Consider the following 144,179-nt stretch of genomic DNA (forward strand, 5'->3'; position numbering starts at 1 on the left):
CCCAAAGTCAAAGAAACATTAGCCAGATGTGAGGAGGATGGAATGACCCTATCTGCAGTGGGCATACATTTTTTCTGCTCCCCAATGATTCTACTATAGGAATCAGAGGAGCAAGAAGATGTGGTTTAGAAAATCCCATGGGCCTTTTCAGGACACATGGTGGAGGCTCCCTTCAGGGCAGAGGGGAGAGCTCTAATGGAAGACATTGACCCCGAGGCAGAGATAGCCTGCAAAATCAGGGTTCCAGGGATTCCTTCTCTGAATAGTCCTATCAGCTGTCCTGAAAGGGGACCTGATTTCTTAACTCTGGAAACAGTTGGGGGAGGATTTTCACTGCACTCAAGAGCCTGGTGGCAAATGACTTTGGATACTTGAGTGTAAAGGATCATTGCCAGAGGTTACCGTATTCCCTTCACTCTTATTCCAAGATCAAGATGAAGCCTTCTTGATGTTCCACCAAATCAGAGGGACCAAGCAGCCTTAGAGATTCAAAAGCTGCTAGAAAAAAAAAGAGTCCTCCAAAAAGTTCCACCAGATCAGATCGTATCCGGATTTTACTCAAGGTTCTTTTTTGTGCCAAAAAAGACAGCGGACTTGAGACCAATACAAGATCTCAGCCTTCTGAAAAAGTTTGTTCAGCAATCAAAGTTCCAGATGGTCATGGTTCAGTCTGTACTTCCCTTTCTAGAGGAAAATGACTGGATGTGCTCTATAGACCTTCAGGATGCATATTACCACATAAAAATGGACAAATGCTCCAGAAGGTTCCTCAGCTTTCGGCTAATCGCCAACCATTTTCAGTTCAGGGTGCTGCCCTTTGGCCTCACCACGCCTTCAGGGTGTTCACCGAATGTCTGGCAGCAGTAACAGCTCACTTGAGGCTGCATGTATTTTGGGTGTTTCCTTTTCTAGACAACTGGCTCATCACCACTCCCACCAGGCATCTACTGCTTCAAGCAACAGACTTGTTTCTATGCCTGTTCACCAATCTGAGCATTACCATAAATCACTCAAAATCTCAACTAAGTCATACTCAGGATCTAGAGTTCATAGGCACCTGTTTGGGCATCATTTCTTGCATAGCTTCTCTGTCTCTTCACAAGCTTCAGAAGATAAAATCTCAAGTACAGGCCATTCTTTCCAATGACAGGGCTCCTGCACTTCTAGTTCTCCAAGCTTTAGGGTCCATGGCAGCAACCATTACCTTAGTTCCCCTTGCAGGATTTCACATGCAGCTGTTGCAATGGCTTCTAGCATCCCAGTGGTCCATCTTAACCATGATGTAGCCAATTCTTATTGCCAGTCACTGCAAGAAGGACTTATCCTAGTGGATGGAATCCAAGGAAATTCTTTTGGGCTGATCCTTTGTCCCTTCTCAACCCAAGGCCATGGTGACCATGGATGTCTCCCAGATGGGGTGGGGGGCATTATCTGGGAAGAACAGACCAAGGCACTTGGTTCCTGATAGAGGCCAACCTGCATATCACTGTTCTAGAATTGAGGGACAGTGCTGCTAGCACTGCAAGCTTTCAATCTGTCCTTCCTCTAGGAATGATTGCAATTCAATCAGACATGTCAGTGGTCTGGTACATCAACAAACAGGGCAGATCCAAATTTTATTCCCCCATGTGGAGAAGCTCTCAGAGTGTGGCAATGGGCGATATCCTCCAACCACTTCTTAATAGCCACACACATCCTGGGGAGTTCCAATGTAATAGCAGACAGACTGAGCAGATGCATTCTGTTGCCTAACAAGTGGTCTCTCAATCCCAGAGTGGAGAAGGAGATTTTCCATCACTTGGGCCAGCCTTGCTGCAACCTCCTTGCATAGTCCTAAACAACAAGTGCGGCAGCTATTTTGTCCTAATTTTCCCTCAGGGGGAGTCCTTGACAGATGCTTTCCTTCACGATTGGCTCTTGGGTCTACTCTATGCCTTCCCCCTTCCCTCTGATTCCTCTCTTCTTACAGAAAACCAGAAGGGTAAGAAGCAAAGTGATCCTCATTGCACCCTTCTGGGCTCAACAAGTCTGGTTTCCCTTTCTGTGGCCTTATCTAGTTCACCGTCTATGGATTCTGGACCCAGTTCTGGATCTTTTATCCCAACCTCTGGGACTGGTACACCCCAATCTTTAGAATCTCAAGGTGACAGCTTGGTTCCTCCATTTCCAATAGTCACCAGGGAAAACAATTTATCTTCTCCAGTCCAAAATATTCTACTAGCTTCCTATAAACCTTCCACCAGGAAACTCTACCTAAGCAAGTGGAAATGATTTTCTATTTGGACGTACGATAATGTTTGGCATCTGACCTTGGTTTTGCAGTCTTTGGTGCTTCCTCCCTTTGAACCTGCGGTGACATGTCATTTAAAGTTTCTCTTGTGGAAAACTACTTATCTGATAGCCATTACCTCAGCCAGAAGAATTTCTAAGATACAAGCATTATCTTTAAAACCCCCATATTTCCTTTTTCATAACGATAGGGTTTTACTAAGAACCAACCCATCTTTTCTCCCTAAAGAAGTCTCAGAATCTAATTTTAATCAAACTATTGGGGGTTGAGAGGGTGGCCTAATGATTAAGGTGTTTGCCTTACAAACACAAGATGCAGGGTTTGAGTCTCACAAGGGATAATTGGCTAGGCTTAAAATGGCTCTCAAGGGTTGTTAGTCTAGTACTAATCTATGAACCTATTGGCTTACCTATTTTCTTTCTGAGTTTTTCCAACAAAGATGAATAGTGCTTGCATTTGCTAGACATTCACAGACAATTATATTTCTACCTCAGCAGAACTAGAGAATCTAGAAAATCGGACTAGTTATTTGTAGCTTCCTTTGGTCCATCTCTGGGAAAATCTGTTGCAAAAGTTACATTGTCAAAATGGCTGAGAGACTGTATTACTTTCATATACAATAAAAAGAATCTCAAATTATCAGTGCCACTGAGAGAGCACTCCACTAGATCTATCACCAGGTCTGCTGTTTTCTGTTCCTAAACTTCCATGGTTGAAATGTGCACAGCAACAACCTGGGCTACTCTGCATACCTTTATCACTCATTACAAACTGGATCTGGTCTCCACGGGAAGAGCATCCTTTGGCTCTATTGTTCTCAGGAATATCCTTCCATAAGGCCACCCAGGACCTAAAGTAGCCGGGGACTCTCTCCCAAATATAAAGGACAAATGAAGATTGACAACATCAGAGAAAGAAGTTATGTACTCACCATAATGTTCCATCTGTGTTGTCAATCTTCATTTATCCTTTATTCGCCCCCTCCTCTCCCCTCATATAGATGTCTTGAGCATCAGACGCTTGTCCTGGTAGCTTTATCAGGTTTGACCTTGGCCATGGCCTCTACAATTTTGTTTACAAATTTCTTTGTCTTTTCTACATAGCTGCAAACTCCATTTGAAGTAATATGGAGAGGGGGGTATTGTGGGTAGAGTCTTAGCTCAAGAGTTTTTGGCTAGCGTGAGCTGTGTAATGGCCGAGCCGGTTCAGAGGATTGGAACCGAATCCCAAAGGTAAAGGATAAATGAAGATCAAAAACACAGATGGAACGTTATGGTGAGTACATAACTTTTTTTTTTTAATAATATCATCTTCCTCTAAATCAGTTCCATGGGGAGCTGGATCCTATCCTAGCAGATTAAGGCAGGAGGTAACAACCACTCTTGGATGAGATACTAAGACACCAGAGGAGACACACACTTACACACATGCTGACCACATGAAAGGCACCTGCATCTTGATGCAAAACAGTGAGCTACACCATGCACCATGAGCAGAAAAAAGTAGCCATTGCCTTCTTTTACTGTCCTAACATGTACAGTAACAGTATAGTGCTTCTCAGTTGAAGGACAGCATTTTAAATCACTTACGTCAAGCGTAGTACAAAACTAAGTAAAATGAGAAAGTACAGTCATATAGGTTGTACTTACACTGTAACAGTAAATGTTTGAATACCTCACTGCTGTAGTAGATGCACCCACTCTCCATTCTCCTACTCCCGCATACAGCTATAGTTGGTATATAAAGTAGGGTTGTGTTTGTTTTGACTTTATGTGTTTTAGGTTTAGTATTGATTGGTTAATTTAGGATTGGTAAGCTTTTCTGTCATTATATGGGAAAAAAAGTCCTGAAGAAAGCTTCACTCTGGCTAATCCCCAGTGTCATGGAAGGAGATACTGCCAGCGCAGCTAGCTGGAATTTTGTAAATAATTATGTAATTTGTGAAAATCAACATGATTTATATAAGATAGTCGTGTTACAACTGTATTAGAACTGTACGTCATGTGCATATCAAACTGGTTTGTGCAGACGTGTGTTGAAAAGGTGTTTTGTAAAGTGCTTGTGCTTAAAATGTATCCACAGTGTGCCCTACTGGAAGAAAACAGAAATGTACATGCACTATTGTAACTGTTTAAATGCATTATTAACAGAGGAAACTGGAAGGTTAACTTCTGTCCAGCAAACTTTAGAAACATAGCTGAAATTAAATTACTTTATCTACACAATAAAAGATGGTATCTTTCAGTTTTCATTGCAGCCAGAGACAAAAAGTCTGCACTAGGGAGCTAGTCTTGAAAGTATGAAGGAATGTAATTGTTTTATGACTTCCAGCATCTGCCAAAGATTTGAGGTCTATGTATTTGTTGTTTGGCCTGGGAACTAGGAGTTGGATGACAAGATGTGATGTCATTCTGCAAGCTATCCCAGCAGTAATATTTGAGATATTATCTTGAGAAGTCTCTTATAGAGACTTAGCATTCAGTATTTTGTCTTGGACCTGACAACAACAGAGGACCAGTTTACCACATCATCTGCCTTGCTGTAATTGTAAGTTACTAGGGAACAGTATAATTCTCTTATATATATATATAGTCAGGAATATAACAAAGCTTAGTTTAGATATTTTTCTTTATTTGTTTGAGACTGTCTTGCAATGTTGCTTTAAATATTTCTTGTGGTTTTGAACTCTGATGTCACTGTGAATATATATTTAGTATTGCCTTGTTCTTTTATTATTTATTATTAAACATATTTAAACCTTTCACTGTGGCTGATCTGTGTAGAGATAATTAAGTTTCAAGAGTACTTGCATATTTATTTGGTGCACTGCGTGGGCCACTCCTAATAGCCTTGCTGTTGGTCAAACTACCATTTGTATTAATATCACTCAGTATATTGGGTACCATTAGGGTGGATGCTGTGGTGCAGCGGTTAGCGTTGCTGCCTCACAGCAAGAGGATCTCCGGTTCGATTCTTGGCTGGGGTGCCTTCTGTGTGGAGTCTGCATGTCTTCCCTGTGGTTGCGTGGGTTTCCTCCGGGTGCTCCAGTTTCCTCCCACATCCCAAAGACATGCTGTAGGTGGATTGGACACTCTAAATTGGCCCTAGGTGTGAGTGTGTGCATGTGTGTGCCTTCTGTGGAAGGTTGGGCGCCGGGCTGGCAACTCAACACTGTAAAACTCCACTGCCAATCATGAGCAGACAGGTGATCCGCTGTGACGACCCCTAACCGGGAAAAAGCCAAAAGAGCCTTAAAGTAGCTGGCAGGAGTGACTCATGGCAGTGAAAACCACCTTATAGTCTTGGCAGAAGGGGACATAGCTAGTAAACCTGACCCAGCCTTTCCCAGGTCTGTGTGTTTGTAAATCAAACCTCAAAAAGTGTGTGTGTGTCAGCTACTTAGGCAGGGACACAAAGCACTGGTTGGACAGAGAGGATGCTGGAGGTCTTAGCTTGGTTACTCAGCTGAGATCTCAACTCTATAGCTGTGCCAGTGGGGAGTCTTACTGGGGATCTGGAGAGAAAGAGTGAGAAACCAGCCCCGGACTGACTGTGGTCTCTGAGTGCTCTTTAGGAAAATTGCACTTGATGCAGAGAGTTGTATCTAGAAATACTGTGTATGTATCTGTTATCCTCCCAGTGAATGTCCCCCATTGTTGCCAGAGGTGAGAACTGAGGCTCCTTGATTACTGGTCCAGTGGTGGGTCATCACACCCAATATGGAAATAAGCAGTCAATCAGCAATCAGTGTGAAGGAATTGGGGATGGAGCACCAGAGCTTTTTGTGACTGGCTGTATGTTGTTTTTCTAGGTTGGAAACAACCCATGTAGTCAAAGGACTATTGCAGCAGTGAGGAATTTGAACTTAAAAACCTGAAATACATTCAGCATTCCTACTGCTGCAGTAGCCTGTAGGCTATATGGGTTGAATACTAAGGCATATCCATCCTTGTAGTGAGGATATGCATCCAGGAGTCACTGGAAAATGATCCTAGCAAAGATAGACCAGGAGCTAGGAATGGAATCCAGTTGTTAGTGCCGAGACCTCTCCTTTTTGGTATCTACTTCTCAGATTTCCAAGCAGGGAGCCAAGACCTCTGACTAACAAAGTTTACAGAAAATTGAAAATGTGGGGTTGTTGTTAAGTCACTATATGATTCCCAAACTCTTCCTAATGATCTCTCTCTCTCTCCCTTTCTAGTAAACTCTTGGTTTACTAAACATGAGCTTGAACTAAATGATAAAGTGTAATATCATTATTTTTAGTAGACAACCCATCCCTCATCTTCCTGTTTAGATAACACGTAACTACAAAATTTAAATGTAGTTAGGGATCTAGGTATTTGGGTTGATAGCTCATTTTCATTTCACCGTCATGTACCATTGTCTGTCAGGAAATACTTTTATTTAGCCCAGCTCATGGAGAATCCCTGCATGTGTGCATATGCATGTCATGCTTCCAGGCACTGCTAGACGGAGTCCTGGACATGATGTTAAGTATACTGTTGACATGTACATCATATTGGATGAAAGCTCAGCTGAGAATACATGGTTCTGTACAGTGCACTAAGTGGACAATGGCAGCCATGAAGTTCTGTATATGATTTATATGGCTCATGGTACTGGAGTACTCAGTATAGCAGCTATTGATTAATTCATGTGCACATTTCTTGTATCAAACAAAGACATAACTCCCCAAGCCCTTTGTTCTTGCATTAAAACAGGTTTATGTCAGTCTTTGTTGTAATTGTTTCATTGTAGTGGTGAGGCACTATGCTGAAGTAAATGCATGCACTAGCTCAGTGGTCTCCAACCTTTTTTGCACCAGGGACCAGTTTCATGTAAGACAATTTTCCACAGACCGACCATTGCTTGTGCATAAATGTAAAGCATGAGAAAGTTCACAATAAATACAACTCACCATAATGCAGAATCAATGGGAGTCCTAAGCTTGATTCCCTGGAACAAGACAGTCCCATCTAGGGGTGATGGAAGACACTGACACCAGAAGTATGTTCCTTATGTCCAGTGCAAGTCGTCATTTCATTTTGGTTGCTGTCATTGCAGAAAACCCTGCTTCACAAAGATAGGATGTTGGAAATGGAAGCAGGGTTGTCAGTGCTTATTCTGGAAACTTTCTAAGTTTATAAGACCAATATTTAAAATCTGTCCCTATTATTTGTTGCTCTGTCCAGATTTATTGTGTGTAAAGTTGAGAGGAATATCCGAGAGGTACACAAAGTAATGGAAACCTTATTCTAAATCTAGCAACTTTCTAAGTTTATAACAGCAATATTTAAAATCTGTCCCTATTATTTGTGGCTCTGTCCAGATTTATTGTGCGAGAGGTTGAGAGGTATGGTCGAGAGGTAGCAAACCTAATGGATACCTTTATCTGACTCTTAACAACTTTCTAAGTTTATAAGAGCAATATTTAAAATCTGTCCCTAGTATTTGTGGCTCTGATGCTCTGTCCAGATTTATTCTGGGAGAGCTTGAGAAGTGTGGTCGAGAGGTACGCAACCCCTTAACTGATGCTGATGTGGCCAGGGATAGCTCTTACTCTTCACTCACTGTTTCTCTCTCTCTCACACACAAGCGCGCACTCACACACACACACACACACACACACACACACACACACACACACACACACACACACACACACACACACACACACACGCACGCACACAGTCTGTTCTGCTTTCAAGCACGCATTCACTCACACACTCAGACATAAAAATACACAACACACACACGTTTCCCATTTCACTTATTTTTATTTTACACTTGCTAAACAGCAAAAGCATTGCTTAGTGGATCCCGGGAACTATCGTCCCATCAGTCTGACAAGCCTGATTTGCAAGGGCATGGAACGCATTATCATGGAACTTATAAACAAAGACAGTGGCAAACTTCAAACACTGGACCCCGCCCAGTTTGGGTTTGTGAAGGGATGATCTTATCTCCTGAATCTGATTGACTTCTTCGAATCAGTCTCCAGAGCTGTGGACGAGGGTAAGGCAGTCCACACAGCCTATCTGGACCTCGCCAAGGCCTTTAACACCATCCCCCACTTCGGAATCATAGATAAACTTACTAAGCTGGGCATAAATCCCTACATTACTCGATGGCTTGCTAACTGGCTTACTGACAGAACCCAGACAGTAAAATTAGCCGACTCCAAATCTAGCTCCAGACAAGTGGAGTACCTCAGGGTTCAGTCCTGGGACCACTCTTGTTTGGCATCTACTTCTCTGAAGTACAGGCCAACACTAAGGGACTCTGGCTAACAAAGTTTGCAGATGACTGCAAACTGGGAGCCATTATTGAATCCCCAAATGATGTGGATATTCCACAAAAGGGCCTTACAGAAACAGATGCCTGGTGCCAGAGCCATGGGCTCAAGCTTAATGCCAAGAAATGTATAGTTATCCCCTTTGGAAAAAAGCATGTACCCATGAACTACCACATAGGTGGTAGGACACTAAACATCGAAAGTGTGATGAGAGACTTAGGGACACAGGTAGACAGTGGTCTCACTTTCGATAACCACATTGCCACAACAGTCAGGAAATCCTTCTATGTGGCACACCTCATCACTAAGGGCTTTTCATCCAGAAAAAAGGAGGTCATTGTCCCACTGTACTCATCCCTCATTAGACCCATTATAGAGTATAATGCCCCGTTTGGTATGTACCTCACAAGACATCTGCAACAGCTTGAAAGGCCACAGAAATACCTCACTAAAAGAATCACAGGCCTAAAGCAGATGCCATATGCTGACCATCTACAAAACTCCAGCTATACTCTGTGGCATATCATCTACTCAGAGGCAATCTCTGCTTAACATACAAGGCCATGTCAAACCCTGAGCTGTTGGACATGCTCCACTTAAAGAAATCCCAATCCCTCAGAGCCACATGCTCCAGGGATCTAAACCTTGTCATCGCAATGAACAAAACATGCTGGAGGGATAGGTTCCTGACCCAGAGACTCCCCATACTCTGGAATAGACTGCCCATACATATCAAGCAGAGCACCTCTTTGGCCCTCTACAAAAGGAACCTTGATGATTGGATGGGAGATAGGAAATTCACCCTGGGGATCATGTCAGTCGCCCTGCTAGACAGGGGCCTGGAGAAGTAAATATTGTGGGAAGAAATATCCAGGGAATTGTTATGGCTAGGCTTGCATAGGCCTTAGGGCCGATAACCTAGTACCAACCTATGAACCTATGTAAAATAATGACTCGATTGAGCTCACTGTTCACTCTGTCATACACACATAGACAGTCTCTTCTTCTTTCACACACACATACAATCTGCTTTCATACATGCATTCAGTCACTCTTTCTCCATCTCTCACACACACAGTCTCCTCTGCTTTCACACATGCACAGGCTCACACATGCAGACAGAAACATAGACACACACACACACACACACACACACACACACACACACACACGCACACACGCACACACGCACACACGCACAGACACACACATTCACTTTTTTGTTTCACTCCTTGCCTAAAAGCTTCTGTGCAGGCCAGTACTAAATGATCCATGGCCTAGTACCAGACTGGGGCCTGGTGGTTAGGGACCACTGCACTAGCTTTCAGAGTACTATTTTTTAGACTCTTGGAGGCAACAGTACTAATTCAGACATTTTCAGTCAATATGCTGTACTACAGTTGGTGACCCCATCAATCAGTTTTGCAGGTCACTGAGAATCAACTTCAGAATGCAAAACATGTAGCTATGTACACTAATCTTGCTACTAAAGCAGGATTTTTGTAATATTTCATGTTCCTAGAATGACACATTTCGTGCCACTATGTACCATACCATTTATTAGTAAATGCAGACAAGGGGCCTTTAGTCATTCATATTTTCAGCATGCATTATTATCAGCAGAGCAGTGTTTGAAAAACAAATGCTTACCCTCAGCTTATAGAAGTATCTTCTTCCCATTGCCCCTATAGACATGCTAATATAAGTATAGTTATAGTTCAAACTTCCTCACAAACCCAGGAACCATCCCTAAAAACTTCCCACTACATTTTCCTTATGTATTATTTGTTGACTGATAAGGAAGGTTGCATAATACTATATGTTTGCTCCTTTGCAGTAACCTCTAGTCTATGTTCCACAAATGAGCATACTCATATATTAATGCCACTCCGTCAGACAACTCCTTTGCCACCCTGCATAATATATATCACAGATTTAATCACATAGTATTCTTAGTTTGAAAATTTTACTGCTTTGGGTCACATATGAAGAATGTAGGAAACATAAATCATGATGTCATAAATAGTGTTGTCATCCAAATTCCATGTACTGGTTTAAAGTACTGCAAATTACATTCACTGTGGTAATGTAGACACACAGCCTTAGTATAAAAATCTACCTATTAATTGATAAAAGCTTGATTTCATTAAATCTGGAAAACTGCAAAATATATATAAAAAACATACAATCTGTAGAGAATTTATTGTGTGTAAAGTGTATTACATTTATGGTCATTGATATAATGTTAAAGAAAAATCCTTTGTGAACATTCCAGAATCTTTGTTTATTTTGTTGTTTAAACTAAATTCAGTTTTCAAAATGGTGCTTCAGTGATTATGTATTGCTTTCAATAGATGTTATCTGTGAAAGCTATACTTGCTCAAAAACGTGCAGAACATTTCAAAACCATTGCATCACAAAACTTTAGCATTCAACCTTTCAGCAAAAACTGCATTAAATATCTAACTCCTTCCTCAACATGTACACACAAGACAAGAGGGGAAATCAGTAAGTCATCACAGTGTAAGTAGCAAACTGTTTTTTTCTCAAAAATCTTTTTATTGATTTATAAAGTATGACATAACAAAACAAAACATCAAAACATTATAAATCTTATCATATATGAGTCGATTGAATGTATACACCTTGTAATAATGCATTTCAACTCGTGAAGGTGAGAGCAAAACAATAACAATATATACAATTGATAACCAAGAATCAAAGTATGTAATGAGACTATAGCCAAAATGAGAAAGTGAAGTATGAGAGTAAATAAATCCACATAATGTATTGTGACAATGAATATGATAACTATTAATCACTATTGATAATGAAGAGGACCTTCTCTAAAACTTTATTATTTAAAACCCTTTTCTTAGGACTCTTCCAAATAGTTTTGTGTGCATAAATATACAAATATGCCATTGTTCTAAAAGCATTCCAATTTAATTTAGTGTGATCAAGCCAGTTTTTGGTAATGTACAGTTTAATAAGAGAACAAATGAATACCAGCACATGAGTATCCAATTTAGAGAGATGAATCATGGGAATGTGTAAGATTGCAATTTCCCATGATAAAGTGGATTTATGGTACCCCATTTTCTGTAACCTTACTTTCAAGGAAGTCCAAAGTTTATGTGAAAAGTGGCAATACCAAAAAATGTGTAAAAGGTTGGCTTTGGGAAAAGAGCAACAAGGGCATGATGGAGACTTGTTCACGTCAAATTTGTTAAGTTTGGAAGGAGTATAATAAGCATTGTTATTAATCATCAGTTGGGTATAAACCAATTTCTTGAAAGGAGAGTATCCCAGAGTATTTCTAATGGCCAAAAGTTTTTGGTTGTCTGTTAAATGAGGGTTATGAATAACCCAAAAGTTCGAGAAAAGACATGACGAATCTTGTATTAATTTAGTTAATAAATTATAAGATTTTGACAACATTTTCTCAGGTAATAATAATGTTTTAATTATCGATTCCAAATTATTGAGATCTTGTTCTCTTGGCATCATAAGATTGCGATTATTTATAACCACATCTCTTATTTGGCGTAGTATTGTAGTATAAGTACAGTTGACTTTCAGAATCTTACGTAGTTCAGCCAGGGACACGTCTTTATATTTCAGAAATGTCCAAACCTTAATATTTTTTATAAGGGGATAATTTGAAATGTTAAATGATGTATTATCCAGCTTAAAATTTGGGTTCAGGTGAAACTGGTTGAAGTATATATGAAATCTTATCCATTTTGATTAGTTTTAATAATTCCTAGAATGCATTGATCTTATGTTTTAGGAAAATCGAGACTTTGAGGGTGTTCAAGATATCAGTAGATATGAAAGGAAAGGCATCAGGGTTTATGTTCTTGGATATAATATATTGATTCCAAATCCTAACCCAATTAGATGTATTATTATTGTGAATGTTATTCATTTTAGAAATGGACAAAAGTTTATTTGCCAAAACAATTAAGTAATAAAGATAAAAATTTGGCAAATCTAAACCCCCCCTATCTTTGGAAGATGATAATTTAGAATAAGATATTCTAACTGCCTTAGGGAACCACAAAAAATTAGCTAATTCTTTATTAACTTTGTCAAAAAAAGATTTCGGGATTATTTGATCTGAAGAACTAAATTGGTACAAAAATTTAGGAAGGATATTCATTTTGATTATGGCAGCTTTTGATAGAAGTGAAGGATTCAAAAGTTCCCATCTACGCATATCTAGCATTATTGTTGACCATAATTTATATAAGTTATTTTGAAATGAAGATAGGCTATTATGCTCCATATGAATACCCAGATATTTAACCCCGTATGTAATATGGAAATGAGAATCAGGGAATAAGTAAGATTTATGAGCTAAATGATTCAAAGGAAAAATATGAGTCTTTTGAGGATTAATGTGATAGTCCGATGCAAGAGAAAATTTCTCAATAGAATTCATAATCTTTTTAAAATCTGAGAGAGGAGTTTGAAAGAATATAACTAAGTCATCCGCAAAGGCAGAGAAAAATAAATTATTGTTAAGGATCCTAGGAATTTTGTGAAATGTATTTTGTGATATGTACAAAAGTAAAGGTTCCAAATAGATGTTAAAAAGAAAAGGAGATAAAGGACAACCCTGTCTCGTATCATTAGTCAGCTTTATAGGACTTGAAGTGATTCCGTTAATATATAGTCTAGTAAAGGATTTTTTGTACAGAGTTTTGATAAAATTTATAAATGTAATGGGGAAATTAAAACATGACATAGTCTGAAAGAGAAATTTCCAACACACTCTATCAAATGCATTTGATGCATCCAAGATCCGTGCATACAATGGGTTATTATCATGTTTTGTAAGATGTATAATAGATTCCAAGGTCAAAGTGTTTTCCCAAATGTGTCTATGGGACATAAAACCTGTCTGATCTGGCAAAATTATTGATGAAAGGACATTTTCCAATCTCTTAGCAAGAATCGAAGACAGAATCTTAATATCTACATTGATTAATGAAATCGGTCTATAGTTGCGGGGATCAGTCTTATCTTTACTATTTTTCAGAATTAGTATAGTTTTTGAAGTGTTCCAGTGGAGATCAGATATGTAAGGAAAAAGCGTTGACCACAGCAAGCGTGAAGACAGACTTCCTTTCAAAATATTTATTAGCGCAAAATAATCCACAGAGGTCAGGCACGCAAAAAGTTCTGCAAAGTACAGTATAAGGTAAAAGTCTAAAAAACTAATAGATGTAAAATGTTACAAACGTTTTTCGTCTGGATAGATATCCGGACTTCTTCAGACACAGCTAACACTACACACACTGAATATTTAACATAGTTTCAAACAATTAAACACAGGTGTGTCAGTTTAATTAATGCTTGCCTTAACAAAACTTTTAAAGTCACAGTCATCACGTCACTGATTACAAATACAAAATTGTAAAACCATATTTTAAAACTACTCGTAAAAAACAACATATAAAAATACTGTCTAAACTTTTAATTGTACTAAGCTATCCTGAATTTTAATAAAGTTTAGTGGACAGAATAACCGTCTACTATCAAAGTAGATGTTTAAGCCATTAAATTCACAGTCGCAAAAACAACCAGGTGAACAATATAATCGGATATGTTACAGCATAAAAACTAAAATACAAAACTCAAGTTATGGTATTATTATTTTATCTTAATAGGCTTTTAATCTTTAATATACACGCGATTGAACAAAATTCATTCAATCCTGGTTCATTACATGCTGCCAACCGTAATTGCCATCTAAGTTCATTTTTTTCTAATTCCAACTTAAAGTAATTTTCATTCAATGAATTATTTTCTGTCAGACAATTTTTAGTTTGACTAATAACCATGAAGTTAAATGCATGACCTGGGTGTTCTGCACAGTGCCTAGCGAGGGCGTTTTCACTCTTATTCCTCGCTATTGCATAGAGGTGTTCGTAAATCCTATCACGTAACCGCCTCTCCGTTTTACCTACGTAAAACGATATGCATTGAGTACACTGTGCCAAGTAAACTATGCCTCTGGAATTGCAATTATAAGATCCCTTAATGAAAAAACTTTCTTTCCTAATAGTAAACATGTCTAGTGTTTCAATATAACTGCAGTATTTACATGCACCACACTTCTTTGTACCTCCTTTACCTTTCTTAAATTTAGGTTTCATTTCAAGTAATTGTTTCATATTAGTACCCCTTCTATAGGTCACTATAGGGGCAACATTCGACACTCTTGAAAGGTCTTTGTCCATTGCCAAAAAATACCAATATTTCCTCACTATTTTACAAATGTCCATTGCCTCTGGACAAAAGGTAAAGGTAAAGGCAATGGTAAAGTTCCTGTTAGTAGTGTCTATAATGTCCCCTACTTGATCAGCATCCTGAACAATAAGGGAATTTGACTCAGGAGTACAATCACTCAAATTATTTACCACATCTATTGAGTTCTTAACTAGGTCAGTGTCCAAGATTGCTTTATATATTCCCTTTCTTCTTTTCTCGGTGACTTCCTGGAAAATATCGTCTAAGAAAGGGGCTGGATAACCTTTGTTAGCAAACATATGGTATAGAAGTTCGCATTCCCTTTCAAATTCCTCATAAAGTGTAATCATCCTCGCCACCCTCACTATTTGGCCTTTGACCACAGATTTCTTTTGGTGGCGAGGGTGAGAACTGGTGAAATGGAGAAAACTATTTGAATATGTGCTTTTTCTAAATATTTTAGCAGTGTATCTACCTTCCTTCTTACTTAGTTCGACATCCAAGAAGTTAATAGATTTTTTTTGATAATTCTTTGTGAACTTTAAAAATGTGGTCGTTGAGTTGAAGTAATCCACTAATTGATCAGCTTGTTCTTTCTGACCTCTAAGCATAATAAAAATGTCATCTAAATATCTTTTATAAGTAGCTATTTTGTTGGCCCATTTGCTGTTAAAAATATGGTTCTCCTCCCAGTAGGCCATCACTAAATTTGCAAAACTTGCGCCCACTGGTGAGCCCATTGCTACTCCAATTTTTTGTAAAAACAGCTTTTTTTCAAATAGAACAAAGTTGTTTTTTAAAATGATATCTAGCAGTTGTTCAACTAAATTGCATTCATTCACAGTTGCTCCTTTATACCTAATGAAATCCACAACCCATTGGGTCCCTAAATGGTGTGGGATACAAGAGTATAAGTCGCAGACGTCAACAGTTAAAAAATTCAGCGTGCTATCAAACACGGTGGTCTGAATGTTTTCTAAAAAGGACCATGAGTCCTTAAGGATTTGTGGTTCCTTACTCACAAATTTTTTTAAAATAGAGTCCACAAGTTTGGCACTTGAATAGGTCATTGATTGTCTTGCGTCAACTAATGCCCTAAACGGGGGGTTCTCAAGATTTTTGTGTAACTTGGGAATCCCAAAGATTTTTGGGATTCTTGGAGCCAATACTGTTAAATAGTGGTTTTGGTTAACATTCGTCAAACCATCTGTGTACAAATCACCGATGAACATCCTAATGTTATTGTAAGCCTGATTTAATTGGTTTCTACTCACTGTTTCATAGGTTTCACTTTCTAGCAGTGTTAACATAGTATTAGAATAATCTGTGTTATAAAACACTGCCAGTCCACCACCTTTATCCGGTTTCATAAACCTAAGTGGAAGGCTCCTAAGTAGTGTTAATAATTCTGTTTCCTCAGGTGAAATATTTTCCTTGTATTTCCCTTTCACAGAGTTTTTTATTACCTGCCTAAATTCATTTTCACACAGATGTTCAAACATGTTAAGGACACAGTTTAGGGGTGGGTTAAAGGTACTTGCCACCCTCAATTCATTATCACCATAAGTAGTAGTACCAAGTAAACTGCTTAAATTAAGTTTACGAATAAACAACTTAAAATCAATTAAGAGATCTGCCAAATCACATTTCTTAGACGGGACAAAGGTAAGACCTTTCACAAATAATTCAACCAAAATTTTATCAATAGAACATTCAGTATAATTATAAACAGTGAAGTCTCCTTCATTGTTAGTCAAAGTCTCAAATAGTTTTAGTTCTTGTTGTTGCTTCGAGTATTGTATTTATTCTTGAATGTTTGTTGTGAGTTCATTTTCCATTTGCCCCCCCTCCCCCCTCTGTAGTTTTTTTTGGGGCCTTGTGTTTGCCATTGGTTATTATCTGAGGGGTAAAATTGGTTCAAGCCTGAACCATTGATGTCATCTTCAAATGCTTTGCCATCAATACTTGAATAGTTTGAGTCTGTATTAAAGAAATTTGCTGCTTGGCCATCCAAAATATTCCCATTACGTGATGTTTTAGGCTGGTCTTTTGCAGTAACTTGGTCTGCATTTGCTCTATGACTACGTGAAGGGTTCTGGGAACTTGGTGGTTTAGGGAATGCAACCCCTTCCTTATATGCATTTAAGTCTCTCTGCAATTTTTTTAATTTATTTGCCTTTAGCTTAGTCATTTGTTGAGCAATGCTTGACAATGTTCTATTAAACTCAAACTCGTATCTATGAAAGTCTAAGTCATCTTTAATATCCTGTTCAAGGGCCATAGTTTCACTTGTTAAGACATCCAATGAAATTTGATAGTGTTTAACCATGCATTGCAAAATCTCCAACCCATGGTTATTGTAAATGGTAATTAATTCATTAAAGAAATCCGACCTGTATTCAAGGCCGGTAGGATAAGAAAAGTGTCTCAGTCCCTTAGGGACAATTTTCTCTTTCAAGCAATGGTTAAAGTAATTTAATTCTAGTTGGAGTTTCTTTATTTTAAATAATTTAGTATCAAATACCTTCAGTTTGTCCATTATGGTACACACACTTCCGTTGTCACTAGTTGCTTCAGTAGTTTCGTGTATGTAATCCAATTTGAGTTCGTTATTCAACCACATACCAAGGTTAAAATCAGTAGAAGTAGTGACCGACTTAGCTGTGTTCCCTTCATTAGCCTGACTCCGTTGTGGCATAGGAGACCTGTTTTGATACACCGATTGTGTACTAGGTAATACTGGTTCGGTGTTAGCTGCTGTGACTACGGTACTGCCGCCGGAGCTGGTTACACCATCTACCTTCTCTGATAAGCGGTCCAATCATTCGTTGATTAGTTCAAGTAGTTGGGTTAAATTACCCTGGGATGCGTTGCCATCCCCTGTTGCATTGTCCATCTTACTGCTCGCTGTACTACGTGGAAACAAACCAGTAACTAAAAACAAAAAATCCAACTCTTGTAAGGAAAAAGCGTTGACCACAGCAAGCGTGAAGACCACTTATCGGAGAAGGTGGAACACAGCTAAGTCGGTCACTACTTCTACTGATTTTAACCTTGGTATGTGGTTGAATAACGAACTCAAATTGGATTACATACACAAAACTATTGAAGCAACTAGCGACAACGAAAGTGTGTGTACCATAATGGACAAACTGAAGGTATTTGATGCTAAATTATTTAAAATAAAGAAACTCCAACTAGAATTAAATTACTTTAACCATTGCTTGAAAGAGAAAATTGTCCCTAAGGGACTGAGACACTTTTCTTATCCTACCGGCCTTGAATACGGGTCGGATTTCTTTAATGAATTAATTACCATTTAAAATAACCATGGGTTGGAGATCTTGCAATGCATGGTTAAACACTATCAAATTTCATTGGATGTCTTAACAAGTGAAACTATGGCCCTTGAACAGGATATTAAAGATGATTGATTGTAAATAAGTTGTTGAGTCTTCCACGAAACAAACTGGACTCTTGACTGGATGACAAACTCTTTATTTCACCATAACATAAAAAAGAGATAAGCGCTTTCGCGTGCCACCTGCACGCTTCTTCAGATCTATCAAACTAAATCATCTTGACCCTTAAATACAAAATGTACTTCATTTGATTGATCCAATTAAACAATAAAACAGTTAAATACTTAACATTCATTCTATCTCATTTAAAGTGACAAGCATAATAGCAGCTAAACTTCTGAATGTTATGAAAGCATTTAAAACCCAGAAATATGTGTATATAAATCTTCAAGTTAGTATTGCGCCTTCAAAAGTATAAGGCTATAATCATGCACTTTGTTCTGACAAAATCAAATTTCATACATACTAATATTATAAATTCATATTTAAAGGACTTTCAAAACTTTCTTTTTTTTGAAATTACTTTAAATATGAATTTATAATATTAGTATGTATGAAATTAGATTTTTTCAGTAGTCAGAACAAAGCGCATGATTATAGCCTTATACTTTTGAAGGCGCAATACTAACTTGAAGATTTATATACGCATATTTCTGGGTTTTAAATGCTTTCATAACATTCAGAAGCTTAGCTGCTATTATGCTTGTCTCTTTAAATGAGATAGAATGAATGTTAAGTATTTAACTGTTTTATTGTTTAATTGGCTCAATCAAATGAAGTACATTTTGTGTTTAAGGGTCAAGATGATTTAGTTTGATAGATCTGAAGAAGCGTGCAGGTGGCATGCAAAAGCGCTTATCTCTTTTTTATGTTATGGTGAAATAAAGAGTTTGTCATCCAGTCAAGAGTCCGGTTTGTTTCGTGGAAGACTCAACAACTTATTTACAATCAACATTTTTTGCCTGTGGTTGCTGAGTCTTTAGGAGGTATAAGACACTTTTTTGCTCTTACGATATTAAAGATGACTTAGACTATCATAGATACGAGTTTGAGTTTAATAGAACATTGTCAAGCATTGCTCAACAAATGACTAAGCTAAAGGCAAAAAAATTTTAAAAATTGCAAAGAGACTTAAATGCATATAAGGAAGGGGTTGCATTCCCTAAACCACCAAGTTCCCAGAACCCTTCACGTAGTCATAGAGCAAATGCAGACCAAGTTACTGCAAAAGACCAGCCTAAAACATCACGTAATGGGAATATTTCGGATGGCCAAGCAGCAAATTTCTTTAATACAGACTCGAACTATTCAAGTATTGATGGCGAAGCATTTGAAGATGACATCAATGGTTCAGGCTTGAACCAATTTTACCCTTCAGATAATAACCAATGGCAAACACAAGGCCCCCAAAAAAACTACAGAGGGGGGAGGGGGGGCAAATGGAAAATTAACTCACAACAAACATTCAAGAAAAAATACAATACTCGAAGCAACAAGAACTAAAACTATTTGGGACTTTGACTAACAATGAAGGAGACTTCACTGTTTATAATTATACTGAATGTTCTATTGATAAAATTTTGGTCAAATTATTTGCGAAAGGTCTTACCTTTGTCCTGTCTAAGAAATGTGATTTGGCAGATCTCTTAATTGATTTTAAGTTGTTTATTCGTAAACTTAATTTAAGCAGTTTACTTGGTACTACTACTTATGGTGATAATGAATTGAGGGTGGCAAGTACCTTTAACCCACCCCTAAACTGTGTCCTTAACATGTTTGAACATCTGTGTGAAAATGAATTTAGGCAGGTAATAAAAAACTCTGTGAAAGGGAAATACAAGGAAAATATTTCACCTGAGGAAACAGAATTATTAACACTACTTAGGAGCCTTCCACTTAGGTTTATGAAACCGGATAAAGGTGGTGGACTGGCAGTGTTTTATAACACAGATTATTCTAATACTATGTTAACACTGCTAGAAAGTGAAACCTATGAAACAGTGAGTAGAAACCAATTAAATCAGGCTTACAATAACATTAGGATGTTCATCGGTGGTTTGTACACAGATGGTTTGACGAATGTTAACCAAAACCACTATTTAACAGTATTGGCTCCAAGAATCCCAAAAATCTTTGGGATTCCCAAGTTACACAAAAATCTTGAGAACCCCCCGTTTAGGGCATTAGTTGACACAAGACAATCAATGACCTATCCAAGTGCCAAACTTGTGGACTCTATTTTAAAAAAAATTGTGAGTAAGGAACCACAAATCCTTAAGGACTCATGGTCCTTTTTAGAAACCATTCAGACCACCGTGTTTGATAGCACGCTGAATTTTTTAACTGTTGACGTCTGCGACTTATACTCTTGTATCCCACACCATTTAGGGACCCAATGGGTTGTGGATTTCATTAGGTATAAAGGAGCAACTGTGAATGAATGCAATTTAGTTGAACAACTGCTAGATATCATTTTAAAAAACAACTTTGTTCTATTTGAAAAAGCTGTTTTACACAAAATTGGAGTAGCAATGGGCTCACCAGTGGGCGCAAGTTTTGCAAATTTAGTGATGGCCTACTGGGAGGAGAACCATATTTTTAACAGCGAATGGGCCAACAAAATAGCTACTTATAAAAGATATTTAGATGACATTTTTATTATGCTTAGAGGTCAGAAAGAACAAGCTGATCAATTAGTGGATTACTTCAACTCAACGACCACATTTTTAAAGTTCACAAAGAATTATCAAAAAAAATCTATTAACTTCTTGGATGTCGAACTAAGTAAGAAGGAAGGTAGATACACTGCTAAAATATTTAGAAAAAGCACATATTCGAATAGTTTTCTCCATTTCACCAGTTCTCACCCTCGCCACCAAAAGAAATCTGTGGTCAAAGGCCAAATAGTGATGGCGGCGAGGATGATTACACTTTATGAGGAATTTGAAAGGGAATGCGAACTTCTATACCATATGTTTGCTAACAAAGGTTATCCAGTCCCTTTCTTAGACAATATTTTTCAGGAAGTCACCGAGAAAAGAAGAAAGGGAATATATAAAGCAATCTTCGACACTGACCTAGTTAAGAACTCAATAGATGTGGTAAATAATTTGAGTGATTGTACTCCTGAGTCAAATTCCCTTATTGTTCAGGATGCTGATCAAGTAGGGGACATTATAGACACTACTAACAGGAACTTTACCATTGCCTTTACCTTTTGTCCAGAGGCAATGGACATTTGTAAAATAGTGAGGAAATATTGGTATTTTTTGGCAATGGACAAAGACCTTTCAAGAGTGTCGAATGTTGCCCCTATAGTGACCTATAGAAGGGGTACTAATATGAAACAATTACTTGAAATGAAACCTAAATTTAAGAAAGGTAAAGGAGGTACAAAGAAGTGTGGTGCATGTAAATACTGCAGTTATATTGAAACACTATAGGTTCATAGGTTCATAGGTTGGTACTAGGCTATCAGCCCTAGGGCCTATACAAGCCTAGCCATAACAATTCCCTGGCTATTTCTTCCCACATTATTTACTTTCCTGGACCCCTGTCTAGCAGGGTGACTGACGTGATCCCTGGGGTGAATTTCCTTTCTCCCATCCAATCATCAAGGTTCCTCTTGAAGAGGTCCAAAGAGGCACTCTGCTTGACATGTATGGGCAATCTATTCCAGAGTCTGGGGAGTCTCTGGGTCAGGAACCTATCCCTCCAGCATGTTTTGTTTATTGTGATGACAAGGTTTAGATCCCTGGAGCGTAGCTCTGAGGGATTGGGATTTCTTTAAGTGTAGCATGTCCAACAGCTCTGGATTTGACATAGCCTTGTATGTTAAGCAGAGATCGCCTCTGAGTAGACGATATGCGACAGAGTATAGCTGGAGTTTTTTAAGGCGGTCAGCGTAGGGCATCTGCTTTAGGCCTGTGATTCTTTTAGTGAGGTATTTATGAGGCCTTTCCAGTTGTTGCAGATGTCTTGAGAGGTACATACCAAATGGGGCGTTGTATTCTATAATGGGTCTAATGAGGGATGAGTACAGTGGGACAATGACCTCCTTTTTTCTGGATGAAAAGCCCTTTGTGATGAGGTGTGCCACATAGAAGGATTTCCTGACTGTTGTGGCGATGTGGTTATCGAAGGTGAGACCACTGTCCACCTGTGTCCCTAAGTCTCTTATCAAACTTTCTGTGTTTAGTGTACTGCCACCTATATGGTAATTCATGGATACATGTTTTTTCCCAAAGGGGATAACAATACATTTTTTGGCATTGAGCTTGAGCCCATGGCTCTGGTACCAAGCATCTGTTTCTGTAAGGCCCTTTTGTAGAGTATCCACATCATTTGGGGATTCAATAATGGCTCCCAGTTTGCAGTCATCTGCAAACTTTGTTAGCCAGAGTCCCTTAGTGTTGACCTGTACTTCAGAGAAGTAGATGCCAAACAAGAGTGGCCCCAGGACTGAACCCTGAGGTACTCCACTTGTCACTTGTCTGGAGCTGGATTTGGAGTCAGCTACTTTTACAGTGTGGGTTCTATCAGTAAGCCATTTAGCAACCCATTGGGTGACATAGGGATTAATGCCCAACTTAGTAAGTTTATCTATGATTCCAGAGTGGGGTATGGTGTCAAAGGCCTTGGCAAGGTCTAGATAGGCTGTGTGGACCACCTTACCCTTGTCCATGGCTCTGGAGACCAATTCAAAGAAGTCAATCAGGTTCAGGAGACAAGATCGGCCCTTCACAAACCCAAACTGGGTGGGATCCAGTGTTTGAAGGTTGCCAATGTCTTTGTTTATAAGTTCCATGATAATACGCTCCATGGCCTTGCAGATAAGGCTTGTCAGACTGATGGGACGGTAGTTTCCGGGATCCAAGGTGGATCCCCCCTTGTGGATTGGGATAACTGTAGCTCTGCGCCACTCAGTGGGCACGAAACCTGTTTACTATTAGGAAAGAAGGTTTTTTTCATTAAGGGATCTTATAATTGCAATTCCAGAGGCATAGTTTTCTTGGCACAGTGTACTCAATGCATATCGTTTTACGTAGGTAAAATGGAGAGGCGGTTACGTGATAGGATTTATGAACACCTCTATGCAATAGCGAGGAATAAGAGTGAAAACGCCCTCGCTAGGCACTGTGCAGAACACACAGGTCACGCATTTAAATTCATGGTTATTAGTCAAACTAAAACTTGTCTGACAGAAAATAATTCATTGAATGAAAATTACTTTAAGTTGGAATTAGAAAAAAATGAACTTAGATGGCAATTACGGTTGGCAGCGTGTAATGAACCAGGATTGAATGAATTTTGTTCAATCGCATGTATATTAAAGATTAAAAGCCTATTAAGATAAAATAATAATACCATAACTTGAGTTTTGTATTTTAGTTTTTATGCTGTAACATATCCGATTATATTGTTCTCCTGGTTGTTTTTGCGACTGTGAATTTAATGGCTTAAGCATCTACTTTGATAGTAGACAGTTATTCTGTCCACTAAACTTTATTAAAATTCAGGATAGCTTAGTACAATTAAAAGTTTAGACAGTATTTTTATATGTTGTTTTTTACGAGTAGTTTTAAAATATGGTTTTACAATTTTGTATTTGTAATCAGTGACGTGATGACTGTGACTTTAAAAGTTTTGTTAAGGCAAGCATTAATTAAACTGACACACCTGTGTTTATTTGTTTGAAACTATGTTAAATATTCAGTGTGCGTAGTGTTAGCTGTGTCTGAAGAAGTCCGGATATCTATCCAGACGAAAAACGTTTGTAACGTTTTACATCTATTAGTTTTTTAGACTTTTACCTTATACTGTACTTTGCAGAACTTTTTACGTGCCTGACCTCTGTGGATTATTTTGCGCTAATAAATATTTTGAAAGGAAGTCTGTCTTCATGCTTGCTGTAGTCAACGCTTTTTCCTTACAAGAGTTGGATTTTTTGTTTTTAGAGATCAGATATGTCATTTATAATTATATAGTTATATACTTTAAGGAGAAAGGGAGCAATTACTGTTTTAAAGGATTTTAAAAAGTTAGGTGTAAAACCATCAGGGCCCGGGGATTTGCCAATCTTTAGCCTATCAATTGACTCTGTAATTTCTAAAAGAGTAAGAGGAGATGAAAGAGTATTTTGCTGTTTTTCATTTAACGTGGGAAATATTATGGAACTTAAAAAAACTATTTATATGACTATTATTTATAGAATTAGAAGATTTAGACTATAACTCTGTATAAAGTGATGAGAAGAGATGCAAAACTTCCTTGTCCGTACTATATATTTGATCTTTATATTGTATGGGCGATATTTTAGATCTCTCAAAATTTTTCTTAATTATTCTTGCCAAGGTTTTGGAAGGAATTTGAGCCCATTCTGAGTAAGTGGCTAATAATCTTTGCTCCAATATTGAAAGATTGTTTTGATGTAGTAAAATAAGTTCCTTTTGTAAGTCTATAATCTGCTTTTCATATGAGGGGTCCGGATTTAGCCAATATTGATTTTCAAGAGATTGAATATTCAGTTTTAAACATCTTTCTTTACTATTAAGTTGTTTTTTAAGATATGCAGCCTTACCAATAAACATTCCCCTTAACCTAGCTTTGCATGCCTCCCACTGCACATCATAGGGAATATCTGTTGAAACTAACTCATTTTCCATTTCCTGAATTATTTCTATACACATTTTACTAATTTCTTCGTTAGAGAGCAAGTTATTGTTTAATGTCCAGTTATTCCTTTTGAGTTTATGACTCAGGTTAAAATTTAGATTTAATTTTACTAAGATTCTAGAGTGATCAGATATAAATCTAGGTTCAGTAGTGAAATCCATTAATAACTGTGAAAGGGAATTTGAGATAAGAAAAAAATCCAATCTAGACCATGAATGATAGCATTTAGAATAATAGGTATAAGTATCAATTTTATTTGAGTATTTAGTGAGTTGTAGAGGGTCTATAAGATTATACTCTAATATTAAGTCCTCCAAAGCAAAGGATGCTTGCTGATTATATGAAGAGGAATAATTTGTACGATCTATGACTGGGTTAATTACAGCATTCCAATCCCCTCCCAAAATAACAAAGTGATCTTTGTATGATGAAAGTATGTTGTAAATCTGAAATATAAAAGTAAGTTGATCACTACAAGGGCCATAAAGATTTAGTATCAGTAGTGGTTTGTCCAAATTATGTATGAAAGCTGTAAAATAGCACCATCTACCTTCATTGTCATATTTTTCTTCAATAATAGTTCCTTGGAATTTTTGCTTAACTATAATAGCCACCCCCCTAGAGTTAGAAGTGTCTCCTGAAGCTATTATTTTCTTAATCCATTTTTTATTTCTTACTTTGTCCCAGTCGTCCCTAGGAATATGTGTTTCTTGCAAAAAACATATATTGGCTTGTGATTTATACATTAAATGATATAATAAGGATTTCTTATCTTTATTTTGGAACCCCCTTACGTTCCAGGAATAAATTATTAATAAATTAGTCATATAATTATTAAAGGTCTGTTTAAGAAGATGTTAAAATATAGATTGTTTGTGATTAAGTAAAGTATAAATGTGGAAATTAAACCAAACTTAGTCTCATTATAACAAATAATACCTATAGGTGTATGTTTCAATGCAAAGTTAACTCTAACCTCATAAGTTTTGCTCTTCCCTACCCCAGTGCCTACCCACCTAAACCTATCTACCAAGGGAAGATGAAAATAACTACATATACAATTTAAAAACTTGGTTACCAAAATCACATACATATGTGAAGAAAATTTAAGTAAAGTTCTAAAAAGGACTATAACCAGGTTAACAAAACTAAACATATTTACACAGCTATCCAAAAACAAGATGCCCGACATATACATTCCCCATTCAAAAATGTACTCAAAAAGCCCCTGTAAATTTAAATATAATTGTGACCAGAGTATATATGTAGTTAATCTTGTACTACAGTATATATCTATGATGTAAAATGTTAGTAAGATAAAAATTTAATTGGTGCAACATTAATATATTTATACATGTAAAGATCATACATGTATGTATATATGAATATGTCTATAATCAAAAAGGATTAATGTAATTAAGAATTTAAAATCTTCACATTCAAATATACACTATATTGCTTTGTATTACTTAATCCTTTAAACAGAGTATCTCTGATTAATCATCTTTACTATCTTTAAAAACAAATTGTATGACACAGGTATATGAAAATCCAATTAGTAATGAGAATATCAGTAAGTCTAGTAAAAGGTCAATCAATATCGTTGAAATCACCTGAGTCTCATATTCTTTAACATAACATAAATATAATATGTAGGATGATATTTTATTATTTATCATAAATGTAAGTATAATATGAGAAAATGTATTAATGTATACTGTGATAATTACCAAGGGCTTCAACTAACCCTATAGGGTAATATTACACCCTAACACTTCCATTATTGTCATTAAAAGTATACAAGTGAAAATATATTTTTAACAGAAAATATATACCTAAATTATAAAAATAAAATATTCCACAATTTTCGCAACTGGCCCAATATACCAACTGCAGCATATTAAGCACAATAAGTGTTCTTGTAGATGGCATTTAAAGTTGTCAGCGCTTAGTAGATAATAGATGTGTAACATAAATTATCTCCTGAATATTAGATTTGTTATGCGCCAACTACATGTATAAGTTATAGCTAAAAACAAGTTTTCAATCTATATTACACAGTGTTTTAGTTTAAAAGTTAGTTATAAAGGCTTAAATGCTTCCGCACGCACGTAGTACCAGTCCAGTACGAGAAAAAGACTTCCTGAATCACGTAAAGCGCACTGTCACAACTTACAAGAAAGAAAACCACTTACTTGCGAGAAACAGTGCTGCTGAAGTCAAAACACAGTTTCCAAGGATGAAATCAGCAGTTCTTCAAATGCGGGATATCAGTGGAACAAGAAACCATATTCTGTGCAAGCAGACAATCGCGAACAAATGTTTACATCTTTTTCAGCTTTCTTTCCGAAGACTTGTCATCAGACCACAAAGTATGCAGCACGAGCAACACAATTCTGATCAGATAAAAATAATTGCATTACCCTAGCGAAGCTAGTGCCATCCAGAGAGTATACACCAAGGTAAAAGGCTCGTGAATAATTCCAGAGACAAAACCAAGGCATTCAGTGAAGATTAGTGACTCTATGTAGCACGAGAGACCAGATATTATTCCCTCCATTCTGCTGATGTATTCTTAGACGAAGAAACATTACTTTTTCATGTAAACAATGCCAAGTTGATGTTGGTATACTGTAAAGGTGCAACATACTGGAATATCAACATGTGAGTCCGCGTCAACTCCAAGAAACTTTAAAACACATGTTTTATATACAAAAAAGCTGAGTTATTTTTTCACCTGTCAAAGCTATGTTATATAATCAATATTATGAAAAAAAAGAAAAAAAGACATAGTATTAAAGGTTAGCTCACAAACTTAAAACATCAAATGCATTTACAATAATTATGAGTTTTATTTTTGTGTGTCAATAGCAGGAAGAGCCTTGAATACTTTTAAAAATATGTCTTTTGCTTCCTGTGGGTCTGTGAACACATAAGTCCTGTCATTATAGTTGAAAGAAAGAGTATTAGGATAACGCATCCTAAATTTTATTCCCTTTTTAATCAGGTCTGCACAGAATGGAGACAGTTTTTGTCTGTTTAATTTTATTTGAGCTGGTAGATCCTGTGAAAAAGTCAATTTATGTTTATTCCAGATGAGATATTTTTTACTTTTGGCTACTTCTAAGATACGCTGGGTGTCTTGAAAGTTTAATAACCTTGTGTATATAATCCGAGGTGAAGTAGAGTCTTGTCTAACATACAGGGCTCTGTGTGCTCTTTCTACAGTTAAAGTTTTTGTATTTGTTTCACAATTAAGTAAAACCTCAAATATTTGTTTAGTCACTGAAATTAAGTTTTGATTTTCATAAGATTCCGGCAATCCTCTAATTATTATGTTATTTCTCCGGCTCCTTGCCTCCAAATCCAGAACTTTAGCTTGTAAATCAGCAATTAGATTATCTTTAGATTTTAAGTCATTTTCAATAGATTCTGCTCTTATTTCTATGGCTAAATACTTATTTTCAAGAATGTCCATTCTTTCATTAATCTGTTTTAAAGTTTTACCAAAATCAGTAAATTGGTCAGAAAAATTCTGTATAGCACTCTGAATGGGTTGTAATGCCATTTTAAGTCTTCTAAATGAAAATTAGAATCATTTTTTTCTTTTGCACTTACTTTTATGATTTCAGTAGATGATTTAGAGGTTCTAAGTCTCTTGGAGCTAGTGTCCTTCTCTGGAGAAAGCATACAAGAGAATTTGGCCTTAGTTGTCTGTGCATCCATGGAATCTGAGTTGCCAACCATGCCCAGGTTAGAGGTGTGAAAACAGAGAAACTGACACAGAGATAAGCATCTGGAGTGCACTTGTCCAAAGACTGTTGAATCCAAAAGTATTCTGAGGTAAAATAATCCAAAAATTTACCTTTTTCCAAAAATAAACCATCCCAAAGTGAAGGACTTGTATCAGAGATAATTTCTGTAAAAAAAACTGTGGAGAAATTTCGCTTAAAAGTAGTTAAAAGTAGCCGCTAATTACATAGCAGTGAGGAGCTCAATGAATAGGAAGCAGTCTAGTTGGCGGCCATCTTTGAATTTTCGTAAGTAGCAAACTGTTAAAAGTAAAATTAACGTCAGCCTGTAATATCCAGCAGCTACCTACTGAAATCATATTGTATGAATGATGTGTTGTGGTAGTTAACTTCTTTGGCAAAACTATTGCTCTTGAGTAAACCTCTCTTACTAGAGATTTCCTCCTGCTCATTTACCCCGGAGCACCCATCTGTTTGTTGTCCTCACCGCACCCTGAACTGGTCCTGAATTCATCCTGCTCCATGCTTGGCAGATGAGAAATGGATTTTATTGCTTTGCACTTCGGTTAACTGTATTAGAGTGCTACTGCTTTATTTTGCTTTATTTGTTGATTTTACACTAAATCATTTTAAAGGTCCTTAATAATGTACTGTTTGCTCATCACTAAGAGCTGCACTTTTAAGAAGCCTTCCAGGAACTGTTATTGTATAATTGGCTACTTTGCATTTGTTGCTGGTACTTACATTGTTTTGTCCAGTAGGGGTACCATTTAATTCAGTTAAGTGAAGAGAAACTAGTTTGTACAAGGACAAGCAGGGGTAGACTCCTGTTACTTCTCTTCTCTCCTGCAACAACTTACTCCTCACCCAAATAGGGCCAGAAACCGTGGACATGAATTTTCCTGCTATCTTGGCAAGAACCTTGGTAGATATGGGCGTCCTGAGGCAATGTAGCAATTGCCTTATGTTTACTGAAAACCACCTTATTCTCAAACAAACTGATAAGGTATGTGAGAGACATATTTGAACAATGTCACTGGAGGCAAAGCTCTAACATACTAAACACACACAATACCAACCAGGTTGTCAGAAATGCAACACCACATCCACCATACAGAGTATGGCTCAGACATTCAGACCCACATATGCTGAGACACTTAAAAGTAATCTTCCAGAACTCCAAAGACCCCCACTCCCAGACATTTGACCTCCAACTGGTATTCTCATCAGCCACAAAAGCACTCCACCAAACCAACACCCACTACAGTACATACAGCCACAAAGCATGGAGCATCAACTTTAAAACCCATAAGGCAAACTACCATGCAACCCAATACTTTAATCATAGGAGACTCTATTGTGAGACACACAGATGTCACACTTACCATTCTGAATAAGGAGAAATATATGGCCAGTTGTCTATCAGAGGGCAGGATCCTCCACAACATGCATGCACTCAAGTGTAATCATATACAAGGCCAAGGAAAAAAAATCATTGTGGACCTGATAAACAAAGACTTACGAAATCTCCAATCACTGAACCCATCCCACTTCAGTTTTGTCAATGGTAGGTCATGCCTACTGAACTTGGAGGACTTCTTTGACAAGGTCACTAGAGCCACGGATGAGACAAAATGGTACATACTGCCTACCTTGACCTGGCAAAAGCATTTGATACAACACCTCACTCAAGTATTATAGACAAACGCACAAATTTAGGCATAACTCCCTATGTTACTCAATGAATAGTCAAAAAGCTCCCAGATAGCACACATTAAGTTAGGGTGGGGGAATCCACCTTCACCAAGAGGTCGTTTACTACAGGTGTCTCACAGGGCCAGTACTGAGACCTCTCCTCTTTGGAGTATACTTCTCTGAAGTCAAGGCAAATGTCAAGCCTTTGGCTGTAAAATTTGCTGATGATTGCAAGCTGGATCCAGTCATTGAATCCTCCAGAGATGTAAATATCCTCCAGGAAGGTTTGACAAACACAAATAACTGACGCTAGAACCATGGCCTAAAACCCGATGCAAAAAACTGCATAATCATACCCTTTGTGAAGATGACCACCCCTGCAAATTACAACATTGATAACATTCCCCTAACAGTAGACTCAGTGGTAAGGAACTTAAGAACTCAGGTTGACAATAACCTGGGCTTTGATTACCCTGTGTTCATGGTAGTGAGAAAATCCTTCTGTGTGGCACAACTTATAAATGAGGGCAAGGCATCCAGATCTAAGGTGGTCATAGTCCCACTTTACTCAGCCCTCATTAGACTAGTAATCAGGTACAGTGCACTCTTTGGTATATATCTGACCCGGTATTCACAACAGCTGAAGTGGCCACAGAGGTTCTTTATTAAAACAATACAGGATGTAAATAATATATCCTATGCCGACCACCTCAAAGCTCTGTTTCTGTACTCGACTTGCTACAGACTACTGAGGGCTGATCTATACTTAACTCAAAAGGCATTCTCTGATCCAGCCCTGACAACTCTACTACATATTTACAAAACAAACAGCACTAGACTTACCCAATTTAAGGATCTAAACCTCTTCTGAGACATACACAAAATATGTTAGAGGGACAGGTATGTGTCTCTAAGATTACCCCTTCTCTGTAACATACCCCCCATTCATATGAAACAGAGCTCTTCCCCAAGTCTATTCAAATGCAGTTTGGACCAGTGGATGGAAAATCACAAACTATACCCCTGGCTTGTCACCTGTGTCCCTTATGGTTGGCACAGCTTGTAGATGGCCTAAGGTAGAGGCATATGCCAAAGCCATTCTAGCCTGTGGGCATTGATGATTGGGAAAATTGTGGCATGAATAGCTGGGCTTAAAAAGGCTCTAGAGCTGTTAACGCAGTAACCTCCTATGATCATATGATACTAAGTCACTGGACCTGACACATACCTCCCTAGACTATATGAAGAGAGAGGCATTATGGAGCCTTTAGACTACATGTACCAGGCTGGTATGGGCCTAGAACTGAGCAGCATTCTGCCTTCACCAAGAATAATGCCATAACATGAACAGAAGATGACTGACTTTAATGATTGGCTTAGTTTCTGGTGTAACTCAAGGCTAATTCAAGGAGGTGCAGTATTTACCTGCATGAGAGGATATGGTTGGCAGACCACATTGCTTTGCCAAGGATGGTCTGCACCTGTCTCCTCTGAGCTTTCAAATATTGGCTAAAACTTTGACCTCCCCATAGTATTTCTTTCAGGCAATATCAAACTGACAAATGCTCTGATATATTAAAACCAAACCAAGGGAATCTAAAAGTGTTAATGCTCAAGAACAAGAAACTCAACTGCCTCCAAACTCTCATTACACTTGAGAATGCACACATCTGTCCAGTTACTAAGACATGGTTTAAAGCCATAGACAGCAACCCTGGCAGTGCAGGGCTACAATGCCTTCCACACATTTAGGCCAGCTACTGCAAAAGCAAGGACTAAAAGGTGGAGATGTCTCAATTTACCCCAATAACAAGGTCATCTCAAGGCTAGTCAAACAGTATGATGAGCTTGAGCACCTCTATGCCCAAATTGCCATAGGCAAAGCTCTGTGCCATATCCTTGCTAGCTATATGCCCCCTCTATGTCCCAGGAAACCCATAACTAACTCATTCTTAAATGTATTTGGAGACAGTCACCATTGAACCCAATACTATATTCACTGGCAACATTAATTGCCCCATTATAAACTGGGAATCCTGCGAAACCCTGAAACTTGCAGGCTCAGAGATTCCTGGACATTGTAAACATAAACACCTTGGACCAGAAAGTCCCAGTGCCCACTAGGAGAGCAAAGATACTGGACCTGGTCCTCACAAGCATGGAAGAATGCTACTCCCCCCATGTAATGTCCTCTCTGGTAAGGTCAGACCATAAAGTTGTCCTTTTGAAATAAAAATAAAACCTGTGACCCCAGCTAACCCCATACAATTTAGGAACTCTTCTAATGCAGACTTCCTATTAAGTGACAACCTGACAAAATTTCAAGCCTCCCCCACACACTGAGAAAACGGTTGCCTATACAGAATTCTTCACAGATATTGTATACAATCATTGTTAATAAATGCATACAGACAGCTGTGCCCATCAGAAATCATCTCAGAACAAATCCAAAAACAAACCACCACTGTGGAATCCATACATCAACAGGCTGTACAACATAAGGAAGAAAGACACAATGAAATGCCCAGCAGGATAAAATCTTTCATCAATCTAAGCAAATAACTCAGAGGGCAAATCAGGCTTACCAAAGCTAACTTAGAGGTAAAACTAACATCCCAGGCAAAGGGCAATCACAAGGCTTTCTATAACTATGTCTGCAAATGCAAAGGCTGTACAACACTAATTGTGAATGAAGCAAATGTACTAGCTGACAAATTAATCTCCACCTCAAGAAATACCATCAAATAAAGCACCCAGGCCATCACTAGGAAACAGGTCCTGAACACACTTTCCAAGGCCAAGAACACTGCATCAGTGGTCCTTGATAATATTGCAGGATGTTTCCTAAATAGCGTGAAACAACCTATCAGAACCACTGGAGTTACTACAGCCTCCAGTCAGGCTTCATTCCAAGTGAATGGAGAACTGCAACAATCATGCCACCATTAATGATGCCACAGTACCAGCAAAAAATGACTGACTTCAACAGTTGGCTTAGTTTCTGGTGTCACAACAAGGGGATCCAATATTTGTCACTCTGGAGAGACACAAACGACAAACCACAATGCTTTGCCAGAGATGGTTTGCACTTAGCCCACTTGGCTTCCTGATACTGGAAAAAACTTTATCTATCTCCATAGTGTCTTTTTTAGGCCACGCCAAGTTGTTAAACCCCACAACACAATAAAAATCACTCACAACTACCTAATATGCACTGCTGCTCAGTGCTAGGAGTTTAAATAAAAAAACTGCACTCCCTGGAAGCACTCCTCACTCTGGAGAATGCAGATATATGTGCAGTCATGGAAACATGGTTCAGAGCCATAAAAAGCAAACCAGCTATCAAAGGTTACAATGCCATTCATGGATTTTGATCCCCCACAGCTCAGGATAAAAACAAAGGGAGGAGGTGGCTCAGTGTTCATAAAGGACAATTAGACCACTAAACTTTTCCAGCAACACGACTCACTTGAGCTGCTCCATGCCCAACTAACCATAGATGTGACCCCCTTCTCATATCTTTGCTAGCTACAGATCCTCTAACCTGAGTCTGGAAAACCACACCTCCTACCTAACTCTATTGGAATCTCTTAACATTCAGCCTAACACCATACTTACATGTGACTTCAACTACCCTTTCATAAATTGGGAGACTTATATGACCCGTAATTCACTTGCTCGGTGGGATTTTGGACTTTGCCAATGTAAACACCCTGAAACAACTAGTTAGCTTCCCAAACTAGAGGTACAAATATCCTAGACCTAGTACTCATGAACATGGGAGGATGCTGCTCCCTCCCATGCATTAACTCTGACCTGGTAAGATCTGACCACAAAATGATCTCCTTTAGTATTAAAAATAACCTAGAAACCTAATCAAACTCCAAACCTGTTAAGAACTTTGCTAAGGCCAATTACCTCAAACTAAATGACAGTGTATTAAACTTCTAAGCCTGTCAGAACCCAGATAACACTGAGGCTTACTCTGAGCTGTGCACAAAAGCAGCACTGTACAACTACATTGATAGCTGCATAGAGGAGGCAGAACCTGTCAGACTCAAACCTATGATCTGGCAAAAATAAACCACTGTGATGGATCCCTAGCATAAATAGGCTATTCAGCAAAAGGAAAAAAATCCTCTTCAAAGCCAAGAAGCAACAGACAAATCAGTGCAAAAAGACAGTCATCAATCTAATCAAACAAATTAGAGAGCTGGTCAAAATCTACCAAAGTAAATATTGAGGCAAAGATAACTGCCCAGGTGAAAGATAACCATAAGGCTTTTTAAAATAATATTCATAACTTCAGGGGAAATGCTCAGCAATGTGCTGAGTTAATCTTCATATTTAAAATGGGCTTTTTTGATGAATTAATTTAATTAATTATCATATAGTATTTACCTTGAGTATTTATTGAAAAAACATAGCAATGAATATGTCCAAGACCCCTTCACTGTGGAACATGGAATTTTTAAGACTCAAAATGATGACCATTCCTAATAATGAGATATAGTTGAGAGGTATGAACAGAATTTATGGATAAGCAAGCTCAGCAATTTGTGTGCACTTTTTTGTAGAATTCTAAGTTGCATCTACAGTGGTTCAGGAATCAGGATTGTTACATATATTAAATTCAAATGCCAGAAATTGTCTATAAAGAAGTGTGCCTGCAATATTATAAATTCTAGCAAGACTTTCAGAATTAGAGCTGTAAAAATGCTCGTTGTTGCTATAGAACACAATTAAAACATGACCAGAAAATAAGCCAAAAAGTGTATAATATTGGTTTGTTTCAGTACAATGTACTTCAGTATGCTTTCATAGAATCACGTTTTTCACTGTGTTAGCTCCTTTGGATCTGCATAGAAGCATTATAACAACACAAATTATGAAACAGAATCAGGACCACTCTTCAGATCATGTGCAGCTGAGAACTGTGTTCTGCATACTTGACCATATCATATACTACTGCTTTCATTCATAACATAACACTAATCACATATTCAGATTTTTCAGCCCACAAGAGCCACAACTCTCCCCCCACATCACTCATGATCTCATCTACAAATAATACCACAATTTCTCCCGTATGTCAAACTAAACGTCTGTGTATTCTTATTGATAATATCTTAAAATTTGACATTCATATAACCCAGACAATAAATAAAGTACATAAAAAATGTGGTGTTCTATATAGAAATAAGCAATTTGTAATCAATACCACAAAAGTTACCATTGCAAGAACGCACCTTGTCTCTACATGCCTTTATGCCTCATTCATTCACACAAATCTAAAGAAATCAGATTTAGGAAAACTAGACACTTGCTATAATAAAACTGCTAAGTTCACCAAAGATTCTATCTATAGATCTCTTCACTGGTTAGCAATAAAATAACTCATCTGGATAGAACTACCTCATCTTTTATCTTATAACCAACTTACTATGGCCGATAGACTACTAAACCAATCCGAAAAAACCCTCCCCTCCAAAACCTATTTCACCCTTACTCTAGTAATCGTGTCTTACATTCTAGAAATGAATCATTAATAAATATAACCAAAGCTAATAATGGTGCAGGTGATTCCCTTTATTCAAATTACATAGCCAAAATCGGGAACTCACTGCCTCTAAATATAAGATCTAGTACTAACAGCACAAACTTAAAAAAGTACTCAAAACCCACCTAGCTAATACATGGCTATGCTCTTGCACTAGCCCTTATTGGAATTCATTGTTTCCTCTGATCTTCCTCTTCCTCTCTCTTATCAGATCTTGCCTATCATAGTTTCTACTATACCCTGGCTTTGCTTGTTATCATTGCCATAGTTGTTCAAAACATTCTAGCATATTTCACTATTCCCACCACTCAAGGTTATATGGTTTAGCAATCTAGTGGCCCTTAACCCTTGTCAAGCTCTTCCTTATCATGTTATTTTATCCAAAGAATAACATATTCACTATAACTTCTCAGTTAAAAATTTGTAGATAAGAAATTATAGAATGTAGCCATATATTCACTCTCTGTTAAGCATTATGTTTATTTAAATCATTTTTTTACTCAAATGATTTTTTTATTTTGATGAAATAACACAATAATTTAATACATTCATAACATTCAATAACTATTTACAGTATTTACATTCAGCCTGACAAAAAGGATTCAGATAAAAACATGTGTAGTTAAATAATACGTTAATATATAAACTATGATAGTTAGAAAGAGTTTGGTTCCATCTGTAGGGTATCAATCAAATTCAAAACTTTCCTCCACGGACTATTAACCAATGGCTTAGGAAAAGTTCTTGACTCTTTTCTCTATTAGTATGCATTTCTTCAGTGATGATAGGAATTCCTCCATTTTGGGTGCTACATTAGAGTTCCATCTAGAAGTTATGTGTCAAAAAGGATCTGTGTAGAAATTTCCAATGAAAAATCCTCCAGAATTGTGAGTAAGAAGTTAGTTTAACTGAAAATAAAATGTTTGTTTTATCTTCCATTGATAATGATACTTGAAAGCCTTTAGTTAGATATTGCTAGTAAGAATCTTTAGGAGCTGTCTTATAGACAATTAAAGTGTTATATAGATATGATAGTTCATTCTTAACATTGATATTATTATATAGAATTCCAAAAATCCAGTTTATAATTTTTGGTATGGTTTTGAAGGATGAGTTATGTATTATTCTACACAGATCCTTAGTGTATGCTGTGACACTCTGAAGAACCAACCAATCATTAGTGGATAGGCCATAAGTTGATAATATACTTTGTGTGTTCAAAGCTTGTTGGTTTTCAATACATTGCAACCAACAAAATAGGTTATTTTCCCATAAACCAAAAATCTCTCTATGTGCTTTATTAGGGAAATCCCTTGTAATAGTAAATGGTATTAAAAATCTATGCCACAGTTTTATATCTACATTTGTGTTAATGAATTTTCTAAACACATCAAAATATTGTTTATTAGTGTTAGTTTAGTTAATTTTGTTGTACTATACTGTAAAGTTAAACTTAAATAGTGCTATATCTTATCTTTGTCAGTTACCAAAGCATTCTTTGATAAACAATTTTCATTCATTAGTATAATGGAGTGTAACTGTTTCCAATTGGAAGAGTATCTAGGATTTATCCAATTCATCACTATTTTAATTATAGATGTCTTTATATAAGTTTCAGTCCCTGGGAATTTTCTGATATGATGAAAATATGCCACTCTATTTCTTTTTGGGTACCATAGGAATTTCATCAGAGTTGAAGTGATTTCTTTAAGGATTTTCTTTCCTGTTGGAAGTATAAGGGCTTGTGCTATATATAATATTTTAGGTAACAAAACCATTTTATCAGTTGTAACCTATCATAAAATGTTATAAACAAATTATTCAATTTGCTTGTTAATGTCTTGATTAAAGCTATGGCTTTAGCATAGTTAAGCTGTAAGGTTTCCTCTATATTCTTGCCTAGGACTATTCCTAAATAGTCTAGAGTTGAAACTTGGTTTCCAATAATATGATTAATTGGAACCTGTATGTTCTTTTTTTATTTAATAATAAATATTTTGATTTAGATTTGTTGAAGGAGAGTCCTGAGATTGTTTGGAAATTAGTTGTTACTATATCCACTTCACCTAACACTTCCTTAGAGTTGGATAAGGTAAGTAAGACATCATCAGCAAACATCATTATTTTAGAAATATATTGGTCATATATATTTATACCTCTTATCTTTGGGTTATTACGTATTAAAATGTCAAGTATTTCTATGGCCACAGCAAATAGGATAGGGGACATGGGACATCCTTGTCTAGTACCTCTAGTGATTTGGATTGCTTTGGAAGTAAAGGGACCTAATTTGACATATGCTAGATTATTTTCATAGATTTTCTTTATCATTGTTATAAAAAAGGGGGGAAATCAAATAACTGTAAAACTTTAAACAAATAACCCCAATTTAAGAAGTCAAAGGCCTTTTGAATATCTAGACCTATTATCAATGCTTCATGGTTTCCTCTATTGAGCTAATCTATCAGAGTTAATACTCTTTTAATATTATCCTGTGTATGCCTGTTATGTATGAAACCAGTTTGGTCTTCATTAATTATTATAGATATGGGTATTTTCAATCTATTGATCATAATTGACATAAATAGTTTATAATCATTATTCAACAAAGAAATTGTTCTATATGAGTTGCAATGATTAGGGTCCTTATTCTCTTTTAATATAGGGAAAATTAGAGAATATCTCCAAGAAGGAGGAATATTTGCTAATGTTTGAACTTTAAGAAAGGTTTTATGTAGGAGAGAGATTATAGAATAAGGGAACAATTTATAAATTTCTATAATTATTCCATCTATTCCAGGTGCTTTCTTAGACTTACTTCCTTTAATCCCATCTATAATTTCTTTTTGAGAAATAGGTTTTTGTAGATCTAAATTAAGTTCCTCAGGAATTCTTGTTATGTTGGGAACTATATTCTCTAACGTCCCATATTAATTTAAACTTATTTTATCTTTATGATGCTCTGCATAATGATAATTAAAAGCCTCCAGAACGTCCCCTATGTCTGTGACTTTTTTTCCTTTTCCCTTCATGAAAAATACTAACAATGTTATTAATTTTTGTTTGTATCTTAACTTTCATAGATAGTTTATGAAGATGCTTAGTAGAGGTAGCGTAAGAATTTAATTTCAGTTTTTCCATAGCTAAATTTGTTTTATGGGATAATATTTCATTGTATTTCTTATTTGCTTCTTTTATTTTCCTCTTATTATCTGTAGCAATTAAGTTTTTATTAGATTTACGAGATAATATTTTATTTTGGAGTTGCTGTAACTCTGAGTCCTATTCTTTAATTTTACTGTTGCACCAGCTAATGGATTTACCATATAGATAGGTCTTAAGCGAATCCCAAACCATAATTGTGTTTGCTTCAGTTTATAATTAATCTCTAAGAAAAGCTGAAGTTTAGAAGTTATCCAAGATTCAAAGTCTTTAATTTTTGTGATATATGAAGGAATCCTTGAAGTAATAACTAATTGATTGAATTCCAAGTGTATTGTTAACAACAGGTAATTATTATCTGAAAAGGAACAAGGTTGTATTGAAAAATTCAAGATTTTCGAATAAAGATCTTGTGAGATATACATTTTATCTATTCTAGTTTTGGTACCATGTCTATAGTCCTGGTGTGAGAATAGTAAAGAATTTGGTCCCAAAGCATTAAAGGTATCTTTTAATTTAAACATTTCTGTCCATTTTTTTAACTGTTTGGCTGAGGACAATAGTCTAGGAGATTTCCTATTGGTAATGTCTGTAATATCTGTGATACAATTGAAATCACCTCCTAGTATAATATTACCTTTAGAAGTAGTTATAATAAAGTCTAAATGTTTCTTAGCTAGTCCAACCCCCATACTCGGGAACCAGTATAAATTAACCAGGGTCCAAATTCTATTATTAAACTTAAGTATAACTAAGACCATAAGTCCATCATTATCTACAACAGTTAAATAAAAATTAGCATATTTCACTCTGATATAAACTTTAATACAACCTATACAGGGAATGAAATACATTCCTAGTCTAGTAAACAAAGCAAAATCTGCTAGACTACTTACCCCAACCATCAACCTTTGTTGGTTCGAGCCCATGAAAACAAAGTATAAAAATGGAGAATATATTATAAATTAAGAGAAAAATAGTAGTGATAAACAACTAATCAGATATTAATTCCAGTTAGGTTTTAGAGATGAGTTACATACACTATTATTAGAAACATTAAACATTTATACAGTAACTATTCACTAATGAAGCAAGAGACATATTAGGATACATATATATATATATATATATATATATATATATATATATATATATATATATATATAATCTGAATTTAGTGCTTAATAGACTAAGGAAACATTAGCTTTATTAACAATGTAAATGATTTCCCAAAATACCTAAGCATGTCATCTGTTTGTTTGTTTGTGTCTTTCGGCTTTTCCCGGTTAGGAGTCGCCACAGCAGAACTCTGGTCCGCTAATGATTGGTAGTTGATTTTTACGTGCCGAGTTACCAGCCTTGATGCACAACCTTCAACGAAGGTACGCCCATTCACGCATATCTCCACACAGAAGATGCTCTAGCTGAGAATCGAACCGGACAGCATCTTACTGTGAGGCAACGACGCTACTGCAGCACCACCACCGCGGACCATTAAGCATGTCATCTGTATTAGTTCTAAAAAGAACAACTCAAAGAATCATTTAGCATTTGTATTTACTTGCCCTCTGAATAAATCTCATCATGACAAACTCCCAATAAATAAAAACTTCACGAGAATTGGGTATTGGCACATAGTGAGTGTATGTCATTCCCAAAAGATGTTAACATAGATTTTTAGAAATATTCCATAAGACATATTTGCCGTTAATTAACTCCTAAATTTTTGGAATAGCAGATGTTTAAATAACTGACTAAAATCAATAATAATTAACTGGCATCAGTTAAAATGACAAAAATTAGTAAAAAACATTATTTATATAAAACTTACTAAGGATAACAGGTCTTAAAAGTGAATGACTCAAAGACAAAATTAAGATAGATATAGCTGTAAATATCTACCATAGTAATAGGGTAATACTGAAACTCATAACTTGTTTGTTGTGTTATCACAAGTCATAGATATTACTGAGCTCTTTCCCTGTCATAAAGTGCTAATATACTAAAAGACATGACTTTATAATAACTGAAAACATGACATCTGAAATATAAATAATATCTAGGATACAATAAGGAAATCAACATATTAAATGCAAAGTAATTATAGTTCAATCAAAAGTATTCATACATATATTTGCTGGGATTTAGTATTGTGCTTGAGTATCCTTACAGTTATTACCATTAGTCATAAGCATTTCCTGTAAATGTATAAGCCTATACTAAACACTTGCTAACTGCATAGGAAAGTTATTTATAAAGATCTACTTATAAAAAAACCTCCAATATATTCACTAGAAATAGTGGCTATAATTAACTGTTTACAAGAAAAAATAACATTTCTGTATATCTTTGGTCACAAAATAATAGTCACTATTATAAAAGGGAACCATAAATATGTTTGCAGACAGTGTAGCTCATAATTCTTGTAAAAGAAGCATACTATGCTATGTTAACGAATCAGAGACTAGACATTCACAATTAGGCTTGCATATACACATCAGATGCAATGTAATCTGATCTCACTGCATAGAATGCATGATGTCATGAGCTAAGTAAGAAAGCTTTACTTCTTAGATTTCAAACTAACATTTTCCCGCCCAGCACACTACACAGTACAGTTTCCTGACCTCACTTTGCTGTGTCACAAAGTTTGCTTATTTACAGTAACAAATGCAAAGTTTAACTGTCATATACTTCCAAACAGTAAAATAACATTCAATGCCAATCAGAGAGAAAACAGTACTTTAACATTAAACTCTACAGGAAACATAACTTGTAACCATTTAAAAACCTTGTGCCATAAAACATACAAACATATAACTGTCAGAGAAACCCAATTTATGTCAAAAGCCGGTAAACAGCGTTTTGTTCACACAGGTACCAATATATATTCTGAAACAATCAGAAGTTATAAATATAAAAAAAAAACTAGTTAATATATACTAAATCATAGATATGCCCTGTTATCCCATGTATCCAAAACTGTTTTATAAATAATCTAAGCAGTGACTATGCCTGTGTAATAACTCAGAAGAACATTTAGCAGGGCAAAGGGCTATATATTATTTGAAATAAAGCATGTCATCTTAAGGACATAAAAGCAAAGATAGCTTACTGTTCAATTATATCACTCAATAAACCAGTAATGTTATACTAATATACTAAAAGCATAAACAGTTATTTAATTTGTATATGAACAAAAAAAAAGTATAGAAATGAAAAAGCAAAAAGAGAAAGAAAAGCAATAGGAAAAATATTGCCATGACATACCTTACTTGAAGATTTAGCAAGTATAAAACAGATTAAAGTCCAGTTGCAGTAGATGCTTTGAGAGATTTAGTGGGAACAGCAATCTTTGACTCAGTTTTTTGTTTTTTCTTTTTAACATCAGTCCAAGAAGATTTATCAGTAACTCTCTTCAGAGATGCAGATGCCCATTCCATATCTTCAGGCAAGGAAATAATGTTATTGTTTATAATAAAGGCTGTGGCTTCCTCTAGAGCATTAAATGATCTCATTTCATTCTGATATAGAATTTTTATTTTGGCAGGAAAGACAAGCTGAGTTTTGATGTTATTCTGCTTTAACAGTTTTATTAATGGCCAAGCTTTTTTCCTCTGTTCCAAAACCCTGGTAGAATAGTCATTATCAAACCTAATTGGGTTTTGATTAAATTTTAATGGACTTTTCCTCCAAGTAGCTTTTAGGACCAACTCCTTGTCCAAATAAGATAGAAACTTTATGACTATTGATGTGGGAGGAGTAGAGGAGGATGTTGACACTGGCTTTCCTAGAGCTCTATGAGCCCTCTCAATACCCTCCTTTAAATCTAAAATCTCTGGAATCCAGGTATTCAGAAAATAAATTATATCTTCTCCTTCAGCTCTCTCAGGGATGCAAAAAATCCTTATTTTTGACCTTCTCTCCCTGTTTTCCAGGTCATCCACTTTATTGAGAAGCCAAATGTTTTGTTTAATGAGAAAATCTTTCTGGCTTTCTTCTTCCTTCAGTCTTCCATCAAGATCATTCACAGATGCTTCTAAGTGTTTTATTCTGGATTGATGCTGCTGTATAAGTTCCTTGAGAGAATCTGTTTGTTTCTGACAATTTTCCTTGAGGTTTTGTAAATTCTCCTTAAAATCATCCATTTTTAGTGAGAGGTCTTGTAGAGCAGATGTCACAAGCTGCATTTCTTTTTTTAAAGCCATGCCAGAATGAGAGTTCTTCAAAGTGCTCATCTCCACAAATTATATATTCTCCTTTATAATTTGACAGGAAAACACTTTCCTAAGTTCACCAAAGTTACTAATAATATAGTTTATACTTTCATCTATCAATTCTAAGTATTTTTGCTAAAATAAAGTAAGTTATTTCCTGTTTTTTATATTAGTTTCATGGAGCTCTGAAAAACTGCTGCTATCAGTTGGCCATCTTGGCTCTGCCCTACCGTGTTTATTTAAATCTTGTGGCAATATGACTGTAATTAACTCTCAACACAATGTATTTTGAATCTATTCTAACCATAACATTGTTTTGTTTCTGATAAATATCTATGTAATCATTTTAACAAGTGACTCCATATCTATGTACATCTCTCTCTGTTGTAGTACCGTGAAGCTTTTCTCTCCGTGCCTCCACTAAAAAAGGGACTATTTGTCCAGTCATACTTTCCTGGGAAAGAAATCTAAAATAAATAACAAATACAATAAAACTTTCAAGCACTTAAGTGCAATGAGATTTTTAATATTTATTAAAATTGAACAAAAGACCAGTGCTTAGCACTGTTAACATGCAATCAGAATTCCCATAGTCATATTATATTATAATCCCCCCAGTGGCCCATAGATCATCTGCTGTTATTACAGTTTACTTATATGAGGGTAGAGGTTACTGTCTTGTAACTGCAATGTTTTCCCACTTGATTAAAACTACTCACCTGTAGAAAACAAAACAAAACACACCCTATATAAGTAAACTGCAAGGTTGTAGTTACTAGAAATAATTATACACACACACACACACACACACACACACACACACACACACACACACACACACACACACACACACATGCACACTGGTAAGAAGACTCACTTGCTTAGTAAAGTCATACAATAATTGAATGAAGTTGCAGCTGAAGTGGACAAAACCTACAAGTGTTTTTCTATTAGAAGCAACAGTTTGCGTATGTTTACTTTTTGCCTATATTTAGTCTACTCAATTTTTTTTTAATTTTAATTTACTGTCTTCACTTCTGAAACAGAACTGTAAATCAGTGGAACCCCCCCCCCACCAAAAGGCGTTACCATGATACCACAATACTGTATCGCCGGCACACCGGCAACAAAATACCAGACAGGGAATAAAGTCTACAGCTATCAGAAGACATTTATCATTGTATAGGACAAAACTATAGAGAAAAATACATGGTTCCAGTCTTGTTTTACAAATTATGATGTCAGTGCTGCAGCACTAAATTCAAAGGTAAGTGCAGTATGAAGCAGATTACTAAGAAAGGGTTTTTCTGTTCTTGTTTTGACTGGCTGCATGAAACGTTGCAAGTATATGGCAGTATTTCTGAAAGTTGTTAGGAACTAAAAGAGAAGAATCGCTTGTTTTCACTGGGAACTAAAACAACACTGAGACAACGGATTTACTATATTTTAAAGTAAAATGAGAATGTGGGTGTGAATGTACATGACGTAAGTAAAGTGAGTGTTACTTTGGTCATCCTAAATTTGTACCCAAATTTAAAATGCTGGGATTGTCCCATTAAGTTAATGTTTTATAGACTGATGTTACTGTAGACATGCATGTATTTAGACAGCTCAGTACATACACACCACAGAACCACCCTGTACTAGAAGTGCTTAGTCAAGTCTCTGAAGGAGAAATATATGATTTGCTGTAGAGTAATAGGAGACCTGGATTTGTTAATTTGACCAGGGAAGAGAGGGAAGCTTTGTAGACACCTCAGATGGATAGCTCAATGGTCATTAGATCTGATGATAAGGGTGGTTCTGCAGTTATGATGGATGGGGCATTCTACTTTATGAAGATGAATGAAATATTACAAGATAACAGTATGTATTAAGTCATTGAAAAAAGTACAATAACCTTGATGTCATAAGATATTATAGCTTCATTAAGTGACTGTGAGTGCTGGCATAATCACTAAAAAATTATACCAATACTTTATGGTTGAGAATCCATTAATTCCCATGTTGAAGGGAATGCCAAAAATTCATAAAGACACATTGACACCGCCATTTAGACCTATAGTATCAGGGGAGGGAGGCTCACTGAGCCACTATTGATATATATTGAGAAACAGTTGAGACCTGTTTTAGATCAGTATGGGGTATTATGGGACAGTAAACATTTTTTGCAAGATTCATACAATAATATTAAAGAAAGTGACAATAGAATACCCACACATTGAAATGTATAATACTGGCCCAACAGTATGTACCCACATACATGGTGACATTAAATGTTCAGTCTTTGCTCACTGTGATTCACTGTGATTCTGAATTTAGAGGGTATACAGACGGTGAAGGAGTTTCTACAGGTGAACATCACTTATTCTATTGATAAGCTAGAATGTATCTGTTTTTTGCTTGAGTGGTTTTAATGTTGATGAGGTATACTACAGATAGACTGCTGGCATAGCTATGGGCACTTCTTATGCCAATAGGTATGCCAGCATAGTGATGGACCAATGGGAAAGCATTTACATCATGGGTGATGGACAGTACAAACAATATATCAGATTGTTTTGTCGTTTTGTGGATGATTTATTTATTTATTGACATTTGATGACCGGATAGTGTCTGGCTGGGCGAGAAGCCCATTTTAAGCAGAGACCCGGGGAGAAAAGTTCCCAAGAGAAGTTATAATAGTTAAACAGAATACATAAACTAGGTTAGAAAAATGAAAACAGATACTGTAGTACAGTAGGCTAGTTGGCAATACAAAATTATAAGCAAAGCTGAATACAGTAAAAGAGTTTGAGTGTAAAACAATCATATTTTCAACTCAGAGACAGTAATAAACACATGCTGCATTGCAGTACTAGACTAAAACAATAAAAAAAATCTCAAGACATATTGACAGTTACAGTTTTTTTTTTTTTTTTTGCTAAAAGTAGGTTAAGAGTAGAGAGTAATCTTAGAGTGGAGATGGAGGAGCAGTGTGGGAAATTGCTTAGCCAGAGGAGGTGCAGGAGCATAGCCAGTGATTCGAAAAATATTCTGTTAGGAGCTGTTGGAATTTATAGGTTCATAGGTATGTACTAGGCTATCTGCCCAATGGCATTTATAAGCCTAGCCAGAATGTGTTGGCTTTCGCCGCCCCCTTAGATTAGTTCCCTGTGCCTCTCCAGCAGAGCCACTGAAGTGATCCCTGGGGTAAACTTCCTGTTTCCCATCCACTTGTCAAGGTTTCTCTTGAAGAGTGTTAGTGAGGAGCTCTGCCTAATGTAGATTGGAATCTTGTTCCAAAGCATGGGAAGTCTCTGGGTCTCTGGGACATTTGCATGTCTCTAGGGTGGCTAGAAGGTGCTGTGGGAGAGAATTCCAGGTTTTTGCTATATTATGAGAATATAATGAATCACCATAAGAATTGTGGGTTTTGTTAACCTTGAGCAGTATTTTATCTGCTGACCTCAGTGAGGAAAGTTTAGAATAAGCTTAAACAAGGTCAGATAGGGCTGGACATTAGTCAGGCTTAAGGATAACAGAGTGGGGTACTATTAACTGGTTGAGGGTGAGTAAGTTAGGGAGTTCGATCCAGTTGAGTTGACATAGGGCAGTACAGTGATGGGTTCTATGGGGGAGGTTTGCAGCAAATTTAGCTATTTTATTATAGCAGGATTAAATGTTATTTAAGTCTTATTTTCGAAGGTTTGTAAAAACTTGTGAGCAGTCAAGAAGGGTGGATAGGAGGTGAGTCCTAGCTGTGGATATTCTAGCATGACTGGGTAGAAATGGTTTATCTCTATACAGTGCACCAAGTTTTACATTAACTTTTTTATTGTTAGAGCAATATGTCTGTCATATATTTATTTTTTGGACAGGAGATCAGTAACAAATAGAGACCTTTTTTGATGATTTAAAAAATAGTACATTTCTAAGTTTAGTTTAAACATTTTTAGAGAAAAAAATTAATTTTTGGATATCTAAGTAGTTTATAGGTTCATAGGTAGGTACTAGGCTATCGACCCAAGGGCCTACGTAAGCCTAGCCAACAAGATTCCCTGGCTTACGCCACCCACAAAAGTTATTTTCCTGTGCCACTGTTGAGCAGAGACACAGAAGTGATCCCCAGGATGTATTTCCTATTTCCCATCCACTCATCAAGATTTTTCTTGAAGAGTGCTAATGAAGAACTTTGCTTGACATAGATAGGTAGCCTGTTCCAGAGTATGGGAAGTCTCTGGGACAGGAATCTATCCCTCCAGCATGTCCTGTTTATTGTGGTGACAAGGTTTAGATCCCTAGAGTGTGTAGCTCAGAGGGATTGGGATTTCTTTAGGTGTAGCATGTCCAACAGCTCTGGATTTGACATAGCTTTATATGTTAGGCAGAGATCACCTCGGAGTAGGTGATATGCTACAGAGTAAAGCTGGAGTTTTTAGAGGCGGTCAGTGTACGGCATTTGTTTGAGGCCAGTAATCCTCTTTGTGAGGTACTTCTGTGGCCTTTCCAGCTGCTACAGATGTCTTGTGAGGTACATTCCAAAAGGGGCATTGTACTCTATAATGGGTCCAATGAGTCTCGAGTAGAGGGGGGGGGGACAATGACCTCTTTTTTCCTGGATGAGAACCCTTTTATGATGAGGTGTGTCACGTAGAAGGACTTCCTGACTACTGTGGCGATGTGACTATCAAAGGAGAGACTACTGTCCACCTGGGTCCCAAGGTCTCTTATCACACATTCGGTGTTAAGTAGATTGCTGCCTATGTGGTAGTTCATGGGTACAGAGTTTTTACCAAAGGGGATGACACTGCACTTTTTGGCATTGAGCTTGGGGCCATGGCTCTGACACCAGGCATCTGTCTCAGCGAGGCCCTTTTGTAGGATCATAATTCAGATGGGCAGGTTAATACTAAACTATATGAAAGGGATGTTCTAGAGTCTCATATTTACATCTTACAAGTATACACCCCCCTGTGTTTTTAGAAATGTGGTTAGAGGGCAGGCTATAAGGACTTCTAGACATTATGCCAGGAACTGATAATTTGATGCTGAGATACATGAAATGAAAGTTGATTTTTGGGGAGAGGGTTACAAGAAGCAAGATGTTGATGAGGCAATAATATTATCCAAAAGTAAAAGAACAAGTGCTAAGCCTTATTTTTCATCCCCCTATAGGGAAATCTCAGTTAGTAGTTTATGAAAGGAAGAATGTTACAGTTTCCTTAGTTTATAGCATGGATGTTGACCAAATAAAACAAAATTTCTATGAGAAATTGGCATATACTACACACTGAAAAAAAGATCAGTGCAATAGTGGGGGGAATCTCCAAGGTTTTTGTATAAAAATAAAAAAAATCTTTTAAAAGAAGACTTTGTTACCCTGCGAATAATGATAATATTCATCCTAGATCATATAAGGGTACTACAAGTAAGTGTGGGAAGTGTCCTTTTTGTTGCAATATAAATGAATCAGGGATTTTTATTCACCCTGAAACAACTATAGTTTATACATTTACAGCTGCAGCTAACTATGAAACTAAGAACTTGATTTATCTAGCTAGCTCCACTTATAAAAAATGTTATGTTGGCAAAACAAATAGATGACTAAGGGAAAGCATAAGGGACAATCTTTATTGTAACTTATAAACAGCACCAAGGTGATGACATTGCCCCCTTCAGCATAGATTCATATTCTTTATTTCAACAAAAAAATAAATAAAAAATGAACCCATATATCACAAACGTTTAGCGCTTTCATCAAAAAGACATTAACTTCATCAGAGCAATTAACAAAGTTCTAACTCAGTTTAAATATCAACAGATCACATCTGATAGGACAGGGGGTATGTCAATCAATTCAAAATAAAATTTAAAAGTATATTCCAACAATGATTTCACCGGACTATATTACGTAAATATTCTAACACTAAAAAATAAACTTGTAATCCTTTTAAAATACACAAATATTTAAATGAATAAATGTTTACCTAAAAAGTATACATTTAAAAAGCAATTAAAATGTTGAATATATGAATTAAATATATCAAATCTTAGCTGCCCTTTCTTTTAAAACTGGTGTAATGGAAACAAAATCATTAAGACCAGGGTGTATGTTAGCTACCAACTGCAATTGCCACATCATTTCTTTCTTACATAAAATATTTTTCCAATCAAATCCTCTTTGATTTGTAACTCATCGACTATAGCAAATCTAAAACCACTAAAATTGGTACATAACTTGCTATATCTATAGAGGGCATTTGTTTCTTTTTAGTTTTAATATCATATAGATATTCGTAAATCCTTGATTTCAAAGCCCTCTCAGTGTTACCAATATAAAAACCACTACAGACATTGCAGTTAGCAAGATAAACAATTTTTTTGGTGCCACAATTGCCCTTTTTAAAAACAATTTTACTATTCACATAGTTGGATAAGGTGACAGCTGATTCCTGAAGTATAAAGCTGCGCTGGTTACATCTTCCACAAACTCTAGTACTCACGTCTCCTTCAGCTCTTGGCTTGAATGGTTACTTTCTAGTATAGCTTTTACATTTTCTAACCTTTGTAGAAAAAATAGGTTTATCTCCAACCAGTTTGTAAATTTAATTATTTGCTTTAAATATATTCCAGTTCTTGTGTAAAATATCTTTAATGCCTTTGTAACAAGAACTGTATTGTATAACACATGCCTGTGTAAAATTACATGCATCTTGTAGTATGCTAGTTTCAATAACATTTGAAACAGTATTATCCACTAACTTGCGACCCAATAAAGGCTTATATTTAACACCCCATCTATCTAAAATATCTTGAAGGGTGCTTGTCACTAGTTCAGCAGGATAGCCCCTTTCTAAAAACATAGATTTCAGAACACAAAATTCGTGTTTTAAATCCTCCTTATGTTTTTAAGTTTACACACAAGTTCGATTACCTGGAAATTAGCTATTTGGATACACTTATTATTAAGGATGACAATTGTTTTAGGTCTAAGGTATTCTGAAAACATACTTTCTGTAACTCTTATTTACATTTTGACAGCCATCACCCGTTTTTTTCAGAAGAAGGGAATAATAAAGGGCCAGGCCATTAGAATAGCAAGGATGACCTCACATAAGGAGGATTTATATTTATAAGTATGGCAGAGTGAAGTTCTATCACCTTTTAAAAGCTTTTTCACCTTTTAATGCTATTCTTTACCATTCAGCACTATCTGTTTTTATTCCCAAGTTTGAGACTCGATCTTAACAGCCCTTGTGTGTAATTAACAAGCTTTTGTTAAGCACCTCATAATTTATGTTAATATCAGGACTCATCACGTTTATCTTTCTCTCAGTTTTAGAACATAATCATGGTGCTACATGTACTACAAAGTACTATTCACTGTGGTGCAGTTCTTTTTCCAAAGTATGCTTTAACTAATTGATATTATAGATACTGCTAAAGATATGAAAAGGTTGCAGGTTATGATATTAGTACTATTAAGAAGAGGAACAAGTCAAGTTGCTTATATGTAACTGAATATATATTTTTTGATAGATGATAATCATTAGTGAAGAAGATACATTAAGAAAGTACAGCTGTGGAAGGAAACTTGCCATAATATTAGATGTTCTAATGGATCACTGTTGCAATAGCCTAAATTATATGCACTGATTAGTTTCAAAAGCATTGAGTACCTACCCTCAGGAGTGTGAAAAGTGCTGTGTATAAATGTCAGGAGTGTCATGAGCTTCAGAGCACTTTTTTGCCTTGAATGAAAGCAACAGCCCATAATGTGTGCTAGGAAACAAAAAGAACTAATTATAAACAAAAATCGTAGAAATCAACCACATGCAGCAAATCATGAAAAACAGGAGAGAAAAAAGGCAGCAGGAGGCTACTGCAATAATGAGCCATTAGAACATCAACTTATGGTAAATTTGCTTACAAACTTGTACTATATTCACAATGAATCGCCATTGCAGTGGCCTCAGCGATGTGGGTAGATTACCATAGCTTATATAGGCATTGTAAAAAAAAAAGGGGGGGAAGAGGCCACTACCTAAGATTCCAGGAGGCCTTGAAGAATGGGAGTTTATATCACATCATCGAATCTCACTTCAGTGAATGGCTCTTCTTCAGACAACTAATCATCGAAGCCATTAATCACTGAATGAACTTTTCAGTGAAAAGTTTCCTAGGGCAAACAGATGGTTGTCCACAATCTGGAGTTTGCTGTTTTCCCCACTGCAGTGTGATCTCGGAGTTGGTATATTTAGTTGGGGGGGTGTAGCCCCCCCACCTGTGTTGGTGTTATGTTTTATGGTTTTGTTTACAGTCGCTTGGGTGGACTACTGTCGGTTTGCCCTAGGGAACATTTCACTGAAACGTTTGTTCGCTGATTAGTGGCTTTGATTTTTAGTTGTTCGATGAAGAGCCCTTCACTGAAGTGAGATTAGATGATGTGATATAGACCCAAAGAATGGCCCTAGCAGAGTCAGTTCTGGACCTGGAAAAGAAAGCCAATTTGTAATGCTTTGTAAAAGTATGCATTAAGAGCCAAGTTGCTATTTTGGGAATGCTTCAAGAGTCTACCTTTTTCCAAAATCCACAGAATAAGCCAAAGCCCTTGTAGAATGATCTGTGACTCTGCCCTGAAGTGGCTTGTTGTGGTGAGTATAGCAAAAACAATAATAGCATAAGACAATAATGAAGAAATAGTTAACTTTGAAACTTGTTGTCCTTTTCGCTTATAATCATAGCCACAAAGAACTTGTCAGCTTTCCTGAACAGCTGGGTTTTGCTTACATAGTATCTGAGATGTCTGTGTATGTCCAGAGGGTGAAGGATCCTTTCTGTCTTATTCCTTGCTTTAGGAAAGAAAACTGAAAGGTAAATAGTCTATTTTAAAGTGAACTCTGAAACTACTTTAGGCATAAACGTAGGATTTGTTTTCAAGGAAACTCTGGCCTTATGAAAAATGAGATAGGATTGACTCAACGTAGGTGCTTGCAACTCAAATACTCTCCTAGCATACAGTAGAGCAATGAATAAAACAGATTTCCATTTTAAGAACCTTAAATCTGTCTAATGACCTGGTTCAAATGGAGAACGTATAAGCTTTTTTTTTAAGCAAAAGATTAAAATCCCAACGTGGAGCAACCTGTTTTCTAGGTGGATGGATGTGCAAGACCTCTTTCAAAAATTGTTTTATTTGAGCATTGTTAGAAAGAGGGATCTATAGGCAGACAAAAGGAAATGGCTGACAAATGAACTTTTATAAAAGAGTATGATAAGCCACTAGACAATAACACAAACAAATAATCAAGAACCAGAGGTGTCCATGCCTACCAAGGATTTTGGCTCTTAGAGTGGCATCAACAAGAAAATCTTTTTTGTTTTCTCATATATGATTTTCTAGTAGCAGGTGCCTATAAGATATCAAAATTGTACCATCCAGGCAGTTAGTTGAAGCATTTTCAGATTGGGGTAAATCAACTTCTTTCTGTCTTGTGTGAGTAAAGCTGGTCTCTGGGGAAGCTTGTGGTAACATCCCTTAGCAATATTTAAGAGAAGGGAGTGCCTGTCACTTTGGCCAAAAGTGGGTCATCACTACAAGTTTTGGAGAAACCTTTTGGATTTCATGAAGAACTCTGATAATCAGTGGAAAGAGTGAAAAGGCCTTGAGAAACATTTCCATTCATGGGAATAAAAAAGCATATGTCTTCCTGGCCTGTATGCAAGGAGTCCTGGAGCAGAATTTCTTTAGTTGTCTGTTCTGAAAGAAGGTAAATGTATCTACTTGAGGTATTCCCCACTGGCAGATCAATTCTTGGAAGACCCCTGGATGTCTTTTTCATACATGGGGGGGTCTATGCTGGTCTTGCTGAGGCTGTCTACAGTAAGGCTTTGTTCTGATTGAAGGTATGAAGCCTGAGGAATCAGACTGAATTGAATTGCTATCTCCCAGGCCATTATAGCTAGTCTGCAAAGGGTAAGATCTGGTACCCTCTTATTTGTGTATGTACCACATCACTATGGTGTTATTTGTATACACTAGCAGAGGTTCTGGGGACCAGAGATGATTCATGGCCTTCAAAGCATTGATAACAGCCAACATCTCCCTGAAATATATGTGCTTCAATCTACAGGATCCCACAGAGTTTGCATGTTTATTCCTTTTGAAACCAATCTCCACATCAGATCTGTAATGTCTGTGGTTACTGAATGGAGTGGGGACAAAGGGGAGAAAAGAAGACCTGCACTGAAGGCAATCTGGTCAGTCGACCATCCAGTCTATCTTTTCAAAAATCACAAAACTGGAATCTGAACAGCCAAAGGATGTAGATACTGAGTTCAGACTGATTTGAGGTGCCGTTGTATTTTTTGCATTTGTAGTCTGGCAAAGGATCGCATGATTATCATATGTTCTTAGGTTCATATGATGTTACTAGGCTATTGACCTGAGGGTCTTTATAAGCCTAGCCATTAAATCCCAATGTAATACTAGATGAGAGATATTGCCTATGCCCAAGGATTTTCTAGCAAGGACTACCCATGTCCAGGAGAGAAGGCAGGCAATCCCATCAGAAATTTATGATTTGACTTTCAGTTGCCCAGGTTGTGCTTAAACAGGGTCATGGAGGTGCTCTGTTTGATATGGATTGTAAGCCTATTCTAGAGTAGTGCCAAACTCTGAGAGATGTACTGGTCTCTCCAGCAGGTCCTGTTTATGTTGCAGGCTAGATTGAGGTCCCTGGAATGGGTGATTCTAGTCCCATTTGACTTATAGATGTGCAGCATTTCCATTAGAGTTGGGTCAGAGATAATCCTGTAAACCAGACATAAGTCACAAAGTAGTATATACGCTACTGAGTACAGTGACAGTGACTTCAGTCTGTCCATATAAGATATGTGCTGGAGACCCTGAATTTTCTTAGAAATCTCTGAGGTCTGTCAAGTTGCTGCAGGTGTCTGGTATGATACATACCAAAGGGAGCATTATATTCAATAATAGGCCTGATGAGGGATGAGTACAGGGGAGTTATAACCTCTTTTGCTCTTGACGTGATGCCTTTGCTAATCAGGTAAGTGACATAGAATGCCTTCTTCACCACAGTAGACACATGGTGGTCACAGTTAAAGTCATAATCAGCTTGTGTTCCCAGGTCTCTCACTACTGAATTGGTACTAAGGGTATTATTGTTTATTTTATAATCAGCAGGGACATTGTTTTTAACCGAAGGGAATGATGATGCATTTTTTAGCATTTAGTTTAAGACCATGGCATTGGCGCCAATCATTGGTCTGTGTAAGCCCCTTTTGAAGTACGCTGACATAGCTAAGGGATTCAATGATAGCACCTAATTTGCAGTCATCCTCAAAGGTGGTTAGCCACAGCCCCTCTGTTTTGGCCTGGACTTCTGAGAAGTATATGCCAAACAAGAGAGGGCCCAGCAGTGACTCTTGTGGGACTCCACTGGTGACAGGTCTGCTGGTAGAGATAAAGTCTCCCACTATGACTGAGTGTTGTCGATCTGTGAGCCAGTTTTCAACCCACCTGACAGCATAGGAGTTGATATTCAAGTGGGTTAGGCCTTGGCCGGCCAAGTCAAAATAGGCTGTGTGCAAGGCTTTGCCCTCATTTATGGCTCTGGTCACATTCACGAAGATGTCCACCAGGTTTAGCAGGCATGACTTTCCCATGACAAAACCAAACTGGGATGGATCCAGGGTTTGGAGGTCACCTATATCCTTATTTATGAGGTCCATGATGATTCATTCCATTGCCTTACAGATGAGGCTGGTTAAACGTATAGGTCTATTGCTCTGTTGCCAAGCCACCCTTGTGGAGGGGGATAACAGTCGTTGTTTTCCATTCAGTGGGGACAAAGTCAGTGCTCAGGCTGTGGATGAATAGAGTACCTAATGGAGTAGCTAGCTGTTGTTTTCGAACATTAAGAATGCAGCCTGGAATGACATCTGGTCCCATGGAGGCTGTGTTCTTCACTTTGGGAGAGCATTGATGACTTGCTCTTTGGAGATGCAGGGAGGATGAGATTACAAAGGCATGATTTGTGGTATGCTTTGGAGGGGGGGGGGTGAAATTTTCACCAAACCTGTTTTTTAGCAAGTTTGCAATTTCCACAGGGTCAATGTGTGTGATTCCATCCACAATTAGTTCAGCACACATCTGAGTCCTACCTCTTAGGTTGCGGATGTAGCTGAAGAAAGCCTGATGGTTATCCTTGGCTATGGTTGCTAAATTTTTCTCATAGTTGCTCTTTGAAGATTTTATGAGTTTTCTTAGTTGCTTGTTTAGGCTGAGGAGGGCGCTGTTCTAGTTCTGGGATCTCACGTTTGTATTTTTAGACAGCAGCTTCCTTTGCTTATTGTATAATTTATTAATGCTAGACGTCCACCAGGATGGTTTGTTTTTTTCTTGTGGAACTTGCTTTAATTCTATATGGCATGGCTGTGTCTATACATTTGTATAGATGTTTATACAGGGCATCAATGTATATCTTAGTATACCTGTCAATGCCATCTATGAAATCTGGAGCTGGGAAGTTGATTATACCTTCCCTTAGGAGGGTATAGTTAGTTTTGGTGAAGTATTTTAGCCTGAATTTTCCTTTGGAGAGTTCTGGTGCTATTGCTACTTCAAAAATGACTGATTTTATGGTCAGATTTAACCAGTGCGGGCCCTATACTTGAGGCATCGCATTGGTCACTCATATTGGTGAGGACCAGGTCTAGAATATTTGAGCCCCCTGGGGGTGGTGCACTACTTCTTTCAGGCCATTTGAGTCAACAAAGTCCAGGAACTTTTGTGCGAGTGAGTTTGGGCTCATATAATTTTCCCAGTTAAAAGGAAAGATAGTTCAAGTCACCCATAGCTAGGGTGTTAGTTTGTACCTTGATTGTCCAAAGCAGGTTTAAATAGGCTGTGTGGGCATCTTGGTTCATAGAAAGGGACCTGTAACTGATGATGACCTGAAGGTATGGTCTTAACCCATGTAATTTGGACTTGGAGTAGCTCCACAGAGTTTTCTTGTCTAACCAGTCTAGAAGTGTAATTATCTTTAATGAAGATAGATACTCCACCTCCTTTGGCTCTCAGACCTTCAATTTGTGGTCTGAAAGTGTGGAAGACATTGTAGCCTTGCAAGGCTGGGGTACTTTCTGTGGCCCTGAGCCTGGTTTCTGTGACTGCATGGATGTCAACATCTTCCAGAGAGAGGAGTGTTTCCAGAGAGTGCAGTTTCTGATTTAAACTCCTAGTGTTTAGCAGCATAACCCTTAGTTTCTTTGTGTTTAATGTTTTCACGTTGGGAATTTTGTTGTTGTGACCTTGCCTAAAAAAGGCATTATGGGGGAGTAAGTGCCTTAGCCAGCAAATCAATCCAAGGTACCACAAGACCAGGAATAAGCTGGAGTTCTTATAAGATCCACTTTAATATGGGCACAAACACGTGAACGCACACATTAAAAACCAGCGTTTACGTTTAAATCACTTCATCAGATGTGGGTCAGAAAACAAAATAATGGCTTTTATAATCCTCTAAGAAGTAAATTAACCAATAAAAACCATCCAATTAAAAACATCATGAATGCTCATGAATATTCATGTTAAAACCATGTATACCATAAAAACATTGCAAAACATTAAAACCAGTGCATAAACTGTTCATAAATATATAGGAAGTCAATAAAATACATTTTACAAACTTAATACAATAAATAAATGAATTTATAGAACCTTTACAATGCATAAATATCTTAAATAAAATAATTTCTGTTAAAATATACGTAAATTGATTTGTTAGCACACTCTAGTGGTCAAAGTCAAAATTACATGTCAATGTGAAAGAAAAAGGAAAAAAAAGCAGAAAGTACAAATAACAACTGATATCTTATTTTGTTTTGTGATCTTATAACTTATCTGCCCTTAATTTCAACAGGGTACGAGGGAGATATTCTCATTTAAACCTGGAAGAGATGTAGCTTGAAGTGTTATTTGCCACCATAGCTCTTTGTAATCTATTTTCTCTTCCCACTGTCCCCCTCTAACATCTTTTTTAACCCCCTCCAAAACTAAAAAGGAATACTTAGCATTGACATACGTTAAAGAATGTTTAAAAAGGGCATTTGTTTCCTTCCTGTTCTGCATATTATACAGGTGTTCGTATATCCTCCTTTTTAGCTTACGTTCAGTTTTACCCACGTAAAAAGGATGACATACCTCACACTGAGCTAAATAAATGAGGCCATTAGAATCACAGTTAAAATATCCTTTGCTGCTTAGAACCATATTTCTACTATTTAAAATAACTTCTTCTTTATTCATTATAAACCTACATTGTGAGCTCCGCCCACATTTGTAGGTACCGACTTTCTTCCTGCCATTTGCCTTCTCCTTGTAATTTTCTAAGGCATTTTTCACACTTTGTAAGTTTTTGTACACAAATTTCAGTTCCGTGTTGGTTATTTGTACCAAATCAGTGAGGTTTTTGAATTTGTTCCACTCATCGCTGATGATGTTCCTGACTACTCCACTGCTAGCATTGTATTCTAGCACCATTGCTTTACTAAATTGATTCTGCTGTGAGGAGTCAGTACAATGGTTCTCTATTAAGGGCTGACCAAGGATGGGTTTATATTTATCATTTCTACCTTCCTGTACTTGTTTTATAATTTCTTCAAGAAACTCTTTTGGATAACCCCTTGCTAAAAACAATCCTTTGAGAAAATTACACTCATTCAAAAAAATCATTTATATCAGAGGTCACACGACTTGCCCTTACATACTGCCCTTTTACAATATTTCTCTTATAGAAATATAGGAAAGAGAAAATAGAATACAAAGAGCTATGGTGGCAAATACCACTTCAAGCTACATCTCTTCCAGGTTTAAATGAGAATATCTCCCTCGTACCCTGTTGAAATTAAGGGCAACTAAGTTATAAGATCACAAAACAAAATAAGATATCAGTTGTTATTTGTACTTTCTGCTTTTTTTTCCTTTTTCTTTCACATTGACATGTAATTTTGACTTTGACCACTAGAGTGTGCTAACAAATCAATTTACATTTATTTTAACATAAATGATTTTATTTAAGATATTTATGCATTGTAAAGGTTCTACAAATTCATTTATTTATTGTGTTAAGTTTGTAAAATGTATTCTATTGACTTCCTATATATTTATGAACAGTTTATACAATGGTTTTAATGTTTTGCAATGTTTTTATGGTATACATTGTTTTAACATGAATATTCATGAGTATTCATGATGTTTTTAATTTGATGTTTTTTATTGGTTAATTTACTTCTTCTTAGAGGATTATAAAAGCCATTATTTTGTTTTCTGACCCACATACGATTAAATGATTTAAACAAAAACACTGGTTTTTAATGTGTGCGTTCATGTGTTTGTGCCTATATTAAAGTGGATCTTATAAGAACTCCGGCTTATTCCTGGTCTTATGGTACCTTGGATTGATTTACTGGTTTATTTTGGTACCTTTGTGGCTGTTTTTTGGAATTGCCTTAGTCAGCAACCGAAAACCTAGAGCTGCCAGATGAAGACCATCTCTGGCAAAGCAGCGTGGTCTGTCTATCATGTCATCCCCATAGAATGACACCAGAAACTAAGACAATTATCAAAGTTAATCTTTTTCTGTTTATATTGTGGTATCATCCTAGATGAAGGTAAATGCTGCTCAAAGGTAGGGACATACCTGCCTGGGAAACATATTCAGAGAGCTCAATCATGTCTCTCTTCATATAGTCCAGAGAGGTACATCTCAATTCATTCACACCAACATGAACTATGATGGACTCATAACAGTACTTGTTGTTGAAAGACATGAGTGCATGTGTGATCTGGTGAATCCTTGCACCAGACCGGCAGCTGACTGTGACCTTCTCCTTGTTCAACCTGGTAAGTGGGGTGTCTGTATGTCTCACTATACAGTCACCTATAACTAAAACATTTGGAATAGTTGTGCATTGCCTTAAGGGCTTATTTGGTGAGACACCACGTGCTAGTGTTTTTATGTGTATTGGGTACTTTGGGTGTTGTGTTAGGTGTTGCATGTTTGCGTTATGGAGGTCTCTGGTGTTTAAGAAGGTTTCTGGAGAGTACCTCTGCATATGAAGGTTTATGTGTTGGGTGCATATTGCAAATAGGAGTCGTAGTGTGTGAGCTGACAACCTGCTTAGTGTTGCTGTTCTGGGCACAAGAGAGCAGTGATTCCAGATTCATAGTGTAGGAGCATTTCTTGCAAATTGTACTTGAGCAATTTAGGAGTAAGGAGTTGTCAGTGTACATGAGGCAGTTGCTACAGTGCTTCAAAAAACCCATGTCCACCAGGCTGGCAGGAGAAACGGGGAAACTGACAGTCCATAATGCAAAGTTTGAACTTGGTATCTCAGCAGATAAGGAAAACAAGATGGGGTGTACAGTAGGAGGTCTGTAAAAGAGGGGATCTGTAATGTCTGATGTTGATAAGTAAGAGGTAACATCTCTGCTGGGTGGTTTACTGAACAGCTGAGAGCTATTCAAGAACTGCTCTGCTAGAGAGCAGCCGCTTCTAAGGGAAAATACTTCTGTTGGCACTTTTGCATCTACAGCCTCCAAGAATTCCCCCCTCTGCACAGTGGTGCATGATGGTGCACTAGGTGCAAGCAAGAGCAAAGCAACTACTGCAAAGAAACCAATGAAAAAGCTCAAACTGTGCCCTGCACCAATGAAATAGCTCAAACTGAGCCCTGAACCAGTAACCTTCAATTAGATAGTCCTACTGTACGCTCCTGCCACAAGGGTACAGGGAGGCTTCTCTGTTCTGATTTTTAGTGCTCAGACTGCGGTGGTGGTGCTGCGGTAGCATTGTCGCCTCACAGTAAGACGTTGTCCTGTTCAATTCTCTGCTAGAGCGTCTTCTGTGTGGAGACATGTATGAATGGGTGTACCTTTGTTGAAGGTTGTGCATCAGGGCTGGCAACTCGGCACGTAAAAATCTACTGCCAATCATTAGCAGACCGGAGTTCCGCTGTGGCGACCCCTAACCGGGAAAATCCGAAAGACACAACAAATCTACAAACAGAACTGAATTCAGCTTGTCTGAATCCTATCTATACTACGGCCAACAAAAGTGCAACAGAAAAACAGATGAAAGCAGGATAATTTTTTAATTAAATAAACAACAGTGTAAAAAGCAGCAGTTTTCTTGAATTAATAGTAGCAACAGAATAAAACAGCAGAAACAGATATTTTCTTAAATTAAGTAAAAGTAGCAGATAATGTGAAATACAAAGTGCAATAAATGCAGTGGTAAAATACAGTGCAAAGCAATAGCAAACAGTGTAGTATTTTTAATCTGCTGAAGTACAGTCCCACTGTATAAGAGAAGTGTGAAGAAAAAATGCTTAGAGCCCTTTTGTGGCTTTCCCAGCTTGGAAAGACTAGGTTAACACCTACAGCCAGTAGATGACTAATTCCCCTAATGTAAAAGCATAGTAAGAGAGTGTCTGGAGTGAAGTGCTACCACAAGCAAACAAAGATATGGATACAGCAGTGTACCTTAAAAGGTCACAAAAGTGTGATTTTTCAAAAAAAGTACTATGCTTTGTATGAATGACCCAAAAGCCACTGAATTCTACAGACTTTATAAAGGCACTAAAAACAAGATAAGCTCATTAATAAGCTCTACAGCCAATACAACTACATGCAGAAATCTCAACTATTTCCTCAACATAGACAGATCAAGCTATCTCCCAGTGCACTAGAAGGAAAATCCACTGACCTTGATGAGAAAACAATTGCTTGTTAGAAAGTAAAAATACACTACTTTATCCAACAACTAGCTAGATAATGAATTCAGATGAAGTAAATCAGTACAACAGGCAATAAGAGGCAAAATGCACTTTTTCAATATAAGCACAAAGAAAGGCAAATATGTAATTCAAATAAAAAAATTCAGGATATCAGCAAAAGCATAGAAGGGGATGAGCTTATTAAGCTCAATTTATGTAGGGGTGGGAAGCTTAAAATCACCAGGTTTAAAAAGAAGACTGGCAAACGGGAGAGTGGGTGGGAAACCCTAGCAGGGAATCACCGGCATTGCTATAATCTTTCAGACTAAGACAAAGGCCTAGAATTTCACTTCGTATTTAAGCATCACTTAGGAGACAATTCAAATTAACCAATGAAAAAAGATGTGAAATATGAGCCTAGATAATTAAAAGGTGTACCCCAGAATCCTGAGAAACTCCCTTGAAGGTGCTTGATTTTAATTGGAGAAACTCAGGAAGAACTGTTAAAAACTTTTCCTCTTTGTAAGAAGGAAGGAAGGCAGAAAAGTTTTTCTCTTGATTGAGTAAAAAAAAAATCCCAGAAATATTACCTTATGTGAAAGAACACTTGTGCCAATTGATTTGAAATGCCAGACTGAGAAGTTTCTGGACAGTTTTTAGGAGCTCTTGAGAGCTGGAAACAGAGTCTGCAAAGATAAGACAATTGGCTAAACATGGAAAAATATGAATGTCTTGGAGTCTGCAATAAGCTATGACTGGAGTGAGGCATTTTGTAAATACCCTCAATGCAGTAGATAGTCCAAAGGGTAAAACAGAAAACTGATAATGTAAGTGAGATATAAAAAAATCTCAATAAATACCTGAACTATTTGGCAACAGGAATGTAGCAATAGGTGCCCTTTAGGTCTAGTTTTACCATGAAAGCTAGCGTTGGAATCAAAAGTACAAAGTTCTGAAGGGATAAAATCTTTAACTTGGGAGTCATGACATGAAGATTTAAAGTGAAAAATCCAGTACTAGCCTCAATGATCCCTTGGATTTGGACACCATAAATATCCTTGAATGATAGATTTTCCCTCAAACACTGACTGGCACCGGTTTGATTACTCATTGAGATACCATATTGTGCAGAATGGGAAGAAATAGAAAAATCTGTTTCTTAGGCAAGAAGGGTATTCCCAATGAAGGAGTAATCTCTTTCAATCACCCTCAGAACCCAACTGTTTGGAGTTATCTGGACCCCAAAGGACAGCTGAAGTTTGAGAGAAATGGAGAGATTACTGGGAAGGGGAGAACAGATGGATAGTGATGCTGACTGGGAAGGCTGTCCTTGACCTTTGGGTGATTTCCCCTTTGTCTTAGGCGTTTCTTTCCATTACTTGTTTTCTTCCATGAGCATTGACCCTGTTGTTTAATTTGTTTGTTTGTTGGGGAAGGGGACTAAAGTTGGATTAAAACTGTTTCTTAGTTTGAAAAGGAGTGTTAAGAGGTTGTGCCACTCCTTGTATCAGTTTTCTCCTTTCACCACACTTCTTAAGCACTTCAGCCAACTATGGGCAAAAAAGAGAATCTTTATCTAAACGAGAATTTCAGATCTCATACTTTACATCCTCAGGAAGGTTTTGAAATCTAAGCCAAACAAGTTTTCTCAAACATGAACCATAAAGAAATGATGTGGAGAAATAGTAAGAGGTGTCATAAATACATTTTAGAATAGACTTTGTGACCTGAGAAACAGCTGTGACAGAAGCACTAAATGAATGCTTAACCCTCAGAAACAGGATTGTTAGCTAGCAACTTCTCTATATTCTCAAAAGACACAAGCAAAAACTTTAACGTGTGCTTGACAATTTAAAATCTTAAAAGTTAAAGAACTAGAAGCATGCATTTTCCTTTCCAGCATGTCCATTACTTTCCCATCTTTACTATGGAGAAAAGTATCCAAAAATGAAAAAATAGCAGCAACCACCACTGAATTCCAATATTTAATGAGCAGGATCGATAGAACAGCAACGTATACAAGATAAGCGCTTTCGGGCTGTGCCCTTCTTCAGATAAAAGCTACATTCATAACATCTGTTCTTAAGAGAAATGGCAACCAATCATATTCTAGTATTGTACCTGCCATTTCTTAAGAGCGGGTTTTAAAGGGACCACATTGTTAAGCCCAGGATATCTATGTGCTGTCAACTCCAATATCTGTTTTGTTTTTTCTAACTCCGTATCATTTATCATATCACCCCCTCTAAACCCATTTCTAACTATCCAGATGGCCATGAACATAAAATAATGTTCCGCATTGTTGGAAATATGCCTAAACAAGGCATTGTGCTCATTCCGTATCCTTATGGCAGACAAATGATTCAAAATCCTAGTTTTAAATTTACAGTTAGTCTTGCCTACATAACAGCAGGTGCATCTCTGATGTGGCAAGGTAAGCCAAATTCATGGTATTGCAATTGGCATTAGCCCCAAAGTGATAAACCCTTCCTGTGACCGGGTATATAAAGCTAGAGTCCCTATTCAAACTGCCACACGCTTTGCAAGCCCCACATGGTCTGGTCCATCTACTGACCATTACCTGTTTGAAGCTTTCCATGCCCTCATTGCCCAAGATATCCTTCAGGTTTCTATTTCTTCTAAACCCAAAATTGGGCTGATCACCTAAGACATTCCTTAACTTCTCATCTGTTAATAAAATCTTCCAATTTTTCCTATGTCACAGACCCCATGGATGTTGTTACTATTGTTACTATAGGCGAACATTAGTCTAGTCACACCATCATTACTATTGTTAGTGCGTGATACAGTACCGCCTCTCCGTTTTAACCAGGGTTGCAACCTAGTTTCCCTGTGTTGTCTCTGGCGTTGGATTATGTCATTTATTTTCTTGCAATCATAGCCCCTTTCTTTAAAGTGCCTTATCATCTTTACTAATTCATCTTCATAATTCTGATCTTCAGTGCATAATTTAGAGACTCTTCCCATTTGTCCTGTTACAATGTTGTCAAACGTAAATCTAGGATGCATACTACCCTGTGTCAAAATATTGTTCTTCCAGCATTCCTTCCTGTAAAGTGTGCTCTTAAACCCCATTTCATCTTGCATGAGCCTCACATCCAAAAAATCTATAATATCAACTGAAGGTTTTACAGTAAACTTGAGAAAGCTAGTGGTGGACTCCAGATATGCTACAAAACTTGACAGAAAACTTTCATCCCCTCCCCACAAAAGAAAAATATTGTCTACAAAGCGTCTGCATAGGCACACTTTTTCTCTCCAAGCATTATTGGTGCCCAAAACATACCCTCTCTCCCAACAAGACATTACCATATTAGCATATGAATTTGCACAGCTGTGCCCATGGCTACCCCCTGTACCTGCCTATATAAATTGCCCATACATGAAAAAACATTGTATTCCAATACTATTGTTAATAATCTCTTTATTAATTCCAACTTAATCCCTTCCATTAGATGTAATTCTCTCAACAGGCTGATAACAGCCTGCACCCCATACACATTACTAATCACTGTAAATAAACTATTAACATCTAAAGTCACCATAATATACTTATTTTTAGTGACAGTGACCTCAAAATCCTTCAGTGAGGTTAAAAAATGTCCTGTGTCCTTGAGTACTTCATCCACATGTAGCAGACAAGGTCTCAAGGTACACTCAAGCCATATTGAAATATTCTCAGTGGCCCACCATCTCCCCGACACTATCAGTCTGAGGGATGGGTTACATAGATACTTGTGGATCTTGGGTAGAGCCTTGAACACTGGTGTAACCGGGTTTTCTACCCATAAAAAATCCAGGAGTTCTTTATCCATTAGACCCTCATTCTCCATCTGCTTCAACTGACATCTAACTTCTCTAATGAGACCATGCATACTAATGGGAGAAATTTGAATAAATGTAGCTTCATCTGTTAACAATCCTAATAATCTACCATAATAATCTCCTCTACTTAATACTGCTACTGCCCCCCCCCCCCGTCAGCTTAATTATAATCTGTGTATTATTTTTCAAATCATGCATGGCCTTACGCTGTGACTTAGTCAAATTCTGAGATTTCCTATTATTACCTTCTGGTAAATAAATCTGAATTTCTTGTTCACATACCTTGATCAAGGTTTGCATAGTTGCATTGAAAACCAGAACAAACACACTCGGTTGTCCTAATCTATGGACCCTTGATTGGTTGCCACTTCTGAACATCTCTTTAAGCATGACATTCCTTCCAAACATTAAAATGTCCAAAATCACATTGCTAAAAAAAACTTTCTTGACTGGGGATAAAAGCTAACCCCTTATTTAATACAAACTTTTCATCATCTGTAAGAACATGCCGAGACAAATTAAAAACAATATTGTCCTCAGTCAATGTGATAACCTCCTTCTCTTCATCTCCCTGTTGTCGCTGTGCGAGCATTTTCACTCACCTTTTTTTTTTGACCAGGGTTGGTAACTGAGCAAAAAAATGCTTATCATTCATACTGCTACATGGAAGCTTAGGTCTAGCCCCTAAGTCAGTAACCACATTGCTAGCATTACCATTAACAGTCAAACCTGATAATGCTGATTCTGTCACAGTCACTAAACTCAAACTTTCTTGTGATGGTTGTGACTCAATACTCTGTTGTTGCAAACATTCTTCATTGCTTCTGGACTGATCGTTCTTCTCTTGTGCCTCATTCACCCCATGCATCATTGTTCTCCTCGTCGACTGGCCCTCTGTGGACATCCAACGACCTCTCTCATTGGTCACTTCATTAGGAGCATTGTTCCACCCCAATCTCCGTTGTGGCACATTTTTCCCACTATTCAATGTTGTTTGCATAACTTGTGGGTTACTATGAGCATTGTCCCTGGGCCAGACAAAAATCTGACCATTCATAAAATCAAAATGATCATGCTGCAGCTTCTTAGCTTTGACCTGCTGCAGCAGTAAGAGAAACAGACTTTTTTCTGCTTCACTTGAAGAGCTTGGGTATTGGGCATTTTTTTTCTCTTCACTTGAAGAGCTGGGGAGTAGGGCTGACACAGAGTGCTGGCTTTTAATTTTATTTGTCTTTGGAACTTTTTGTAGTAATGAACTCCAGTGCTTCCTTTCCTGATATTGACTGGGTACGGGGCACTGGTGGAGCCAGTTGCACTTTTGAGTCTAGGTAGACTAAACCCACATAGCTTAAACTACAACAACTATGATTCATTGTGAACATCATAAAAGTCAAAAACAGCAGCAAATGTTTGTTCCACAGCTCCGTGTGTTAGCCAGAAACCACAAATAGAACAACCACATTGACAACATGAAGTGCACTAGGATACTCCAAAATGACCTAATTTGGATATGTTTTTTAGAGTTCCCCCATAATGATGATCGGAAAGAACAGCAGTGAAACAATACCAAGAGGGGAACCAGATATATATGAACCCCCACCAGTCTGCTGTACAACATCATGCACTGGGAACCAACAGGAGGGAAGAGATTGTGGAAGGGGGACCAGGAAATAGAAATTTTGGAACAGAATGGTTTGGTATCCATTCTTCATTATGAAGACTTTTACATATTTAACTACAGTGCATTAACTATAACTCCACTGCATTTTAAGCAATTAAAAAAAAGGCTTCACTTTTGTTCCCACAATCAGATTTAACAGTGTTGACCTGCTTTTGGAACACAAATTTATATCTTAGAAATTTAAATCTTAGTCTGATTTACACCTCATAATCCAGGACTCACAAGGAAGAATGCAATTAACCCACCTTTCCATCCTATATTAGCATTTTTAGAAGAACCGTGAAGCAGATTTATGAGTGACATCTACAAAATTGTCAAAAAAGAGATTCCATAACTTGGCAATAGAAGAAAAACAACTTTTTAATTAATTAGCAGTCAACAAATCATTAAGAATCATGAAGACAGATGAGGAGGATGTGTGGTCCTAATGGATCATATTGATTACATCAGCAGAATGCACTGTATGTTGGCAGATACAATTTTTCTTTTGTAAAGTTTATCAAAAATCATTAAGAAATAAGATTTATTATTTTCCGAAGTGATCAGTAGTGACAAGAACTTAACAAACAGTGACATTAGACTTGTTGAACAATTTATGGAGTGTGTTCTGGACTGCAACTATTTTTATTCTGAGGGGAAATTTTGCCATTATATACAATGTGTGGCCATGGGGGCTGCATCAGCCTCAGTATATGCCAATGTGGTACTATGGCAATAGGAATGAGAAAAGACTTATGCATTTCACCCACCTTACAAACACCACATCAAGTTATAGTTAAGAGTTTTGGATGAGATCTTTTTAATGTGGTCACAAGATGAAACAGTCTTATCACAATTTTGCATATTTAGAATTAACCATGTCATTTTTAAAAATTGTGTATAATACATCCAAGATGACAATTAATTATTAGGATGTAATATTGTATAAGGATGTGGAATACAACAGATTCTGTTCATCAGTTTATTGAAAATCAACGTATTCCAATGCTTTCCAATATTTTTCTAGTAACCACCCTAAATGGCATAAATAGAACCTAATAAAAGCACAAATGGTTAGGTTGTCAAGGCTAGTGAGTGAAGTGTTCTTGGAAGAGCTTACTAAAATGAAACAAATGTTTATTGAACATTGAATCAAAACAATAACAATTTTACTATCACTATGACTGCCCCATTATGCATACTTGGAACAAAGTCTATAGTAATGGAAATTATTAGACAAAATCGGAAGAATGTAGTGATAAGAGATGCCACCACCAAGATTGTAGGAACAAGCCCTAGATTTGTCTATAAAACAGGCATGAATTTGAAATTTTTTTTTTTAAGAAGAAAGAACAGGCTTTTATGCCCTCTAATAAGGGAAAAACGTCAAAGTGTGGTGCATGTAAATATTGCAAATATATTCATGAAAGCCCATATGTAATTGTATCCTACCACCCATGGACTATATCCTGCCCCAGAGCATATAACTGCAAAAGTAAAGCTATAGCTTCCTTAGCAAGATGCCTCTCCTGCAATGCCGTCTATAGGGGTGGAACAGAGAGCAGCTGAGGCAAAAGATAAGAGCATCAGAATGATATAAAAAAAAACATGTATTAGTAATGCACTTTATGCACATTCTTCTTAGTGTGAAAACTTTAAAAGATTTTTTTGTTTTTATTGTACACAAAGTTAATATTTCTTCTAGAGGCATGCATTGGGAAAACACATTAGAATATAAGGAACTAAGGTGGAAGCTACTACTGAAGCCTCCTGCCATTAATGATGCAATGTCTGTTGCCAGTGTTTTGAGTTTGCAGGCAGCTAAGGTGTAAAATGTATTTATTATTTATTTATTTATTGCATTTGTTTACCAGGAAAGTCCACTGGGCCTGAGATGAGCCCATTTCAGTGAAGGCCTGGGGAGAAAAGCTCCACATTTAATTACATACAGAGAAATTATTACACAAACAGTACAGACTATATAAGACAGTAGAAGAACATTAACATAAGATAATGCTGCCATAAAATAGCATTGATAACATTGTATAAATTTGGTAACAGTAAAGGATTGTCTACTATCATGATATGTTGGTTGTTAAGAGAGGTTTAGCTGTGTAAGTAAGAGTGATAGAGTTAGGAAGCAGTTAGTTTAAGGGGTAAGGAAGGTGATGGAAGGCTTAGGATAGGGATAACTCAGGTGAGTTAACAGCAAAGTGTAATAGGTAAGATTGAGAAATGGAGAAGAAAATTTAGTTATGGAGTGAATTGTAGTAAAGAAGAGTAAGAATTCAGAGAGGAGTCAGGTTTTGAGGTTGTCACTAGGGGTGCAGGTGCATAGCCAATGTGAGGAGAGATGGAATTTAAGGGATTTTTTTAAATGCTGTGGGACTAGAGTTGGCTCTGAGTGAAGGAAGATTATTCCATAGCTTGGAGATGGTAAATGAATACAACATTTGGCCACCAGAGAGCTTTGGTTTATCGATGTTTAAGAACATTTTGTTTTCTGATCTAAGGTGTCGATTAGGATGGTATGTGGTCAGAATGTGGGAGAGGGATGGGCAGGCTGTTGGATGGTAGATAAGTTTATGGGCAGTAGTGAGTTGTAGGTATGTGAAGTGATGGGGGAATTCAAGCCAATTTAGCTGATGTAGTGCACAACGGTGGTGGATGGAGAATTTAGCATTTGTAGCAAATTTGGCAACTTTGTTATAGCATGTGTTGAGTTTAGTTTTCAGAGAGGACTGAATATTGGTAAGGATGGGGGCACCATGCAAGAGAGTTGGAAGCAGAAATGATGAGGCTAGGGCCTTTTTAGCAGATAAGCTAAGAAAGTAGTTGTGCCTACAAAGGGCTCCTAGTTTTTGATGTTTTTTTATGTTATTATGGATATGAAGGTCAAAGGATAAGTTTTTGTCAATGATGATACCAAGCAATTTGGTACTAGGAACAACTTCTATAATAGCATTATTTTGGGATGGAATAGAGAATTCAGACTTGCTGGATTTTTTTGGGGTAAATATTAAGAGTTTAGTTTTACTTGCATTGAGGGTGAGATGGTTCTGAGACATCCAGGATTCAGTTGAGGTAAATGCCTTTTGAGTAAGTTGCTGTAGTACAGATGGAGATTTTAAAGAGCAGATAATAGTAGAGTCATCTGCATATTGGATAACAGTACTATGGATAAGAGTGGTGTGGAAGTCATTGATAAATATACTGAATAAATGGGTTCTAGTATGGAACCCTGGGGTACACCTATACTAGTACTGATGAAAGGGGGGTAGGAGTGCTGCCAAATAGTAGATTGTTGCCTATTACTGAGATAGTTGTGAAACCAATGAAGGGTAGGGGGAGATATCCCAAGGTTGGAGAGTTTAGTGATCAGAAGGGAATGGGAAATGATGGTGCTACAGCATCCCGAGCTCGATTTACAGTGTCAAGGAAGGAAATGAGGGCAGTGTTGGTGCTACAGCATCCCGAGCTCGATTTACAGTGTCAAGGAAGGAAATGAGGGCAGTGTTGGTGCTATGTCCTGGCCTAAAGCCATGTTGAGTGGAGGAAAGGAGTTGGTGTTTGGTCAGGTGACTAAGGAGCTGAGTGTGAATGCATTTCTCAAGTATTTTTGAGATGGGGGAGAGAATGGCGATAGGTCAGAAGTTAGAAGTATCACAGTTGTTGCCACCTTTATGAAGGGGGAGAACATATGCCCTTTTCTATATATCGGGTGTACATGATTCCTGACTGGACCTGTTGACGAGAACACTGATGGGGTAAGCTACAGTGGAGGCTGATAGTTCTAAGAATTCTGCAGGTAGATTATCTGGAGCATTTGTGCATGGTTTGGGTTTCTGAAAAATCTTTTGTATGGTTGATGTGGGTACAGGAGACAGTGAGAAGGTAGGTGCTGTCGTAGATGGGGTATGCTGTGGTGTAGAGTTTAGAGGGTCTATGGTGATAGGTGAGAAGGTGGAGGTGAATTTAGCAATGGTGTCTATAAAATAGGAGTTAAAGAGTAATGCTAGCTCAGAGGGAGTTTTTTCTGGATTTGGACAAGGATTATGGTTGGTTCCTGGATGAAGTAGGGAGTTGATTGCTCCCCAGGACTTTTTCGGGTTTTGTTTGTGTTGATTTTGGAAGGTTTGGAAATAATCTTTTTTGTTTTTGAGTACTAATCAGTTGGCCTGATTGCAAAGTTGTTTGTATTGTATGTGGTTGGAAGGAGTTTTGTTTTTTTTTGCCAGGCTTTCCAGGCTTTCTCTCTAGCCAACATAGTTTGCGTTCTGGATTTGGCAAGCCAGTTAGCATGTTTTGTCTTGACTATTTTTAGCCAAAGATGGGCAAGATTATTTAGGACCTTAAGAAATGTGGAATTGAAGAATTCCACAGCTTCATTAAGTGGGAGAAATTTTACTGGATTCCAGTTAATACTGTGTAAAATGTCCTTAAAGGTGCCTGGGGAGAAGAGGGATAGATCTCTTGTGTGTTTATATTGGTGTATATGTGGTAGAGTGGTGGGCGTACATATTATGAATGCAGGTGAATAGTCACTTATGCTGTCTGTGAGTATACTGGATGTAGAAATCCTATTGGGTTCAGAAACGATGATCCAATACAGGATAGAACCATTGTTATTCTTGTGGTCAGGTCTAGTAATGTCAGAAATTAGTTGAGTATAAATATGAAGGTTGATGCTTGAAGTGGGGTTATTGTTGGAGATGTCTAGCCAGTTAATATTAACATCGCCTAAGATGATTGTTTAATTTTTTATAGTGTTGGTAGTCCAGGCAAGAATATTTTCGAGAATTGAAATATTGTTTTCTGGGGGAATTTATATGACTATGATACAAAGGCTTTTACGGTCATTTAGTTTAAAGAAGGTAATAAGTAATTCAGCTGTGGAAAAAAGAGGGACAGGCTTTGAATATGGAATCACTGTAAAGGTGCTGGATAAAGTAAGGTGATGCCTCTGCCTTTTTTGTGGAGTTGCTGATTTATTTTGAAGTTGCTTGATTTACTTTGATTTCAAAAGCCAAGCAGGGTCAGTCCTGGTTAGTGTTCTGAGGGGTACCTGTTTTGGAATGTCAGTGTGCTATTGTTGCAAAAAAGTTTTTATATACATATATTTCTATCACTATTTAATGTTTTATCATTACAATTCATTTTAACATAATTGAAATGAATTTCTTTACATATACTTGTATATTTTTATTGTTATTTACACTCATGAATAACTGAATGTATATATACAATGTCAAAATTCAGTACATCGAGACCGAATAGTGGAAAGTGCAGTTAACCGAAACTACACTATGCCGAATCCGCTGCTATCGTGGTGTCACGTTCATGATGTGTGGTGCGGTTTGTGGATTTATCTGGGGTTTCAGGTAAGTGTTGTGTGTTTGAGGATAATGGGTAGGGATTTTAGTGTGTGCGGTGATGTTTGTTGTGTGTTTGTGTGTTTAGTGTGACCTCGGAGTTAGAATATATAAGTAGGGGGGTGTGGGGGGTGCACCCCCCTGCTTATAGGTAGGTTAAGTGTGTTTGTGTGTGTTGTTATGTTTGTTTAGTCAGGTAGGTGTATGTGTGTGTGTGATTATGTCCTGGTTTGTGTGTGTGTGTGTGTGTGTGTGTGTGTGTGTGTGTGTGTGTGTGTGTGTGTGTGTGTGTGTGAATGGCCGAGATTGTAGTGTTCATAATTGTGGGTTTTCGTGTAAGTGGTATTTCGACTATTCAGTCTCAAAATACTGAAATTCAACATTTCTGTATTTCGAGATTGTATAGTGACTATATACATATATATATATATATATATATATATATATATATATATATATATATATATATAATAGAAACCTCATTTGACTGAAACCCATATAATTGAGACCAAAAGACTGAAAAGTCACTTGATTGAAACTCATAAGACTGAAACCCATAATACTTAATTTCAACATACTAAATTTTAAACTGGACCATATAAAACCAGACTAGGTGGGGGGCTGTACCCCCAACTATATATACTAACTCCAGCATCGCACTACGCTGGGGGAAAGGGCATAGTAGTGTTAGCAAATAGACTACTGTAAGGTAAGTGAAAGGTATATGCCCTTTTCTCCACTGTAGTGCAATCCTGGAGCTATTAAATATTAAATATAGTTTGGTGTGGGGAGCATAGCCTCCCACCTAGTCTGGTTTTATATGGTCCAGTTTACAATTTAGTATGTTGAAATTCAGTATTATGGGTTTCAGTCTTATGGGTTTCAGTCAAGTGACTTTTCAGTCTTTTGAAATTTCAGTCTTACGGTTTCAGTCAGATGCGTTTCAGTCAAATGAGGTTTCTATCGGATATGATAGGGTTATAAATATATATATATATATATATATATATATATATATATATATATATATATATATATATATATATATATATATATATATATATATAAGTATACCTGTCAACCTCTTTGTACAAAAAAAAAAATAGTGACATATTTTAAATATTGCTCTTATAAACTTGGAAAGTTGCTGTAGTAACAAAGTTTGTTTTAACATGAACATTTGGATCAGCGGTAAATTCTCTTGTAACATGGAGAGAATTGTCTACTGTGCCCTATGTGTACTTTGTTCATGTTTTTACATTGGCAAAACTGAACGAAAGTTGAAAAATAGAATAGCTGAGAACCTTAGGGATATTCATGATGGTCACGACCATAACGCATTAGCTAAACATACTAATATATACCCAGAACACTATTTAAATTTTTTTATACTGGATAGTATGGTGTATTCCACTAGGGGAGGTGCTTGGCCATACTATTTAGAAAAAATGGAACTAACCTGGCAGTTGCGCTTAAATGTTGCATGTTTGCCAGGTTTAAATGATAACATTTCCATTAGTAGTTTGCTAAAAATAAAAGCATTAGGTAGAGACTAATGGAAATACACCTTTTAACTATTTAGTTATTTTTTAACTTTTAGCTATTTATTTAGTTGGTATTTATTAGGTTTACATATTGTTGTATTATATGAGGTAAGTTTTATGTTTACATATTTAATCATCGGCTTCTTAGACTACCGGAGAAGGCAGTGGTGTTCTAGTATATATTTTGATTGCCCAAATTTCTTCCCATTTAGTTGTCTCACTCTATTAAAAAAATATATATTTAAAAAAAAAAACAGTTTTAACCTATGTAACATGAGCATTTATACCATATGTTGCACATTTTTATGACAGTTACTAAATTCTGTCATATTAGAGTTTAGGGAGTGTTTTTTTTTTAAAAAAACACAGTTTTATTTATTCATATCAAAATCAGGCAACATATACAAGAAAATATACAACATTTGAATGTAAAAATCCCACAGAGAAAATATAGGAGGTACAAATGCAACTAAACTAATATACAATGTGCCAAACTTTCGGGAGTCAGATAAATCATGTCCATAAAGAAACCAAATAAAAAGAAGAAAAAGTACTTGATATACTACAGATTCACCTACACTGTTCATAACTTCATATTTATGGGTATTAGGGGGATAAAGTGAGTAATTAGTGCAGAGAGATTACTAGTCATCTGATAAGAGTAAAAAGATAAAGTCCCACAATTTCTGAAAGTAGATCCGCTTGGGAGGATTAATTATTAGCAATTTACGGGATCTTATGTACTGGATAGCTATTACCTTAAAATCTTTCCACCTAAGTTTAGTACGATCCAGCCAATGTTTAGTTATATAGAATTTAATCAGGAGACAGATAATAATCAGAGCATGTAGTTTAATTTTGGGCAAGTGAGTATCAATAATATGTAGAAGGGCCATTTCCCAAGAGAGTGTGGATTTATGGTATCCCATTTTCTCTAGGTGGACTTTAAGTGAACACCAGATGTTGTGGGCGTATTTACAAAACCACATAATATGTATAATATCAGCATGTGGGTAAGAGCAGCAGGCACAAGCGGTAGAATGATTAGGATCAAATTTGTTTAAATGGACAGGGGTAAGGTATAAGTTATTTACAATCATGAATTGTGTATACAGGAGTTTTTTATAAGGCGAGAACATAAGAGTATGTTTAATGGCCTGGTACTTCTGATTCCTCATGAGGTCAATACCCTGGAAATCCCAGTATTCTGCAAAAACTATTTTCCCTTGATTGATGAAGTTAGAAAAAGCTTTATAGGCTAATGCGGTCATGTTTTTTTTGTATGATAAAACTTGAAGTAAGGAGATTACTCGATTCTGTTCCTCATCTGTACTTGGGAATTTATTAATAATGGACTGGGTTATTTCTCTAATTTGTCTCAAAATAGAGACATATTTTTTAGGAAGACCTAAGGCCGTTCGTAGATCAATTAAGGACAGAGAGTTATGTTTCTGTATATCCCATAAGGTAAGGTTTTTGATTAAAGGAAGATTATCCAGATTAATCATTTTATTGCACAAGGTTATATTAGGATTAGGATGGAACGGCTGAAATAGGAGAAGGGCATTCCCTAGTTTAATGTCTCGGAACAGAGGAGTGGTTTTACAAAGCTGCCAATACTTTGTTATATGGAACCTGATTTAGGATTCAATGTTTATTGTGCATTTGTTTATCTTTTGTTGGGAGTTGCATGATTATACATGAACAATTATTGTTGTTTATATTTATTAGAGTACTGGTAATATATATCAGTTATTTATTTATTATTTATTATTATTTTATGTATGCGATTTGCACCTGTATATGGTTTAGCTCAATGTTCTTTTTAGACACACTGTTTCTTTAATTAGAACTTTATGCTTTGCCAGGAAGATACACTGTTTCTTTAACTAGAACTTTGTGCTCTACCAGGAAGTGATGTCATTTGGGAGGGAGATTTTCAGTGCTTTTAGTATTTAAACTCTACTTTAATGTTCAGTTCTTGTTTGATAAAGTCTCCTGAATTGTATAACTGGAGACGGAAGCGCTTATTATTTTATGTTGGAGAATACCGATAATCGTTTTTATATTAATAAAGGACTGTTTTTACCATTCTGCGTTGGTATATACTTGCCAGTGGACTGCATTCTGTTTTTGGATTTACTTGTTGGTTTCTTTTCTATCACGTATTATTTGTTTTAACATACATTTTCTGAAGGATTTGACATCTGAAACTCAAAAGTATATCATTATTTCGTGATGTCAGTGCTCAGATCATCCCAGTGATTTACCAGAAAATCACAAATTGTATGAGGAACAGACCAAAAATATGAGCCAAAAATCTGTCCATCCTGTGAAAATCTGGACAGTTGAGAGGTATGAATATATATATATATAAATTTTCTGGAGGGTATGAAGTCTGAAATGCAAATGTCTGTCATTATTTTCCAACTTCATTCTTTAATGATTTACCACTAATTTGCCAGAAAACTACAATTTTATGAAAAATGGACAAAAAATATGAGGCAATAATCTGGACATTCTGTGGAAATCTGTACAGTTGAGGGGTTTGTTGCATACAAATGAAAGTGCTTAATCTTAATAAAACATATTTTTCTTGGATTATCATGGTGCAGCTCATGTATTTTTGGTTCCTGGTAAACATCATAAATGTCTAGGATGTGGTGTCTTGATAAGGGAACAGGGAATGAATTGCCTGAGTGAGGACATGGGAGGATAGATTAAGACTGAGGGAGTGAAAGTGAATGTGTGGAAACAAGCTGCGCTAATTTTCCTGACAATGAAAAACAATGTATTTTAAGCAAAGAGTCTTTTAAATCTTTGTTGCAAACAAAGAAATTGCATCTGCTTGGCCTTTTGAGTTTCAAATGGGCTAGCTAGTTGAAATACCTAGCAACAACAGGGACATGATGGAAATTGAACATGATGGAATGTTGTGACAATAATAGGTAAAACATCTTTAGTCTAATATGTTATACCTGCAATTGATGTATTCCCTCACATGCCTTTTGTGGAGAAGATAATTTAAGTAAAACCTGGAAAGAGTATTTTAAATTACAAAAGGGGGCATGACTGTGGAGAATGGCTGTAGAGATACAATAGGGCTTGCCGTTATACTGACTAATGACAATGTATTGAGAATGATTGCTTGCATGCTGATTGAGAGTTTAGATGATGAATGGAAACCCCTGCTAAAAGCAAAGTATCACAATATGAACAGCTGCTTGAAGGGGAAGAGTAAAAGTAAAAAAAAAAACAGTTTAGGAAATGAGTGTCATACCTTTCAACCTGCAGATACAGAAACTAGGAACAAAGTTTTTTGAAAGTCTGGGACATTTGTTTCAAATCAAGGACAACATAGTAGCATACTATTTACATATACCATAACTTAAGGCTTCTCATGTTTCTAAAAAGTTTGGAAGAAGTAGGTACAAGCCCAGCCATAAAAGACTGACAGGTCAAAAAGAGTCAGGAAGATGCAGTACATATATTATTTTATTTTATAATGTACAACATAAAAGGATTACAGACACTTCACCATCAGCGCTATAACTGTATTTGGAATATTTCTCCATCATCAGAGTTGTAATTGTACTGAAATGTTGAGATATTTTTTAATAAGAAAGAATGTATGGAAGTAAAAAGAACTAGTATTTGTAAAATAATGAATTGTGTTTCTGTCTTTCAAGGTGAGTATCCTTTTATCTGTTTTCTTACGAGATAGTCAGGGACTTCATTGCTATGCACTACAAAACTATGCAGCGTGTGTTACTGAAAAAAAGGATGCTTTCATTTCCTTTATCACCACTCTACTCAGAAACAGCTCCTCGTGGTCCTGCAGAGTGGTGCTAGCAGCAGAGAACTGAGAAAAGCGACTACTTTCCTGATCTAAGTATTTTTTTGCTGTTTTACCTGAGAGACCTTCTTTTTCTTACTTTGAACAAGTTTAAACTGCTTTATTACCTGTTTTTTGCATTGTACATTATCTGCACTTAAGTTACAGTTGGTCGAAAGTTTGTTTGTTAAATTTAACTGTTGAGGCTGCCCACTAAAGTGCGCTGGATTGTGTAATTGATTTATTACTGTTTCCTGCATTTCTGTGTACTTTTTAACTCAAAAAACAAAAAAATCCTTGTTTTCCCACCTTTTCTCGACTAGTTTAGACCAGTATACAGACTTTGCTGTATTCTGGAATGTGGTGTAGTTCCTGTGTTGTCCATTGCCTTACTTGGATAGAAGGAAGTTTCTTTGCTCACCAGTGGGAGTGGGGAGCCTTGAGCAGCCTATCTGTCCCTGAAGGAGTGACCTCAGCACAAGAGCTTGTAGTAATTGGTCGTTTTGGACCATTTCCAGCTCTTTTGAAGTTCCCTGTTTAAAATCCGCCTCTGAGCGTTTTTTCTGGCTATACTACTCAGAAACAGCTCCTTGTGGTCCTGCAGAGTGGTGCTAGCAGCAGAGAACTGAGAAAAGCGACTACTTTCCTGATCTAAGCATTTTTTTTTGCTGTTTTACCTGAGAGACCTTTTTTTCTAACTTTGAACAAGTTTAAACTGCTTTATTACCTGTTTTTTGCATTGTACATTATCTGCACTTAAGTTACAGTTGGTCGAAAGTTTGTTTGTTAAATTTAACTGTTGAGGCTGCCCGCTAAAGTGCATTAGCATGTGTTATTGATTTATTACTGTTTCCTGCATTTCTGTGTACTTTTTAACTCAAAAAACAAAAAAAATATCCTTGTTTTCCCGCCTTTTCTCGACTAGTTTAGACCAGTATACAGGCTTTGCTGTATTCTGGACTGTGGTGTAGTTCCTGTGTTGTCCATTGCCTTACTTGGATAGAAGAAAGTTTCTTTGCTCACCAGTGGGAGTGGGGAGCCTTGAGCAGCCTATCTGTCCCTGAAGGAGTGACCTCAGCACAAGAGCTTGTAGTAATTGGTCGTTTTGGACCATTTCCAGCTCTTTTGAAGTTCCCTGTTTAAAATCCACCTCTGAGCATTTTTTCTGGCTATACTACTCAGAAACAGCTCCTCGTGGTCCTGCAGAGTGGTGCTAGCAGCAGAGAACTGAGAAAAGTGACTACTTTCCTGATCTAAGTATTTTTTTTTTGCTGTTTTACCTGAGAGACCTTCTTTTTCTTACTTTGAACAAGTTTAAACTGCTTTATTACCTGTTTTTTGCATTGTACATTATCTGCACTTAAGTTACAGTTGGTTGAAAGTTTGTTTGTTAAATTTAACTGTTGAGGCTGCCCACTAAAGTGCGCTAGCCTGTGTAATTGATTTATTACTGTTTCCTGCATTTCTGTGTACTTTTAACTCAAAAACAAAAAAACCCAAAAAAATATCCTTGTTTTCCCACCTTTTCTCGACTAGTTTAGACCAGTATACAGGCTTTGCTGTATTCTGGACTGTGGTGTAGTTCCTGTGTTGTCCATTGCCTTACTTGGATAGAAGGAAGTTTCTTTGCTCACCAGTGGGAGTGGGGAGCCTTGAGCAGCCTATCTGTCCCTGAAGGAGTGACCTCAGCACAAGAGCTTGTAGTAATTGGTCGTTTTGGACCATTTCCAGTTCTTTTGAAGTTCCTTGTTTAAAATCCACCTCTGAGCGTTTTTTCTGGCTATACTACTCAGAAACAGCTCCTCATGGTCCTGCAGAGTGGTGCTAGCAGCAGAGAACTGAGAAAAGCGACTACTTTCCTGATCTAAGTATTTTGTTTTGCTGTTTTTCCTGAGAGACCTTCTTTTTCTTACTTTGAACAAGTTTAAACTGCTTTATTACCTGTTTTTTGCATTGTACATTATCTGCACTTAAGTTACAGTTGGTCGAAAGTTTGTTTGTTAAATTTAACTGTTGAGGCTGCCCACTAAAGTGCACTAGCCTGTGTAATTGATTTATTACTGTTTCCTGCATTTCTGTGTACTTTTTAACTCAAAAACAAAAAAAAAAAAATCCTTGTTTTCCCGCCTTTTTTCGACTAGTTTAGACCAGTATACAGGCTTTGCTGTATTCTGGACTGTGGTGTAGTTCCTGTGTTGTCCATTGCCTTACTTGGATAGAAGGAAGTTTCTTTGCTCACCAGTGGGGGTGGGGAGCCTTGAGCAGCCTATCTGTCCCTGAAGGAGTGACCTCAGCACAAGAGCTTGTAGTAATTGGTCGCTTTGGTCCATTTCCACCTCTTTTGAAGTTCCCTGTTTAAAATCTGCCTCTGAGCATTTTTTCTGGCTATACTACTCAGAAACAGCTCCAAGTGGTCCTGCGGAGTGGTGCTAGCAGCAGAGTACTGAGAAAAGCGACTACTTTCCTGATCTAGGTATTTGTTTGCTGTTTTACCTGAGAGACCTTCTTTTTCTTACTTTGAACAAGTTTAAACTGCCCTATTACCTGTTTTTTGCATTGTACATTATCTGCACTTAAGTTACAGTTGGTCGAAAGTTTGTTTGTTAAATTTAACTGTTGAGGCTGCCCACTAAAGTGCGCTAGCCTGTGTAATTGATTTATTACTGTTTCCTGCATTTCTGTGTACTGTTTAACTCAAAAAACAAAAAAAAACCCCAAAAAATGTCTTTGTTTTCCCGCCTTTTCTCGACTAGTTTAGATCAGTATACAGGCTTTGTTGTATTCTGGACTGTGGTGTAGTTCCTGTGTTGTACATTGCCTTACTTGGACAGAAGGAGGTTTCTTTGCTCACTAGTGGGAGTGGGGAGCCTTGAGCAGCCTATCTGTCCATGAAGAAGTGACCTCAGCACAAGAGCTTGTAGTAATTGGTCGTTTTGGACCATTTCCAGCTCTTTTGAAGTTCCCTGTTTACAATCCGCGTTTGCGCAGTTTTGCGCGATTGTGCACATAGTGCAGCACTGGTTAAACAGGCTTAAACCATTCCTGGCTCTGCCAAGTCTGCACTTCAGTTTTTCCCTTAAGAAAGCTCTTCTTTCAACAAAATCAGTCTATTCGCTATATTATAAGCCTAGCACTTGCTCCTAAAACCTTTCTTTCAAGTGAAGCACCCTTAAACTAACGTAAGCACTACATCCACCTACAACCCGTGTTAATACCCACTTCCCTTCAAAGTCCTCCCTGACCCAGTTTCACATCACTCCCTTATACTATTCTGGCATGTCAAGTGGTATATTACTGATGTCCTCTCCAGTTCAGCTGGTTAATCTGGGAATCCTGAGACAATGTTACAATTGGCTCATGTACACAGACAACCCTCTCCTCCTCCCAACAAACACAAACACATGTGAGAGATGCAACTATATCGCCAAACTGGAAGCTGAACTCTCTCAACACAGGACTAGCAAGACCACACATGAGGAGAAGGTAACCACACACACAACAAACCCCGTCTCACATAAACCAACCACAACTGCAAACCAAACACATAAAAACACAAAGACATACTCGGAGGCTCTAATAAAAAACTTACCAAAACAACAGAGGCTCCCAAAGCAGACACCCAAGAAAACACCACCTCATAACACTGCACATACAACACATAGTACACAAAGTCAGTGTGCCAAACAATCACAGCCCTTAAGGCAAAACACCATGCCTGATACACTAGTAATAGGTGACTCTATAGTCAGACACACTGACGTTCCACTTACCAGGCTGAACAAAGAGAGGGTAACGGTGAGCTGCCTGTCGGGTGCTAGGATCCGCCACATAACACAAGCACTCAGGTCACTCCAAAGCAAGTACAAATATGACTCCGTCATTGTCCATGTCGGCGTGAATGACCTGAGATGTACCTCCTTGGACTACATGAAAAGAGACATAGAGGAGCTCTCTGATTATGTAGCCCAGGCTGGTATGACCCTGACCCTGAGCAGCATCTTGCCCTCACCAAGAATGATGCCAGAATACAAAGACAAGATGATCAGCTTTAATAATTGGCTCAATTACTGGTGTCATTCTAGGGGGATCCAATGTCTGTCTGCTTGGGATGACATGCTGGACAAGCCACGCTGCTTCACAAGGGACGGCTTGCACCTGTCACCACTGGGCTTCCGGATATTGGCTAAGGCTCTTGCCACCCCCATAGTGCCTTTTTTAGGCAAGGCTCAAAAGACAAACCCACCACCTTAGAAAACAAAAAAGGAAAAAAAATAAGGGTAATGCTGCTCAATACCAGAAGTCTAAATCTCAAGATGCAGGCTCTCGAAGCGCTCCTCAGTATGGAGAGCATCGATGTCTGTGCAGTGACTGAGACCTGGTTCAAGGCTCCTGAGAGCACCCCAGCCCTAACACGTTATACCTTGTTTCATGCATTTCGGCCCCAAAACTTGGGCCGAACCACAAAAGGAGGGGGAGTGTCCATATTCATTAAAGACACCCACACCTCCAGGTTAGTGGCAACGCACGAAGCATCGGAGACCATCCATGTGCAACTAACCATAGGCAAAACTGCTATACAACTTGTAACATGCTACAGACCACCATCTCAATCTCAGGAACTCCATTCAGCCTTCCTGAAGACACTGGAGGATATGAATGTCTCACCAAATAGCATCATATTGGGAGACTTCAACTACCCAAACATGGACTGGGTGCATTATTCAAACCCCAACACCCTAGCCCAAAGGTTCCTGGAATTCATCAGCTCAAATGCGATGGAACAACTAGTCACCTCCCCCACAAGGGGGAATAATATACTTGACCTGATCATCACAAACATGGGGACAAAATGCTCAACACCGGAAGTATACCCCTCACTAGTGAGATCAGACCACAAACTAATAACCCTAGATATTCATATCCCACCTCCACCCCCAGCACAAAAGACCACAGTGAGAAACTCCTTAGGACTGAAATGGTATCCTTCAAGCCCCCTGGGCCAGTGGAAACCACATCCCACACTGCTGAATCCTTCACAAATGCTTTCTACGGACATCTCCAAGAATGCATGGATCATGCAATCCCAAATAAAACCAAGACCCTTTCCACCAAAGGCAGGCGTCCTATCTGGTGGACCCCAGCCATAAACAAACTTTATAACAAGAGAAGGAAGCTGCTGCAAGACAGAGCAAAATCCCATAAAGGGAAGGCATCTCTGATCAGCACTAGCAAAAAACTACGTTCGCTCATAAAATCATCAAAGGCCAACTTTGAGAGAAAAATCGCTAAGGACACTAAAGATAACCACAAGGCCTTATTCAGTTATGTTAGATACCTGGGCAGAAACCCTCAGATATGCTCAGAGTTAGTTCATAATGGCAAGAAATACACTGAACCCTCAGATATTGCCAACATACTGGCAGACAGGTTCAGTGCAAATTTCTCCCCTCCCTCTCCCCCAAAAGATGAAATATTTATCCCAGCTGAATGCAACCTCTCTGACATCTCAGATGTCCAGGTGAGAGCTGCTCTCAGCAAAGCTAAAAATACAGCATCTATGGGACCAGACGGTGTCCAGGGTTGCGTGCTATGTGAACTCCTAGAGGAGCTAAACCCGCACCTAAGAATGCTGTTTAATCTTAACCTTACTACAGGATATGTCCCTGAACACTGGCGTACAGCAACAGTGGTCCCACTCCACAAAGGAGGCAACTCTACAGACCCTGGAAACTACCGCCCCATAAGCTTGACCAGCCTGGTCTGCAAAGCTATGGAAAGGATCATTATGGAACTCATAAACAAAGACATTGGGGACCTACAGACAATTGACCCTACCCAGTTCGGCTTTGTAAAAGGCAGATCCTGCCTTTTAAACCTGGTGGACTTTTTTGAAACAGTCAATAGAGCCATCAATGAAGGCAAAGCAGTTCATACAGCCTACCTGGACCTGGCAAAAGCCTTCGACACAGTACCCCACTCAGGCATCATAGACAAGCTCAACAGCTTAAATGTAAACCCGTATGTCACAAGATGGGTTGCAAACTGGCTAAAGGACAGAACCCACAAAGTCAGAATAGCTGGAGCTATGTCAGATTCTAAGCCAGTCACAAGTGGAGTCCCACAGGGCTCTGTCTTGGGACCCCTCTTGTTCGGCATTTATTTCTCAGATGTGCAGGCAAACATAGGGGGGTTGTGGCTGACAAAGTTCGCAGATGACTGCAAACTAGGCGCCATAGTTGATACACCAGCTGACACATGCATCCTTCAGAAGGGCCTTACAGAAACAGACGACTGGTGCCAGAGTCATGGCCTTAAACTAAATGCCAAAAATGTATAGTCATCCCCTTTGGGAAAAACAAAGTACCCACAAATTACACATAGGTGGTAATCCATTAAGTACAGAAAAAGTAATCAGAGACCTGGGGACCCAAGTTGACAGTGACCTCTCATTTGACACCCACATCGCCAAAGTGGTTAGAAAGACCTTCTACCTTGCCCACCTTATCATGAAGGGATTCACATCCAGATCAAAGGATGTCATTGTACCCCTATATTCCTCCCTTGTCAGGCCTATGATTGAGTACAATGCCCCATTTGATATGTACCTCACCCGGCACCTGCAGCAGCTGGAGAGACCCCAAAAGTACCTCACCAAGAGGATCAAGGGTCTCCAACATATGTCATATGCTGCCAGACTAAAGAAACTCCAGCTCTATTCAGTAGCATACCGCCTGCTCAGAGGTGATCTGTGCCTGACGTACAAGGCCATGTCCAATCTGGAATTAATGGACATGCTCCACCTCAAAAAATCCATATCCATCAGAGCCACGAGAGCTAAAGATCTAAACCTCAGCACAAATATGAATAGGACATGCTGGAGGGACAGATTCATAACACAGAGGCTTCCCACACTCTGGAACAGGATCCCAGTCCATGTTAGGCAGAGCCCCTCACTGACTCTCTTCAAGAGAAATCTTGACGAGTGGATGGGTGATAGTAGGTTTATCCTGGGGGTCATCTTTGTGTCATTACTAGACAGAGGCACAGTAAACTAAATTTAATTTGTACACTTTTGTATCATTACATGGGGTGGCGAAAACCACATACACTATGGCTAGGCTTATAAATGCCCTAGGGCAGATAGCCTAGTACTATACTATGAAACTATGAAACTAAGAATTTATGCTTCTTTGCATTTTTATGTAAAAGACTTGTGGAGTTGCTTCCTGTTGCCAGTATTATACAACCACAGTGTTTAAGCTCATAGTTCCTGAATCCCTTTTGTACATAATGAAAAGATATTGAGCAAGTATACAATATAACACATGCAGCAGACATACCCTGGTATAGTATGGCACAGTGCAGTAGAGATAAATTATTTTCTTTTCTTTGCTTAGCGGCCCTCACTTATATTTGATCTTTCTGCTTTTTTTGCAACTCTCAGACTACCTAGCTAAGATTTAGATTAGGCTTGAGGTATTGTCTACTACAAAAATGATGACTTGCTGGCAGATTTCCTGGGTAGCTTACTACTGCTATGTCTTGCTGAAACAATTATTTCTAAGAGCTCAGACACTTGCCAAATACGTACACTGATGGAAAACTAGTCTGCTTTCCTCTTGCAACTTAAAGCTTGATCTTCAAATGCAGCAGTTTACAGAAAAATTGCTCATCATTGCAGCGGTGTACCTAGCATATTTGCCACCCAGAGCAGAATTTTTTTTAACACGTCCCTGCAGAGATTTTTTTCTAACACTGCCTCCTCTATTAGAATTGTTTTTCATTATAATCATGAAATGAATCCAAATAATGGCCAGCTAGGAGCAATGATCAAATCCCCAAAAGACTCAGCCATCCTACAGGAAGGCTTGTAGCAAACAAATCACTAGTGCCTGAATCAGGGACTAAAGCTACATGTCAAAAATACATTATTGTCTCCTTTGGAAAGTGGAGTACAACATTGACAACACAACCCTAAGAACTGACCCAGTAGTTCGGGATTTGGTAATTTATGTGGACAGTTGACCCCGAACTCTATTAGGAAAAGATCAAGATGAAGCAAACTCAGGGACATTCTGCAAAATCAGAAGCAGCTTCAACATGGTTTTACAAATACAGCATCCAGAGAAAGAGAGAGCAAATGATTCCAGCATATTTCATGCAAATGCACACGAGTCATGTAAAGGCAGAGTATAAACTAGTAACTTTCATATCAAACACATTAAGCAACTACAAGAACATTCTGTAAGACTGGGGACAGTTTCATAGGTTCATAGGTTCATAGGTTGGTACTAGGCTATCAGCCCTAGGGCCTATACAAGCCTAGCCATAACAATTCCCTGGCTATTTCTTCCCACATTATTTACTTTCCTGGACCCCTGTCTAGCAGGGCCACTGACGTGATCCCTGGGGTGAATTTCCTTTCTCCCATCCAATCGTCAAGGTTCCTCTTGAAGAGGTCCAAAGAGGCACTCTGCTTGACATGTATGGGCAATCTATTCCAGAGTCTGGGGAGTCTCTGGGTCAGGAACCTATCCCTCCAGCATGTTTTGTTTATTGTGATGACAAGGTTTAGATCCCTGGAGCATGTAGCTCTGAGGGATTGGGATTTCTTTAAGTGTAGCATGTCCAACAGCTCTGGGTTTGACATGGCCTTGTATGTTAAGCAGAGATCGCCTCTGAGTAGACGATATGCGACAGAGTATAGCTGGAGTTTTTTAAGGCGGTCAGCGTAGGGCATCTGCTTTAGGCCTGTGATTCTTTTAGTGAGGTATTTCTGAGGCCTTTCCAGTTGTTGCAGATGTCTTGAGAGGTACATACCAAATGGGGCGTTGTATTCTATAATGGGTCTAATGAGGGATGAGTACAGTGTGACAATGACCTCCTTTTTTCTGGATGAAAAGCCCTTCGTGATGAGGTGAGCCACATAGAAGGATGTGTTTCATACAATATTCCAGTTTATTTCTTACAAATGCACACTAGCCATTAATGCCTGCCTTTAAACTGAACACTAGTTATTTCATACACAACACAGTGAGCCACCCCCTCCCCCTCAAAAAAAGCATAAATATTCCAGTTTATTTCATACAAATGTGTGCTACTCATGTCTTAATACCAGACTTAAAGCTGAGCAAATGAAGAAGATAATTCAGTTTATCACAAACACACACTAGTTAGCCTTTAAAATAATATGTAAAGTACAAAATTACTGCCAACCCTCCCCTAAAAAAGCATAAATATTTAGATTTATTCACACAAATGCACCTTAAGGGTAGAATTTAAACCAATTAAATGAAAAGGGCACATTACATTCATCCACAGCACAGCTAGCCAACCCTCCACCCTCTTTAAAACAAAACAAAAAAAAAAACAGGAGTAAAATATTTCCGTTTATTAACATAAATATTTACTTGCCAGTCTTAATGGCAGAAATTAAGCTGAGCAATTGAAGGAGCAAGTTACTTTAACATGCAGCCCAGCTAGCTACCCCCCTACCAAAACAAAAAAAGGGCAGAAGCGTACAATGAAAAACAAAAATAACATAAATATCAAATTTCAGAATATTTAAACAAATGTGCAAACACACACACACACACACACACACACACACACACACACACACACACACACACACACACACACACACACACACACACACACACGTGCCAAACTTTAAAATATTCAGACAAATGCAAGCACACATACCTCTCAACCGTACCGAATTCCTCAGAATTTCCTGGTTTTGAGGCTAAAATAATGGGGTGCCACGAATTCCCGAGTGCCTCCTTTAAATCATGATTTTTTTTCTTTAATTTACAATTTTTTGTTAATGCTGACATCATCATGCATGACCCCTGACTGCTTATCAAACAGCTTTAAAAAAAAAAAAAGTTGTTTAGGGGAAGGGGAGTGTGTGGATGCTTGTTGTACGGTAATATTTGTTAGTGTGGTTACTTTTCAAAATATGCCTGGTTTGTTAACATTGTTTTTAAAAGCTGTACACCTGCAGCAATTGTAAAAACACACATTTCCAGGATTCTTAAGTTTATGTTTTCTGAACTGGACTAATGTGTCCCAAAGTTTTGTGACAGTAATATCTAGCATAACAAATACCACTGTATATCTAGTGTAAAGGAATATGTCATACCTTAAGCACACAATGTCAGGAAACCATTGGTACAGGACGATGGTAAGAAATGGTCCTGTGTTTTTGTCACATCTTTATTTTATAAAATGTCACAAATAACCGTATGTGTAGATTAACATATACATTCATTTGCGCGTCATGACAGATCTTAACATCTAAAGGGAATATGTCTTATTATACAATGCCTACCCTCAAAACGTGCACGCTGATTGGCCAGCCCAACCAGCGTGCCCGTTGTAAATCCCTCAATATACTAACGGAAAAAGGTCCGTCGCCGGACTTTTCCGTTAGTATAAACATCTCGCTATGTTAAAGAGTTTAACATAGCGAGACAGCTAAAAGCAACGGAGATCTCCGTTGCTTTTAAAGCTGTCTCGCTATGTTAAACTCTTTAACATAGCGATTACAAAGCAACGGAGATCTTGCGATCTCCGCTGCTTTAAACCTGTCGCTATGTTAAATGAGTTTAACATAGCGAGACAGCTTTAAAAAGCAGCGGAGATCTCCGTTGCTTATTTTAAAGCTGTCTCGCTATGTTAAACCCATTTAACATAGCGAGATTGTAGCAACGGAGAACTTGCGTTCTCCGTTGCTTTGCAACTCTGATGTACCGCGAGGCATGCAGTACATCAGAACTGCCGCTGAGCACCAGAAAAGGTGCGGAAGGGCAGCAAAGAGGCATTATACAATGCCATTATTTAAGAAAAGTAATTATTTATTTTCTTAAATAATGGCATTAATAACAATAACCACTTCTGGGTGTGGTAATGCTGGATTTACCACGGTTGTCTTTGTTTGGTCCTCGGCTTCACCCTCGGGACCAAACCACGCCAACCGTGGGTAAATCCAGCATTACCCACACCCAGGCGTGGGTTATTGCTATATTATATGAACTCCTACAAATGATTGATGTGTTCCACGGGAAGCCCGTTTATTGAAGAAATTATGTATATAGCCGGGGTGAGTGGGGATTTTAATTCCGGCACCACCATGATTATGTAGTAATTGCAGAACATGATTATACTAGTGATGGTGAAAAGTCCCAAATCAGGATCACTTATTTAAATATTACTCTAATTCTCTCGAAAAATTAGTAAAAAAAAAAAAAAAAAAAGGCTTTCGATCGTCTTGTTCTTTCTGAATAAAAAGTTCAAAACATATGTATAGCATTATTGACTGACTATAATCCTCTCTGCTTTTGCAAGAAATTAACAATTTTGCTAGGGGCACAACAAAATACAAGACAAAATCAGGAATATACTGCAAAATTGGGGATAGTTGAGAGAGGTATATGTATTCCTGACCTTTCAATAACACACCTGTACAGCAAACAAATAAATCTCTCAAGACAAACCTGGAGAAATCATTGCAAACTATCCAGCTATAATGGTCAGATTCAGTGTGTGTAGAAGAAAATATTAGTCAAGCTTCCTTCAGAAAATTGAGCTCCATTTCCATTTGAGACATTTCTGCCCAACATCTTGCGTCTTGGCACATTTTGCATCCATAACTGAAGAAAGTGGCCTGGACAGTATTACAAAGCCCTATGATAAGGTGCCACTTAGTGTCTTTTCTCCAAGGATCAAATAATCTCTTTGTCAGCAAGATTCAGGTAAAACCTAATTGAAAGTGTAAGTAATGTGCCAATGGAGCCTGTCACGAGTATCAGCTGCACAGTTCTCAATCACTTGTCACCAGAGATGCATCTTTAGAAGTACACGGAGTCAATAACTTATAATTATTTAAGTGTAATTCACCACATTTTGTCCTTTTTTTTCTTGCAAGATTACTTACTGCCATAGAAACTGTTTGAGTGCAATGGTGCAGCACTATAGTATGGCTTCATAAATGAATGCCAATACTGTATTTGCGGTCATGGCTGAAGCGGCAAGTGCCTAGTGATTTTACTGTAAAACTGCTTTTCATATTAGTAGCAGGCAGCTTTCTACAGTTTGACAAAACATTTATTTATTTATGTCTATCTGAGTAGAAAAAATGTGTTCTTCTTTATAGGGTGCTTAGCAGCACATCTGAAAAATGCCCCAATATCATGGACATTTTCTAAATATTATTCTAATTCACTTAAAAAGTTGATGGAGCTCCAAGTTTTGCATAAGTGTGCATGTCGTATACAATAATGCATGTCACTGTCGATTTACTTTTATCCTTACTAATGAAAATCACAGATTATACAAGGGAAGGGGGAAAAACAATTTCCGTACTGTAATGCTCTGTACTGCTTGCTTCCCTAAAGACTTAAAACTTTTTTGCTGAAGAATCAGGGGAAAGCCTGATGATGGAAAGACTCAAAATTGGAAACAGTTTTAAAATATTACTCTAATTCTCTTCAAAAGTTGAATAGCAGCCTTTCCATCAGTGTGCCTGTTCTGAACAAGAAGAAGGAAACTTCAATGTATGGCATTGTTGACCTTCTGTAATCCTTACCAATTTACTAGCACATCTCTCAACTATCTAGATTTTTGCCTCATATTTTTGGTCTGTTCTGCATAAAGTTTGTGGTTTTCTGGCAAATCATTGAGGATAGAAGTCACACAATAATGACATATATTTGCATTTCAGACTTCATATCCTTATACAAATCCTCTTATTCTAACAACTTTCTAAGTTTGTAAGAGCAATATTTAAAATATGTCTCTATTTTTGGGGCTTTGTACCTCATTATTTTAGAATTTGTCCAGATTTCTTGCACTAAGAAGTTGAGAGGTATGATTTTTGGACAAAATCATGGAGTTTGCTGACAGTTTTCCCTTTTCCATTGCCAACAGGACTGTTTTAATGACTAACTTCTTAAATAATGTGTGATGAAATGACATTTTGTTTTCTTCGACAGAGTTTTATTAAGGCTTTAGACCAACTAAATTAATTGCTAGCAGAGATTAAAATGCTGTTATCCAGTGGACTTTACACCCCATTGAAGTATGTTGTAGGTTGTTTCCTATGGGAGAGGTGAACCATAATTTATTTTACTATTTATTTATTTTATTTACATTTGCTTACTGGGAAATTCCAACTGGACACAGGTCCTTTTTAAGCAAAGGGCCCGGAGGCCCAGGGAGAAAAGCTCCATAGAACAATAAATGAGCAGCAGAATATATGAAGAATAATTGAATATACATAAAATAGCAAATAATAGATACTGCAGCAACCATTAGATATACATACAATATGAAACATAGCAATGAACAGATATATCAATATCTAGCTAGAGGGTAGGATGTATATACAGATAAGTACTAAACTCAAATGGATACTGTTCTAGACTCATAAACCTAAATCTTACATACAAATATTGCACTAAACTCAAGCAGATACAAAGCAGAAGTTCCACATGAAGGTGGAACAAGCTAGAATGACTAATGGGATGGAAGGGGAAGATAGAGGAGTAAGAGAGGAGGCTGAATGAGTAGTATATGTGATAGTGAGAGGAAGCTAGGTGTAAGTCAGTTGGATATGTATTTAGAGTTGAGATAAAGTGAGGTAGTTAAGCATGTTATAACAGGTCTGAGAGATTGAGTGAGGAGGGAAGGGGAGGGTAAAGGGTGAGCCAGAGCCTGCAGAGGAAGGAATGCAATGATTAGGCAATGTGAAGCATGGTGGCTAGGGAAGGGGAGGTAAAAGGAGGGTTACTAGTCAGGATTGGTGCACGGGCATAACCAGAGACTTTTTAAGTGAGTTTTTAGTGCAGTCTTTAAGTGATTGGAAGAATGTAGTGTGGTTATGGCGGGGGGGGGGGGGGGATTGTTCCATAATCTGGATATGATACAGGAGAATAGTGCTTCTCCCGCTGAGTTCTTGGGTTTGGTAACTAGAACTAGATATCTGCTGCTGAAGCATAGTGATCTAGTGGAGCAGTAGGACTAGAAAAGGTTTTGAAGGGATGGGACTTAAAAAGATAGTTTACTAACTTGTGGGCAAGAGAGAGTTGATTCAGGTGAAGAAGCTGAGGGAGTTCAAGCCAGCAAGTTCTTTAAGTGAGATGCAGTGGTGGCTGCAATAAGATGCACCAGTGGCAAACTTAATTTTACTGTAGGAAGCCTCGAGCTTGTTTAGGTATGTTTGTCTAAGGTAGTTAAGTATAGGAGAGGCATAGAGTAAAGCAGAAATTAGGTGGGAAACGGCACCATAAATTCTGGCCGTCTTCGTGAGGAATTGTTTGTTTCTGTACAATGCACTTATTTTTTTGTGAACTATTTTTATGGTAAGAGAAATGTGAATGTCAAATTTGAGATTGTTATCAATCTCAGTACAAAGTAGTTTGGTGCATTCTGTTGGGAAGATGACGGTATTGTCTTTGGGTAGAATATTAAAATGGGGCTTAATTGTGTTAGATTTAGTGGGTTGGAAGATAAGGAGTTTAGTCTTGCTTGGGTTGAGTAATAACTGCGGCATTAGAGAGTCAGCTTTCTACAGATGAAAAGGCTTCCTGTGTGATCTTGTGACGTTCAGATATAGTTGGGGCTGAGCAGATGAGGGTGGAATCATATGCATACTGTATAAGAGAAGCATGCTTGCTGGCTGTGAATAGATCACTGGTGAAGAGTGAGAATATTAGGGGACCAAGGATGGAGCCTTGGGGAACACTGAGTGTTACAGGAAGTCGAGGAGATAGGTCATTATGACAGACAATTGATTGTTGGCTGCCAGTTAGCTGTGCAACCAATCAGTGGCTGAGAACAGAGATTAGTAGTTTGTGTGAGACCATGTCAAAAGCCCTGGATAGATCCAGATATATAGCAGAGGAAAATATGCCATTACTTTTATGATGAAGGATAGCATTAGTGAAAGAGAGCAAGGCAGTAGTAGTGCTGTGGTATGGCCTGAAGCCATGCTGGGTGCTGGAGAGGAGGTTTTTAGCTAAGAGGTAGTCTAAGACTTGAGAATGGATGCATTTCTCAAGTATCTTGGAAAGTGGAGAAAGGATGGCTATGGGGTGGTAATTGGAAAGTTCAGTGGAGGAGCCACCTTTATGGAGAGGAATGATGTGGGATATTTTCTACAGTGTGGGGACATAGCTTTCTAATAAGGACTGATTAATTAAGATAGAGTGTGGATAAACTAAGGCTTCTGCTGCTATTTTTAAGTATTCAGATGGGAGATTGTCAACTGCAAGTTTTGTAGGCTTACGTTTCAATACAAGTTTTTTTATATAGGAGGCAGGTACTGATGAAAAAGAAAAGACTGTGAGCAGAGTATTTGGTTTTGATGTGGGGAGGGTGGGTAGAGGGTTGTGTTGTTTAGTCAAAGACAGAATGGTTTCAGTAAAGTGTTGATTGAATGAGTCAGCAATACTGCTGGAGGAAGGGGGGGGGTGGTAGGTGGGTGGGTGCCTACTTTACCTGGGTGGAGAATGAAGTTTATTGTGGACCAGAACTGCTTAGGGTTGTGATGGGAGGAGTTTAGGGCAGACTGATAATATTGGGTTTTATCTTCTTTTGTTTGCTCTTTGACCTTATTGAGCAACTCTAGGAATGCCTGTCTAGAGGAGGTTTTTTTGTTAAGCGTCAGCGCTCCCAGGCTTTATCGCTATTATTTTCATAGGAATGCCTGTCTAGAGGAGGGTTTTTTGTTAAGCGTCAGCGCTCCCAGGCCTTATCGCTATTATTTTCATAGGAATGCCTGTCTAGAGGAGGGTTTTTTTGTTAAGCGTCAGCGCTCCCAGGCCTTATCGCTATTATTTTCATAGGAATGCCTGTCTAGAGGAGGGTTTTTTGTTAAGTGTCAGCACTCCCAGGCCTTATCGCTATTATTTTCATAGGAATGCCTGTCTAGAGGAGGGTTTTTTGTTAAGCGTCAGTGCTCCCAGGCCTTATCGCTATTATTTTCATAGGAAAGCCTGTCTAGAGGAGGGTTTTTTGTTAAGCGTCAGCGCTCCCAGGCCTTATCGCTATTATTTTCATTTGTGCCCTGGTGTTTTTTTTGTAGCCCGGGGGAGTACTGTGTTTTGACTCTGGCATTTCTTATGGGGGAATGTGTGTTTAGGATGTTTAGGAAGGTACTTTTGAAGAAGTGGTGTAAATTTCACTGTTCCCTCTCCGAGATGTGGACAAATAGACAAACTGTTGGACCCTTGCTAACAGTTTCAGCCAGGAAGCTCATAGGATGGTTAAAATGTTTCGCTTTGTATTTATCTAAAAAAAGTCCTTTTGATGCATTTACCATGGATATTGGTTAAGAACATTCTTGACAATGAATGTGTGAACTTTTCATTGTGGAAATGTGAAGAACATGGACTTTTTATGACCCAAAATATGAAACGTTCTTCATAATGGTGTACTCACTTCTGTATCTGTGCTGAAACCTAACCACAGTACCAAAACAGCATTCGTCACTGTTTCCCATTGAAAGGATTTGCTAATTTCCTTGACTGAATCGAGTTTGTTTTTAAAAGATCTTCTAGTAAGTATGTCACAGTAAGTTTCATAGTGGTTAGAATGTATTCCATATTTTGTCAATTTGTTCCTCATTATGAATAGTAGAATATCAGTCCAGGACCCAATGTCTGCCCCAGTGCCCACCCTCAAGTAAGCATGATGTTAACTCAACAGGGCTACTTCAACTTGTTGACTCCCCTCACTATATCTCAAGGTGTAGCAGTTTTGGTGTCACAGCTTCATATTGGTTTAAAGAATACCATAGTCTCCTTGCACACATTTTCAGGACAATGCATATATACATGTGTTTTTTTAACCCCTCTTGATTGTATCAAATAATATTCGTTGTATAATACAGCACCACTTATTACTGTGTTTGAAATTTGTAGTTTTGAACATTTACCAGTAAGCAATTAAACAAAACATATGACCCAATAATGACAAACCTGAACATTTCCAAACATTTCAACCACAAAAGGCCACTCAAATTTCTGCCATTGCATCCACCAATACCAGTCAATATAAATGATCTGTGCAGAAGTAAAAGGCATCTGAATAATTCCACATTAAAGACATCTGTAACTAATGAAGAGGCTGCTGCTAGTAAACAACTTTATATTTCAGTGTTTCATTTACAAATTCAGTGCCTGCTGCCCTTGAAGAATAAATTGCCTGTGTTACAGTAAAAAACAAATTAAACTGGTAATACTGCAATAGAGAATGGATGGAAAACTGATAATTGGTTAATAGTTACTAGGCATGTTATCCAAAGGAGAATGCACTCAGGACTGCAGCACCCCCCCCCCTTAAAGTACAACACAGTATCAGCAATCCCTTTACATGATATGAGAGTAGAACCCACAGTCTTCTGCATCAAAGGCAAGTATGCTACTTATGCTATGACCATTTCCTAAACAAAACAGATGCACATTGAAAACAGACAGCATGAGCAGCAGTAAACCTTTCTTCCCTTGAGGCTCACAATTCCTTAAAAATTCACTGAAGCTTACAATTCTTTGGAAACTCAATGCTTTGAAAATGCACCAAAACTCACTTGTTATTAGTTTATTGGCTGGTATAGAGTATTCAGGCTCTTGTTTCCTATAGCCAAGGTACAGGGTTTGAGCCTGAGGAAATTTACTAACTTGCATAGCTCTCAATGATCTGGGTTTTTACCTCAAATTTTTGGTCTATTCCTCACAAAATGTGTGGTTTTCTGGTAAACCACTGAGGATGAAAGTTTCCAAATAATGAGATTTGAGTTTCTGACTTCATATTGTTCAGAAAATACATGCTAACACAAATCCTGTTATTCTAGCAAATTTTGTGAGAACAATAATTAAAATCTGTAGCTATTTTGGGGCTTTTGTCCCCACATTATCTTAGGCTTTGTCCAGACTAGAGGCATGCTAACACACACACACACACACACATACACACACACACACACACATGTGTGTGTGTGTGCACACATTTTCTTGGATTTAAATTCCATGTTGAATGGGAGAATGCTGGAAAGGAGTATGCAACAGGTACATGCACTGATACATGCAGGGATGCACAGACAGCATTCTTAAAGAATAACACCCTGAAAGGATGTGGTTCTGGTATTAGTTTAGGCTTTTTATGTTTTAAATGCAGAAAGGTTTTAAAAATCTGCAACTCATTCATATTTGCAAACAGGGCAGACCTCACCCTGTGCTCCCACATTAGTGCTCCTCTCATTCAGTGTATGCCAGCAGACCTCTATGTGATAGTCTGTACCATAATTTGAAGATAGTGAGGGATGTGTTTGTTTTACACAAAACAGGAGGTAGTTCTAGGGGAGAGGAATTCATTGACAAGTGTCTCTGTCAAGGAATCCCCCAACTCTGTAACCCCCCCCCCCAATTAAGCATATCTTCACTATCTTCAAATTTAACTTGGATGAATGGATGGGAAACCACAAATTTAGCCCTGTTTAAGCCCCCTCTATCCAAGATGGATAAGGGGGTAAGTAGTTAGGTTTTTGCAGTGGAGTTGGTAACCTATGAACCTAATCACAGTCTGCTTAGCCAACTTGCAAATGCAGTATAATACCTGGGCACAACAAAGGGCAAAGGGGGGATTAACAGTAACAATACTATACAACATTTTACAGCAACAGTGAATAGATAAATGGTAAAATATACCAGCTGGCTTTCCATGTGACAGGAGCTCCAAGACAGAAGAGAAAGCAAAAGGGGATAATATTCAGACATGCACTGCCAGCACACGACAGAAGCTCAAATAAAACACAAGACTTTGTTAGTGCAGAATCCTGGTAATAAAGGCATACATGACTTGAAAAAGGTTTGATTTGGTTTGATTTTAAGAGAAAAATCGGAGGCCCTACAGCAATCAGAATGGTTGAGAACATAGATGAGTGGAGAAAGCTTAACATAATTAGGTTCATAGGTAAGTACTAGGCTATCTGCCCAAGCGCATTTATAAGCCTAGCCAGAGTGTGTTGACTTTCGCCATCGCCTTAGATTAGTTCCCTGTGCCTCTGACCAGCAGAGCCATTAGTTCCCTGCGCCTCTGTCTAGCAGAGCCACTGCAGTGATCCCAGCGGTAAATTTTCTGTTTCCTATCCACCCGTCAAGGTTTCTCTTGAAGAGTGCTAGTGAGGGGCTCTGCCTGATGTATCATAGGTTAGTACTAGGCTAACTGCCCTTGTGAGCCATTTTAAGCCTATCCAATTATCCATTGTGAGACTCAAACCCTACACCTTGTGTTTGTAAGGCAAACACCTTAACCATTAGGCCATGTTGATATTTTAACAAGGTTGATATTTCTTGTTTAGCAGCCCATATATGCGCAGATAAGATGTCCTTATTCTTATACCCCCTAGCTTGAAATCTACGAGTTAAGTCCTGTTTATACACTTCATCGGTACCTGGAGTAGAACAAATGTGTTTAATCCGTAAAAATTGTGACTTGGGGATGTTTTTGATTATATGTCCAGGGTGTAAACTATCGGCATATAACAGACTATTATACTGGGGATATTTACGGAAAACATATGAATCCAAGGTGTCATCCTTATTTCTAATAACTGTGACATCCAAAAAATTGATTTGTTTGATGTCACAATTTAATGTGAATTCAATCCCCCATTTATTATCATTTAAGTACTGGACAAACTTGAGTAAAAATGGTTTGTCCACCAGCCATACCATCCAACAATCATCGAGATATCTTCTCCAGATATATTTCCTCCAAGTAGATGTTATGATTACCATCATAAATGAGATATTCTTCGATGTAACCCATGAATAAATCAGCATATATTGGGGCAAAAGATGCCCCCATAGCCGTACCTTGTGTTGGCCTGAAATACTCATCTCAGAAGTAAAAAATATTTTTTGTTAACACATGTTCTGCCATGCATACCAACAAAGTGTTAAAACCCGGTGGATAGATCTCAGCTTTGTTTAACCAGTATTGTAAGGCTTGTAATCCAGCCCAGTGGGGAATATTGGTATACAATGCAGTCACATCTAAAAACATAGAAGCCAGTAGGGATCCAATTGTGTGTCTGCTATAATTTTAAGGAATTGTGTCGTATCTTGGATACGAGACCGGATCATTCCTAATAAAGGTTTCAGATAGAATGTTAAGAAAGCTGACAGGGGCTCCATAAGTGAGCCTCTTCCTGAGACAATAGGTCTCCTTGGTGGCCTGTGTAAATCCTTATGAATTTTGGGAAGTAAATAAATATACTGTCTAGATGGATCCACAACCGTTAGCTGTTGGGCCACGGAATCAGAAAGGATTCCTTCATCTACTGCTTGTTGAATGAAATTATCAGTTTCCATTTTGGATCTCATAGAGGGATTAAGAGACATGTGCATGTAGTATCTGGCATCCTTTAATTGCCTATATGCTTCAGAATTGTATGTTGTGGCATCCATAACTACCACAGCCCCACCCTTATCTGCTGGCAGAATCACTATATCCTTATTGTCTTGTAATTGCTTTAAAGCTTGTTGTTCTACTGTAGACAGGTTGTGGTTCAACATTCTGGACTTGTGTATTTTAAAATGTAGATCTTTGAACACAGAATCTCTAAAGACAGAAACATGTTTATCCATAGGTGGCAAAAACGTCGATTTTCGAAATCTAAATTCAGTAGATATTTGAGATGTCTGTTGAGTCCCAAAAAATAACTTAAAGCTCAGTAATCGGCAAAATGTTTCAACATCATTAACAATTTCATCCTCATTCACATAAAAGCCAGGGACATAGTTTAATCCTTTATTTAGCAATTGTACTTCCTGGTGTTAGTTCAACCTTGGATATATTGTGAACATTACAAAATCTATTGATGTGTTGTCAGTACTCGAAGCAAAGTTTCCACATTGTTTATTGTGCTTATGCTTTCTTCCACCCCTGCACAGGCCATGCCTAAAGGGGGGTCCCCATTGTGTTGTTTTTTAGGGCTAGGTGACTCCTGAGTATATTCAAAATCTGTGGCTGAAGAATCCTCCCCTGAGGTACTACCATAAGTAGTATTAGATCTTTTTCAAAATGGATCTGGGCCTCTTCCTCTTAACTTTTGGAGTGAAACTATCTAAATTAGCAAATTACACTCCTTCGAGGCCAAAATGGCCTGCCCTGCTCATAGTCCCCTAAATCCCTGTTAAAGTTAGAAATGTTCTTGTCTTTCAATTGTTTTTCTAAGGACAGCAAGTCTTTAGTTAGTTTATTAAAACAAGTAGTATAGAAGGTTTCACCTTCATAAGCCTTTACTTCCTCATAAATGGGTTTAACATTAGATATGTTGGATTCAATTCTACATTCATAATATGACACTAAAATATTAACAACGCCCAGTGAGGCACAACGTGCCTTAGCCCAATCTGCAGCCAAGGTGTCATCTACTAATCCCACTAATGGTTGTAACCATATTCTCAAACCTAATGGTGTAATATTCTTCACATGATAGGATTTAAATAATTTTAGATGCCACATATTGCTGCAAAGTGTTTTCATACTCTTAAAAAGTTTGTGAAAGGATAAGTTATACATATGGGCCAGATGATTAACATTAGGATCTGTGGTGTTCTCCCTAATATTGCCTTCTCCAAAGGCTTGCAAATCATTTCTATCTGCCGATAAACCCTGCAGAATAGTTATTAAATCCATAATAACAATTCTCTACTGAAGAGGCAATCACAATTAAGTAACTGGGATTGTTCCTAAATCAAGCCAAAATCAGTGTTCACTAGAAAACAACACATCCCAAAAGAAATAATATCCAGTATGAACTTATAATTACAGTGTATAGGGCAAACCTAATACTGAAAACACGCCAGTACTAGACCCTAATGAATACTGTTTGCAGAAAACATACATTGAAGAATTCTACCAAAAAAAGGTCATTCCTGTTATTCACATTGACAAAAAGTTGTTAACACATAACTAAATTCCAAAAATGTGGTTCATATATATGGACTCATAAAATGACCATATTCAAATGCATAAATACCATATACAATGTCCAAAGATTATTGCAATCCATAAAGATCGTAGTTCCGTAATGAGATTCCAGGACCAATAAACGAGTCCAAAATAACGTAAACCCTCCAATATGCCTTCATAAGGGACTCAACTGAGTATGACAGGCTATAAATGTCATATTCTTGGATAAACAATATTGGGAACTAAGGTCCCAGTTGACAAAACCTTCTATATAACCTAAATGACACCAGGTCCCACTGTTCTTAGAGAAAGCCGTTAGTCCACTACAACCAACCTATAAACATGGCCCATTAGTTATAGACTAAATACGGGGAGATAGAAGTAACAAGCAGGGATGGCATGCCCCACCGAACAAGAAAGAGAAAAGTTGGATCACCAAACCTGGGGGACCACCTTCCCCTGGTTTGAATGACCATTTCCAACAACCGATGGCCTCCCATGCCTGACTAGTTGACCAATTGATTACTTCTGTACACACACTGACATGCCTAGAGGTCCACTGCACTTGTCACTGAAGAAAGAATCACCACCGAAACCGGTATGACCGGACCCATCCGCTCGGGGTGCCACAACAAACAACCCTCACATTCACTCCTCTGGTGCTGGCATGTATCAAACTCACCCTGTCTTGCAGATTCAGTCCTTGAGGAAGCTTGTGGTAATTGCCCCCTGGACAACTACAAAAGAAAGAAGAATCACTGTTGCTTAGGCCGGAAGGGAATCACCACAATGATTTTGGGAGACTCCTTCTGAATATCCAGGATACTTCTGAAGATCAGTGAAAACAGTGGAAAAGCATACAGGAGTATTCATCCAAGGAAAAGAAAAGGCATCCGCCTTCCAGGCCTATTTGTATCACGTCCTAGTTCAGAATTTTGCAAGCTGATTTTTGCTCTACTCTGAACAAGGTCTACCTGAGGAACTTCCCACAGATGGATCAAATTTTGGAAGACCTCCCTGATCTAGCTTCCATTTGTGAAAGTCTGCCTTTGTCTTGCTCAGCTTGTCTGATGCATAATTTTGTGCTGATGGAATGTAGGATATCTGTAGTGTGTAAAGCTATATCCATTGCTAACATGGTAAGTCTGCATAGGGAATAAGATCTGGTTCCCTATTGCTTGTTTATGTACCATCACTGTGGATTTGTCTTTCATTACTTGAAGAGGTCCTAGGGATGAACGGTGATTCAGACAGATGAGTGCATGGATAAGAGCAAGCAGCACTTTGATGTTCATGTACTTTGAATTGTCTTTGTTACCCCAGATCCCTTGCACTTTTATCGTGCTTGATAGTGATCCCCAAGCAAAGTAAGAGGTGTCTGTAGTGACTTACTGCTTTGGAGCAACAGGGGAGAAGGGGATACCTGAATTCATGGATATTTAAGGTCTTCTTCAAGTGATTTCCCTTCTCACAAATCCCAAGACTGGAATTTGAAAATATCAATAAAGAGTACTGGTACTGGGGGCCAAAGAAACATCAGATACCGCAGTATGTTTCTCATGTGAAGTTTTACAAGAGGTATCATGAGAATGGGATGAGACACACCCAGGACACTGAGATATTCCCTCATAGGAACTAAAACCCCCTGGAATAGATACAAATATAGATGTATTTTTCCCTGCGGCAGAAAAGCTTTGTACTGAGGTGTCCGTCAGACATTCCAGGAGCATAATCCTGTGTGAAGTCAAAAAAAGACTTTTAAGCATTCTCTTGGAATCCCAGCCTGTGTAGAAGATATCTCACCCAAGTAATTCCTGGCAGTTTGAAAAAGACTCTGCAGGAATAAGCAAGTCTTCTAAACATGGAAAAATGCAGACCTCCTGTAGCCTGTAATGGACTAGGAAAGGAGCTTGAAGCAGTGACTAGCCCGAAGGGTAAGGCAGATACTAATAAAGTTTTGTGTGTCTGGATCTCATAAAAAAAAAAAACACCTGAAATCTGGATGAACAGGAATGTGATATGCACCTTTTAAATCTGGAGGGTAATAAAAACTGAAATGAGTACGAAGGGGTAACAGGCTGTGGACTCAAAACATCTTGAACTTGGGCACTACCACATATGTGTTTAGGAATGAAAGATCCAGAACTGCTTTCCAGGTGTTTTTTTATCTTTGGTACTAAAAACATTCTTGAATAAAAAACTTTTTCCAGTTGAGAAGGAGGAACTTATTTTATTACCTCATGACAGCATGTGTTGTAGGACAGAAAGCAATTGAAGGGTTTTATCTGGCAGATGTGGAGGAATTCCCTGGAAAGCAGTAATTTCTTCCCACTGCCAGCTGTAGCCTTGCTGAATCAGACTCAGAACCCATTTGTCTGAAGCAGTCTGTTGCCAAAGAGAATAGGGACTACAGGGGGCAAGCTCCCTTATATAGTCATTCTGCCATATTTGGAGGAGTTTTGTTTTCTTTTTTTATGCCTCCTTGCCATAGCTTTTTAAAGGTCTGCTTATTTTGATTTTAGCAAAACTATACAAGGCAGCAGAAAACCCTTTGGCAAATTTAGAGAAGGGCTGAAAAGTCTGAAATTCCTAGAATCAGCTTACCTCTCTCATCACATTTGATAACTGTGATAGTGATAATGGATTCCTTGGATTATATTGGTAGGATGAATAATTTGTTAACAGACACTGATCAATATGTACAGGTAACTAAAAACTGAAGTTAATTTAATCCTATAGGATTTGTTCATTAATGGAGAAATTTCTAACGAGCTGTATAGAAGGCTAAGGCAGCAGTGAGCATCATGAACATCACTAACTATATTACTTTGAAGCCTGGTAAAGTTCTTTACCCTATCACTTCATCTGTATACAAGTACAGACAATAAAAGTCTAATAGTAAAGGAACACTGGCTTTACCATGAATCTAAGAAAACGGAAAGAGACTGAAAAGAGCCTTATGGAAATTTTAAGAAGGTCGTAATATGGAGAACTGGGTGAGTACAAGAAGAGATAACATTAAATACAGATTAAGCATATGGATGATCAAAGTTGCCATGGACATAAAATACAGAGTAACCTAACTAAACCTCATAAAAAGAGGGACTTGAGAGGTTTATGGCCCTAAATAAGGCTATTATTCTGATCAGGCAGCTCCAATTAGTCCTGGAATTAGCAGTATGAGGTTATACTGCAACTAGGTAGAAGACATACCATTTGTCAGTGAAGATCAGGTCACAGTTAGAGGTCATTTGGAAGAAACTGAGGAAAACAAGTGTCAGAGGTCACCAGTACTTTGAAAGATGGAAAAACACCAGGTATGGAAGGCATTCCATCAAAGATCTTTAAGGCAAGAGGTACACCAAGATTATGATGCATTTCTTCAATGTTTGGAGCTCAGTCTTAAAATTTCCAACTCTGGACATAATGGAATGTTGGTGCCAGTCAATGCAAACTGTAGAGATACCAAAAACACAATAACCACCTTCTGGGAGTAAGAGGAAGAGGTTAGACATGTTGTAGTTGTGACCACACAAGTTTATTAACAATTCCAACCAGAAGTCAAGGCACAAACAAAAATCACTGTAAACGCTTTCATCCTGTACAGATAAGCATGCATCCATACTATTAAAAATATACTTGATAATTCAGTTCTGAGATAAAATTCATTCCTGTGCATACTTACCCTCTTGTTGTCCATCCAAACACTGGCTTTGCATCTGTGAAATCTCCTGCAGCCTGCTTTTCTTCACTTGAATTTGCCATTACTTCTTGCAATTACAGGTTTAATGACATCAACAGGGAAGACTGCAACGATGGGCTTGAAAATTGTGCTTTAATTTTGCTGTTCTTTTGAAGGTGCCTGCATTTATATTTGCAGTTATGGATAAATTAAGTAAATAATATAAACATGATGAGCATATCAGCTTATTCTATATTTTTGAGAAATGTCCTGGTAAAAAAGACTAACAGCACTAATTTGTAGGAAGGTTGTTGCTGTATATGCTGAATTTTTTTTAGATTGTATAAATGTTCTTTGCTTCACATGTGATCTTTAAAGATCATAACTAGGATTAAAAACACTTAGCTGCACACTTACATGATTGTTTTGTGAAAAGACCTAGCAAAAATATACATAATTGTTCCGCTGCAGTTCCTGTGTGTTGATTTGTCTCATCCTGAATACACACACAGTTTTATGTATGTGTACATGTTATCCTGATCGCAGGAGGGAAATCTGAATTTATGCATGGGGGTTTTTCTTTCTTCAATAACCTTTGGCCATTCATTGTTGATAGAATGTTCCTGTAATAACCTTTGACCATTCCTTACCTGTAGAATGCTGGTTTAGTCCTGGTCAGTAACCAGTAAAAAGATGAGGTGCTTTGATATTTGTTTTACTGCAGGAAGCTTCGGCAGAAGCAAGTTCTATTCCTTATAAGCAATGCATTCTGCCTGTTGTTTTGTAGGTTCTGCTATTATTGGGATCAGATCTGGATGAAGCAAATTGGTGCCCCATTTTTATCTTCCTATCACAGATCAAAAATGATTGTTACTGCATATGGAACTGCTGTCCAGGTTGTCTAATGTTGCACTTTATTCTTGCATTCTGCACTAAGTATGACAGAAATAAAGGTGAATTGTGTTTAATGTGCAGAGTCATTACAGGTAATATTCAGATGCTATTTCTGACATCTGTATACTGTGGAACAGAATTGTGAATAAGCGCTATACCAGCTAAATGATGACATTAAGAGTCGGAATGTTTTTTTTTTTTTTTTTTTAATTTGGAGCTTTAGTATGCTTAGGCTGTTGATTTAGAATTATCTGTTTCTGACTTTTTGAAAAATATATTTATTATTGAAGCATATCAGAATATATCTTTATCATACTTCTACTCTAAGTCAGACTGCTCATCTGTTATGAATGTGTAAGTAGCAAACAAAGATCTGGCACAATGGCTGAGTGTCTTTTACCTTTAACATGAGCTAAAATTCTGTGCTTGTCAGGAATATTTAATAACTATTCTTGCCTAATAATGCAATGTAGCAGAGACAATTTTTCAGATTGCTGAGTTAGTTAAAAATGTTAGGCAGACAGCTAAGCTATCATTGTTCTTTTGAACAAGACATTAGAGTCTATCAAATTAAATTTTATTAATCAGAGATTTTCAGCTTATGAATATGAGTGGCATAAATGTTTGGCCCCAGTAGTAAATTATTATATTATAATACTTAATGAATGCTTCTAGCAAACAGAATACAGGAATTGTGAAAACTGAATATTTGATGTATAAGTTTCTTTCTTTCTAAATTATTTGGTTTGTACTTGTGTAAACAAAATTGCAGACTTAAATCATTAATTATCCACATGTACTGTGTTGTAAAGACATATTTTGTTTCAGTAAGAATTTATTTAGAACTGATTTTTGTCTTTGGGTTGTGATTCTTGGGGTACCTGATTGTGGCAGCACAGCTTCACCCTAAAGTCCTCTTCACTCAGTTCATGCATATATAAATCCTGATGACTGACACTTTTTGTACCTCAACAGACTATCGTTGCCAACCCTTTCACTTAGACTAGCAAGCAGTGCACAGAAATGGAGTGACACCTGTAGAGGGTGACCCTACCCTAGTGTTTGTGGATATTACCTCATAGGATGCCTCTGCTATAAGGAATGATTAGTTAGAGCATGCCCTGTATACTGCCATGAGCCTGTCTCCTTTCCATCCACCCTAGTGTTTTGCTGCCTTTAGCTTTGTACTGCGTCAGTACCTAGACATGTAGACCACCTCTCTCAAACACTCCTCAATCCCTCCCCCTGGGAAAGGTGAGCAGGCTCATGCCTTATCATTCCTTTTCCTGCCTCTGCCAGCTAATTGAACTTTGGTCGCTTGGGTCATAGTCAAGGTTTTACTCTCTGTGCTACAGAGCTAATAAAGTTTTATTCAGAATGGAAATTAAAGTTCATGTAGTATATATTTAATGCTACACTGACTTTAGATCAGTCATTATTTTAAGAATGGTATAGTTATAAATTGATAGTTAGAAGAGTTAGTACAAGTGTCTCTTATTAAAGTGATTAAGACATTTTTTAACTGGTTTGTTATAGATTAGTTTTCCTACTGGAATTATATTTAGAGGCAAATGTTTTTGTTTTCAATGCTATAATTACAATGCAAGGATGTTTTTGTCAGTGTCTAATAAAAAGTATGTATTAATAAAATTCCTAGAAAAAAAAGAAAATGATAAATCATGAACAGAACAGTAATGGAAATTTGAAACCGGAGATAAAAAAGAAATTTGATCACAGATGGATTTGTTTGAATAATTATGAAGATATATTAATACACACACAGACACACATGCACATATATATATATATATATATATATATATATATATATATATATATATATATATATATATGTGTGTGTGAGTGTGTGTGTGTGTGTGTGTGTGCAATCAAAAAGTAAAATTTTAATTATTCTTTCTAGCTGTATCTGTAGATAATTTACATTTTAATGTCTTTTTTAAATAATAATTGTACAGATACCATTGGTATGTGGTCCTAATATACTCTGTTGTAGAGTTTTCACTAAGGTATAAAATTAAAACCTTTCAGTTACTAGCATGGAAATAAAATGGAGATAAGTAGCTATCAAAAGCTATGCTACAAATTTAATTAAAGGACTAGTGCTCTATGAAATATATACTTATTCTTATTTCACAGTGAACATAGTACATATGCTAATATGGAAATATTATTTGAGGGTCAATGTTAAGGAAAAACAGAAAGTTCAGATTTCATCCAAGGAAGAAATCTATTTTTTTAAAAAGAAGATTGTTGCAGATGAAAATAAATAAACCTGTGTCCCCCTAAATGATGGAGAGCTCTTATTTTATAGCAAAACCACACAGTATGAATGAAACAATTATTAATTTTCTGCTGTCTGACCAGGAAAAAAAAACAGAACATGTTTCTGCAAGATCCTGCTGACAGTACATCCTTGTGCTTTCTTATCATAACCTTGGCCATTCTATTTCTGTACAGCTGAGTTAACTAAGCATGGGAATATATTTATGTCAGGAGAAGCAATAATCTAAGTCATAAGGACCTAGATTTCATTTTAATTTAAAATGGATTTCACTGTTATTTTGTTTTTTTTTCATAGAAAATATAATTCCTTCACAGACCCCATCTGATGCTGTGAAGGATCCATCACAAAGGACTTGGCCAAGATAGCTAACTAAGAGCAGCAACTGGTAAATGCTCTGTGACTGCAAACTTTTCTCTGACAGAACATATAATCAAAAAAATTAAAATTTGGAGATAATTATTAGCTAATTTTGCTCACTAATAGGCAGAGATTTATAGCTTCAAGTTTTCCAAAAGCCATAATTTTTCTGTCAGAGTTTAAACAGCTTGGTTAAAAAAGTATAGACTTCAGCATGAGTCACTCAAGAAATGGTACCCTGGATTCTTGTGTTAAAAAGACATACACTCATTAATATCTAGTATGCAAGATGCATTACTTAAAATAGACAATCTGGATACCAAACTAGAAAGTTTCAAAGAAGAGACGAAAAAGAAGATGGGATATTTTAAATTCAACATGGACAAATCAGCAGGATGGAAGAAGCTTTAAATGTTCATGAAGGAAAAATAACTGAAGGTGAGTCTCACACTGAATTTCTTTTAAAACAAAATAACTGGCTCATAGAAAACGTTGATGGTTTAAAAAATAGACTGAGATGAAATAACATTAGAATTTTTGGTATACCCGAAAAATATGAAGGAGACAGTATAATAAACTTCTTAACAACCTGGCTACATAAAACATTAAATCTACTTGAAACTTTATCTTTCGGAATTGAAAGGGCACATAGATCCCTGAGAGCACATTCAATGAAGAAAAAACTCACCACCATGTTCAATTATAGTTAAGTTCATGTCTAGCTTAGAAAACAATTAAATATTAAAACAGCATGGTTCAGCCAACCTATTAAAATAGGTGAACATGTAGTCAGATTTGACAATGATTATTCAAGTAACGTGTAAAAGAAAATCATGTTTACCACTGATCAAGGAACTTAAAAATAAAAACAGCATTAAAGCTACTTTGGTGTTTCCTGCAAAGATTAAATTATTTCTATTATTTCTTTCTGAAGAAACCAAAATATTTAACACATTGGAGGAGGCATATACTTTTGTTAACAACAATAGAATCCTTAATACTGAAGAAATTGAGTGGAACAGTATATCCCTCAAGAGATGGAGAGAGATGAATTCCTAGAAAACTGCTTCTAAAATTAAAAAAAAATTAAAACAACTGACTTTTATTCTCTGATTGCAGGACTTTTATTTTCTGAAACAATTGATTTGCCCTTTAATTAAAAGGTTTGTACTGGACTTTAAGCTTCAAAACATATGCAAGTATGTATTTATATTTTAAGCTAAAACATTTTCATGACGAGGAATATAAATGATTAGTGTTACTGTTTACTATAGTCACAATAAAGACTTAATATATTTTATTTAACTAAATTTCTAAGTGTATTTCTAACTGTTAAACAAATATGTCCTGTAAGAGAATATAATTAAATTATAAGGAATAGAACTGGTAACTTTAAGACCATAGATATATATAAGTTTATAAGATCTGTTTCTTCTCTATATACTGCACATTCTGTTCTTATCAGTATTCTTAACTAAAGGTATTTACTGATTGAAAGTGTATTCACTGAAACTGTAAGCACACTACGAAGGCCTGCTTTAACATGGCTTTATTTCCAGACTTATGCAAAGAGAATACTGCATTTTTGTACATTTAAATGATACCTGATCTTACAACTTCTCCTGAAGATACCTGAACACACACAGATATCTTATTTATGTAGTTACTTTAAAATATGAAATAAAAAATGAAGACACAGGTCTAAACTTACATTTCCAGGCCTATACAAGGTCTATTTTACTAGCTGTATTTATGTAGGATTTATTCCGTAACAACTGTCTCTGAAATTACTGAAATGGGATTTACTTCTGTAATTACTTTCTAAATCTATTAATATGGTCTGTGAAGGATACTATCATTATCAATAGAACTAATATAAAATAAGTTTTCTTTATCTAGTAAATAAACTTGCAATTTTAATTTTGATCATGAGGTGTTACATGAGCATTTAAGGTCTGTTTGGATTGAAATCTCTTAACTTTATGATTTAATTATAACTGGTAAAGTCTTCTTTACACCTACAATATAAGTATCTTGAAGAATAATTACCATATACTCTATTAACTTGTGTCTGCAAATTTTTAGCTACATTTGTTACTAATAATCCTGTCTATTTACCCTTGTATTTCTATGTGCTGTGATAGATGTCTGCCTTTCAAATTTGTGTCTCAAATATTCTGTAAATAGCTATGTGCTGTAATAGTAGTAGTACCTTTACTAAAACCTGTGCTTTCTGTATTTCAGATTTATACCCTTGCATACCCAGTCAGTGTCTTTTTAACTTTCTGTCTAATGTACAATGATTATTATGTAAGATGCACTGTATTCTGTAACTTAATTAAATTAAACCTGACCTGTTATGCCTTAACTATATTAAATAACTATTACTACTTATTTTTAGATAATTTATTAACATTCCATTAGTTGTCCTGCACATAATAATTATACATTTGGTATATTAGATCAAGTGAGAGGTAATCCTAGAGAAGGTACTATCAAGTATAAATTAGAAGAGAAAGAAATTAAATGGCAGTTTAGGCTGCATGCTTCAAAGTTCCCATGGTTAAATGAAGTTATTTCCCTACAACCTATTTTAAAACACTAGGGCATGAATATATTAATGGGTGATCAACTTTTGATGGGTAGTTTTTGTATTCAGTATTTATTGCCATTTTTAGTTTTAATTTTATTATGTTTGATGAGATGAGAAATGGGCAAATGCAAGTAGAGTGATTTTATTTGATATGCAATGGTGTGGTTTTAATACTGTGCGTGTTTCTTTAAGTGGAGTGAATTTAATTAATCAATTAAGCTTTTTATGTATAAAAGTAGCTTTGTCTGACTTCGTGGGTAGATTCTGATGAAGTCCTAATTAAGTAGGATGAAAGTGCTTAATCAGTTGGTTTTAATATTACTGTATCCTTCAATAAAGTGAGAAGTCATAGTTAGTGACTGTTTTTCTTTGTTTTCAACTTACTACTTGTCTTTTGCACCATGTTTTGATTCACAATTAGACAATGTTTATGTCTATAATAGCTAAAGATTTGCAAAGGTGTTACCAAAATTGATAGATATGGATTGGTGTGGTTTTGTGAAGGGGAGACAAACGTTTGACATTAACAGAACAGTGATAACATTAATAGAGCAATGATGATCCTCATTGTCCACTTGTATTCTGGTATCCCTCTCATTTAGCATTTTCTCCTTTTTTCATAACTGGAAATAATCTCTTCTTTTATCTGGCATGACTGAAATGTGACAAGCTATGCTCTTGATGTTTCTTCCTTACAGTCATATTGGGAGCGCGTACTTGATGCACCCTTCCATTTAGGATACCCATGCTGGAATACCTATCATTTATTTCACTGATCTCATAAATGCAGTGCAAACATATCTCTCAACTTCTTAACTCAATAAAAATAGACAAAGCCTAAATAATGGGGGGAACAAAGGTCCAGAAATAGAGTCAATTTTAAATACTGCTCTTATAAAGTTCATAGAGTAACAGATGTTTTGTTACCATACATTTTCTGAAGGCTGTAACATCTGAAACTCAAATGTATCCATGCATTTTCTGAAGGCTATAAAGTCTGAAACTCAAATGTATGTCATTATTTAGTGACTTCGATCCCTAGTGAGTTTCCAGAAAATCTGAAATTTTATGAAGAACAGACAAGAAATATGTGGCAGAAATCTAAACAGTTGAGAGGTATGGATATAATCAGCTCCCTCCGTCTTTTCTAAAATCTCATAACTATCACATTTTCAAGTCTGGTTCTGTCCTTGAGCTTTATTAATTCTCTCTTCATTTCTTTTTTAGCAGCTTCATGATGTTATCATGTATGGTTCTCGTGTATATATAGTTTTTACCCATGTAATTAGTCTGAACTACTCTGTTATTGCTTACACTTCTGTATTATTGTTTGTAAAATGTTTTGTATTTCACCCAGACTGAGCTTTAAAATGGTCAATAGTGATCAGTGTACTACCTGAGTAAACAAATATAAATAAATGATCAGCTATCTTTTCTATTAGTTCTAGTTTATTTTCCCTGCATGTCCTACAGCTCATCTCTCTATGTACTAAGTATGCCACCTGTCTCTTCCAGTTTTATTAGTTTTGATGTGATTTTGTGAAGTTCCACTTATTTTGAAAATTTCAGCATATACATTGTAAATGCATATTCATTTTATTTATTAAGCAATAATGTATAAGTGAATTTAAGTACACTTTTATCTGCTCTTTTTCATATAATACTGTAGTTAATTTATTTATTGGTGTTTTTCACTGAATAGTAACTCAACTGAAGTTGTGGCTGTCTTTCTACAGAGTACTTGTTAGAATTTCTGGGTAGCCATTTATAGCTGACGGGGGATATTTTCACCTCATCACTGATATTCTGTCCTGCCTTATATACGTGGTGCATTTTGAGTTTTCTCTGCTTAATATCTGAGCTTTGGCCGGCTAACATCTACCTGAAATCAACTGCAGGTATAAGTGAATTTATGTTCACTTTGATCTGCTTTTTTCATGTAGTACTGTAGTTAATTTATTTATTTGTGTTTTTCATTGAAAAGAAATTCAACTGATGTTGTGGCTGTATCTCTACAGAGTACTTGTTAGAATTTCTGTGTAGCCAATGATTGCAGTGGGGAGTAGTTTCACCTCATCACTGATATTCTGTCCTGCCTTATATAAGTGGCACATTTTGAGTTATCTCTGCTTAATATCTGAGCTTTGGCTGGCTAACATCTACCTGAAATCAACTGGACATATAAGTGAATTTAAGTAAACATTTATATGCTCTTTTTCATATAGTGCTATAATTTGTTTATTTTTTCTTCACTGAATAGTAACTCAACTGAAGTTGTAGCTGTCTCTCTGCAGATTACTTGCCATTGATAGCAGTGGGGCGTAGTTTCACCACATCACTGATATTATTTCCTGCCTTATATAATTTGTATATTTTGATTTTTCTCTGCTTAATGTCTGAGCTTTGGCCAGTTAACATCTACCTGAAATCGACTGGACATATAACTGAATTTAAGTACACTTTTATCTGCTCCTTTTCATATAGTACTGTAATTAATTTACTTGTGTTTTTCAATGAAGTGTAACTCAACTGAAGGTGTGGCTGTCTCTCTACAGAGTAGTTGCTAGAATTTCTGTGCGGCCAATGATAGCAGTGGGGGGTAGTTTCACCTCATCACTTATATTCTGTCTCAACTTTTATAAGTGGTACATTATGAGTTATCTCTGCTTAATATCTGAGCTATGGCCAGTCAACATCTACCTGAAATCAACTGGACGTATAAGAGAATTTAAATACACTTTTATCTGCTCTTTTTCATATAGTTCTGTAGTTTATTTATTTGCATTTTTCACTGAATAGTAACTCAACTGAAGTTGTGGCTTTCTCTCTACAGCATACTTGTTAGAATTTCTGTGTAGCCATTAATAGCAGTGGGGGATAGTTTTACATTGTCGCCTCACAATAAGACATTGTCCTGTTCAATTCTCAGCTAGAGCGTCTTCTGTGTGGAGACATGCATGAATGGGCATACATTCGTTGAAGGTTGTGCATCAGGGCTGGTAACTCGGCACATAAAAAGTTTATAACGGTGAGCAAACCAAAACTCCAAAAAACAAGCAAGTGTAGAAGTGGAGAAAAACGGCAATTAAGTTCTTTCTTTCTAGAAAATGTTTATTTACCAGACCACGGTCCACTCAGCAAATTAGATGAATAAACACAATCAATTGTAAAACATAAACGCTATTGAGCCCTTGCGTTTTCGTCTGCTGCATTGAGACTTCATCAGATGAATACTTTATTACCATTTACATTCCCTTTATATAGTCTACATAATCATTTAATTAATGAACACACCTAAATTCAATTAACTTAATTAAAATCTTATTGCATACTTTCTTAGTAGAAGTGTGCTTCACTATTCACTTAAAAACAACAGTTGTACAACATTTAAACAACATTTGAAAACTCTTCATTTTATAACATGTTTAAAACAAGTAGAGTTAATTTCCATAGAGTTAATATGAACTCATTTCTTTCATAAATTAAGGGACTAAATACCAAAATATACATATATACAAAACAATTCACTTTGTGGTGTTCAGCTGCCATCTAGTGGAGATTCATATGTATTTAACATGCTGGACCATAAATTAAAAATCATAGGGAGGTTCCTTTGTTAAAAGATAATAAAATTTCATATTATTGTTATTAAATAAAAATTATTTATAAAAATATCCTTACATCAAATGGATTGTTAATAGTGTTATCAAAAAATATTGCTAAATCAAGTTAATGTACTTTCTTACAATAATACCATTATAATTTCATTATAATTTAGCTGCCCTTAATTTCAAGACTGGCAATATACTAGTATATTCGTTCAGCCCAGGTGGGTTGTATGCTTCTAGTGTTAACTGCCACCAGAGCTCCCTGTATTCTACTTTTTCCTCCCAAGGGCCCCCTCTTATGTCTTTATGGATTTATGGACATAACTGATATAGATAAACTGGAAGGGCTTTCGGCAAAAATAGTGTACAAAAATGCCCAAAGTATTAGAAACATCTTAGAAAGTAAGAAAAATGGGGGTCCGCAAGGGGCAAGGAAGATGGGTACATATAAATGTGGTAGATGTGCCCAGTGTCCGTATATTTCTAACACCGACAGGTTACACATTACAAGTAGGAATAGAGTAATTACTAATAAGAATTTTTACAATTGTGAATCTATGGGGCTAGTTTATATGGCCACCTGTGAGATCTGTGATTCCTTCTATATAGGGAAAACAGAAAGAAAACTCAAAAGAAGAATCTATGAGCATCTTAATGACATTAAGAATTGTAAGGATACTAATGCCCTATACAAACATAGTAAGGAATGCACAGGAGCCACATTCAAGTTTACCGTGTTAGAACATACCCAAAAAGACATAAGAGGGGGCCCTTGGGAGGAAAAAGTAGAATACAGGGAGCTCTGGTGGCAGATAACACTAGAAGCATACAACCCACCTGGGCTGAACGAATATACTAGTATATTGCCAGTCTTGAAATTAAGGGCAGCTAAATTATAATGAAATTATAATGGTATTATTGTAAGAAAGTACATTAACTTGATTTAGCAATATTTTTTGATAACACTATTAACAATCCATTTGATGTAAGGGTATTTTTATAAATTATTTGTATTTAATAACAATAATATGAAATTTTATTATCTTTTAACAAAGGAACCTCCCTATGATTTTTAATTTATGGTCCAGCATGTTAAATACATATGAATCTCCACTAGATGGCAGCTGAACACCACAAAGTGAATTGTTTTGTATATATGTATATTTTGGTATTTAGTCCCTTAATTTATGAAAGAAATGAGTTCATATTAACTCTATGGAAATTAACTCTACTTGTTATAAAATGAAGAGTTTTCAAATGTTGTTTAAATGTTGTACAACTGTTGTTTTTAAGTGAATAGTGAAGCACACTTCTACTAAGAAAGTATGCAATAGGATTTTAATTAAGTTAATTGAATTTAGGTGTGTTCATTAATTAAATGATTATGTAGACTATATAAAGGGAATGTAAATGGTAATAAAGTATAAATCTGATGAAGTCTCAATGCAGCAGACGAAAACGCAAGGGCTCAATAGCATTTATGTTTTACGATTGATTGTGTTTATTCATCTAATTTGCTGAGTGGACCGTGGTCTGGTAAATAAACATTTTCTAAAAAGAAAGAACTTAATTGCCGTTTTTCTCCGCTTCTACACTTGCTTGTTTTTCGGCACATAAAAATCTACTGCCAATCATTAGCAGACCGGAGTTCTGCTGTGGCAACCCCTAACTGGGAAAAGCCAAAAGACACAACATTAAGCAATAATCTTGTTTATCTGGAGACACACTCATGGTGTTCTAGAGATGCAATTTCTTTTTGCTTCTGTTCCAGTGTGCTTCTTTGCAGTTTTTCACTTTCATACTGGAAGCATCAAGACACACATAGCAATGTCAGTGAGCCAATTGTCCTCAAATTGTCTTTTTCACTGTTTATCTGTCCCCATGTAGAAGAGATAACAAGAGCTGCTTTACCTGGTGAATGCTGTAGTGTAAGTCCTGAATACCAGAAGATTGTAGAATGGCATGTACATGTTTAATATGCTTACATTTTCACTTTGACAGTTAAGTAAACTATTGTTACTGTGTTTTCTGCAACTGTCTTACTGAGTCAGAAGTAATTTAGTTTTGAATCATTTTCATTTTCAAGTCAGTTTGCTGAAGAGTTGCAAGTTAAGGAAAGGCAGTTTTTCTTGTTTTAGTGGACAGTGTAGTGCATGCAAAACTGCCTATATAATTATGGTTATCTTTTCCTAATTAACTATAAATTGTTCATTTTCTACTCTCAGGGAGGCAAGCAATGAACTTGTTTCTATTTCAGATACACAGTCCTCTTATCTATTAATTAATATATAATGTTTTTTAGAACCAAGTGCTTTAATCCTCTGTGAATGCATATGCTGTAGCAACTGCTTGCTACAGTTTAAAATGGACATTTTTTTTATAGAAGTGCTGTAACACACTGTGTGCAACATAAACTGCAGCAGCTGTTTGCTACAACTTTAGCAAGCAGTTTCCTATAGTCTAAACAGAAAAATGACTTTTTTAATTGTATTTAGAATTGAAGGCATTAGCACTTCATGGCAGAGAACTTTTTTTGCTCCTTAACTTAGAGTTGAGGGGGAATGCCAGTCTGGGAGATGGCACCAGAAACCAGAATAGTTAGCTATACCTCTGTATTGGAAATGATGAAAAAGACAATCCTTGGGAAGCTTTGGGATGAATTAACAATCAGGAAGGTGTCACACTACGCCTGCACAATGTAAGCAAGTTAGCATGATGAGCAGCACTAATCAAATGCAAATGGTGCTTATCACACCTACATAGTTGCCAGCAATAATGTTTGTAGCCATGGAAGGGTGCTTGCAAGCATCAACACAGAATGCAAAAAATGGATCGTATTTAGGCAATGTTCAGATATGGGCATATGCTGTAGCTCAGACATATTAAGGACAAGTACAGGGAAACAATACAGTACAAAGGAAAGTGAAATGGATAACATATGGATTGATGCCTAGTTGAGAGTGTTTATCTATTATGCCTGGGGAATAGTGCCAAAGTAGGCAGTCCATCTTCCCTTCATCCATGGCTTTGGTGGCTGTCTCAAAGAAATCAACCAGATTTAAAAGACATGATCTCCTCTTAACAAAGCCAAACTGTGTGGGGTCAAGTGTTTGAAGGTTGCCAATTGTCCCTGTTAATGAAGTCCATGATAATCTGTTCCATGGCCTTGCAGATCAGGCTAGCTAGGCTGAAGGGTTTATAATTTCCCTGATTGGTGGATGCTCCACCTTTGTGTAAAGGAATGACAGTGGCTGTTCTCCACTTGGCCGGGACAACCCCAGTACTCAAGCTTTGGTTGAATAGGGTGCCTAATGGTGCTGAAAGTTCATGTAGGATGCAGCCTGTGATGTTATCAGGTCCCATGGACACTGTACTTTTTGCTTTTAAGAGGGCAGCGATGACCTGTTCTCTAGACATAAGGGGATGGAGGGCAGGTACTGGGGATGTCCTGATTTACTGGTGAAGGTTTCACTGAATCTGTCAGCCAGTAGGTTGACTATATCTACAGCATTTGTGTATGTGGTGTCTTTGACCACCAGTTATGAACAGATCTGGGTGCTTCCGTTGGGACTGCAGCCATATGTGAAGAAGGCCTTATGATTGTCTCTAGTAGATGTGGCCAATTTGGACTCAAAGTTGACTTTAGAGGACTTCACTAGTGCTCTTATTTGCTTGTTCAGGCTAAGGAGAGATTGCTTCCAATTGGGCAACTGCTCCTTCTTGGTACTAGACAGCAATTTTTTTCCTTTTCTTATATAGTGTATTTATAACAGATGCCCACCGGACAGGTTTACTCTTCCTTGAGGAGGAAGATTTTGTCCTATCAGGTATTCCTGATTCCATGCATCTACATAAGTGCTCATATAGTAGTTTGGTGTAGATTTGGACATTTGTGCCAGTTCCTACAGAGCAGGGGGCTGTGAAGCTACTTATACCATCCTTCAGGAGGTTGTAATCAGCTTTGGAGAAGAGTTGTTTTGTTTGACCCTAGCTAGATGGGGGTCAGGAGAGATACTGACTTTGAAAGGGACCGCTTTATGGTTGGATCTTACCAGGGAGGATGATACTGTAGGGGTACTGCAGTGGTTACTCATGTTGGTTAATACCAAGTCCAAGATATTATCACCTCTTGTGGGCATATTGACTAGCTGTTTCAAGGCATTTGCATTGACAAAATCAAGGAATCTGGGCATTTGTGTTCCGGCATGAGTTATTTTTCCAGTCTATGGTTGGGTAATTAAAGTCACCCAGGTTCAGGGTAAAGGGTTGAATCTTGATAGATTTGAAGAGGTCCAGATAGGTGAAGTGGGCATCTTGAGTCAAATTTGGGGGCCTGTAGCTATGATTTGAATATGGGTCTTGTCAGTGGTTAACTGCACCTGGAGTGTCTTCTGTGTGTCATACTGGTTGACCAGCCTAAAAGTGTGTGTGTCTTTAATATATATTGAAACTCCACCTCCTTGGGCTTTGCTGCCCACAGTTTGGGGTCTGAATGTATGATAGGATGAGTAACTAGGTAAGGCTGGGGTGCTCTCCGCAGCTTTGAACCAGGTTTCTGTGACTGCACAAATTTCAGCATCTTCATGGGTTAAGAATTCTTGCAATGAGTGCAGTTTCATGTTTAGACTCCTAGCATTTAGCAGCATGACCTTTAATTTGCATTTCATTGAAATTTTTATGTTTGTTTTATCGGCCTCAGGACTTTTCCTAAAAAAAAAAAAAAAAAAAAAAGCACGATGGGGAGGCAAGGGGCTTTGCAAGAAGACTGAAGCCCAAGTGAGACAGATGCAGGCCATCTCTAGCAAAACGGTTCACTGATTGGACCCACCTAATCAAAATAGGGGAAGCCACCTCAAGCAGTAGACCCATGAGTGGTGTACCCCAGGGATTGGTATTGGAGCCTCTGTTATTCAGGATATACTTCTCTGAGATGCAGGCCAAAACCAGTGAGCTATGACTGACCAGGTTTGCAGATGACTGCAAGCTGGGCATGGTCATCAATTCCCCAGGTAATGTGGATGTCCTCCAAGAGGGTCTCACCCAAACAAATGACTAGTGCCAGAAACATGGCCTCAAGCTGAATGCCAAAAAAATGAATCATCTCCTTTGGAAAGAGTGACATCCCCACATATTATGACATTAATAACAATGTTCTAAGCATGCAATCAGCCATTAGGGATGTGGGCACCCAGGTTGACAGCAACCTGACTTTTGACCACCATGTTGCTTCCATTGTAAAGAAAGCTTTTTACATGGCCCACCTCATTAGTAAGGGTATCTCATCCAGGGAAAATATCATAACATCCCTATATTCTTCTCTTATAAGGCCAGTTATTGAGTACAATGCCTCCTTCAGCATGTACCTCACAAAGTACATGCAGCAGCAGCTGGAGAGACCATGGAGGTTCCTCATCAGGAGAATCCAGGGTCTCAAACATCTTCCCTACACAGATAGGCTAAAAGCCCTGTCCCTCTACTCAGTTTCATACAGACTTCTCAGAGGTGGCCTCTGTCTGGCATACAATGCAAACTCAGATCCATGGGACTGCTGCATACCCGCAAGTCAAGCTCCACTCGAGTAACCTGCACACATGACCTCAACCTGGTCTGTGACATTAATAGGACTTGTTGGCAGGACAGATTTGTGTCCCAGAGACTCCCCCATCTGTGGAATAGACTCCTTCTCCACGTCAAGCAGAGTACCTCATTATCCCTTTTCAAACGCAAATTGGATGGGAAACAGAAAATACACCCCTAGGATTCCACGTGTCCCTGCTAGACAGGGGCTTTGGGTGCTGACTTGTTGAAACATGAGCTAGGCTTATAAGGGCCTCAGGGCCTATGAAAATGTGTTATAATGATTTAGTAATATTGAAGAGGGGAAATGTTTAAAGTGTACTCATATGCTGCAGGCAAATGTGGTGAAAATGTACAAGAAGCATTTCTGACAAAACTTACAATATTGGTGAAATCATAATTGTGAATGCCAATCTTGCATTTATGCACATAAATAGTAATGAAAACTCTAATAAAGAATGCCATAGAGACATAAAGCTGCAGTGTAACAAAGGCGAGTGAAAATGTGATATACATGTTAATTAATGCTGACTTGAGATAACCTGACTTGAGATAACAGTTAGCAAGACAGAAGATACCTTAAGGGCTGAATGAACAGAATGCAGTTATTGCAGATAAGGTTGTATATACAGGGAATTTATGTATGGAAGTTGACAGCACCACTCTAGAATGCAGCTCACCATGGATACAGAAGACCAAAAAAAAAACCTTACAGCTGTAATGTCAGGTACATTAGAAATGGACATGTTTATACAAAGAAATGACAGTCGCACCAACAGGAAAGGGGTTTATCACCTACAAGCATGTAATAGACAAGCGAGTGTTGTATGGTTACTTAAATGTTACATGTCATACAAAAATGACTGATGCAAGACGGAGCAGATAACATGGCCAGTTTTGACGTAGCTGATTAACAAACATGTCTGAAATAGTAATGCTGGGCATGCTCACATGTATTTACAGAGAAGAATATCATGACAACAATTTAACAGAAGCAACACATAGAAACAGACCAGTCACATTTTCTGAAGGTCTTGCAGCATGTCATACAGTAAGAAATGCTTATGAAATCCCACATCTGCCATTAAGCTGTATAGTGTGATGGAATCAATTGCAGTATTACATACATGTCTGTAGGAAGACATGCAATGCAGAGTATAATTATCTTGTGACTTGGTACTGCATATTAACAAGGAATGCCCTAAGATCTTTTGCATCCTGTCATTTTCAAACATTTGCCTGAACCGATATCAGACAGATGCATAACAATCATGGTCACCATTGACATATGTATATTGGTCATGTAAGAAAGAATACCCTTGAAGGGCACACAGCACTATCATACCATACAAGGTGTATTGATAACCTAGCTGGCCCTTTGAGTGTGTGTAAGCCACTGTTGTCTGACTGATGTTACCTGATTCAAACCCCTGCCTGTTATACAAGGCTCTTTCCAGACACATGTATGCACAGCGGGTCTATATTACGAGACCGAAAATACTATTAAGCGAATACTAAAACCCTGACACCTATTGCACGAACCGCAGATATCCCGAACGCACTAAACCGCAAAATTTTAAATGTCAAACTGTCATACTCGGCCAACCCCACCACTCGCTACATACTACCTACCCAAACAAAATAAATAAAGCCCATACATACACTAACCAAACCCTACTTCTAAGCCTAAAGTAAAGCACAAACACCCTGCTTCTAACCCTACACTAAACCCCACTTATACAACTATCTATACACTATCCTTAACCCCTCCCTAACCCTAAGATCCATAACTACCCCACATTTCCCCTACATACTTATATCCAAACAAAATAAATAATCCACATACATACATTTAACAAAACCCTACTTCTAACCCTACACTAAACCCCACATACACAACTATCTATGCACTATCCTTAACCCCTCCCTAACCCTAAGGTCCGTAACTATCCAACACTTACATTATACAGCTATTCCACAGACGGGCCAACCATGATAATTCGACATTTCCAAAATCGTGGTTTTGTACTTTCGTTATATGTCCATTTCGCGCAATACATGGTGACATTTACATATTCGCATAAACGGACTTTCGCTCAAATACTATAGACCCTTCACAGCATATGTCACATCAGATATCCATGGAGGCTATCACAAATAACTGAAGAGTGTGTGTGTAATTTAACACAGAAAGTATGACTATAATATGAATAATCTTGATTTATTAGGAGCCTCACATGTTACTGACAACACAATGCAGAACATTACAATAGGTCTGTTTCATGACAAGGAAGCTGTTTCCATCATGTAGGATACACACTGTCCCAGAACTGAACACATCTATTTGTGTGAGTGTTCTATAAAAGCTAGCATTCAATGCACGCCACAGGAGCATTCACAGTATGACATGCCCTGAATAAACATTTCACTGCCTTGAATTACAACCTGTGATGACAGATTCTTGTCCAACATAAAAATGGATATGAATACCATACAATGGTGTTTATATAGCATCAGTACATTCCTATAATGTTGCCCCTTTCAAGAATTGAACAAGTGATGCAACTCTACTGACTAATGTTATCTGGATGAACCACATGCATCACAGTGGAAGTTTTACAACTAGTACGACAATCCACCTATGCTAACTTATTACATCAGATGTATGTGTGATAATCACTGAGATGAAAGGAATGGTGGAGGACTCTCACACTGTAACTGAACACATTATAACTGTGGTACATGTCAATCATGCAGTGCAGTATAAGGCACAACAATGGTAACAGGGCACTGCATGTGGATGTTGAACACATGAGCACTGGCCAGCAGACAATACATATTTGACAGGATGAATGTAACACAGTAGAAATGTCAGTACAATTGTGAGATATGTGGTAATGTGAAGGCACTACATCATGTTAGCTCAGCAAGGAATGTGTTTGCCTGTAATTGTAGTACATCAACAACAGACAACATGTTGTTTCATTCCCTTGTCTCATAATTAGTAGAAACATACATAAACTGTGAGGTGGCCAATGATATACTGTCACACTACTGAAGCAGTGATGGAATTGACTTACCTATCTACTTACACCCTCTATACAGCACATTATTAATAGCCACTGCATAGGAGAATAATGCATACAGTTGAGACATACAGTTCCTATGAAAGGATGACATCAGCACTGTCTCCTCTAAAAACATTAAATGGCTATTTTTCATCCCATGACACTATTTGTAGCATTTGTTTGCAAATGTGTTGACACAGTATTGCCTAAAAAAAGCAAAGTTTTCTTTATGTAATGTGTAGAAAATTGTAATAATTACAGCACAAACAGTATGCATAACAACACCCTTGTGTTGGAAAGAAGTTGTAGATGTGACAAGTGGGCTTACAGGATGGTGTAGTCATCTATAATTTTAAAATGTTTATGCAGAGTAAGGGTTGAATGAGCACCTTCTCCCCTCCCTGTAAACACCCTCACACACACACACAAATTTTTCCACAAGGAGTACCAGCCTTCTACTATTTATTTACATAATCTAGAGATCTCTTTGCTAGTTGGAAACACCACAAGAGAAGCATGACTATTAAATGGAGAGACTGCACTTTTGTCAGGATGACCTCATCAGTGTGTGTCATACAAAATGTTTCCATAAGGGCTGGTAAGGGAGCTGTATGCACAATTAAATGAATTCTCTTCATGGGAAATGGAGACAGCAACAAGCATTACACAGACACACACTTAAGTCTTCCATGGTGGGTAATGAGCCACCTATCTAGCTATACAGTCTAGAGAGCACTGCACTAGTTGCAACTGCCACAGGAGAAGTTGGGTTATTAAGGGACAAAGAGAGAGCACTTTTGTCAGGATGACCTTATAAGTGTGTCATACAGGATGTTTCTGTAAAAGTTGATATAAGGAAGCTGTGTACACATTTAAATGAATTCTCTGTAGGGGAATGGAGACAGCAATAAACATTATGCACACACAGATATACAAGTCTTCCATAATGGGCATTGAACCTCCTACCTGTCTAAATTACACAATCTAGAGGGTAGTGTATTAGTCACAAACATCACAGAAGAAGTCTGATGCTTATGGGGAGAGAGTACATTTTTGATAGGATAACCTCAACAGTATGTGTCATAAGGCTGTTTCTATAAAAGTTGGTCTGAAGGAGCTGTGTGCACATTTAAATACATTCTCTTCATGAGAAATGGAGACAGCAGCAAGCATTACACACACACCTTCCATGTTGGATATTGAACCTCCTACATATCTAGGTCACACAATCTAGAGGGCAATGCTGTAGTCGCAAGCACCACAGGAGAAGACAGACAGCATCTCTGTAAAATTGGACATTGGAATATTTGTAAAAAGCAATTCTTGGAAGATATGTTACTGTGCATTACAGGTTCTGCAACAAATTCATACGTGTGCACAGGACAATGTTACATCATTATGACTGTCACATGTAATGACATGATTTTATAATGAAATGTAGATACTGTCCCTACTGTACATTGTGTTACTGTGAGGGACTTTGACATGTTCCACATAATGGGTGGACATACATGTTGATTGTTGCACACCAGTGGATTATCCTTCAAACATTGCTGTGACTTCATGTTGGGATGATTGCACATTTGTATTGTCTTATGCTTGCACTCTGTATACTGGCAAGACAAACATGCAAGTTGAACATAGGACAGTGCACTGCAGAATGACAGCGATGCATTCTGTTAAGATAGATTAAGCAGTCTGGTTGCACAATGCAAGTGTAAACACCACATAATAGGCATATACTTTAAAAGAATGAATTAGTTGTATCAATATCATTCTGAAATCAAGATCACCTGGTGACAAAAGTCATACAGAAGTATTAACATTATGCAACAGACAACAATTATTTGATTTTCTCTTTTTTACTGTACTCTGAGCACAGTGGTGATAAGCTAAATTGCACTGCTGATGGCAAAATGTTAGCACATGCATAATCATATCTTGAAGTGTTGAACTTACAATGGCAATTAGTGCTCTGTGTCGACTTGTGTGCAAAGATCTTTACAAGACATGCTTCACAGTAGTTAACAGGCAGATTAGTGTATCAGCAGGATAATTATCTGTTAAGTAAAGGTTTAACTAACATTTACACCTACAGTAGTCAGACAGAACTTCATGAAACATGTCATCCATATGCATTTGGATATTTTCTGCATGTCAAGAAAAACATTTATACCAGAGTATTATCTTAGCACAACACAGAGAAAGTCATAATTCTGAATCTAGTTCATATTTTACTGCAGATTTCAGCCAACATGAATGTATGTTATGTGTATTACCCTACTGACCACTGAAATCTGTACATTCAGCTCTTCGTGTAGTTTAAAATAGCATTAAACTGAACACAACTTAGAACAGCAGAGTGATGTGAGATAGAGTAATGCCAATGAAGACAATAAAATTCAAAGATATTGCCATAAGCTATGCACTTCCATTTAAGGTTCTTCGCATATGTTGCCCAGTGCCAGGCATTGCACAAATGCAGAGGTGGAAGAATAATTATACAGAGGGGAGAAGATATATTGCCAGGGTGACATGGAGCCAGGGACAAAGTAGGTTATCATAGAAGAAGGATAGTGGTGTCTCACAATATGTAGCCAACAGGTACACCTAAATTACAGAACCAAACTTGCACAGTAACACTTAGCTAATGTCTGGATTAGAACCCCTGAAATGATTCAAAAATATTCCTATACATGTGAGCACTAGCTCTTCCACCACAAAGGAATCTCTACTTAACAGCATTACTGTAACAGAATTGAAGCACACTGACAACTTATTGAAGGAGGAGGGGTGAATAGATAGCGTTAGAAACAGATGCAGAGAGGAATAGCAGCAATATGTTTTGTGAGACATGTAGGAACATCTGTATGGTGTTTTATTTGTACTTATTGAGCGGTCATGCTTTGTACAATAAACTGATTGCTACAAGGTACAAATAAGGGGTGGGAGAGTGTAATAAACATGAATACCTAACCATAATAAGACTGGATTACTAAGTCTCCCTCTTGGGGATGCAATGTTTTTGAAAATTATGTCTTGCTGCACTATTCCAATGTTATGTTATGGAAATGTTCGATGGAGAGAAATACAGATGTTTGCAAGTAAGTATATGATAAGAATATGGTATGTCGTGAAGTAATAAACTGACATACAGTTGTAATCAAACTCATAACTCTATGCTAAAACAGGCTACAAACAAGATAATTATAACATGCTACATAACTCCTAGTTTAATACACCCAGCAGCCTAAGATTTGTTAAATTAACTGTATTGCAGAACTGCCTTTAGTGGGGCATTATTCTGTATCCCCATAACACAGCAGATTTAAGCACATTTGCTCAACAGTAACTGGACCACTGCATATCACATTGAAATCTTCAGCTTTTGCAATAAGAAGTTAAACAGCATTCACTGTCAGTCAGCATTGTTGTGCTATGCAGAACTCTTCGCAAATGCTGAGGACATAAAGTGAAAGCTTTTTCATGGGCCATTTCTTGCCATGTGTATTGTGTGTGAATCTATTTTTGACCAGATTAAATGTGTGAAAACGCAGTGGATAGGACAGTGGTAAAAATGGGTTGGCAAGCAGAGGGTAGTACACAGGGAAAAGAATACAGGAATTTGCAAGAGGGTCATGGGAGCCCACCATAGCTATCCAATTATTCACATCAGTGTTCAATTGTAAACTCAGTTCCATGACTTTGCAGAGTCACCACACCAGTGACAGGTGACAACAGAATAATGTTGTATGGCCAGTTGGACAATCAATTGTGTCAGGATGATACATAGGCAAAGTGGAGAGCTATATATGAGGGGTAATTTATTTGTGGTACAGGTGCCATTTTTTTGGGGGGGGAGAGAGGAATGTTGGGAAAGTTGCTTAGAAATGTGGGGGTTGGGTAGGTAGGTTAGAAGCATCCACAAACATACTGGACATACAAGACAGACAATGATGGCGATGGAAACAAAAGGTTGAGGGACACTATGTTTGGGGATAGGTAGGTGACATCAGAGGTGCTCCCACGTCCAGCTTGATAACAGTGAGAGTCTAGTCCTCACCCTCAGAAATGTCATCACTGTGTCCTGCAGCAACTCCCTGGGTCAGTGCTGGATATGGCATAGTCTTTGCAATATGACAGGACTTTTTCAACCCTGCTGATGCATGCACAGAGGCCCCTATCAATGATATCCTTCATCAGCCCTGTCACCTCCTGCCAGGTGACAAAATCATCACCTCCACTAGTACTGCTTCCGGAGGGTACCACTGCACCAGAGGGCAGAGCTTCCTGGCATACTTGGAGCCGGTAGGGCAGAGGTTGTGGAGGCAGGTTGTGACCCTAAAGTGCTGGGTGTTTATACTCCCATTTGTGAAGGTATGGTGAGCTTGGCAACAGTGATCAGTATACCTCTCTGTGCTGATGATGATTGATGTTTTCATAAACTGCTGCTGAAAATTAGATTGTTAGTACATTATAACCCCCCTCCAAAAAATGAAGTGTGGGGGAGACAAAATAGAGAGATAATTATATACATGGCATATCACAATATTGTATGCACTGTGTATGTTAAACAAACTTAGTTTGGTAATATATAAACAATTATGATAAATTGCTATTGCATACTTTGCAATATTCATGTATGATGGAAAGGTATTTATGTGTCATTAAATAAGCAAGTGTCACTGCTATGATATAAGAAATAGCTGCCTTTATTTTACCATGACAGTTTGAAATTATGCATTCTAAATTAATAATTACAATTACCATAATGTAATTCTTCCTGATGGAATACTGTTAAGATCTTATAATCAGTTAAAAAAATGCAACTTTTGGTTACTAAACCTACACACAGTAAAGCGGGTATTTTAATCATGTTATGCAAGCAGCAAGAGTTATTGGGGAAGGCATGCATGCTTGAGATGAAGGATGAGGTATGCCTGATCAAGCTGCTAGTGCTTGAGGGAATGTAAATAACATTATGGCTTGAATTGTTATATGAATCATGTTTACCCTGTGCTTCTCTGAGGTGACAATCTCTCCTGGTGCATCTCATGGTTTGTAGTTATCCTGTCTGCTACTGTACAGCACAAAATGAAAACATATATAAAAGCAGAATGAGTAACTGTAGTAATACTGCCATATTATAGACAGGTTATGGGTCAGCACACTTAAGACAAATGGGGGTGTTCCAAGTCCTAAGTTCAGCCACTCATTGACTTAGGAGGTCCTGCTTGCACTTTTTAAGGTCACCATAGTGGTGACAACATTATTTCCCACTGCAATGAATGCCAGTTGCAATGGAGACGGGCCTTAGCTAAGCTATTATAAGCTTTAGCCTTATACCGAGACCTGGTATAATCTCCCTGCAGTAGCCTACAGTTGTAGCACTTCATGATGAGCACCACAAATATTCTGGACTCAACACCACCCCAGCTTTGTGCTCTAAATTTAGCACCATTCTCTCCCTTGCCAGACATGTCTAAAAAGTCAGACTAAAAATATTTCTGAATTGGTGCCTATTTCATATTTTGTGTTTTACTGGCATTGTGCAAAGATGCACAGCTTTGCCAGCTGCATTTACACATTTGAAAGCAGATGGACTCCTTGGCAGACACATTGGCACTACTTACATCACATAGCAGTAAAGGTGTGAATCATGGCATTGAGCTGTGCCACATGCTATAGTCCATGCATTATTGCAGTTTCCAGTGTTCAGCAATGGACTGCTTAAAGGCAATGGCTTTTAAAGATTGCACTTTGTAAGGAAAATGTTGCTCAGTTCTGACATATTGTCATATTGGGGCTTACCCAGTGTCAAAATATTATTGTAACAGTTGGGAATCAAACCCATGGGGTAAAGGATGCCAGAAATTGCAGCTTAATATATTAGCTGTCATTGCCATAGGAGAACTACTTTCCATGATGGAAATTTGATGTTGTAATTTCTGAATGAATGGAAATACTCTTCAGAGAGGCCTATATGTGTGTTGTAATTATGTTTTGGAATGCATTCTTATGTAAAAAATCATTCTTTCTGCAAGTAAATATAGTTAAGATAGATGCAGTTGAATGTGTCATTTAACACAAGTCAGTTTATGTTACTTACATACTTCACAAGACATAAGGGTCATAAATACATAGGTGAGATATGTGGTGAGTCATGATGATTATTACAAAAGTATTGTACTCGTACATATGGAAGTGAATTTTATATGAAATATAATCATTGTCATATCTTGCAAACTGGACACATACTAGGTTGTGTTTCTCTGTAAAATATTAATTGTATGCTAAATACTGCAGTTTTATTATGCAAGGCTTAGTGATACATTGCTCGCAAGAAACAGGTTTAACATTATCAATTTTCTTTAGTGTTACAGTCCTATTCAAAAAGTTGTGAGAAATGGGCTTCTTACACCCTTTGTAAAATAAAAGTAACTTGTAGCTGGATTTGCACCCTTAATAGGCTGTATTATTTATCTAAAGTCACTGCACTTGCTCCTTATGCCATAGAAATAATTCTATGACAGGTGGAATTTCTCCTCTCAGTAATCTCCAGAGTGTTGGGGAAAGTGTACAACTGTCAGGTGTGTTTGAGCTACCCAAGGCAGCCTAAACATTTTTTTCACTTTTTTTCTTAGGTATTGAACCATGTTTGCCTGCTGCCAAGCAGAGAGCAAATGTACCTTAAAATGGAAAAGTAAATATTAGGGGTAATTCAATAAACCTTACACGAAGTGTGCACGTTGTGCTGTAATGCACACATGTCCGCAAACAATTTGCGATCCAATAAAGTCCATGTAGCAGAGTGCATTCACATGCATGCATGTGCGAACACACGCAAACACAGACACAGCGGTGGAATGGAAATTAGGGCTTTAAACTGCTGAATTTCATGCAAATGAAGCTGTGAAATGATCCAACAAAGTGCTCCACAGCAATTTACATGTTCATGTCTGATGTATGCAGAAAAGTTCAGTGTACATGGCTCTATACAGAAATAAATGGAGTGAAATGTCCATGAATATGGACAGAGCTCCATCAAAAAAGAGAGAGCACACTCAGCGAAGGGCAAGGGATAACTCAGTGTGTTAAACAAGGAATAATGCATTCAATATTAAAATTCTTTTTCTTTTGCATTTTTAGCATGTTTGTGTTAAGTATCGCAATGTGCAAAGCTGCTTTATTAAAAAAAAATAATTAGAAAAACCTGTAGATGCAAAATTATAGAAAAGCATTGAAATGCCATGCATCTGGTGTGTACGTCCATGCTGTGAAGCTACCTACATGGTCAGGAACCATGTAGCATCCGGGGTGGCAGCAAGGATCAGTACACAAATGGGGGAAAAAGGACTGGGTTTGTTGAGTCACATAAACCCTCACTGTGGAACAATCAGTCAAATAGTGTAGGAACCTACATGATGTGTACAACTGCAGGGCAGTGCATGAGAGGACGGGGGCATATCAGGCCAAGTCTACGTTAGTTTGTGCTGAACTGCACATGCTAGCCTGATGCACTTCTTGAGTGTGCATTGCTTAGCTTGTGCTCATGAAGGAACCACACACAGGCCAATCAGGAGACAGATAGCTATTCCTAGAAACCGGAAACATTTCATTAAATGTTTTATATGTACCTAAGCTATGCTGCACCTCACCCACTAAATTAGGGCAATTAAATGTGGAAAAATATACTCTAACCAGGTGAACTGTATCAGAACTGGCCAACCCCACATGACAGAAAAGTAACAGGAGTGTATAAAGTAGGTTGATACCCAACAAACTGGTTTTCCAGCATAACCTCAACACTGTTGGGTTACAGACGGGGATTTTAACTGACACAATGATAGGGGCTACTGCAGTGATAATAAAGCTGTATGTGCAAGAGGCTGAAGGCACTGCTAGTGGTACAGCTGACAATAGGCCTAGGCTGAGGAGGAGAAGAGTATTCAGGCCCAGAGTAACCTACCAGATGCTACATGAACTGGAGATTGTAGAGTGCTACAAGGTGGATAGGGACCTACTACAAGACCTTGGTGATCTCGGGCAGGCCACACCTCAGAGCCAACTGAGGGGAACTCATCCCAGTGGAAACCAAGGTATGTGTAGCACTTTGGAAAGTGCCTGTAGCCAACATCCTAACACCTACTGGGGACATGATGGGGATGTCACAGCCATCTGCATCCAGGATACTACACCAGTTGCTGGATGCCATGCTCATACATGCCAGCGAGCACATATATATTCTCCGTACACCTGAGGAGAGGGCCAGCAATATGCAAAGGTTCTTCCACATAACACACTACCATGAAGTACTAGGTGCCCTAGATTGCACTCATGCACATCAAGGCATCACCTAGTGAGAAGGGTATAATCTACCTCAACCGCAAGGGATATGACTCCATCAACTGCCAAGTCATGTGCAGTTCCCAGGGGATTATCACGAATGAGTGCGCATGCAACCCGGGCAGTTTTCACAAATCCCATATCTAGCACACATCACAGCTGTACCAGATGATTGCCAGGGGGGACATCCCACACAGGGACATTTAGTAGGGGATGTTGGCTCCACCCTGGAACGGTGGATGATGACACCTATCAGAAATGCACACACACACCCAGGGAAGACCACCATAATGAGGCACATGCACAAACTAGGAACATCATAGAGCATGTGTTTGGGCTGCTGAAGTCATGGTTCTGGTGCCTAGATATCTCTGGTGGAGCCTTGCAGTATACTCCAGGCACATGTGCACAGATATTCACAGTATGTGCTATGCTACACAACATGATCCTGTGGAAACCGCTGCAGCTGGATCAGCAAAGGGATGCAAGAGAAATCCCCCACCATTGGCCATGTCACCACAGCCACAGTTGCAGGGAGACTCGGAGGAGGAGCCTTCTGCTGATGTGCCACTGGGCAGAAGTAGGTGAGCACAGCATGTCCTGGCATTGGCAAAGAGGCAACGCATAGCTTATGCACTGTCAACATAGGGACCTAGGGATTAATACCCATCTCCTGCTCACATGCACATAGCAAAATGGATGCTAGGCAACTCATGCATCCTATACCTACCCATGTATTGGATGTATATTGCTTGCATCTGACAGAGTCATCCCAGAAATACTCATATAACATCAGCAACATCTCCAAGGGAAGCCACGAACAGACACGTACATCTGCATCAGCAATCTGAAGTGGAAAGGTACAGATCTCCCTGTACACATCCCTCTGTAATCAGTAGGCCAAGTCCATGCCATAATCAGGTAGTCCAATAGAGACAGAAATATGGGAATATTAGAGGATGCATACTGGGGCATAATGTATGTACAGAACAAAAGTAACAGTTGTGCCCCGTCCACCCACTACATTAAAAAGATGAGTCCATGAGTTACGTCAGAAACAGTGAGCAACCATCCAAACCGCACACAGTGGAGAAACCAGTCAAGGCAAATGCAATGGGTGGGCACAGACACAAGAATGTAAAATGAATAGTACAAAGTTATGTGCCCTACACATGTAGGATATGCCTACAGAAAGTTGGACTGGGAAACATCACACACCAAAGGTTAATAAGTCTGAAACCCACAAAATGTGCTGCACATAACAGGCGTTCGACAATGTGCCACTAATATGCCAGGGATCCAAAAGGTCAAGATACATTGACACAGGTTCATAGGTTGGTACTGGGCTATCTGCCTGAAGGCATATATTAGCCCAGCCACGTTGTGCGGTACTCACCTCCCCTTTAGTAGTTCCCTAGACCCTTGTACTAGCAGCTAGTACCCTTGGCCCCTATCTAGTGGTGCTGTTGGTGTGATCCCCGGTGTGAACTTTCTGTTACCCATCCACTCATCAAGGTTCATAATGGGTGACTTGGACCACTGGACAGTCCGTATGAGTTACCACAGCAGACAGGTATAACACCTGTGCCACACATGGCATACAACACAAATCTGTCTCTTGACTGTATCTTACAAAGCCCACAGACAATTGTCAGGTGAGCCACAAAAACCAATGTACTGAGGCACAGATGCATATGAGTGAGCAATGATGCACCATGTGTGAAGCTGCCTCCATGGCTCAAAGGTATAAGGCAGGCATCCTGTGTGATGAAGTTTTGGGTTCTAGTCTGGAGATAGTCAGATATTTTGGGTAGGTGTATTGTTGTGCAGAAACGGTGACTCTGGCTGAACCAGTGTAAGTCTCAAATATTACAGAAATCCAAGGTACATGTCATGGAGCAGTAGTACTAAACCACACATCTATTGTGTGGGTGTAGTCAATGGAATTGCAGCACAGCCAAAACTGCAACAGAGCTGTATCTGATGGGAAAACAAAAACCGGCATGGACTCCTGCAAGGGGTGGTCTGGAGTTGTACCTGATGCAGTGATCTTATGTGAGCAAAGCACCCCCTACTGGCTCACAACCTAGCAACATTCACAGAGGGGAAACAGGTGCCATTGAGCATGCTCACACACTTAGTAAAATGGAGCACAAACCTGTGGTCCCAGACAGAATATGTTTGCTGTCAAAAAGATGGTCTCACAGGTATATACGTACAAATAGCATGACAAAAATACATGTGTGGACATATTACACTCCTGATATATAATAGATAAAAACTATGTATTTTATGTCAGATATCTATGTTTGGATGCACATATGCTCATATGTCCAATGTACAAACTATGCAGACGGGTCCTATACATCCAAGGAATTAAAAGGGGAAAGGTGCAACAATCCACAGATAACTAAAGTGCCAGGGGACATGACAAACAACCAGCAGGAGAAGACTACACATACAATACTGTATAACTATTGAAAACAACATGTGCTGCCACTAACATGATAATATGCAGGCTGTAAGAAGGATGTCAATCTTCACAAACACAGGCAGGCAAGGACAATATGGCACTCCACATAAGTATGACAGTCAAAACACTGATTCACAAGGACACTGCACTCGGATAACACCTCTGGCCATCCTGCCACCCCATGTGTACTACACATTACCAAACCAACAAATGTACTGGCATATGCATGGCACCGGATAAGAGCATGTGCATATACATGTCTCTAAATTCCCAACAGGAATAACACATGCTTGCAGATCAAACCCTAGTGACTGCTGAAGGGTCACACAATGACCCCAAAACAACGGTTGACCCACATTTACCATTTTGTAATACCATGTGCTCAACATGGACATATGTACATGTCTCCAGCCACTGGGATAGCCCACCCCAAGGGAAATGGGCATATTTACAAAGTGACAGTACTGTTAGCTATATAGGCAGTGGAATAGTTTCCTGACTGCAAGGTGACAGAGTACAGTCAGACACAGTGTTACCCCACATGACCTCCAACATGGCCAGCACAGCCAGTGTCCAGAACCTTAGTCACAAGGTCATATGTGGTATATGGCCTGGTAGTTAGGTTATTGCAGGCCTACAAATGATGTTCCCACCTAGTCCTGCTGATGTCACACAGTATAACAGTACTGGAAGTCAGGATTATGTCAGATTTGAGCCATAGTGCATGCAAAAAATATTGTGTCCTGTAGTCTGTAGTAGTAGTTAGGTAGGTTTGAATCTCGTTCAATGCAAATTATGTGTGTTCCTGTGTATGTGCAACTTCCTAGAAGGTAACCGTGACTCTCACATGGATATCCCAGATGGCTGGGGTCTGCAATTATTTATGCCTGGCCTCCAATATTTTCCCCTCAGGTATTCATGCTGATATTATCCACTATAAAATTCCTGAAAAACACATTAATGTTGGATATGAGCCATGGTACAAGTGATAAACATGTAATACAATGTGTAAGTATAGATTGGTAGGGGTTTGATACCAGCTGATCATGAGTGCATATATGAGTGCACCTGTAGTGGAATCAGTAACTGTGAGACACACTGGCATGTTTTTTCAACTTTTTGGCACTTGCAGTGAAGGCTTGGCTGCAAACTATTGACTCCCACTAGGCCTGCTGATGTCATCCACTATAAGATTACTGAAAGAGATGTCACTGTCCGAGTTGAGCCATGGCGCATGCAATAAATGCATCGTTATACAGTATGTAAGTATTAATAGGTACAGGTTTTATACCAGCTTCAATCAACTAAACATGACTGTGTTTGAATGCTCCTGTACTAGAATCAGTAACTGTGAGGTACATTAGCATGAGTTTTCAACTTTTTGGCACTTGCAGTGAATGCAGGTCTCCAAATTGTTGACTCCCACTAGGCCTGCTGTTGTCATCCACTATAAGATTCCTGAAAGAGACACAGATAACAGACTTGAGATGTGGCGCAAGCAATAATATAAATGCATCATTGTACAGTATGCAAGCATAGATAGGTAGGGGTTTGATACTAGCCTTAGCCAACTAAGCATGAGTGTATGTATGAGTGGTCCTGCACTGGAATCAGTAACTCTAAGACACATTGGCATGGTTTTTCAATTTTGGCACTTGCAGTGAATGCAAGTCTCCAGACTGCTGACTCCCACTAAGCTTGCTGATGTCATCCACTATAAGATTACTGAAAGACATCTCAATGTGGGACTTGAGCATTGGCATAAGTGATAACTACATCATTATATAGTGTGCAAGCACAGATAGGCAAGGGTTTGATACTAGCCTCAACCTACTAAGTCTGAGTGGGTGTATGAGTGCTCTTGTACTGGGAACAGTAACTGTGTGAGACACACCAGCATGGTTTCACTATCTTTTGCTACTAAAGTTGAAAACAGGTCTGCAAACTAAATGACTCCTACTAGGCCTGCTGATGACATCTAGTATAAAATAATCCAAGGCAATTCAATGTACAGGGTGCCACTGACAATGTGCAGTAATTGGTATGGTAATTCATATGTGCACAGCAGTGTACAGTAGCGGACCAGCAGTGTTACACTTAGAATGTGAAAAGCAGCAACAGATGAAAAGCTTGGCTACCAGTGTAGATGGCCACTCTGTGCATCAGACATGCAGCCTACATTCCCTGAATCCATGGGATACATGACAGGGATATGGCACAGTGATCACCACTTGCACAGGGTGGTGGGTGTGGCAGCAGGAGGCATACTCTGACGCAATAGGTCTGGATACATGTGTGTGTGGATTTCAAAGGGTAACAGGCCAGAAGGAAAGTGATCTGGAGGTTCACTCAATGTGGCAGAGGTGTGTGTGTGTGTGTATCCTGGAACACAGCCAAGCTCAATGCTAGCCTTATGGTAGAGATAACACTTCATCGTCTCTGCCCATGGACACATGAAGTGTCTCTACCAGGAGTTTCACTGATAACCCCATGCCTAAGGTCAGATGCAGTGCTACTATTGGATGGTGACTGCCATCTGCAGGGCATGTGTTCTTCACAGGAATGCCCAGGACCATGACCCCATGGTCTGCTACGTCTTGATGTGGACAGCACAATCTCTTCCTGGACACCTGATGTACTGCCACTATGGGAGAGTGATCGGGCATGACTACGCTGGTTCTCAGCAGATGTTGTCGCTGACCTACACCCATGTAGCCGACAACCAACTCCAGCCTGATGTTCCATCAGGGACGTGGCAGATAGTCTGCAATCCCGCTCGGAAATACCACTGCATCGATCAACCAATTTATACTGTCTATACTGTCAGTCAACAGATCGATGGTATTAGACATATGGTGGAGGCAGTCACGGATGTCAGACTGGGCTGCATCCATCACCCTGAGCATTCATCAGGAAGTACGTTCCATACCTGCCTGTGCCTCCATGATGGTCCTGAACATACACCAAGTGATGTGTGATGAGACACCTGCAATGGGTGGTGGATTGACAGCAGTTCTCCTACAAGCACCCCTATCAAACCACCTGTGTGTAACTTCACTAGGAGTCCAGCTATGGCCATTGTTAACCATGTCTGCAGCCTCAGTAGCCACACATTCCACATCAATGCCTCCACCCTCTGGCTGTCTAATAGCTGTGGACTCAGGGGACTGAGTCTGTGTAGGCATACTGGCTGTGTCCTGTGGTAATGACAGTGGTGGAAGAATGGGGACCTCATACCTCTCAACTGTAGAGATTTTCGTAGAACGTCCAGATTTTTGTCTCATATTTTTGGTCTGTTCCTCATAAAATTTGTGGTCGTCTGGTAAATTATTGAATATTGAAGTCACTAAATAATACTAAATAAACATTTGAGTTTCAGACTTTATATCCTTCAGAAAATATATAATAATGCAAAACCTTTTATTCTAGCAACTTCTTTAGTTTATAGGAACAATATTTAAATTCTGTCCCTATTTTTGGGCCTTTGTCCCCCCATTCCTTCTTACTTTGTCCAGATTTCTTGCACTAAGAGGTTGAGAGGTATGGGGGACCTCTGTGTCAGATTCAGCCCCTGCAACACCCAGCTGTGCCTTAACGTGGCCACCGTCATCATCAGACTCCAAAGAGACACTGACATCAAGTGGTGTTAGGGAAATTGACAAGCCTCCATGAGCACCTGGGAGAAAAACAAGAAAACAATATATGACAAACTGCAATGCGATGTTGTGGCATACTATGTAGCTAACTAAAACATCCAGCTGTATTCACTGCTGTCACTACTACAGGTCTTTCTAAACTACCATTTCAAAGGGATAGATATGTTCACACAGTACTGAACTCATGATATGCAGGTACAGTAATGCACTGTATGCATACAGGAAGTACATGATAAATAGAGCACAGTAATACACTGTATGCATACAGGAAGTACATGATAAATAGAGCTATGATGGATTATGTAGATGGTCTGCATGGTTCTGGACACATGCGACATCTGATACTACTGTGGGAGTTCATCGACATGGTGTCATACTGAGACACAGTTAGGAGACTGAACTGTGCACAGGCAGAACATAAATGTTCAGGTCAGTATCTACAGTCAGCCTTGTATTTAACACTCTGAATGCCTCACTCACCAACATGGGAGACTATCACACTGTAACCTCAACACAGTCATAACAGTATGTAACTGCTCTACAGTCAATATGTCAATCAAGCCAACAGGACTCAAATGATCCTTCACCCAATATTTACTCAGACTCAGTCCGACTCCAGATGGACCTGTAAAACATGTGGACTTGTTGAATTGTAAAACCACCACACCTGATAACTAGGTTAGATGCATCAACCCACACATAATAATCAGAACAATCATGACTGATAGTCTTGTCTACCTGTACAGGGGATATTAACAAATGCAACATCCCCCCATAAATATAGCAGAAGTATCAGACTACATGCATAACTATATGCCACACTACTGCAGGTATGCTATGGTACTGTAATGTTGATACAGGTATGCTTACCTGGACAGACATCCTGTGAGGGGCTGGTGGCACCCACATCCACAGCATATCAACTGAGTGACATCTGTGAGCTGCTTTGAGTACGCAAGTTTGCCAGGAATTCCTTTGTCTCTGTTAGGGCTGGTTCCACTGCAGCCCCACCATCGGTTATATCATGATTCCTGGTCATGGTGGATGCACGGCTCCCTGCTGCATTTATCATGTCCATTGCCCTGTGCTGCACTTGCTCATATGTACGATTTTGATGGCCTGACTGGTTAGCACATGAACCTTGTGGACTGTATGCATGCCTGTATATAAATATTGCAAAATGTTGACTTTGCTAGGGCTAATGTGCTGTGATGTTTCCCTATTATGACACCCACATACAATTGTGACCAACTGCCTCACATGGCTGGGGTACAATCACCATTGGGTCCAGCAGCCACACCAATGGCAGGCTTTGGGTAGTGTCATGATAGTCATCCTTGCCTTGTGTGCTGTCAGTTTTGGATTCCAGACCAATTGCCATGTGTGTCAGGTGTTATTACACCACACCCCGGTCATCATGTGCTACCAATGGCAGGATCGTATGGGCACCTTCAGTGAAAGGATAGGCCACATCTCTGCCATGTACCGCAGGCCACTGGATATGCCTCTCTTTGCATAATTAAGTCAATCCTGCTGCAAAGTAGGTTTGTCACGTCAGTATGTGATGGTGGGGCCTATCAGTAGGCCTTGTGATGCAGCATGTGTCCTACTGCCCAGGTCACTTCACTGGACATGGTCATGCATGTTATAATGCTTGTGTTCCAATGATGCATGCTTTCCTAATTTATGCTGGGATACACTGTTGTAGTGAACCCTGTGTATGTAATGTGCTGGTTGTGGTGCTATTCTATGCTCTTCTATGTTCTCCCAGTGGTTAAGCTGCCAGTCAGGTACCTGTGTCTGTTTCCAGGTTGTTAGCCATATCTGCCAATCTCACAATCCAGAGACATGATTGCTCCATGGGGTATAACCTTTGTTGTGGGAATCATAGGTTTGGGTTAACCTTGACATCTACCAGCTACATCAGCATATATTTTTGCGACTGCATATTACAGTCCTATTGTGGACTGTAGTGGGAGTGTGACTTCCATGGCCTGTCCTGTCTGTTAGCAGAGCAGTCTGACATGCATCACCATTTGTTAAATGTCAGAGAGCAAGTCAGGTTGAGGGTATACACATATCCATCACCATTTGTTAAATGTCAGGGAGCAAGTCAGGTTGAGGGTATACACATATCCATCACCATTTGTTAAATGTCAGGGAGCAAGTCAGGTTGAGGGTATACACATATCCTAACTGTCATACCTGCACATTGTCTCCATCTGCAAGAGCAGGACATGTAGGGATGGCCAGCAGACATCTGTGAATAAGCCTGGTCCCTACTGGAACATTTGGCACAAAGACACCTAGATTGTGTAGGTCCTTACTGCCATAGCTATGGCTAAATATCCTTGTGGTGCATGACAGCTGAGACTGGAATGTCTGTCATACCTGTCTGACAACATGTTTGCATGGGTTGCAGTTTGTTCCCCAGGGAGACACCAGTTGTGTGATACCAATCCTGATTGTGAGGGCATGGGTGATGAGGTGTAATTATCTGTACAGTTGTGTGGCATGTTCCCAGGACTGTCACAGTTACCAAAAGCAATGACATTCAATAATGCTGTGCTATGCTTACATATATATCCTATATTTATGATGATATGTGTACCCCTTGCATACCTTCCAGCCTCTTAGAGCAAGTAGTCTGGTCAATCCCATCAATAATGGGTGGGCAAAGGCAAAGATGGGGACAAGTCTTAATTATTGGTTTTCAAAACTTTGAGTATTGATAGACTAACAGTTTTTTTCATAAGTAGGAGTTCTCTGAAAGGTATAACGTCTGACACTGAAATGTCTGCCATTATTTTCATAATGCAACCCTCAATAATTTGCAAATGCTTGCAAGACACTCACAAGAGGAGGAATGATATTATGGTGCACAAACTGGAAATTGTGCAACAATTTGTACACTTGAGAGGAATGACCTTGTGTCACTCCCCCTGTGGCTGCATATGATAGGTGTTGAGGCAACAGCTCAGAGGGACTTTTGTTTGACTACAGTGTGTGTATCCTGCATTTTACCACTTTTCACTACATATCCAGACATATGCAGCCATGCATCCCTATTCAACATTTGCTAGTGGAGGACCTGTGTGGACTTGGTCCATAGATTTTACAGAACAATGTTATGTACTAGGAATGTGGGCACCGTCCACTACCAGTACAGGGTTTGTTGCGTTCCCAGACACTATATATGTTATGTAGAAGCAGAAAGTGGCTCAGTGCTACAATGGGTGGAATAAACTGTGATAAAAAGGTCAGACATGGCAAGTTAAATACATGATTAGTTAAACATAGGGAAATGCAAACATGTAGACATAACTACACAGCTGAGGCACATGTCTGTATATGTTATATGCTTCAGATGCCTTTTAGCAGCACCACAGTAGACCTGAGGACACTTTTCCATATTCCTCTTTACCAGACTATTTGTATGGCGCACAGCTGTGCATAGCTATACACAGGTACACACAAACACACTTAATGGTAAAACTACAAAATTCAGAATATAGAGTGTTGTGTTAAGTGACTTTCTGCTTGCCTGTGTGGGTATATGCTGCAGTGCTCAGTGCGGCAGGCAGTGGGTTCGAAATGTGCTGTGGGACTTTTATTTTCAAGATTATAAATGGTATGTGTGCAGACTTATTGTACTGCTTGATGTACTTCTACATACGGTTGTAAAAATAAAGCCATAAACATGTGTCCTGCACAGGGACTGAACCCAGGTCACCTACACCATACCCTAAAAGCACAGAACCTTTCTTGCCACAGGGAACAGTTGAAGGAAGCCATCCTTTTAGAGAAGCCATGCCTTTAGGTACATACTGCAACTGTGCCTGTCTGAGTGTGGCATACTTCCAGAGGACACAGAGCAGACTTTGCACTTTATAAAAGTAATCATGAGCTAATGCCCTTGTATCATACTGGGGAGAATGTTTTGAAACATAGTGTTCAATGCTGCTAGTAAAACAAGAGTTTGGGAGATTTATGTATTTTCTATGTTCATAGGTTCATACTAGGCTATCTGCCCTAGAGCATTTATAAGCCTAGCCAGAGTGTGTTTGGCTTTCGTCACCCATTTTAAATTAATTTTGCTATGCCCTTTTTCGAGGTTAGTATACTGTGCCTCTGTCTAACAGTGACACAGAAGTGATACCCGGGGTAAACCTACGATCTCCAATCCACTCAAGATACCTCTTGAAGAGATTCAATGAGGGACTCTGCCTAACCTGGAATGGGGTTTTATTCCAGAGTGAAGGGAGCCTCTGGGTTATGAATCTATCCCTCCAGCATGTCCTATTTATTTCAGTGCTGAGGTTCAAGTCTCTCGAGCGCATAGCTCGATGGGATTTGGATTTTCTGAGGTGCATCATGTCCATTAATTCCGGGTTGGACATGGCTTTATACGTCAGGCACAGATCGCCTCTAAGCAGGCGGTATGCCACTGAGTAGAGCTGGAGTTTCTTTAACCGGGCAGCATATGGCATCTTTTTGAGCCCTTTGATCCTCTTGGTGAGGTACTTTTGGGTTCTTTCCAGTTGCTGCAGGTGTCTGGTAAGGTACATTCCAAAAGGGGCATTGTACTCAATTATGGGCCTGATGAGGGATGAGTAAAGAGGCACGATGACCTCCCCTGATCTAGATGTGAATCCCTTCATGATTAGGTGGGCTAAATAAAATGTTTTTCTAACCACTTTGGCCATGTGGTTGCCAAATGAGAGATTGCCATCAACTTGGTTACCCAGGTCCCTAATTACTTCTTCTGTACTTAATGAATTACCACCTATGTGGTAATTTGTGGGCACTTTTGTTTTTGCCAAAGGGGATTTTGTTTTTGCCAAAGGGGACGACTATACACTTTTTGGCGTTTAGCTTGAGGCCATGGCTCTAGCACCAGTTGTCTGTTTCTATGAGGCCCTTTTGGAGGATGCTTGTGTCAGCTGGAGAGTCGATTATGGCACCCAGTTTGCAGTCATCTGCGAACTTGGTCAGCCACAGTCCTTCCATGCTGGCCTGTACCTCCGAGAAATATATACCGAACAAGAGTGGTCCCAGGACTGAGCCTTGTGGGACGCCACTTGTAACTGTTTGGAGCCTGACATGGCTCCAGCAATTCTAACCATGTGGGTTCTGTCCTTGAGCCAGTTTGCAACCCATCTAGTGACATAGGGGTTTATATTTAAGCTGGTGGGCTTATCTATAATGCCCAAGTGGGGTATTGTATCGAAGGCTTTTGCGCTGTCCAGGTAGGCTGTGTGGTACACCTTCCCCTCGTCAATGGCCTTGGTGACTGTTTCAAAGAAATTGACCAGGCTAAAGAGGCAGGATCTGCCCTTAAAGATGAACTGGGTAAGATCCAGTGTCTGTAGGTCCCCAATACCTTTATTTATAAGGTCCATGATGATCCTTTCCATAGCTTTGCAGACCAAGCTAGTCAGGCTTATGGGGTGACAGTTTCCAGGATCTGTTGAGGCACCGCCTTTGTGGAGAGGGACCACTGTTGCTGTACGCCACTCTTTGGGTACATATCCTGTAGTAAGGCTGAGATTGAGCAGTAGTTTTATGTTTGGGTTTAGCTCTTCTTGGAGTTCATGTAGGACGCAGCCCGGGACACCATCTGGTCCCATTGATGCTGTGTTTTTTGGAGAGGGCGGCTCTTACCGGAGCATCTGAGATGTCAGGGGGGCAGCACTCTGCTGGGATAGATATTTGCCCTTTTGGTGTGGGGGGGGAGTTTGCGCTGAATCTGTCAGCTAGGATGTTGGCAATGTCTGTGGGTTCGGTGTATTTTTTTGTCATTTTGGACTAATTCTGAGCATATCTGGGAATTCCCACCCAGATTCCTAACATAACTAAAGAAAGCCTTGTGATTATCCTTAGTGTCCTGTGCAATTTTTCTCTCAAAGCTGGCCTTAGACGATTTTATAAGTGCCTGTAGTTTTTTGCTAATACTGATCAGGGATGCCTTCACTTTTTGGGATTTTGCTCTATCGTGCAGTAGCTTCCTCCTTCTATTTCTAAAGTTTGTTTATTGCTGGGGTCCACCAGACAGGACGTCTGGCTTTGAAGGATTGGGTCTTGGTTTTATTTGGGATTGCATGATCCATGCATTCCTGAAGGTGTTCATAGAATGCGTTTATAAAGGATTCTGCGGTCTGGGCCGTATTTTCCACAGGCCCGGGGGCTTTGAAGGATTCCACCTCGGTTTTGAGGAGTCTGAAATTTGCTTTAGAGAAGTTTTTCACTGTGTTTTTCTGGGCAGGGGGTGGGGTCGGGATGTGAATATCCAGTGAGATTCGTTTATGGTCTGATCTTACCAGTGAGGGATACACTTCTGGTCTGGAGCATAGAGTCCCCATGTTGGTGATGATCAGGTCCTGTATGTTTTCCCCTTTTGTGGGAGTGGTAACAAGTTGTTCCACAGCATTTGAGTTTATAAATTCTAGGAACCTTTGGGCTAGGGTGTTGGAGCTAGAGTAATGCTTCCAGTCTATGTTTGGGTAGTTGAAGTAGCCCAATATAATGGTGTTTGGAGAGACCTTCATATTTTCCAGTGTTCTCAGGAAGGCCAAGTGGGGTTCCTGGGTTTGGGAGGGTGGTCTGCAGCAGGCTATAAACTGGAAGGCAGCTTTACCCACTGTTAGTTGCACATGGATAGTTTCTGATGCTTCGTGCTGTGCCACCAACCTGGAGGTGTGGGTATCTTTGACGAATATTGATACTCCCCCTCCTTTTGTGGTTCGGTCCAAGTTTTGGGGCCGAAAAGCATGGTATGAGGTATAATCTGGTAGTGCTGGGGTGCTCCCGGGAGCCTTGAACCAGGTTTCTGTTACTGCACAGATATCAATGTTCTCCATGCTAAGGAGAGTCGAGTGCATGCATCTTGAGTTTTAGACTTCTGGCGTTGAGTAGCATTACTCTTAGTTTCTTATCCCTTGTGATACCTATGGAGGTGGGTTTGTCTTCTGAGCCTTGCCTAAAAAAGGCACTATGGGGGTGGCAAGAGCCTTTGCCAATATCCAAAAGTCCAGGGGTAACAGGTGCAAGCCATCCCTAGCGAAGCATTGTGGCTTATCGAGCATGTCATCCCAGGCTGACAGGCACTGGATCCCCTTTGAATGACACCAATACTTAAGCCAATTGTTGAAATTGATCATCTTGTCTTCATATTGTGGCATCATTCTTGGTGAGGGTAAGATGCTACTCAAGGTCAGGGTCAGGGTCATACCGGCCTGGGCTACATGCTCAGAGAGCTCCTCTATGTCTCTTTTCAGGTAGTCCAGGGAAGTACGTCTCAGGTCATTCACACCAGCATGGACAATGACTGAGTCATATTTGTACTTGCCTTGGAGTGACCTGAGTGCTTATGCTATGTGGCGGATCCTAGCGCCTGACAGGCAGCTCACCGTGACCTTCTCCTTGTTCAGTCTGGTGAGCGGGACGTCATTGTGCCTGATGATAGAGTCACCTATTACAAGTGCATCAGGTGTGTTTAGCCTTAAGGGCTGTGACTGTTCGGCACACTGGCTTTGTGAGCTATGTGTTGCACGTGTTTTGTTTTGGGGTAGCGGTTGCTTGAGTGTCTGCTTAGGAGGTTTCTGCTGCTTAGGCAGATTTTTATTTAGAGCCTCCAAGTATGTTTTTGTGTGTTTGTGTTTGGTTTGCTGTCGTGGTAGGTCTATGTGAGACTGGAATTGTAGTGAGTGCGGTTTCCTTCTCCTCCTGGCTGGTTACACCAGTACTGAGTTGAGAGAGCTTAGCCTCCAGTTTGGCTATATGGTTGCATCTCTCACATGTGTTGGAATTTGTTGGGAGGAGTAGAGGGTTGTCTGTGTACATGAGGCAGTTGTAACATTGCCTCAAGATTCCCAGATTCACCAGCTGGACCAGAGAGGAGATTGACAACTGACCTTTGGACATGCTAGAATAGTATTGGGAATTCCTTTATAACTGAAAAAAGGGCCAATGGGGAACAAGGTACTCAAGGGGAGTTTGTGAGGGTGTAGTGCTTTTACTTTTTTAGTGCTGACTTATATAATTGCTTTAGAGAGCAAGTTACAGGTAACTTAAATGCAAAAACGACAAACAGTAACTTTCTTTCAAGGGAAACAAGGAAATAAGTACAGTAAGCAATGCAGATTATCACTAGGGATCCACAGAAGTGCTGAAAAGCCGCGTTTTAGGTGGAATTAGCGTTTCAGGGAAATAACAAGCAAACAAGCATACAAACAAAGCTAGATTCAGCAGGCCTAGATCTAGTCTATGCTACAGCTAGTTGCTATTTCTTTTCTAATGCTTTTAGTTTAACATTAAAAGTGAA

The sequence above is a fragment of the Protopterus annectens genome, chromosome 17.part0 (assembly GCF_019279795.1).
Source record: "Protopterus annectens isolate FY-2018-M chromosome 17.part0, PAN1.0, whole genome shotgun sequence".
NCBI lineage: Eukaryota > Metazoa > Chordata > Ceratodontiformes > Protopteridae > Protopterus > Protopterus annectens.